The 118,748-nt window shown below is 34.6% G+C and overlaps 7 protein-coding genes across 14 annotated transcripts; 5 read left to right on the top strand and 2 right to left on the bottom strand.

Moving 5' to 3' along the window:
* Positions 1–2,287: 2,287 nt before the first annotated feature.
* Positions 2,288–21,903, bottom strand: LOC140794820 (probable E3 ubiquitin-protein ligase ARI8). Of its 2 annotated transcripts, none has more exons than XM_073147055.1 (15): positions 21,408–21,903; positions 20,468–20,592; positions 19,126–19,228; positions 18,883–18,973; positions 16,076–16,248; positions 14,551–14,655; positions 14,363–14,451; positions 11,344–11,451; positions 11,155–11,245; positions 10,949–11,038; positions 6,154–6,201; positions 5,793–5,864; positions 5,576–5,675; positions 5,372–5,498; positions 2,288–2,971 (listed from the first exon to the last, which is right to left on the bottom strand). In XM_073147055.1, exons 1-15 carry the CDS (start codon positions 21,579–21,581, stop codon positions 2,764–2,766), a joined length of 1,704 nt encoding a protein of 567 aa, XP_073003156.1. In that variant the 5' UTR covers positions 21,582–21,903; the 3' UTR covers positions 2,288–2,763. The 2 variants fall into 2 exon arrangements, with proteins under 2 accessions (XP_073003156.1, XP_073003157.1); XM_073147056.1 differs by having other exon boundaries at positions 20,468–20,589; positions 21,408–21,853.
* A 21,751-nt stretch (positions 21,904–43,654) lies between these two features.
* Positions 43,655–46,853, top strand: LOC140794771 (splicing factor-like protein 1). Its single transcript, XM_073146942.1, has 2 exons — positions 43,655–46,103; positions 46,484–46,853. The coding sequence occupies exon 1, from the start codon at positions 43,742–43,744 to the stop codon at positions 46,064–46,066; it is 2,325 nt and encodes a 774-aa protein (XP_073003043.1). The 5' UTR covers positions 43,655–43,741; the 3' UTR covers positions 46,067–46,103; positions 46,484–46,853.
* A 14,024-nt stretch (positions 46,854–60,877) lies between these two features.
* On the top strand, positions 60,878–63,436 carry LOC140794808 (chlorophyll a-b binding protein 7, chloroplastic-like). The gene is made up of 5 exons (XM_073147031.1): positions 60,878–61,037; positions 61,622–61,810; positions 61,916–61,953; positions 62,213–62,727; positions 63,230–63,436. Exons 1-5 carry the CDS (start codon positions 60,991–60,993, stop codon positions 63,245–63,247), a joined length of 807 nt encoding a protein of 268 aa, XP_073003132.1. The 5' UTR covers positions 60,878–60,990; the 3' UTR covers positions 63,248–63,436.
* A 367-nt stretch (positions 63,437–63,803) lies between these two features.
* LOC140794809 (large ribosomal subunit protein eL32z-like) lies at positions 63,804–66,624 on the bottom strand. Of its 2 annotated transcripts, none has more exons than XM_073147032.1 (5): positions 66,508–66,624; positions 66,386–66,424; positions 66,144–66,238; positions 64,289–64,470; positions 63,804–64,178 (listed from the first exon to the last, which is right to left on the bottom strand). In XM_073147032.1, the coding sequence occupies exons 3-5, from the start codon at positions 66,231–66,233 to the stop codon at positions 64,049–64,051; spliced, it is 402 nt and encodes a 133-aa protein (XP_073003133.1). In that variant the 5' UTR covers positions 66,234–66,238; positions 66,386–66,424; positions 66,508–66,624; the 3' UTR covers positions 63,804–64,048. The 2 variants fall into 2 exon arrangements, with proteins under 2 accessions (XP_073003133.1, XP_073003134.1); XM_073147033.1 differs by having other exon boundaries at positions 66,144–66,235; positions 66,508–66,609.
* Positions 66,625–74,794: 8,170 nt separating this feature from the next.
* Positions 74,795–91,737, top strand: LOC140795824 (uncharacterized). 5 transcript variants are annotated; one of them, XM_073148618.1, is made up of 11 exons: positions 74,795–75,043; positions 75,139–75,221; positions 78,040–78,184; positions 78,495–78,621; positions 78,702–78,941; positions 79,022–79,584; positions 79,692–79,784; positions 82,303–82,387; positions 82,542–82,597; positions 89,088–89,142; positions 91,438–91,737. In XM_073148618.1, exons 1-11 carry the CDS (start codon positions 74,900–74,902, stop codon positions 91,476–91,478), a joined length of 1,632 nt encoding a protein of 543 aa, XP_073004719.1. In that variant the 5' UTR covers positions 74,795–74,899; the 3' UTR covers positions 91,479–91,737. The 5 variants fall into 5 exon arrangements, 4 of the variants coding, with proteins under 4 accessions (XP_073004719.1, XP_073004718.1, XP_073004717.1 ...); XM_073148617.1 differs by having other exon boundaries at positions 74,825–75,043; positions 91,435–91,737; XR_012110358.1 differs by having other exon boundaries at positions 74,837–75,043; positions 79,696–79,784.
* Positions 91,470–97,839, top strand: LOC140795825 (two-component response regulator ARR2-like). Its single transcript, XM_073148619.1, has 6 exons — positions 91,470–91,607; positions 94,525–94,573; positions 95,200–95,352; positions 95,437–95,880; positions 96,010–96,086; positions 96,873–97,839. The coding sequence occupies exons 2-6, from the start codon at positions 94,546–94,548 to the stop codon at positions 97,605–97,607; spliced, it is 1,437 nt and encodes a 478-aa protein (XP_073004720.1). The 5' UTR covers positions 91,470–91,607; positions 94,525–94,545; the 3' UTR covers positions 97,608–97,839.
* Positions 97,840–112,340: 14,501 nt separating this feature from the next.
* On the top strand, positions 112,341–115,681 carry LOC140794955 (small ribosomal subunit protein eS8-like). Of its 2 annotated transcripts, XM_073147254.1 has the most exons (6): positions 112,341–112,416; positions 112,533–112,605; positions 112,987–113,323; positions 114,912–115,081; positions 115,198–115,297; positions 115,514–115,681. In XM_073147254.1, the coding sequence occupies exons 1-5, from the start codon at positions 112,413–112,415 to the stop codon at positions 115,280–115,282; spliced, it is 669 nt and encodes a 222-aa protein (XP_073003355.1). In that variant the 5' UTR covers positions 112,341–112,412; the 3' UTR covers positions 115,283–115,297; positions 115,514–115,681. The 2 variants fall into 2 exon arrangements, with proteins under 2 accessions (XP_073003355.1, XP_073003354.1); XM_073147253.1 differs by lacking the exon at positions 115,514–115,681 and having other exon boundaries at positions 115,198–115,470.
* The last annotated feature ends 3,067 nt before the right edge of the window (positions 115,682–118,748 follow it).

Below are 118,748 nucleotides of genomic sequence, written 5' to 3'. Positions count from 1 at the left end.
CACTTAACCCATAGTGTTAAATAAAAATTATAGGGAAAAAAAGTCGAGTTATAAAATCCTCGGAGTATGAATCATAAAGTAAGTAAAATGTATAGTGTGATTTATAAAATTTCTTATTTTAAAATTTTTAAGATTATCTTGAAATATCATTGGATTTCTTTTAAAATTATGTATTTTTTACATTTTCATATCGCTTTCATCTAACCCTAACAAAGCAAAAAAAAAAAAAAAGGTTAAATATATTTTACCCAATTATACTTTAAAAAATCTCAAACGAGTCTATATACTTACGATTAAAGTGAGACCACTATTAACGAAGCACGTCGAAAAAATTTCAAAATTAAATGTCGGGTTGAATTATTTCCATTTTTAAATTTTTATGATAAAAATATTTTTCCCCTCCTACATAAGTATTTCTTTCTTTTCAAAAAAATACTTACATATTTTATTCTTACTTTCTAGATTGTAACAATTATAGTAAGTTATATTAAATATAAGTTTTTATATAGTTTAATAGTTATATCACATCTATGAACAAGATAAATATGGATTTAAAAAATCATATTAAAAACACGTTTATTTTGCCTAATAAATACGACGGGTCATTTTGGTTATTTGGGCACGCTCCATTAACTCTGATAGAAAAACTAACAGTTTCACTTTAATCGTAAGTACACTAATTGATTTAAAACTTTTTAAAGTATAGGGCATAAAATAATTTTAGGCATAATTACAGTGAGTATAATATATTTAACCAAAAAAATATGTCCTACAACTATACATAAAAACGATCAAAAGGTATACTTTTAATTTTGTCAAGAGTATGAAAAATATACATTTTTAATTTTGTCAAAGTAGTCTTTCAATGAGGCTAAATGAGTAAAAGATTCTAAATTTACTATTCGAAAACAGGGGATTCCAAAACTATCAATACCATGATAAGGAGGCTTTTTAACGCAAATTGCCCAAAAACATGAGAATTTCAAAAAATTTAGAGAAAAAGTTGCACAGCTCCTAGTAAATCAATTTCTTCTCTTCTTCACTTTGGGTGTTCTTCCGGTGGTGTCGTTGGGTTGTGACTGCTTAGAAAATTGTTGACATTGAGAGCAAATTGCTTTCATCAAACACATTCAATTTACTCTAAATTTTTTTTGGAAACTCAACTATTCCTCTAATAAGTTTGAAAAATAGACCACACATTTGCTCACAAAAACAATGTCAAAATTATAAGAGTTTTTTTTTATTATTATTATTTTAAGTATCCCAAATTTTTTTTATCATGTGCTTAATTTATCTTAAAATTTAGGATTAAATATATTTTACCCTCCTATACTTATAATACGTAAAATCACTTTACCCCATGTACTTCAAAGTACCCTGTCGTAGTTTTTTCGTTAAACTTAACTAATGGCATCAAAATAACTAAAATATTCCTATCATGTTTGTTAAAGAAGACATGTAGATTTTAATATAATGCAACAAAATTATCAAAATAGTCATAATTTTAATTAAATTTAATAATAAAACTAACAGTCTCATTTTAGTCATAAGTATATGAATTGATTTAAAATTTTTTAAAATACGGATTGGTAAAATGATTTTGAGCATAAATATATGGGCTAAATTTTTTTTAACCATAAAAATACAAGAATATATGAATTAATTATAAGTTAGCGATTTATATAAAAATTTAAAAACAACTAAGAAAATTAGTAAGTCAGTAATTTATATTTAAAAATCATTAAATTGGAAATATATTTTTCTCACACTTAGCAATCTTTTAGCAGTTTTTTAAATTTCCATATAAATTATTGATCCAATCATCAACTTATATTTAAAATTACTATCCCAATCAATGATTTTTTCAGAAAAAAAGTTCCACACTGGCTTCATGATACGAAAGAATAATTCAGGTGGATAAAATGATTTTTATTCAAATTAGTATTAATTTTTAAATACCATTAACTTTCGATGGAAACCTAACAATTATACTTTAGTCAAAAATTCAGAGGAACATTCATACGAAACAAAGTTCAGGGTATAGTAATTTTTATTCAAAGTTCAAGAGAATATAAGTACTTCGCTAAAACCATCGAGATAGTGTAACAGCAGAACTTACCAAACCATGGAATCAACCTTAAAAGGTAAAAACTAAGAAGTTGGCTCAAGGCAAAGCTTATGACCTGATAAGCGTGTGGGTCTTGTTTACTCTATCCACATAGATAACAGAGTTTTGAACCTTGATGCGTGAACCAAAATATATACTCTTAAGAATTAAGACAATCCATTATCACACAACAAACTTCTCATCTTAGATCAATCCTCCTATTACAACAGAACCATCGAAATGGGGACATTGGAGCATGGTGACCAGCATGCCTTTACTTAAATTAACAAAATAGTAGAGTACATACAGAAATATCAATGTATATATACAGAGAAACAGCAGACAAGTTGATGTTTTAGATGTCGCGAATCAACAAACAAGCGGGACACAATATGATGCATATTTTCTTTTCCACATGCATTTCCTGTTATATTCCTCTTCGCCGGCAGAACTTCCCTCAAGAGGTGATTAACAATACCTTTGCCTGCATCAAACTACCGAGAGGGTAGGCCAAATAAATAGCTACAGGTGAGAAAGTTGCTCTACAGGAACTGTCCGATCATGATCATGAGGAAGTTCTAACATGAATAATCGACCGATGTTTATCACACATCTGGCAGGTATTTGTTGACTTGGGGTTGCCGTAGGAGCAGTGGCTACATGTCCACAGGTTGCAAACAGTGGCTTGAACCACTTGATCTGGAGCTGTTGCTAGCAGCCTTGCTTTTGCTGCTGTTACCTTTACCACCTGGGCTCTTGGGGCTTAAAGTCTTGCTGCATGTGGCCTGGCTATTGGAAGGACCAACATCCTTCAACCCAGTCTCCAGGGCTCGAACAAGATTCTCAAAATAGTTCCGAGTTACACTGTTGAAAAAGGAAAATAAAATAGCAAGCATTAAATTCAGTCTAATGCAACCACAGGAACAAAAGGTAAAAAGTCTAGCAAAGGGCATATGAAACCATCTACAATTATGAAGAAATGAGAAGCACAAATGGGGCAAAAGAAGTAGGGCAGAGAACTGGAGAAATGTGCATGTGCAAGTATGACGGACTCGCAAAGAAATTCAGCATGATAGTTCGGCAATAACAGAGAGTGAGAAGGAAGACTCAAATGGGCCTCAACAATTAAAGAAAATTCACTATATGGTTCAGGTCAAAGTTCTTGACTGCTGCTAACCTGCTAGGAGTACTATTGCAAATAATAGAAAAACAAAAAACAACAAAAAGATATGGTTAGTGCAAGAACGTTTAATAAATTACCTGATAGCCAAGAATTTACTCTCATTCCAAACAGAAAGAAAAGGTGTAAGAAATATTTTGCATCGTGGAGCCGTAGGCAAATATCATGAATGTGACTGATGTAATCATGTAGTTCATTCTTCTCCTTCTCTCCTTCTGGTCTCCCTTTCACCCTCACAAGGATTCGAGGAGATTAGGATTTAATATGAAGAGGTGAGATTGCGAGAAGACTTGAGCCTATCAGGACAGGTCCACAAATGATGCATAATTATTTCCCATTGGGTCTTATCTTATCCTTTTAAATGGATCCGACTTAAGCATAGTTAACAGAAAGCTACATGGGTATCCATCCGCCATGGCAGGCTTCATAGAACCATTGCGCCTGCCACACTCTCTTACCACTCTCACTGCCACAAACAGAGATAGTGTGGTGCCCATAGGGGGAAACGCCATCACAACTGCCATGGTCACCTTGGCCACTCTTTAGAATATTGGCTAGTCTTAGCAACCATCTTTTGCTACAGTTGCTCTTACCAGCTCTATGCTCTTACTGTTGAATAGTCAACACCATGACCTTAAAAATTCACTAGTTATTCCAGATTCATGTCATATTTTAATACTCCTTTGTACAAATTTGGATCCATTATCTTGTAAACAAATTAAGAAGCCAACGCAAGTGTTAATTGACTTAATTCTTCTCATAGTGTGAATATGGTAAAAAGAAAGTCTTGGTTCAAGAGACTCTTACAAATGTGAATACACTGTGAGACAAGATGCATCTTGATTCTCACTGCTAGAAAGATTGTTTTGAGCTCAAACTCATGACAATGTGTGCTTAAAACAGGTAAAAAAAATATCTTCGAACAGGTAAGCCTGTCACACTCTTGACTGACAGGTAAGCCTTCTGCTACAGTAAGTCACAGCTTTGAACATAAGGTACTTAAAAAAAAATATCTTTCTTTCTGAATGACAGGTAATGGACGAGGTGAAAGGGATTATATGCAGATAGATATCTATACAACTGTAACTGCATTAGCTTCTGTTTCTTGGATAAACATGGTACTGGATTTCAGAGATCTTTAAATCTGCATGTATTTTGCAGGAATACATTGAATTTTGATTATATTCATGTTATTTCATACAAGACAAAGGACAGGAAAAGATGTAAATTGCATACGACTGTACAACTGGATTATATGCAGATAGATATCTATACAACTGTAACTGCATTAGCTTCTGTTTCTTGGATAAACATGGTACTGGATTTCAGAGATCTTTAAATCTGCATGTATTTTGCAGGAATACATTGAATTTTGATTATATTCATGTTATTTCATACAAGACAAAGGACAGGAAAAGATGTAAATTGCATACGACTGTACAACTGGATTATATGCAGATAGATATCTATACAACTGTAACTGCATTAGCTTCTGTTTCTTGGATAAACATGGTACTGGATTTCAGAGATCTTTAAATCTGCATGTATTTTGCAGGAATACATTGAATTTTGATTATATTCATGTTATTTCATACAAGACAAAGGACAGGAAAAGATGTAAATTGCTAAATATATATAGCACTAATTATATATGTATATATAACATGAAAATCAGAGATTAAGATAAAAGAGTACAAGGATGCAGCTACTATTGAAAAACTTTGTCATCCCATGCACTAATTAAACATTTAGTATAAATAACAATTATTCCTTCAGTCCCAACTATCTGCGGAGTATCAAATATTTTATAAAAAAAATAAACGCAGATATAACATATCCAAACTCGACAATAGAAATGAAACCATGTATGGAGATGGAATGATGGATACCTGCAGGATTCAAGCCAGAAAAAGTATATACATACATGCATATGTATGTATAAGTGTGCATGTGTATATCTGACCTTTTTGACTATTTCGTTATCTAGCCAAACTTGGATAGAAAGGGCAGTTTGGATAGACGATAAAGCTAGATTCACCCTATAGGCGTACAATATTAGCAGGTAAAGATTGAAATGGACAAACCTAGTTAACCCAGCTAATTTTGTACGGAAGTCATTGAAATCTTTCATTGGAGCTTCTGCATCAAGGAAGACTTGCAGTTCTTTTTCTGCGCATTGATGTAGACGTTCTAATCCTGACTCAGCCTCACCTGAAAAATAGATTTAAAGAATAATTTCAATAACAGCATAACACAACTCCCATCAGATAAAGGAAGATGTACAAAACCTTGCAGATATTCGAAGAATCGTCTCTTGGCAAATTCATTCTCAGGAAGGTAATAACCATAAGCATATGTCCACTTTAATACGCGCCTACACTCTACTATCTGCAAATAGAATGCAAATGTTATTAAGCAAGAAACAAATACACAGTAAAAAAAAAAATCATAAAACAGGCTAAAATATGGCAGCCAGCAAAATAGACACAGTTACTAAATTTATACCTGTGACCAGGCTTCTAAGATGAACTTCAGCTGAGACTCAGGCTGACTTTGTTTATCACTCAACTTCTCAAGCTGCGAATTTCAGAAATCAATAACACTAGAGGAATACTTAAGAATATCACTGGGAAATTAATATAGAAGAACTAAAAATTCTGATACTTGGAAGCACAGCTTGCTTACATCAGTATCTTTGGCTTCTCAAACTACTATTCAATTTCAATATTCAAGCAGATGAACTGCCTTACATCGTCTCATATTTAGATCCATATACAGGCTTTCATGACTAGAGTTAATTTAATTCAACATATTCCCCCAATTAAATATGGATGTAGAAAAAGAAAAACAAGCAAATGTTGTATACCTTTTCAGTTTGCATACTATGTAAATCTGCTAGTGCTTTTTGCCTCGACTGCAAGCAAATGAAGACAAGATAAACAAGTTCAGAAAAGTGATACTTCTCAAAACAAAAAGTAACTTAAGATGACACAAATATAACAACAAATATAATACAAATAGACCTAGAGTATGTAAGGACTTTGTACATATGGAGACACTTCAAATGAATAAACATATTAACAAAGTTTGGAACCCATGAATTAAAATGCCTCATAGACTTCTGAAACAAAAGAACAACAAAAAAATCAATCTACTGGACATAAAATTGCAATTCTTTAAAAGAAGCAAAAGCAGTATCAGAGAAAAATGCAGCTTATCATGCAAAAGAACTTATCACTACAAAAATGCTTAAGAGCAATGCACTCTTATGTCCCCAACAAGTTCTGAAAGCAATTTCAACTTATGCAAGGAGAAACTTTTGCGGCTTAAAATTGCAAATGCTTATGTGAGGCAAAACCAATATCAGAGAAAAATACACCTTATCATGCAAAACAAGTTACCTATTCAGTATAAAATTGCTTAAGAGCATGAAGTCTTAATTTATCCAACAAGTTCTGAAAATGATTTCACCCAATGCAAGGAGCTTTGGCAGCTTAAAATATGTGTTCCACATGTTCCTTGCAAGTTCAACAAAACGAAGATACTTAAAGCACATTAACTTCTAATTTTCAATTAAGATAACTGGCAATTTTAATTGGAGAGAAACAACTGCCCTTTGGTCCAGCTGATAACCTAGAAGGGGTCATGCATGATCAAGTCAACAGAAAAGCTTTAATCAAATATTTTCATAACCTTCATTAGTCCCCCACATTTTGCTCTATTGCAATCGCAGCACATATCCGAAGTATTTTTCTATTCAATTATCTTGCTCTAACTTTACAAATGATATTCTCATTGATCTACACTTCAGGTTATGATGCAATATAATAAAAAGATAAAATATGTATGGTGCAGACACCAGTCCCAGATAGACTTTGATATTGAGGGTAGTTTTATCTTTTTATGTTATGGTATTTTAGTCTTTTTTCTATTATGGGTATTTTAGTTCATTTACCTAAAGGCATGTTATCTTTTTATTGTGGGTTAATAAATATTTTGAGATTTTGAGACCGTCTACTTTCTCTTTTGTTGGTGGATTCTAACACCCTGTTGGTGGATTCCACAGATTTGTTCTTTGTTTCTTCTTCATCTATTGTTGTTCGGCATCAATTTTGGTATCATAGCCGAATGTCCTACTACTCCATATTTGATCATTGCAACTACTAAGCCACATGAAATGATTGTTGTCATCGAACAATAAGAAGACATCATCGTCACTGTCAAACCACAATGAGAGATCCGGCAGTCATCTTCTCCTATTCTTCTTTTGTCACCGGCACCAAACCCTTCACCATCTTCTCCGTCATAGGTAAGTAAAAGGGAAACAGAACAAAGAACATCTAAAAAAAAAATCTTTGGTAACACATTTCTGTTTCCTCACTTCCCTCCCTAAATTTTGAGATTCCTAAATGTGTTTCCTTAACAGCTAATCTAGATTTGGTGTTAGTCAAATTTGACCTCCCCCTGCCCCGAAAAGAAAAAGAAAAATAAAAATAGTCTTCAATGGCATTACACTCGAATTTCAAATTGGTATCAAATCCCAAACCCACTTTCCTCTTTCCATTTTCTCTCTTATCTCTTTCCATTTCCTTTTTCCCCCAAAATTTCGCAACTCCCGACCCTATAGTTGAAAGCAAACTCAATGTTGATATCCACTTTGACGCAGCAACGCCGTATCAGCAGCGCCACTACCTCGTCACCATAACTCCAATCTCAACATCGTCACCACCTCGATGTTGCCACCCACTTGAAGACGGGAGAATGACTTTGAGTCATTTTAGGCATGGTCTTAATGATGATATTAGGCATAAATTAGTGCTCCGTGAGATAATGCCATTATATCAAGCCTACATTTTTGCGTTGAATTATAAGTTGATCACAAAACAACCATCTAGAGACTCTAGACACCTTGCTGGCCAAACTCCTTTCACCATTGTTTCACAGCGACATCGAGACCTAATAAATGCAATCAAAGTATGTTAACCATTAATTGAGATGAAGGCAAAGGCCTGCTGAAACGATGCTATGCCATCCAATTATCCCCGTCAATGTAACAAATAAAGTGGGGACATGTGGCCATAAATTATCCTACCAAAGCTTAAGCCTTATTTACTTTAGAAATAAGGTCAATTCTAAGATAATTATTCATCATTGTTATTCTCAAATGAGATTTTTTTTTTCTATAAATAATTATTCTTATATTCACTTGTATTCTTGAATAAAGGTATAATAATTACCTTTGATATGATATAAAGTAAAGAAAAAGATGAGAAAATGATATTGTCTTTACAAAATTACCATGAATATACTTCGATTTGATATAAAATAGATTGATGGGATAGATACCAAGGATAAATTAGTAATTGGATTAGTGTGTGGTATAAAATATAATTTTGATGAATAGTGTTTGTATTCTAAAATGGGGTTATTATAATATTTAGCTGTTACTCTGGAATAAGAAATTGTATTTCAGAATAAAGAAAAAAAAGTTATACTTGAAGTGAACAAAGGCTTAAAGAATAGAAAAATACGATCAAGGAGGACAACATTGATGAATAAGTCTATGAACCTAACCCTGATGACATGCGTGATAGTGATGAAAGATCGTTCTTACCAGAACCATCCTATAAGAATCGTTAGATGTGAGATGACTCATTCGAAGGAAACTGATGGCAAGCACCAAAGTACAATCACATTTGATATAATGGGGAACTAAAGATTGCAAGATAATTATCGATAATGGTAATTGCATCCAAAGTTTCAAAGCTCAGAATCGAAATCGACCACTCGAAAAAGATACATATCGACAATGTCGACTGTATCAGGCCACACGTATCAGATCAAACTATTTTTAATTACGTAAAATTTAAAATATAACTTATAAATGAAGGAAATTGTCTAAATATTTAGAAAAAGTGATAAAAAATAATAAAATAAAAATAAGTCATATATGACCTAAAAACTTTAAAAAAAACTCATTCAAAACCATTATGAATTTCAAGTTGGATCAATAAATTTCTATACTCATAAATTACTGTTGCAAAAAAGAAATGAAAAGAGAGAGCTCTATTTTTTTTCACTATTGTTCTACAACAGTAAAAAAATGGGAAATTAAAGAAGAGTGAGAAAGATAGATAAAAGAGAAATGGAAAAGGAAATTAAAGAAAAAGATACTCAAATTTACTAGTGCGGAGCAGCCTAAAGAGCTCATCGAATCAGATGCTAGATGAGCACGATGAAATGTGAGGGGTGGGAGGAGTATATGTGTGTGTGTGAGTGAGAGAGAGAGAGAGTGAAAACTGAAAACTTAAAAAAAATAGACAATTGGATACATCAATTACTAATGTTCCTAATGTGGATAGAGAATATCAGAGAGAAAAGTAAGAGAGAGGAACTAATAAGCACTTCCAAGATAGACAAAAGAGAGCTATACTCACCAAGTAACTCTCATAAGAGAGGTAAAATGTCCAAATCCAAGTTATCCCTACCATCCCCTCACATAGGGTATATATAGTGCTTCTACCAAAATTATCTAATTAACTTTAATACAATCTTCAAGACAACACTTATTAAAAGACATTCTCCAAGAGACGCACATCTCCAAAAGTCAACACATCATTCCAAGAGACACTATACGAATTACTAAGAGTCAACACAATTTACTAGTCACATCATTCCAAGATTCACTATGCTAACTACCAAGAGTCAACACAACTTACTAGGGACCTTCCATTTACCCTAAAAACTTAATCTTTTACTCCAAGCCTAGTCATCCCCAACTTACTAGGGACATTGCAGACATAATGTGTTAAGGTACATTGCAATAGTTCCCCATATTGTATCTATTTATATTTGACCTAAAACTTTAAAAAAAAAAAAATCCATTTCAACTAGTTTTGGTCGATACGGCCAAAACTAGCCGATCCCATATCAAAACTAGTCACCAAACTTGTTTCGGATTAGGATAGTTGATCTGATTCATTTCGACTGATCCGTCTTGGGACCGTCCAAAACTGGGATCTATAGCTACAGCATATTTCCTTAATTATGGATATCGAGTATGTCAACAAATAATGACGAATAATTAGGGTTGGTTAAATATACATTCATCTTCAATTTGGGGCCTTTGGAGAATCTCCTTATTTGAAACAACCAAATCATACATTATTCCAATATTTCTACTTGAACATTTTTGGCCTTCTAATGTTTCCATTGGGCAAACTCCAAGTTTCTAATTATCTAAATTAACCTTCTCCCTATGATCATCATCGATGCCCTGTAGATCGTTTCTGCATATGTAGAATAACATTGTCATAGCTTTCAGTATCGTGTGCAAGAATGTCATCAACTGTACAATTATGGATATCGCAAATGTGATGATTCTTTTGGCTTAATAATTCTTATGGAAATGTGATCCATTTTCTTATTAACATGCCAAATACTCATCCAACACTTCATGTTATTTTTCTCTCTTCTATATGTTGGTCTGCATGGATCCCTGAGATCCACCTCAGAGGCAAGTAGACAACCCAGAGATATGCATACAACTATCTGCACATCTAAAACAGCAAGTTTGATAAGAGAACAAATGCAACTTAAGAAAATTTCAAGCTAACGCAATCATGGCCTGCTGAGGAATGAAATATAAAAATAATACATACTGACTGATTGGTTGCCCAGCGTTCATAATAATGGGTGTATCTTTCCAACGAGTTTTTAGCCATTTCTCTCCTCCTTTCACATTCATCATACTGGAAAAAATTGCAGAGAAAGAGATAGTATATCAAAAGATATTCTAAGATAGCAAACCTATAATAGTATAATACACATTTCAGAAGAGACTAGAGAGGCAATAGATAAACATTACCACTCCTTCCTGTTTTGCTGACTCATACCGATTGCATGCATAAAAACCTCCAGTCCTTTCCCCATGTTCTGACCATGCCCCAAGACATAACCTGCAGTCACATGTCAAGTACATCCAAAATAAGAATATGGATGGAGTTCCTATTGAATTATGTACTATCAGTGCCCGTTCTCATCTGTAGAATCTTACCAGCAGAACTCAAATTTGCAAGGAGGTGTGCACGTTATATGCATGCACCCCTGGTTTTTCTCAATAGGCCGCTTACACTTCGGACAAGGTTTGGAATTAGCTAATATCCTGAAACCATAGCCAATTGTAAAATAAATAACAGGAAAATCTTAGTACTATGACAAAATTGACCAGAATAGGCAAGAGCTACATTTCCATATCTAGGTACTAATTAGAAATATATTCTCATGAATCAATCACAGTGACAAAAGAAGATGTTGAAAGATAGTTCATATGACATCATTTCCAATTAAATTATTTACTTGCTTTATTTGAACAATTATAATATTAGCCTAATAAGCGGGGGATGTCTGCACCAATTTGCTTGGCCATTGGATCAGTTATTAGACTAGGTAGTCAATTCTGACTAGATCATGTTAGGTTAGTGGACTGTCTCAATCTTAGGTTGGGCTTAACATAACTCCTTAACTTCTCAACCTTTGAACTTTCCAAAATAGGCATTTAGTCTACCCTCCTCTCTATAAACCCATGCAGCCCCTAGAAGGGAATGATCTTTGGAAAGCTATCGAATACTTGTCTTCTTCACATAAACCTCTCCTCTACTCTTCATTCTACACTCTCACAGTTCTTGCAGTTTCCACCCTTCATCTCCTATCAATAAAACTCCCATAATTCCTGTGAGTTTCTTATCAATCTACCATATTACTCTACTTCATTTTCATGTATTTACTATTGTCCTGAGGAATTTTCAGCAATATAACGAGGACTATTAGTGTCCGGAGTTGCATCGAAGGCAAAGTTTAAGGCTAAACACTATCCTTCATGTCAGGTGAGATAAAACAATCTGTACTACTGTTTATGCCTTATTTTGGTCTTAAATCCTACAACCAACTATCTGTTCTTCTAGTGTATTGAAAGCGGTCGCGGGTGGCAAGCGATCACCCACTGCTTAACGCCTAGGCGTAAGGCCAAAGCGGTCTGATATTTTTTTTTAATATGTAAAAATTAAAAATAATTCTACACGAGATATCATATATACTAATATAGTTTGGGAGGTGGACCATTTTGGTAAATAAGTTGATGAGAAGGTCTAGTCTGGTCAAATACTCTTGCAAACAGTCTGAGTTGTACCTGAACAATTCAAGTCTCTTTCTAATAGCTTAGTATTCGGTTTAAGTTATTAGCCAATCTGACGCCATACGTCATTTTTACGCTTCAATTGCAATTAAACTAAATCTCGATTGAAAAATATGCCTTATTATTAAGGTTCCAAAAATCGGTATCGGGATCGGGATCGGCCGTCCGAAAAAACAATACGTATCGGCTGTATCGGCCGTATCGGCCGCCTGTATCGGATCGGACTATTTTAATTAAATAAAATTCTAAGTATTATTAAAAATGTTGAGAAATTTCTAAAAATTAGAAAAAATTATAAGAAAATAAGAAATAATAATTACTCACATATAAAGCCTAAAAAGTAAAAATCTCTTTTTCTCCCTCTCTTCTTTTCTATCCCTCTAATTGTTAGTCTAAAGTATTCATTCTCTCCCACACTCTTTTTTTCTATCTTTTTCTTTCTCTCTTTTTCTCACCCTTTTTTTTTTAATCTTTCCCCCTCCCTCACTCTCTCTTCCTTTTTTCCTCTCTCTCATACCCTTTTTTTTCTATCTTTCACTCTCCCTCACTCTCATACCCTTTTTTTTTTATCTTTCCCTCTCCCTTACTCTTTCTTCCTTTTTCCCTCTCTCTCTCTCTCATACCCTCTTTTTTTTTAATCTTTTCCTCTCTCTCTCACTCTCTTTCTTTTTCCCTCTCTCTCTCTCTTCCTTTCTCTCCCTCACTCTCCCTTCCTCTTTTTCTCTCTCTCTCCCTCTCTCTCTAGCTGCTGCTGACAGTAGCTGTCAGCTCTGCTGTCAACAGCAGTTGACAGCTGACAGCTGCCTGCTGCAGCCGCCTGCAGCAGGCCGAAACCGGGTGGATCGGGATCGGCTATAGCCGATCCGTTTCGGCCGATCCCACTCGGGATTGGCCGAAACTCGAATCCTTGCTTATTATGTAGTGGAATCACATGCTTCACTGACATGCTCCACTCCACTTGTTTCTTAATCTGAAGCGGGAGAAGGCGATGGGAAACTCACAGAACTCTCACAAAACCTCTTCCTCTCCCTCGTCTCTCGCCTTCCTTTCCTTACCAATGCCATAAGTCCAACTTTGGCAGCACCTCCTCGCTTCCATTTTAGCTAGATAAAGCAATGGGAAACTATAAAAGGGAATCTTCGCTCCTAACTGTCACACGAGTCTGACCTCCATGCCGTTGCACGAGCTCGACCTTCATGTCGTCGTGCACCACTCACCATCCACCATTGAGATAGGAAAGAGCTTGAGAGAGAAGAATATAGAGAGGAGAGGATTTACGGCACGTGATTTTTTTTTCTTTTATCCAAATTGGCCCAGCAAAGCCCAATTATTGTTTAACCGCATACTATGGGCACATAGTGTTTCGTCGGGGTGGCTAGTGTGTTGACCCCACTAAAGGGGCCACCAAAGCCACTATTCAATACCATGTTCTTCAAAGCTAAACCTATCTTTTGCCCGCTCTTGATTGATCTAAGTTGATTCATTTGGCAATATCTTTTGGTTATAAATTTCAGATTTGTTGGTTTGTTAAATTTAAGCAGAACTGGATTTAATCTTGCTGAAAGCGGAATGGAAGACTCTATGATCATTTATTTTTTTATGTTCTCTATATTGCTGAATTCATTTAGCCTACATTTAATCACATGTTATTTTGAGTTGCATTAAAACCTAAAGGCCAAAAAGGACAAGAAGAGTTTCACAATAGAAAAGGCTTTCCTAAGAACCTAATCATAGATAAATTATAGTTGTGCACAAATTTTGGTTGCAACTGCAAGAAGAAGAAATTGGAAAATGCACATAAAAGTTTCAACAAATACGGCCAAAGCAGAACACAAAGATCATAAAAAATAATAATAAAGTAGATACATATCTTATATCCTACCAATTCATATTTTCGGACTCGGCACTATTTTTGAGAATCCACTTTGCAACTGTGCCACAATCTACTGGTCGGTGGGCCTCCTCAGTGCACTGCAAATATTATGTATGCAACTCATTTTAATGTGCTCTAGACTACAAAGTATCTTAATAAACATGAAATTCTACCATTTCTTCAACAGAATAACTCACATTCCAACAGAAGCTATATGCACAATTGCAACAAACATCATAGCTTGCACTGCCGATGACAAATTCCACCGCATATTCACAACCAGGAGCAGGGCACCATTTGGTCTATCAGACAACAAAATAATCATATCATGACAGGAGGGAACGGAAAAGTAACTATTACTTCTCTTAACATAATCTAGAATTTTTTTACCATGAAACTGAGTGATATTGTATAATTTATTCACAAGACGACATGGTCATTAAATATCTAAGCACGTTCAGAAACAGAAACTCACAAAAATAACAAAGGATGCTGATCAATGATAGCAATGATAAAGAAAAGGGTGTCCCGCTTACGCAGGATCTGGAGAACGATGTATGTAACCATGCATTCATTTCATTTCTGATGAGGCTATTCTTAAGAAGTGATGCAAGGGGCAAAAAGTTTTAGTCACACCAAGTGATGCACTCTAATAAGAAGAATAATTTTTTTAAATTGGCATAACAATTTTGTAGCTCAAAATGGGTAATAAGTCCAGAGATAAATTTGCCTTCCAACATAAGCAGCTTGACAACATTGTAATCAAGATTTTCTTACACAATTTCCATATAGCTTGACAGTGAACAAGTAGGTACACAATGAAAATCATGGGGCCATTATCTGAAGTGATACAATCTTTTGTGATACCATACTTTTTATACTTGCTCTAGTTCAAATAGACGTCATGTAATGAGAATGGGATGGTGGAACAAAATGAAAAGGTTAAACAGCTTCTATTAAAATGAAATAGCAATGCTACAGTCCACATAAAAAAAACTCAGAAAGCATTTCTTTTAGGTGCACTATTGAGCTTCTTTCTGTTCGGCAGAGTATTCTAAATTTTCCAATCCTACCAAAATGTTGTTTTCTAATGTAAAGCAAACACATGCTTAAATCTATTGCATTTCTTTGGACTCTCTGTTATGCTACCAAGCAAGTGATAGTTTCATATCTTTGTCAACCATGGCACTGATGTAGGCCATACTGAAAGATGCATGTACCTATATATTAATTATTCTATATGAAAACCAAGTTTGACAATCAGATATCAGATGCAATTATAACACAACAGGTAGAAATATCGCGATAGGATCATGACTTCATCATGTAGGATAGGTTTCACACAAGAGAACCCAGAAGAAATGAGCAAAACCAAACAAAAGAAAAAAAAAAAACAAAGTTGTAAAGTTTAGATATTGGTGCATAAAAAGGGAGCTTCCTATGTGCCTTATTAGTTCATACAAGTAGATGTGCAAATACTGTTTCATTTGGTGAACTACTCAGATTGTCTATTTACGTACTAATCATATGGTATTTCGTATTAACTATTAAGGTTTTCTAAAGATTTTGACATCTCTTGCCTCTGGCATCGATCCCCAGTACATCGTGACATTATGTTCAGTTAAATGCCCAAATGCCAAGTAACAGAACTCTCACTATAGTGAAATCAGATTTTCCTAACATCTGCCAAGCTATGATTGGAGTCTAAAATATTAAATATACCTTTCTGTTATCTTCAATATAAGATCTACGAAGATAGCGTGTGTACTTCTCTTTATCTTCATCAGTTGCCAATAAATTAATCATATCTTGCCCAACAGCAGCACCACAAGATGGATCAGGACATCGTAACAATAAGCATCCAGGGCCATCACTTACCGAAGTACCAATGTAACCTGAACATGAAAAATATATTACTAACATATTATCAATAAAAAAAATAAAAAGCCTGTTCAACAGAAGAAAAGGCAACTAGATGATTTAATATATTATAGAATTGTGGAGTTCAAGAAATGACCAAAAAACTGGTACTACAACAAACTGATGAGAATTTTTCACATGAAGATGCATAAATATTACTACTATTGTAAATTTGCAATTAGGAAGAAATTTCTGTACACCGAAAAAAGTTGAAGAAAAAATGAACCAGAAAGCAGACTCCTTAAAATAATTTAAATATTAGGATACATCAATAGCTCATGTTCGTAAACTATCTCAGAGGTTAATAATTAATAGCATAACATTTTCCTGAAATCCCAACAGCCATACTAATAGATTGACCATCTAACTCATAAATAGATAAAGAAAAATTTCAACTAGTAAAAGAAAAAAGTTATTTGTAGGATTTCTACACAAACAGCAAGCATGAATCCCAAATGAAAGTTGCAGTATTGCCCATTTAATTGTATTTAAGATATGGAAAAGAATTTCTAGAACTCTCTTATATCATGCTGCATTATATTCAACTTTAAAGTTTATTTGAGAAAGCTAAGGACCTCCTTGGTCAACAAAGAAAAAATTTCTCCATCACCAAAAATGGGCCTAACACTACTAGCAAGGAAATGGATGTCTAATGATGATGCATCTTCAAAAATATTGTCCCATCATATCTAGCAATAGGTCAGAACATAGTAATGAAAAGGCTCATCCAATGGCTGTGATAGAATCCATAAATGTAGGGCCATGAAATTGGACGATGAAAGCTAGAGTGCCAAATTCAAAACCAATCGGTATCAGTATCATTTCCCATCCATCTTCCTAAGTGGCACAATATTTCCAAACCCAGAACAAAGATACTTTCACACCAAACATCTCCAATTTTTCTCAGCAAAAATCAACAAAAGTGCACTTCCATACAAAAATAAGCATAACCTGAAACGTCATATCAGTATACATTTACCAGATAAAATATACAATCATGTGTTCATCCCTGTGAAGCATGAATACGGATACGAGATAGGGGATACGGATATACGAATACGGAGATACAATAAATTCTTAAAAGTAGGATACAGATACGGCATAGATACGCCATTAAATAAATAAATAATATATTTTAAATTTTTTGTCAACCAATATAACATAAGGTAATAAATGATTATCCCATAAATAATAAGATGAAAGGAAAGAAAGCTATATATTTAATATCTACATGCCTAAAACTTTAGAATAATATTATAATAGAAATTGATATGAAACTCAAAATGTTAGTGGAACATTGAAACCTAATTCAACTATTAGTCTACCACTAATTTGGATCTTTAAATAGGTTTCAAGTTATATGTTTAATTCATTATCAAATAAACAAAGCCTTAAAGTATCACAAAGGATTAGACAATTGTATATACATATAAAGTATATGTTTCATATCATCGTTTAGCACAAAAGAAAAAAGAAAAAAAAAATTGGATGATCAAGAAATATATCGGAGTTGTATCACGCCGTATCAGACCCATATCGAAAAATTAAAATTAATTTTTTTAATTTGAATACTCCTCCAGCCATATCCGATACGTATCAAGCCATATCGATGCCGTATTGGTATCTAATACGTATCGAATACCGGTACGGAGGGGCAAACGAAATATACGTGCTTCATAGGTTCATCCACACACCTAATAGCTTAGTAGAAACTGTGGTCAGACCATTACCAAAATCTAGCAAAAATCACAAACAACTTGGTCAACTGGATGATGGGACAATATACCAAAACTATGGCCAGACAACTACTAATAATAAGTAAAACTCATCAACTCAAGCAATTCAATGGGACAATGGATTATTGACAACACAACTCTAATCACTTTTTTTTTGGCATAATTTTCTGAGTAAACAGTGTAGCAAGACAATAGCTAGGTTCTAAATACATGCTACAAAAGAACTGGCTTCATGGTCTTAAGACCAAAAGTATAATCAAAACTCAAAGAGAGACTACCTATTTAACTGACTTGAGCAAATGAGGTCAAAATGAGATCTTATCGAATCCCAAATTTAAAATAAAAAGTTTGTACATATCTCAGTTTCATTGTTAAAGGAGTTTTAATCACAATATTGTAGATCTTCGGCACTAGCTCAAGTGCATGCATGATTGCATATATATAACTCTTAAATGGGTTACTAGTAGCCACTTCTTTGACAATCAATTTTTACATGCATGGCATGATATGTAGGAAATGGTCCTAGATTGTTCCTTCTTTTTTTGCAAAACCATTTCACATGATATACGATTATTAGAAAGTCAATCAGTCTCTATACTGACCAACGGATATCTACCGGAAAAGGATGTAATAAAATATTTATCAGGAATACTGTACATACAGCAAAGAACATTTCTAGCTGCAAAGTTCTCTCACTTGGAAAATGAGCTGGCAATCCTAGATCCTATAAAAACAGCATGCTTCCAGTGAACAGTACTCATTGTCGACAGCAAATTCCAAGTACCACCATTAATAGACTAAACAAAAGATAAAACTCACATTTCCCACATTCTAGGCTACCAAATGAAAAATACAAGTGGTTGATGAACAAACCTCTCCAGCATGCACCACAGAAAGGATGGCCACATGCAGCAGCACTCATCATTTTTTGTGGATAATTTTCGAAGCAAATTCCACAGGTCAGCTGCCACCAGAAGAACATAGCTCATAATTAGTACAGTAGTTGAATTTTGATGTACAGAAGAGAAAATGTATGAGTGATCTGTAAGTCTTGAAAAGCACAGAATTAACACAGTTAACTTGAAATAAAGTAAAGATTAGATTAACCAAACTTACCTCTCTAAAATTTGGCAAATCAACTAGCTTTTCCAGAAATCCAACAGCCTTCCTCACATTTTCTTCATTTGCGAACCATTCATCATGCACCTTACTAAGGCTCCTGTTGATCGAACAATGAGAACAGAGTATTAATGGCAAGCATACACATCATAACTCTAATGTCAGGAATGTCAAGCAAAGAAAACTGAAAATAGATGAGCTAATAAAAGATTTACATCACATCACTTTAAAAACTTTGCCTACCATGAACAATCAATAATATGCAAATCCTGCATATGATGAAACCAGAGAAAAATCTCTCAAATTTCAGATTTTTTTTCACTAAATCATTGGAAAGTTTCATTTGTATGAAAGTTAATTAGTAAGATAACATTAGCGAGAAAGGTATATTTCACACTTCAAGCAAATAAATTGAAGAAGGTTTCCACTGACAAAAATGGAAATCTATCAAATATCAGTTCCATCCATAAATCGAAAAAATCATCTATTGCATGAACATCTGCGAAATGCTCATTTATTCCTTTCCTATATCAGATACAATTTGAAAATTAATATCTGATGAAGAGATGACAAGGAATGTCTGTTCACTCCCTGCAGTACCTGTTGTTATTAGGTGTAATGCCTTATTTGGTTTTTCTTCTAGCAGTTATAGAAATTCAGTACCATCTTTTGACTAGCTCTCTCCATAAGATTAATGAAACTATAGATCATTTTAACACAGTATGCCACTAATTTAATCCACAAAAATGGTTCTCAATATGAATTGTTGTGCCAACGCAAAATCAGCATGGCACGGGAGAGTGTCGCATGGCACACCTTCTCTCGCCTACTAGCAGCATTCCGCTGCCACAAAGTGGGCCTAGAGGTGATTAGTAGCAAAGGGGATGGAGAAAGTGATAATGGTTGAAGAGGAGATATGAGAGATGAGAAAGATGATATGCTCAAGGTGGATTGATTCTCAAGTTAGATCCACTTAGTGCAAATCATTCTACTTCTCACAATCCCATACATAAGGGAAGAGCAGTTAGGGTGATGGTGAGGGCTTGATGAGGAGATTGTTAGGGGGACAATGACCGTTTGATGAGAAGACAACTAGGGCAAGAGTCGGCACTAGCGGGTAGAGGCTCAGCGACAAATTCATTTTCAGACTAAATCATCAAAATAATATATAACGTAAAAACTTACAAAGAGTCGATCTTTCGTATTATTAACTTTCCCATGGATACATGAAAGTCATGAAACACTACCGTCAATTAAATGATTGATCAAAGCAAGAGCATACAAAGAGCATGACTAGAACAATAAGAACAGAGTTCTAGCAAGGAATAGTGACTCCTACCAGTTATAATGGCGAAGAAGGACACCTGCGGCGTATCTTGGTATTGAGAGAACTGTTGATACCCTATCTATGTCTTCCTCCTGGCGCTGACTTATATCAGCTTCACTCAAAATGGTGCAGTTCTGCTGACATGATAAAGCATGGAAGTCACCGATAAAGCTGATAACAGAAAGGTAAAAAGAAAAAGAAAAATAAAAGAACATTGCAAATGGCAACAATATGGTAATCAATACTCTCACGAATTATGTATGACCTCAGACAATTTCTTCTTAAATAGAAGTGAATTATTAAGAACTTTTGAAAACTAGCATCAGAGAGCACATGGCGAAGGTGATGAAGTAGCCTCTTGAGTTCCTACTTCTCTGTTCTTACTTCTCCATTATGTTTCAAGTGTCCACAATCAGCTACTGGCTACACACGCCTAACACTGAACTAAAAGCCTCATATTTGAAGGTGCCTTTGTCAGAAGAATGGAAATGCCTTAAGACTCTTTTATCTGAACTGTCATCATCTCTCGCTGAAAACTCATGCCTTCATTCTCAAACTTGATTAAGAAAGTATAAACCTAAGCTAATAAATCACAAGAGATCACATTCTGAGCTGTTGAACTAACCGACCTAGACCCGTCAGTTTTATATCCTCGATAGTTAAAATAACAATCTATTAACCCAACTACTATAAAAAAGAAAATGAGAAGACCCACACAAGTGGTCAACTATCTAGGGAAAAAGAATTTCTTCCAAGCAACCACAATTTTGGAATAATCTTCTGAAAATTAAATTGTGGAATCACCAAGCCGGGAATGAACAAGCTACAAACATGATCCGATTCGTTGCAAAATGATCCCTTCAACTCGCTATTCCGTCTAATTATGCAATCCAACCCCGAGAATCAAAATATAAAACATGCATCAATCAACGCGAAGTACAAGTTTCCTCACTTGCTGACGATGCGAGGTGACGTCCTCGGAATCGTCCGACTCCTGGTCCAGGAAATCATAAACGCCGTCGTCGTCGTCGCCGTCGTCGCTGCCCATCCCCGTCTCCCCGCTGTAGAAGTCGTCTTCCAGTGATTCCTCGTCGTTGGCGTCGTGCATGTCGTCCTCCGACTCCATCACTTAGACACCTGGGGAAACCCTAGAATTCCGCAGCCGCCGCCGATTAGGGCACCAATTGGATGCGATTTGGGCTGGAAATGGCCCCAAAGAGGGCCGGATTCGGTTGAGAGAGTACAAACTTAATTGGATTTCAAGGAGGAGATTGAATTTTGAAAGGATCAAGAATTTCGCTGGAAAAGGAGCGATTTTTAAGCTTCTTTACGTGTATGGATGGCTATACGATGACGGGAAGCAGAGGAAATGGATTAAGTGGGAGTCACTGTAGGGGCAGGCGGGTGGTGGCATGTTTCCATCATAACCATTGCATTCTTTTCCACCCTTTTTTGGTTATATTGGACAATTTTATACGACCTTTTACATTCGAGATAGGCAATTTGCAACATAATCGCATTTATTTTATTTTATAAATTTGCAATATTGAGGCTGAAGTTATTGAATGGGCAACAATAGGTTATTTTTACAACGTTAACCCTAAAAAATAATAAAGGCTTAATTATACTTTGCCCTTCTATACTTTGACTATATATCACTTTGCCTCATGTATATAAAAGCGTACAAATACTGTTATAGACTTTTAAAATACAATCCCTTAGATGTCGTCATAAGCCCTAAAATTATATCTTTATCCCTTTGTAGCTGGAGAAAAATATTAGGGTTTATTAGCTAAAAATATAAATTTACCAATTTACTCTTACCTACCACTAATCCACATCACCAATTGAGAGAAGAGAGAATGAAAGAAACCCATTTCTTCCCTTCTCATCCCATCTCCTCTCCTTCTTCCGTTCTCATCGCATCTTCTTCTCTTCTTCTTCTTCTCTTGTTTTTCCCTTCTTTTTCCCCTCTTCTTTCTTTTTAATCTGTCACTCACATCCCTAGATAGAACTTTCCTTAAACTCTTCCATCTCAATTAGCGTTATCAAAATAAACGAGCAGCTCGGGCTCGGCTGAAGCTCGAGCTCGACTCAGCTTGACTAAAGCTAAGCTGAGCCCACGAATTAGAAGGCTCGAAATCAATTTCGATTTGAGCTTGAGCCGGAGCCGGCTCGCTCAGGTTTAGCTCGATAGGCTCGGTATATAAGTGATTCTCAAATTATAAACCCTAGCCTCAACTACCAAGTCCCAATTCCCAAACACAACTGCTCAACTCTCCCTAGCTCCCTCTTAGTCCTCACTTGCTTAGTTACTTTGATCCTTCATCTCTATTGTCGGCCCGTTGCCTCGTCCTTCTCCACCGTCGACTTGTCTCCTCCTCCTTCGGCAAGCCAGCTCCTCCTCCTTTATGTAATAACCCCAAGTAGGGTTTAAAAAAAAAACAGAGGCCTCGTGCCCATGCAAGCATGGTGAGGGTGACACATGCCCACGGCCGCTGTCGCAACCAACCGGCTGCAGCCAGCTAGCCGTGGCAGGCCCCGGCACCGCCACCCCTTTTCCCCTCCACCGCTTTCTCTCTCTCTCTCTCCCTCTCTCTCTCCCTCTCTCTTGACCACCCTCTCACTCTACTATCTCTCTATTCTCTCTCACACTCCTTTCTCTCCATTACTGACACCTTCCCTGGAGCTACCGTTGCCGATGAGACATCTCACTCCCCCTCTCTTTCCTTCTCTTCCTCTCTCTCTCTACTGGGCTCAGCCCAGCAATGTAGTAAGCAGTGCTGGGCCGAGCCCAGCACTGATGGCAGAATTAATTAATTAATTAATTAATTAATTAATTTATGTTATTTATTTAGGTAATTTTCTTCTTAATTAATGCAAATAGATTATTTAGACATTAACTATTTTAATAATATTATATATTCTTCAATATAATTTTATTAATGATCATTTCTATAATTAATGATTAATTAGGTATAAATATAGGTAATACTTATATTTATTTATTTATATGTCTATTAGATTAATAGATAGATTTGTAAATTATAATTATTAGATTTATATTCTAATATTCTTATGATATACATTTTAAGTAATTCTATTAATAAAATACTAGGCTTATGTATTTATTTATTATTTTATAAACTAATCTCTAATTAATCAAGATATAATTATAGTTAGGTTTTCATCTATATTTATATTTATATTTTTACCTATAATTAAAAATCTAACTAGTTATAAAGATAATCAGAAATTCTAAAACCTTTTAAATCATCATATATTAAATGAACGGATTTTAATGAGATGAACGGCTAACTTCATGCTACTTAAATATTTTCAGACTCCGAACCCCTTATGTGAGACCCCGTGGACCCTGACATTGAGTTAATGTCTGATTGACGGACGTGAGAGTTGCGTGGTTCGTGTCTTCTGATTAAGTGTAAGTAGTCTTATCTCCTACACGCCTTTCTCAAATTAGGATATATTATATTTTATATACATGCATGTTTTGGCCTCCAGCATTATTATATAATTTTATCTAGAGATGATTTCAGTCAAACATATTTTATCATACATTTAATTAGGTTGATCTGAGATATGAGTACATTGGTGATATATAGAAATGATTATACTGTTATGGTTTTCTGTTAGGATGATCTCTATCATAGTTATACATGTGATAGACTAGCAGAAATATACACGTGTTAGATTACATGGTTAGAGTCGGCATTGCATCATTTTTCTCTTGACTTCTTTACCACCTAAATTCTTGAGTTGCATGATCTGCTGCCGGTACGGATATATGCATATGATCTATCATGTATAGAAAATCAAGTGCCACGTGCGTGGCACTTGACTATTTGATTAGGTACTAACAATCAAATAACCTAGATCTACATCATAAATTTATCCATAATATCTAAACTAAGAATAACACAAGTCTAACTGTCAACAATACACGGATAACCCTACTTAGGCCCCACACAGGCCACAACACATCATAAAGAGCTTTTCACCATAACATATACACAATGGTGGTATATACATAATTATACAAGTACAAAATCACCTGCTAGAATATAAAATAAGGATAAAGACACACTTTGGAGGATGTCCATTAATACATCAAATAAGATAACACATCTAGCGCATAACACTAACCACATACTATTTTTCACCCACTAGCAAGATCTCTAAGAGAGTATTATGCTCCACTCGTTCACCTAGGTTTCTGGAAAGGAGAAAACAAATAGATTCATGAGCTAAAGTCTCAGTTATGATTAATAGTATCATCATAACTCTCTCAAATATGACACAAGATGCATGCCGTCTATGACCATGCTATGATATCAAATCAACCATATATGATGTAAATTAACCATTTGATAATCAGGTATTCAGATTATAATAAAATCATATGTAGTTCTCAACATCTCAGTCATCAATATCATCTCTATATGTCATCATCATACTAAACCACTGTGCACAGTCAATACCCGGTACTCGGTCTCAACATCATGTCTGGAGACTCAAAGCATACTCTACCGCCCGCAAAGAATATCTCAAATATAATCATACCCTGCCATCCGCTAAGGGTATCAATATCCATGTAGATCGGGCACCCTTCTAGCTGATAAAAATCTCGTAAGGACAACTCGCCACATATGCCCTAGCGAACGGCATGTGTCTAAATATCTGCTGCGCACATAGACTAACTACCTCGGATGTAAGGCCAACAGGATCGCGACTATGTCGAGCGATCAATCATCCACCAAGCGCATCCTAACCCTCGCGCCCACTCGTGTATCATCATGCTTTTGATCAAGTATCATATCAATCACATTTTATATTTTCCTTCTAAATGACAGATCATATGAATATATCCAGTACGATAACAAGTCAATGCATAACAGGAATTTAGGTGAAATAGGAATCAAGAGAAAAAAAATGCAATATAGTCTCCGATCATGTAGTCAACACATGCATACTCAAGCTAATCTATTACATGCATACTCATGCTACATGTCAACTGGACATAACATTATAAAGTATAAACATCTCTCATTATTTCTATATATCACCAATGTGCTCATATCCCATATCAACTTAACCAGATGCATGATAAAATATGCTCGACTGTAATCATCTCTAGATAAAGTCATATAATAATGTTGGAGTCCAAAATATGCATGTACATAATATATAATATAACATAATTTGAGAAAGACGTCTAGGAGATAAGACTACTCACCACCACTGCAAATACCAAACAACCACTCGTTCATGTTGCTACGACAATGATCAAGCCTCGATAGCTAAGTCCACGGGGTCTTGAACAGGGGGGATCGGAATCTGAAATTATTTAAATAGTATGATGTTAGCCATTTATCTGATTAAAATTCGTTCATGTAATATATGATTATTTAGAAGGTTTTATAATTTCTACTTATCTTTATAACTAGCTAGATTTTTAATTACAGATAAAAATAAAAATAGAGAAAACCTAACTATAATTATATCTTGATTAATTAGAGATTACTTTATAAAATAATAAATAAATACATAAGCCTAATATTTTATTTGTTACAAAAATAACAATATATAATAAATTAATAGAATTACTTAAAATGTATATCATAAGAATATTAGAATATAAATCTAATAATTATAATTTACAAATCTGTCTATTAATCTAATATACATATAAGTAAATAAATAAATAAATATAAGTATTACCTATATTTATGTGTAATAATTTATAACCTAATTAATCATTAATTAATTATAATTAACGATAATCATAATGATGAATATGTATTATTATTAAAATAAATAATGTCTAAATCTATTTGTATTAATTAAGACAGAAATACCTAAATAAATAAATAATAAATAATAAATTTACAAAGAATAAGGGATCACTAGTACGTAAATTAAGCAGCTTGCATGGGCACGAGGCCGGCCATAGTGTGGCCGATCACGTCGTGCTTAAAATTAATTAATTAATTTTTTTTAACCCTACTTGGGTTATTACAGTAATTTCATCATGTGGTATGTTTTTGGTTGAGAATATAATATGCTCATTCATAAGAATTGAATTCATTCATATATATGTCATTAAGGATACATATATACATGCTCATACATAGCATCATGCTATTTTCTGATTCATATTATCTAGTACATGATTTACCACGAGCTACATTCCTCGGTTTCAGTGAAGTGTAAGAGATGAACTACTAAAGTTTGTGGTATATGAGCCAGATGTTATTTTCATGTTGACAAGGAGATAGAAGAGTTTTGGTCTGATTAGAAATAGGATAGTATGTTTCCCTATTCCTTTGTTGTATTATTTTTGTGGAAATTTAACTAAAAAATGCTTGGAAAAGAGATGGCTTAAATCGCTTTATGGTTGCAGCTTACTTTCTCATTGCTTACTTAGCTTCTACTATAACTCTCCCGCCTGGCACGGGCACATGCACGCCCACGCGCCCACACGGCATGCGACAGGTCATGCGGGGTCCGTCACAAACAGATACTCTCCTGAGCACATATAATCATGACATCATTAAATAAAACCTGCTAACATATCCATGCTCACATAATCTATCACCAAATAAATCCATACTCAACATAATCCATCTCAGAGATCAATCATACTATCAACTAAATAAACATGTTAACACAATAATGCCCAAGTCCACAATAACCATACTAGACAGTTACATAATTTGACAAGGCCCACACAGACCACGATAAACCATCAAGATATAACTAAAACAACTAATACACGAGAACACTATCATTTGACATTTATTATACAAATCATCGTCTAATATAAAAGAGTACAAATATCAATACTGGTACAACTCAATTTCTATATAAACTATTGCCTATACCGTCTTGTATCTATAGCTTACCTCATCATAGCTCTAAAATATCTCATCAAGATATCTCAAGTCGCTATCACGTATCCATATATGAAAGAGTTAGAGAAGAAATAAAGAGAGTCATGAACAAAAGGCTCCGTGAATAGACCTTACTCCGAATCAATGATGGCAAACAGAGAGTAAATCATGCATTGAATAATATGAATAAGAAAGAGCATCATGTCATGAATGAGTATATAAATGTATTCTCAATAATATATAAATGAAAAGTATATAATATGTCATAACTGGTAAAAATATATAATCATCAACGAATAAATAGATATCTATGTCATACTATCATCATAACTCTCTCTCAAATATGACACATGATGCATGCCGACCATAACCATGCTATTGTACCAAATGCAACCATATATGATGTATATTGACCACTCGATAATCAGGTAATCAGATGATAATGAAATCATATGAATTTCTTAATATCTCAGTTATTAATGTCATCTCTAAAAAATCATCATCATACTAGACCACTGTGCACAGTCAACACTTGGTACCCGATCTCAACATCTTGTCCGTAGGCTCAAAGCATACCCAGCCATACGCTAAGGGTATCTCAATCATAATCATACCCTGCCAAACGCTAAGGTATATCAAAATCCAACCAGATTGGGTACCCCACAAGTTAATAGAAATCACATGAGGGTAATTTGCCACACGCATGCCCTGGCGAACGGCAGGTGTCCCATTATCTGTGCGCACAAACTCAACTGACCTCGGACATGGGCCACGAGATATCGCATATCAGCGACCATAATCATCACTTCAGACACCCTTAACCTTGGCGCCTACTCGAGTACTCTCATATTCTTTTATCAATTTTTCTACCAATGAGATTTATGCAGTTCTTTTTATATGATAGATCACGTGCATATATCTAGTACTATAACAAGTCATGCATATTAGGAATTTAGGTGGTAAGGAAGTCAAGAGGAAAATAATGCAATACAGTCTCCAACCATATATCTAACACATGTATATCACTGCTAGTCTATCACATGCATACTCATGCTAGATATCACCCCGACACAAAGTCATAACAGTATAATCATCTCCAATCATTTCTATATGTCATCAGCATACTCATATCCTAGATCAGCCTAATCAAATGGATGATAAAATATGCTCAACTGAAATTATCTCTAGATAAAGTCATCTAATCATGCTGGTGGCCAAAACATGCATAAACATAATATATAATATATCATAATTTGAGAAAGACGTCTAAGGGATAAGACTACTCACACTGATCAAAAGACGCAAACTACGTATCCCTCACATCCGCCAATCAACTGAGTGACAACTCATCGCTAACAAGGTCCACAGGATCTCAAATAAGGAGGTTCGGGATCTGAAAATATTTAAATACTATGATGTTAACCGCTTATCCAATTAGAATTAATTTATATAAAATATGATGATTTATTAAGTTTAGAATTCCTCTTTTTATATTTTATTAAATATCTAGATTTAATTATAGATATAATTCTTGTAATATAAATATGTTATTATTATAAAATGCTATCTATGGAATAAGAATAAAAGGTTTGTTCTTTTTACATAAAAGTAGTCTAAGTATATAATTCTTAAGTAATAATAAGAGGCTTATATACTTATATATATATATAATTATAAAATATAAGTACAGATAAAACCTAATTATAGTTAATAATCGCTAAATATAGGTAAAATGATTATTATCTGATCATACAAAAATGATTATCAAAGTTTAGTATTTTATTTTTATACAAAATAGTATATATCAATAAGGTCCTAGATATACATTATATATATATATATATAATGAAGGGTATATTTATAAATCTCATGACTATAATTAATGAAGCTAAGTATTAATCGATTATATGCAAGTAATATTATATGTAAATAATACCATTATGTGTCTATAATATAATAAACTATTAATTCTACTAATTATAATTAGAAAATAATTATATTGCTTTGAGCAGGGAGCCCTAACCTAGTTCAATAATCAAACACCAAATTATCTTTTATTTTTCCTAATCTAATTCAGTACACACTCTCCAAATAAATACTAATATATAAGGTCTAATAACGTTTCAAATTGATTCTAATTTTACTCTTGACTTAAATCTATTAATTTCATATATTATCGATGTTATCTCATTTCTCTTACTCGTCTCTTTTCCAAAATAATCATATTTTATAATTTAATACTATATCAAATTATGTGCAATCGAGTCATTCTCCTTTGTTTCCATATGAGACAACAAATATGCATTTAAACCCGCAAATGATTATTATAAACACCGTATAACCTAGTAAATATGCACTTAAGCCCACAAAATGACACCATATAAGCTAGCAAATATACACTTAAGCCCGCAAAATGACACCATATAAACTAGCAAATATACACTTAAGCCTATAAATAGCTATTATAAACACTATATAAACTAACAAATATGCACTTAAGCATGCAAATGCATATTATACTATTATAATAATTGTATAATAAATAAATACTATAATATTATAATATTATTGAATATAGTGTTATATTATAATATACAAATATTAAAACATTCGTATATTAGAATATTCTATTATGAAATTTTAATAATATAATGTTATAATATACGTATATTATAATATTATATAATACTAATACTATATTATTTTATTATTTTGTTATTATATTATAATATTATTTGTATATCATAAACACCATATAAACTAACAAATATGTACTTAAGCCTGCAAAAGATTATCATAGACATTATATAAGCCACCAAATAAATAGTTTAAGCCAAAAAATAGCTATTATAAACACTATATAAGCGAGCAAATATACATTTAAGCTCGCAAATGACTATTATAATATATATTTAGAATATTATATTATGAAATTATAATAATATAATGTTATAATATACCTAAATTATCATATTATAATATATAAATATTATATTATCATATTATTATGATATAATAATATTTGTATATTATAATACACCATATAATATTTTTATATTATAATAATGACCATCATGACATGAAAAGGGTGTTTTCATCCATCAAATTTAAAAGTCATTCATTTTTCTCCAAAACTAATATTTTTTTCCGTTTTTTTTTTCACATCACATCATAAATAATAAATACACTCATAGCCTAGTTCAAAACTAAATGTTAAATTACATTAACCTAGTTCAAAGTACCAAAACCAAGACTAAGAAATTCGCTAATTAATCTAGTTTAGAGCTTAGCCTCGAACCAAACAAGGTATAATATTTCACTTTTTTAATCCTCTTCTCATTCTCTTTTTCATTCATCACTAACAACCACTATTATGCATCTCGTCGTGGCAACCACCACCATCACCCATCTCATCGTCGCTGTCACCACCGCTATATTAACAACCATCACTATAATAACCATCAACACACCACTTTCACCACATCTCCGCCATCATATTATTCTATCACTACTATCTCACTAGCACTTTTACCATCTTCACTATTAGTATTGTAATAACCCACAAAAAAAAAATGGTGTTGCATGGCACGAGCTCGTGCCATGCAACTTGTGGGTGCACATTGAGGGCGCCACGTGCGCCCACAACCGCCGGCCCAGCCAACCTAGCTGGGCCAGCTAGCTGCGGCGGGCCCCGCCACCACCGCACTTCCCCCTCCTCCACCGCCTCTCTCTAACTCTCTCTCACTCTCTCTCTCTCTTACCCTCATCTCTTTCTCTCTCTCTATCACCTCTCTCTTTCTCTCCTCGTCGACAGCTTCTCGTCGTCGTCGTTGTCGCCGCCGCACCCCTCACCACCGTCTCTCTCTAACTCTCTCGTTCTCTCTCTCTTACCCTTCTCTCTTTCTCTCTCTATCACCTCTTTCTTTCCCTCCTCGCCGACAGCTTCTCACCGTCGCCGCCATCGCACCCCTCCCCACCTTCTCTCTCTAGCTCTCTCGTTCTCTCTCTTACCCTCCTCTATCTCTCTCTCAACCACCTCTCTCTCTCTCGAGCTCTCTCTTTCTCTCCTTCTCTTATCGACACCGGCCTGCCGCTATCGCCGAGGTGAGCCCCTCATCTCTTTCTTCTCTTCTTCTCTTCTCTTCTTCTTCCTCCGTCCTTCTTCCTTTCTTCTTCTTCTTCCTCAGCTGCTTCTTCTCTTCCTTGTTTTCTGCAACAGTGTTGGGCTCGGCCCAGCACTGTAGCAGGCCAGTGCTGGACCAAGCCCAACACTAGTGTAATAATCCTTATTTTAATTATTTATTTATTTAGATATTTCTTTCTTAAATAATACAAATAGATTTAGACATTCATTATTGGATAATAATATATATTCATCAATATGATTATTGTTAATTATAATTAAGTAATGATTAATTAGTTTATAAACTATTACGTATAAATATAGGTAATACAAATATTTATTTATTTATTTACTTATATATCTAGTAGTTTAATAGATAGATTTATAAATTATAATTATTAGATTTATATTCTAATATTCTTATGATATATATTTTAAGTAATTATATTAATTTATTACATATTATTATTCTACAACAAATAAAATACTAGGTTTATTTAGTTATTTATTTGTTATTTTATGAAGTAAAAACTGCATAGTCCCTAATTAATCAAGATAGAGTATGAATTATAAAATTAATTATAATTAGACCAATAATATACTTATAGTTATTTAGCATTTTATTTTATTTTATAAGTATATATTTAGAAATATTCTTATATAAAAGAAAACAAACATCTTCTCCTTATACTATAATTAGTATTTTATGATAATAGTATAATTATAGTATTTGAATCGTATCAATAATATAGATCTAGTTATATAATCAAAAATAAAAAGAAGTAATTCTAAACCTAGTAAACCTTTATATTTTAATTGAATTAATTCTAATTAGATAAATGGCTAACATCATACTACTCAAATATTTTCAGATCCCGAACCCCTTATTTGAGACCCCGTGGACCTTGCTAGCGATGAGTGTCACTCGGTTAACTGACAGACGTGAGAGATGCGTGGTTTGTGTCTTCTGATCAGACGGTGAGTAGTCTTATCCCCTAGACGCCTTTATCAAATTAGGTTATATTATATATTATGTACATGCATATTTTGGCCTTCAGCATGATTATATGACTTTATCTAAAAATGTTACAGTCGAGCATATTTTATCATGTATCTAATTAGGCTGATTTTGGATATGAGCATGATGATGATAAATAGAGATGATGCGAGATGATTATACTGTTATAATGTTATGTCTAGTTGATCTGTAGCATGAGTATGCATGTGTTGACTACATGGTTGGGGACTACATTACATTATTTTTCTCTTGACTTCTATTCCACTTAAATTCCTGTTATGCATTGACTTGTTGTCGTACTTGATATATACATATGATCTATCATTTAGAAGGAAAACATGAAATATTATTAATAGGATAGTTGATAGAAAGTGTGATGATACCCGAGTGGGCGCGAGGATTAGGGAGTGCCTGGAGAAATTGATCGCTCGATATAGTCGCGATCCTGTTGGCCTTACGTTTGTGGTCATTAGTCTGTGTGTGCAACAGACATTCAGACACATGCCGTTCGCTAGGGGCATATGTGGCGAGTTATGTTCACGAGGTTTCTATCAACTATGTGAGTGCCCAGTCTGGATGGATATTAATACCCCAGCGAGTGGCAGGGTATGGTTATATCTGAGATACTCTTGCGTGTGACGGAGTATGCTTTGACCTTTCGGACATGATGTGAGACCGGGTGGTGACTGTGCATAGTGGTCTAGTATGATGATATTATACCGAAATGTCGGTGATTATCATGATGTTGGGAAATGCATATGATTTCATTATTATCCGATTACCTAATTATTGAGTGGTCAATATACATCATATATGGTTGCATTTGATCTCATAGCATCGTCATGGTTGGCATGCACCATGTGTTATATTTGAGAGAGAGTTATGATGATGGTATGACATGGAGATTTGTTTACTCATTATCGAGAATTATGTATTTTTATCAGTTATGATTTGTTTACAAAACCTTTGGATTTACAGAGATTTGAGTATCTTCGTACTTCTTTAGGAATTTGTGCTTTGGATTGATTTTCTTTTTGTTTTGGTTTGCATGTTTCATTTTTATGAGTTTTTTTCGTTTATTTTTAGGTTTTATTTTACTCTGAAATTTTCTTTGCTTTTAGTTTCAGATTTGTCGAGAGTTTTTGCCAAAAAAAAATTTGATGCACTCCTAGATTCAATAATATACTCTTGACATAAAAATATGATTTTTCTCTTGATTATGAGTTATTATAGTCAATTTTGTCATCTTGTAGTATATTGTTTCAATTTTGATTTTGTCACTCCCTCGACTTCTATAATAATAAAAAGTTTAATGCACTTATAACGTATGTGTATTATTGTGTGAGCATGATATCATGAATATTTTTTTAAATAGCTCACTATTAACTTTGATTTGCACAGTTTGACCTAATGCTTAGTCATAAAAAATATGTTCATAAAAGATCAATGAAAATGGCTACAATGAGTTAGTGTGAAAGCCGTCTTGTTTCGAGTCCAGTTTGACTCAGTAAATTATATGCAAATTTAAAAAAAAATGTGAATTTCTTCTTGCACTTTGTTTGATTTGTATTACAAGAAAAGGGCTACCTACTCATGTGTGAAAGTCATCATTGCACCTATATTGGTTTATGTATAAAAAATAATACAGGAAAATTCCTGTTATGTTATGGAGAATAAGTCGAAAAGTGCAAAATTTCAATACTAAGTCAGTTTGACTACTGTGTTGCATCATTGTTTATATAGAAAAGTTTGTTTAAGAAGAATGTTTCATGTTATCTATGCTCACCTTGCATATGTATATTGTTATGATCAATCAAGATTAATTTAATTTTGAGTGATGCATTAGAATTGATTATAATATGCTCTTGATGATTTGATTGATATGTGTATGACTTATTTTATTTGATTGTCATATTCTATGTTTTGAATCTATTTTGAATTTTCTAGAAGTGCATCTCCAAAAAAATTTTTGATTTGTTTTAGTTTAGATTTTAAAAAAAAATCCAAATCCTCAAGATCTTCATCTTTTTTATCAAAATTTTCACTTCAAACCCTTTTAAAGTCTTTTGGCCGAAACTTCAAGATTTGTGTTAAAAAGGGGGAGAGTGTCTAGTGTGTCATATGTGGTGCAAGTTTAAAGTTTTAGAGTTTACGTGTGTAGGGGAAGCATGGCAATAGGGGGAGTTTATTAGAGCTTTTCTATCTTTCTAATCTTGCTTATAACTTTGCTTGGAGAAATTATGAACTTTGTCTATTTAAGTACTTTTGAACTTATGCTCCATTGATAACTTGTGGTTGGATTGTTTATTCATTTCAAATTATTTTCACTTGATCTCGGATTGGTATATGTTTATTTGCAGGGATTGATGTGCAAAATATTCTAGTCTTGTTGATTGCTCATTTGAAGTCAGTGTAATATCTTGTAACCTAGGTGTTTTGTCATAAATTGCCAAAGGGGAGATTGTTAGGTTTTTATTTATTGGCAATTGTGTACAAAATATTCTAAGTATATTTTTTTCATGTATATGAACTTTACACAAGTCCAAAATATCACTGGTGTGAATAATTGCAAGATCATTGGAGAAAAGCCGTCGCGTTCTCACCGCGTTCACAAATGCATTCGAACGCAGGCACTGCATTCACAAAGACAGATAGCCGCGTTCACAAACGCATTCGAATGCGGGCACTGCGTTCACACAGACAGAGAGCTGCGTTCACAAACGCGTTCGAACGCGGGCACTGCGTTCACACAGACAGAGAGTCGCGTTCACAAATGCGTTCGAACGCAACCTGAAGAATTCAAACTGTCGCGTTCGAATGCACTTGGGCCCGTTCGAACGCACCTGAGATTAAGTCAGGCCGTTCGAATGCACTCGGGCCGCGTTCGAACGCACCTATGAAGTTTGCAATTTATTGGATTTTCGTGACTACGAATATGACTGGGATTTGGCTCTATCTTGGAGATCATATATAAGGATAGTGTTGCCCTAACCTAGGGCGTGGAAGAAGATTATTCAAGGAGACTTTTTGGAGGCTACATCGGTTCTTCAACAAACAAGGTCCTTCACATCTATAGATCTTAATCTTTCGTCTTAAGGACTATCTAGACGAAAGATCAATATCGAGGGCTACTGAGATTGGACTTCAATCACGAGAAGCAGTGAATCGTGGGTTCTAGCGATCAAGACTGAGAGGAACAAAGTCGTTTGGATCGACGGGTTGTTTTGTGAGTCAGTCTTGTAACTGCTAATATTTTAGTGATTGGTTTTGATCCGAGTTTGGATCCGTGGTTTTTTTCCCGTTTGGGTTTTTCCACGTTAAAATCTTGACGTTCATCTCTGCTTTCGTTTTTAATATTTCTTCTAATGTTTACTTAAGCAAACGAAAAATATCATTGCCTAATGTTTAGATACATACGTGTGTCTAGGGGTTTTTTCAAACACCATCACTACCTTTGACTGTAGCCACCACCACTCACCGTCATTGCGACCACCACACTACCATAACCACCACTTTGTCATTACCATCACAACTATCGAAATATTACCATCAACGGTAGTACCATTAATACACATTTACCTTCACTAAAGCACCGCCATTACTATTACCATTATCACCACCAATCTATCTTTATCTTCGTTGCTAACACCTTCACCCCACTACCTTACTAAAGACATTCACTGCTAACACCATTCGACCACTACCATATTTTTATTCCTCAATTATCACCTTAACGAACTTTACTATCCTTACCGTCACCTTCACCACTATTCTAATTATTATTGTTGAATATTGCTTGCATCACTAAGATTGTGAAATAATATGCTGAAATTTTTTTTGTAAATACATAGTGCATATAAAATATTAAAAAAATTTAAAAATTCTATTTAAACATTCTATAAGTTACTATAGGAATTGAAAAATATGTACTAGTTAATCGTCTATTAAATATTAGTGTGTATCGAATATTCAACTGCGTTCACTATCTATTCAAAAAGTGTGTATTAGTTTTTTAACATATATGCATCAACAAAAAAAAATATGACAATTAGCATTTTGTTAAGCTATTACTTTTAGTATGCATCATTTATTTAATGTATGTACACCGTCTATTTAAAGTATGCGTATCAATTTTTAGAATATGTACATTGATATAAAAATATGTCAATCAAACTTCTTTTAATCAATGTTAGTGTGCATTGGTTATTTAAATTATGTGCACAGTCTGTTCAAAATATGTATATTAATTTTTAGAATATATGCATCAGTCCTAAAAATATGACAATCAGTCTTTTGTTAAATTATTACTTTTAGTGTGCATCATTTGTTTAATTTATATGTAGTTTATTCAAAATGTGTGCATCAATCTTTAGAAATCTTTAGAATATGTGTATCAATAGAAAAATATGTCAATCAATCGTCTCTTAATGTACCAATATTAGTGTGCATTATTTATTCAATTTATATGCATCACTTATTTAAAAAGTATATTGTATACATTGAATTTTAGAATATAAGCATCGATATAAAAATATGACAATCAATCTTTTGTTAAAATATTATTTTTAGTGTGCATCACTTATTCAATTTATATGCACCATCTATTTAAAAAGTGTGCATCAATTTTTAAAATATGTCACTCGATATAAAAATATGTTCGTCAATCTTTTTTAAAGTAAAATATATTTTACAATCCCTCTACTTATGCCCAAAATCAGTTTACCTTTTATATTTTAAAAAATCTCAAACTAATCTCTGTACTTACGACTAAACTCAAACCGTTAGTTTTTTTTGTCAAAGTTAATTGAGCGCACCCAATTGACTAGAATGCCCTCATCATGTTTATTAGGTAAAATAGATAGATTTTTATTTGATTTTTTAACCCCATATTTGTCTTATTCCTACATGTATATAACTATTAAACTTTATCAAAAACTAGGTTTAATAAAACTTACTACATAATTAGCACAATCTTGAAAGTAAGAGAATAAAACATATTGGTATTTTTTTCAAAAAGAAATAAACACTTATATAAGAGGGCAAGAACATTTTTGTCCATAAAAAAATTAAAAATAGAGGGAATTCAACCTACCATTTAATTCTTAAAATTTTTTGTGCGCACTATGTTAATTTGGATAGAAAAACGTAAAATATTTTTAACCCTTTAAAGTATCACTTTTTGTGTGCATCATTTATTCAATTTATGGCACTACCTATTCAAAAAGGGAACATTAATTTTTAGAATATATACATCGACTTGAAAATATGAAAATCAGTCTTCTATTAAAATATCACTTTTAGTGTGCATCAGTTATTCAATTTATGTTAACTGTTTATTCAAAATGTGTGTATCAATTTTAGAATATGTGTATCGATGTAAAAATATGTTAGTCAATCTTCTCTTAGAATATTACTATTCGTGTGCATCATTTATTCAATTTATGACACTACCTATTTAAAAAATGTATATTAATTTTTAGAATATATGCATCGAGCTAAAAATATATTAGCTAATCTTCTCTTAGAGTATTACTGTTAGTGTGCATTATTTATTCAATTTATGGCATTACCTATTTAAAAAGTGTACATTAATTTTTAGAATATATGCATCGAGCAAAAATTATGTTAGTTAATCTTCGGTTAAAATATTACCCTTAGTGTGCATCATTTATTAAATTTGTATATATTGTCTATTCAAAATGGGTGCGTCGGCTTTTATATGCATCGATCTAAAAATATATAAGTTAGTTTTTTTAAATGTCATTGTTAGTATGATTTGTATATATCATATATGTTTAAAAATTATAAATTAATTTTTAGAATATATTTATCAAGCTGAAAATATGTCAGTCAATCTTTTGCTAAATTATTAAATTTAGTGTGTATCGTTTTTCAAGATATATGTGTATCAACTTAAAAATATGTCAATAAAATATCTCTTATTCAATTTATGCGCACTATTTATTCAAAATGTGTAGTGCAAGTTATCAAATATGTCTATTACATAATTATAACAAAAATATTTCTATCAATGATTATAACAAAAATATTTAACACAAAATATATCACTGTTTCAACTATTATTGGAAACATACTTATATTATCATATGACCATATTACTATAACAACATACATATATCAATAACTTGACAGTACTAAAAATCATAAGTATATTTACATAACATACAACTATAGATTAATGATTACTCCAAAATATTACCATTGTAATAAATGTGCAACAACCAACCCTTAAAAAAATAATAAATAATAAATTAAATATAATAAATTAATTCTTAGTATGACGTGGCCGGCATCACACCCGTATGCAGTAGCAAGAGGAAGAGGATGACACGCACCACGAGTTCCACTGCTGCAGCCAACCACCTATAACCAACTGGCTGCGGTAGGCCCCGTCATAATTGCCTTCTTTTCCACCGCCTCTTTTTCCCTCTTTAAATTTCTCTCTCTCTATCTCATGGCTTTGCCGCAGCCATCCTTGGAACCCGGTACCGCGCCTCCTCTCTCCACCTCTCCCTTCTTCTCTCTCTAAAATAATTATTAATCAAGTATAAGTAGTATAATTATAAGTATTTTTGTATATGTAGCTTATGTATCATTATTAGATTAATATATCTAGTTTTATTAATAATAATTAAATTTGTATATATATATATAGTAGTTCTAGCATCTTATTGTTATATACTATTTTGTTTAAAATGAAATACTGAACTTTAATAATTTTGTATATGATTAGATAATGATTATTATTTTTAATTAGTGATCAGCTAATTAAGAATAGTAATCACAAAATAATTAAATTATATTTATGTATTGTATGTACTTATATTTTTAATTATATTATTGTATTTTTAGCCCTTTTATATTTATAATGAAAGAGATTAATTATTCTATGCCTAATACATAATTAGAAAGCTAGGGTCTTTAGTAAATAAATATAATTTAATTTATAGTAACAATATATTAAGGTTATCATAATTATATATATAATATAAATTCAGTTATTTAATAAATCTAATAACCATCATATTTTACATGAACGGATTCAAATTGAATCAATATTTAACTTGATGCTACCTAAATATTTTTAAATTTTGAATCCCTAATTTTAGACCTATGGACATTGTTGGAGATGAATTGATGCTTAGTTACAGTGAGTAGTTGTAGCTCCTAAAGAACTCTCTCATATTATAATATTTTATATATTATGTATATGCATTTTATTTTGACATCCCGAATGATTATATGATCCTATATAAATATGATTACAATTGAACATATTTTATCATTCATTTGATGATGAACTTGGATATAAGTATGCAAATGATATTATTCAAAGATGACATTGATTATTAAAATATTAATAAATGCATATGACTCTATTATCCTATGATATACATGATTATCGAGTGGTCATTATGTATTATTGTGGTTATATATTAGTATCATAATATGTCATGGTCGATATGCATCATAGACGTTGTATTTGAGAGAGTTATTATAATGATATAACTAAAAATCTATTTATATATTATCAAGAATTATATCGTTAATTGATCATGACATGATATCTATATTACACTTAATTTTTTAAAAATACATTTGCATGCTCATACATGACATTATACCTCTTTTTGATTCATATTATCAAGTACATAATTTACTTTTTATTTGATTTTACTAATTCGGGGTAAGATCTATTTACTGAGCATTTAGCGAATGACTCTCTTTATTTATTTTCTAACCACTTAAATATGTGGTACCTGATAAGTATTTGAAATATCTTGAATAGACATTTTAGATTGAATATAAGATGATCCAGATATGAGATATTATAGAAGATAATTTATATAGAAATTAAGTTGTCGTTATTAGATATATTTGTACTTCATTGTATTAAACATTAATTTATATAATACCGGTCGGATATTGTACTCGTGTATTAGTTATTTTTCTTATATCTTGATGGTTTCTCATAAACTTATGGCTCTTGCTAGATTATGTAGTAGTCTAGTATGATTATTGTGGATTTGGATTACCATATGTTAATATGTTTATTTAAATTTGGATGATAATATGATTTATCTTAAGATAGATTATATGAGTATATGTATATCTCTATGTTACGCATCCTATTGCATGCGCCGCCGATGTCGTGTAGCTGCGTGGGCATGCACATGACGGAATGTTACAAAATATCTATCCAAAATCACAAATATATTTATCTAACATACAACCATATTACAATTATTACAATAGTACCAAAATAATAACACTACTTTTTCATAAATCTCATTAACCACAAAATAATATTTACAACATTTTCATAAAGTTTGTAAAACACTTCCAATATTTACAGGCATTTTGGAAAATTTTTAATTCAATGTTTCACACTAGATGTATTATTCATTGCATAGTAATGTTATTTTAGCATATCTAAAACAATTTTTGCATCAATCTTCATTTTAATTCTTGATATATCTTATTGTGCAAAATTAAATTAATATCTTCTTTATATACAATCTTCATGCTCTAATAAGAATACATTATAATCAAGCCTGCATATATCGATAATATTGTAATTAGTTTAGGAAAGTAAATGTATAATAAATTTTACATATATCCTATATATCCTTCTCGTTGCATTGGATGCTATTCGCAGAGATTATGTTCTACTTGCTCTTTTTGTTATTGTGAGCACGGTCATACATATGCTAGTACTATGTAGGTAATTAATCATTAATTTGGCAGCTTAATAGAAAAAATATGTTAATATCATATATTATGATAGTTTACTTACCAATTAGTAATTAATCATCTCACTGGTTTCTCTTATGTATGCAACTCCGGTAGTAATGTGTAGAATATCACTTTTATTGCATTTAAATTAACGACAAATAGGTGCTAAAGTAAATTCCTTTTAATGACAAATGTATGCAACTCCTGTAGTAATAGTTTTTTAATAATGAATATGCATAAAATAAAATAAAGTAATCAAACATAATAACATGAAATAAACTTTAAATCAACATAAAATTAAATAAATAATAAGACTACTATGTAAGTCCATAAGATAAACTTTACATGTACATTACTACTTAATTAGAGACTTACTTAAATTGTAACAATAAGTATTAAGAATCAACATTAATTATATACATATATCATTATCATCCTAGAAAGTGCAATATGTTTCTTAATTGATGTATTTACTAAACAATCACTTTGCACATAGATAATTTTAATAATCACATAAACCTTTTATTTTATTTACAAATAAGAAGAAGATGAACATAATATTCCATGTGAAGTATATATATATATATATATATATATATATATATCAGGATAATTATTGCAAACACTTAAATATAGTCCAGCTTGATAGAACCCAACATAGTTCAAATTTTAAATTATCTTTAAAATTTATCAAATCAATTTCTAAAATTTTCAAATTTGTTCATAAATAAAAGAATGTATGTATCTCCAAACTAAAAGCAGGCAAAACTAAAACATGAAAGTTACAAAAATAAAATAATAAAACTAAATTGGATAAATCAAAGAAAAGAATTAGACATTTGTAGCATTTTTATGCTAAGTGATCAAAACATAAAAAAATTAACTGAGGTATTAAAGTGAAATGTTTGTGAAGAGATGAAAATTGCTTCCAAAAAGAAAATCAAAGTTAAGAAAACATAGTAATAACCATTATCAAATTTAACTCTAAAATCACAAGAAAAATACAAGTAGAAGTTAGGACTTTAGGACATATTCCATCAAGCTTCATTTTGTGCACCCATAAATAAATAAATAAATCAAGTAATAGATATGCTTGTAGAAGAATAGAACATCCAACTAGTTTTTTTAATTGTTTAATGAATGAAAATGAGTAATGATGCAGTGAATACCGAAGGAGATATTTGGTGAACAAGAATATATGTCCTCTTCTATTCTATTTTGTTTTATTAGTAGCTTATTAAATAACCGAAGAATGTCAAAATAATGCTACGCGGACGTAATAGCTTACTATCTCTCTCTCATCCTTTTTTTTCTCTGTTTTTTTTAAGAAAAGAGATGTTTTAGATTAACTAAACGGTTACAAAAGTCTCTGAAAGTATTAGAGACCAAAATATGACTAAGCTCTTACGGATATCCCCCATTCTAAGTGCACCCGATGCCTAAGTTCTTACCGTGGTTAGCAAGCCAATCCGCAACACAATTAGCTTTTCGGAAAGTGTGACTAACTTTATAATTATGATAATTACTACTTAGGATATTAATATCGTCGATAATGGATATTAAGGACTAGTGCAGCTTCTTGCCATCTTGCAAAATGTGGACAAGCGTGGAAGAGTCTGTTCCAATCCATAAGTTGGTGTAGTTCTTTTGCTGAATGCCAAGCAGCATCTCCTTTATGGCTGATGCTTCAGCACTTATAGACAACTTGTACCGTCCGCATCTACACCCAGCAAGAGAACGATGAATCCAATCCCTCAAACTTTCAAACTATTCATTAATGAACCGTCCCCTTGTATATTTCTAAATTAATATTTATTTTCATCTTCTTTAAAACTCTAGTTATATATATACTCAAAACTTTATTCAGAAAAAAATATATTTTATAATTGACTTTATTATTAAAGTAAACGAGGCTTTACTAATTTTTCCAACTAAATAATAAAAAGTTGGTAAACTTAAAATTCACTTTAATATAACAAAAACAAATCTGTTCTTTTAGTCTTGCTATCCTTTCTATGAATTTTTTTTATCCCATAGTTTCTTTCCCAATTAATAGAACTGCCCAAATTACTAAAATGCTCAGATTATTTTCAGGAAAATGATAATTTAAATGTTTTAGTAATTTATTATAAATGAGATATTTTGGTAATTAGGGATGGCTCGGAAATAGTAACTGCTATCACTTCTAGTCACAAGCACGAGTGAATTAGGAAAAATAAAAATTATAAGGGTAAAATAATTTTTATGCATAAATAAAGTGTTTAAAAATTTTATAAGAGGGGTAAAAAATATATAACAAATTTTTGTTTCAGGATATCTACATCTCGTGTGTATTTAGTACCACTCACTGTATTATTAATACTACCCAAACCGCCTCTCCACTTTATATATATATATATATATGTATATGTATATGCCCTACAGTCTTCTCGCTTCGTCGTCTCTCTGCAGTCGAATTTCGTCTCTCGGGCGTTCCAATGGAGGAATTCGCTTCAATCGAAACCCTAACCCCGAAGAACAACCACGAAAACCTAAACCTAGGCGACTCATACCCTCCCTATCCTCCACAAACCTTAGATCCCAATCTTCATCCTCCCCCGCTCCCTGAAACCCTAGATCACGATTGCCACCCTCCCCCGCCCCCCGAAACCCTAGCTCCGCGGGAAACATCTCAAGAAAACCTAGTTATCAATCGCTCTCTGGTCTCCGAAAACGGCCAGGCCCTCACGCATAGTGGCGGCGCCGACAAGGACGTCTCCGGTGGCGAGGACGATGCCGGAAGTGGCCGCCGACGCCGTCGAAGCCGGTGGGACCCGCCGGCTGAGTCAGATGGTGGATCCGGAGCCGACGGCTCCACCGGTGGTCGCAAGCGCAAGTCTAGGTGGGCGGAGGAGGAGCCGAAGCCGGCGCTTCAGCTCCCGGACTTTATGAAGGATTTCACCGCTGACCTGGACCCGGAGGTTCAGGTCCTCAACGCCCGCCTTCTCGAGATCAGCCGCCTCCTGCAGTCGGGCATGCCCCTCGATGACCGCCCTGAGGGCGCCCGCTCCCCGTCCCCCGAGCCCATCTACGACAACATGGGCGTCCGCATCAACACCCGCGAGTACCGAGCACGTGAGCGCCTCAACAAAGAGCGGCAGGACATCATCTCCCAGCTCATCCGCCGCAACCCTGCTTTCAAGCCCCCTGCCGACTACCGTCCCCCGAAGCTCCAGAAGAAGCTCTACATCCCCATGAAGGAGTACCCTGGTTACAACTTCATTGGTCTCATCATCGGCCCTCGTGGAAACACCCAGAAGCGGATGGAGAAGGAGACGGGCGCCAAAATCGTGATCCGGGGCAAGGGTTCGATCAAGGAAGGAAAGCTGCAGCAGAAGCGGGACCTGAAGCCTGACCCGTCGGAGAACGAGGACTTGCATGTTCTAGTGGAGGCTGAGACACAGGATGCGCTGGATGCTGCCGCGGGGATGGTGGAAAAGCTCTTGACGCCGGTCGATGAGGTCTTGAACGAGCACAAGAGGCAGCAGTTGAGGGAGCTTGCGGCCCTCAATGGCACGATAAGGGACGATGAGTTCTGTAGGCTCTGCGGTGAGCCTGGGCACCGGCAGTTCGCTTGCCCTGCCCGCACTACTACTTTTAAGAGCGATGTGCAGTGTAAGATTTGCGGGGATGGTGGCCATCCCACGATTGATTGCCCCATGAAAGGGTCAGTCAAGAAGATGGACGACGAGTACCAGAACTTCTTGGCTGAGTTAGGCGGAAGTGCTCCGGAGTCTCTTACGAAGCAGAGTTCAGCAGTGCCTCTTCTTGGTTCGGGCACTTCGGGAAGCAACCCTCCATGGGCTGGTGGTAGCGGAGTTGGGGCCACAGCTGCCAATGGCATTAAGAAAGAGTACGATGAGACAAATTTGTACATCGGATATCTGCCGCCAACTCTTGACGACGATGGACTTATCAGGTTGTTCTCATCCTTCGGGGATATTGTGATGGCGAAGGTTATCAAGGACAGGACTACAGGGCTTAGCAAAGGTTACGGCTTTGTGAAGTACGCGGACATGACTCAGGCGAATCAGGCGATTGCTGCTATGAATGGTTATCATCTGGAAGGGAGAGTTATAGCTGTAAGAGTAGCTGGTAAGCCACCCCAGCCCACTGTGCCCCCTGGTCCTCCTGTTCCCGTGGCACCAACATACACTGGTTCAGATCCTTCAGCTGGCGGTTATCCTTCTCAGCACTATATGACTGGTGGGCCTCTTCCTAACCCGCCACCACCGCCTCCTGGAAGTTATGTCAATGGACCTGTTCCTTGGGGGCCACCATTTCCACCTTCTTATGCACCGTATCCTCCACCACCACCGCCAGGTTCTAGCATGTACACCCCTGTTCAAGGCCAACAAGTTCCTCCTTATGGCATGCAGTATCAGCCACCACATCAGACTGTTCCACCCGGCACTGTGCCTCAAAACATGCCTTCCAGTGAAGCAATGCAGAATCCTCCTACTGGTCAGCCACAGAGTTCTGCAGCACCTGCTCAGCCTGTGCCCACCAACATATATGGCTCTTCTGTTGCTCCCAATGTTATGCCTGTATATCCGCCACTTCCTTACGGTTATGCACCTTATTATCCTGCTGTTTCACCAGTTCCACCTCCGACGATTGATCCCTCTCAGAGCCTTGCAACTGCACCATGGGCTACAAATGCTCCCCCGCCCCCACCTCCTCCTCAGGCTTCATCAACTGCAGAGCAGCCAACTTCTTATGGTGACACTGAGTATGAGAAGTTCATGTCAGAGATGAAGTGATGCCAATTACTGCTAATACCTGTTGTATCAGGAAAAGGTAATATCGCAACTTCCTCTTTTACTACTTTGTTTATAATAACGTTAAAGACTAACTGCAAATGGGGTCTTCTAAATTTAATATCTGCAAGAATTGGTTCAAGATAAATTAATCTTTTCATGAAACTGGTTTAATCTCATACTGGAGAATATAACACCTTTCAGGGATCCAACAATTCCTTTTTCTTATTGAGCAGGAGATATGTTCAGCTTAAGATTGTTAAGAAGCCGCTACTCGCTGACCCATCTTTTGCACATACCTTTAGTTTATATCGGAAATGTTCTGTTAGTTTGCACTTTGCAAATCTTTGCTATGTTCTAGTGATATCAGTTTTGGCATTTCTTAACTTGTGTTTTGGTGATCATTGAATTTTTTGGCAGGCTTGAGGTTTCTTGGAGCTAATGTCAACCTGATTTATTTCTTCTTTCTATAAGTTGACCTAGTTGGAAGTTTGGGACTCACATCTTTAACCTTGCTGTACTGTTATGACAATCGCAGAGACTGCTGAGCGGAAAGAACTAGTGACTATTGCCGTGGTGGAAAGTTGATATATTTGTTAGTTGACAATTATATTGCATGTCTGGTTTTATAATTTATTTTCTCATGCAGAGAGGGTCTACCTGTGGCCATTTCAGAAGATACTAGCCTCTTCATACCTGCTTTCATATGGAATTTCTGGGACATCTTTGTTAGCTATTTACTAACCTTGTTTGAAACTTGTTATGTAACATTTTTATTTTGGACTGCTAACTCTTACTCTGACTGCTTCTGGCCACCAGTTATAATGGTTGCTCTAATTTTCTCTGTGGTTTGTGAGTTCACTAGCTCCTGGTGCTAGTTAGAACTGGCACCCTTCATGGTTCACGCAGGCCTTCCGCCACATTGGAATCAGAGTCTTTGGTATAATATTTGATATTTTGAGTAAATCTTGACTGATGTTTCTGTTTCTTTTTAATCTGGATCACTTGCCTGAAGTTCTTTTGCAGCTTATATGTGGCCGATTAGAAACAAGCTACGTGAACAGTAACTCAGTAAGTGCTTGTTCACCAGATATTGTTGGTATATGTAAAATGGTGTACGCGAGAAGCTTAACACATGGATAGATTAATTCTTTTGCATTTCTTTATGTTTATATGTTGACCAGCCTCTTCCTTATGTGTTGTTGCTCACAATTTAGGTGGGTACTTGTTTAGTATATCTTATATTTATATTTCTGTAGTAGTCAAGCCTGTCCCACTTTATTGTGGAATCCGCATCTTGTTGCATAGTTTTTGTGGCATGCGGCTTCAGCATCCATAGTTATTTGGTCTCCTCTCATTTTCCTTTATTGTTTTCTTTATAACTTATTGTAAAATTTTGATTTTTTTTTTTGTTTCTTTATATTCATTAGATTTCTATCCATCTTGCTAAGAATGACATTCTTGTTTTCTAAGTACTATAGGACTTGGTGGAACTTCGGAAATGCTGATAAACATAGTGGAACAAGTGGCTGGGTCAAGAAACATACTGAAGCTTGGTAAGGTGTTGGTAGTTCACATAACAGAGTTCAGTAAAGATATTTTCTGCAGTTTAAGAGCTGGTAATTCTAATATCGGTGCCAAGTGACAGGGTTAGAGGATTGTATCACTTGTAGGTTTTTATTTTCCATATTATATGGGTGCTAACATGTTGTTGAAGCTTGATGTTAAGTTTATATTTAGTGGTTACTTTGTGAAAAAACAAAGAGAAATCTGATCAGGATATAACTTTGATTGTGATTTTAATTCAAATTAATACAACCTGTAGGTGCACCAACTTATATAAATGAATGGATATAACCTTATCAGCTGCAAGCTGGAATGAGACTACAATAATGTATTTGGGCCTAGCTGTTGTATCTCCACCTGTTGAACTGTCTTTCTATAGTTAGAGATACAATATTTAGGATGATCAAAATCTGAACAGTAACACTACAATAAATAGGAAGCCTAAATAATTCTGACGTGTATAGTGATATAAAATGTAAAGCAATTGTTTATCATATTAGTTGTGTCCACATTGTTACATTATTACCATGATTGCATTACATTACAGGACATTGGAGCCTTATGCTCTTAACTGTCAAGTCAGCTAGATGGCCTTAGTAAAATTATGATGACCATGGTAATGCTTAACTTTGCAAGTAGACTTCTGTATAATTATGGTAGCAATTGTACAATCATGTCGTTATTTTTCTAAATTACTTCTAATGGGTTCATTCTTTGAAGGAAACATATTGGTTTCTAATGAAACATATCCAGAATCAAGGTTGAAGCTCATTGTTCTTGGTCGAAATGAGCAATAGTGATCTTTTCGGCTTGAGCTTCGTCCATTCTGGGCAAAAACCAATTTGTTTTGGTCAAATTGTTCTAGTTCTCTGAGAGTTGAAGTGAACCAACCAAAACTAAGAGTTTGGATCATAAGAAACTCATTTGCACCTGCACACTTACGCACACATACACACACATTAATTTGATGATGCTAAACTAACCATAGAGTATATTGTACTCGTCGTTTAAAATAAGTTTGTTGCCCAACCCCTTTTGGTGATATCATATGCTGATAGGGTGAAAAACTGAAAACAGATGAGATACAGATTGGTTAGTGACAAATCCTATCCATCTCCATTTCTCTTTTCTAGATATACAGAAAGCCATATTAATAATTAACTCGGTAAATTTTAACCATATGGAATACATATTTAAGTGCACAAATATATCAGATTGATTGACATCAAACTATATAAACATATGTAGTCTTATATTATTAAAATGCTTAGCATATTCAGAATCTAGAGAAAATATTATAAGGATTTATGCAAAAGGTACAAAATAAAGTTTATTCTAATATTGTTTCATTATTTTGTTATGTTCTAATTATATGGATATACGAATATTAGTTCAAGTAATTTTTTTCCAGCCCAGTATTCATATCTTGAAAAGACCATCTAGATATGGATATTGATCTTGGTCTAGACAATATTTAGAAGACTTAGATATAAAATTCATACTAATCAAATAGTTTTCTTAACCTTTAAATAGTGATAAAGAATGTGATTTTCTTCTTGATTTATTTACAAATTAGTAATTTAAATGCACGCGGAAGTTAACATTGCTATTATGATCTGTTTTCCTAAAGAGTAAGAAGTTTGTACACTTGCCTCCTAGGTAGCCAATGTTTTGAAAAGCGGGACTATGTGGCCGCCAAGGCAATTGCTTAGGCAGTGGCGATCCATAGCCCCGCATAGTCTATATGTGGCCATAGAATGCAGACAGGTCACCTTGCCGGAAATTGGTGGCTCGTTTAGGCAAGTTGGATGCCTCAATAACTTGCAGGTGATTTTTATACTACTATGTCTCGATTGAACTAGTGCCTTTTGGATGAAAAATAATATTCAAAAGTTCCTATAACGCACAAATCTCTTTGTCAGCTCGAGGCTTTATGTGAATATAAGTTTTCAAATATGATGCTTGCATGTGTTTGTGTGCATATGAAATGGTTCACTATATATAATTTAGTAAATGTCATGTACTAGTTAAGCGCTTGTATATGCACCCATGTATCACCTATGTGCGATGTTGGGGTAATTGTTCATATACAACATACGTTTCTTACAACATTAGCATCCGCATGTGTTTGCGATCCCTATGCCTCCTTTGCATAGGATTAACCTGCATAGTAGAGGCGGCAATCATGTTGGGTTGGTTAGGGTTGAGCTTAAGTCAATTCAAACAATATATATTTATTAAAAAGGTTCTTGGAATACTAAACATGAATACTACCTGTTTATTAGACGAAATATATGGTCACCCATTTAACCCATTTAATGGGTTAATAATGTTATACATGGGTTTTTCAAGTTATAAATAGGTTATTTAGGTGATATACGAGTTATTCAGGTCATAGTCGGGTTATCAAGTTGTAAACGAGTTGGCGCATCATAATTAGGTTGAAGTTAAATAGGTTTAGGTAATAAAAACGAGCACGACCTGTTTAATAATCAGATTAGGCGGGTAAGCCTGTTTGTAACTTGAACTCTTTTATATTAAATTTAAATCCATTAAAGCTTTCAGGTTCATGTCGAGTCAAAATTTGCCTCTTATTCTGTGGACTTGCATATAAATTATAGGAACCTTAGTTCATAATTTTTTGTGAAAACTACATTTTACCTCTTTGTAGTTAGGCTTAAATTCACTTCACCTTATTATAATTTTATTTGTGTCATTTTACCCTCTTATGGTTATATTAAAAATTAAACTATTATTTTTTCCATCATATTTTGACCAAACAAATGGTCGAATTTGAAGATATACATTAAATGTAAAGTTGTATAGGATTGGAAAAGCTTTCCAATGGTTTCAAAATAATGTTGATCAGATTTAAGATAAATATATGGCAAATATATTAAATATTTGTGATATCTTCCTTATCTGAAGTCTGATGGATAACCTTTTCCATTTATTTACAACTTTGTAATGAATATTTTTAAATTCGACTTATAAATTGGTTAAATATAATTAAAAAGATAATATTTCAGAATATAACTATAAGCGGGTAAAGTGATATAAAAAAAATCTATTGAGGATGAAATAAATTTGGGCTTAACCATAGGGGTTGAAAACGTAATCTCCTCTAATATTTGTAGGAACTTTTTTAGCATATACAACAACTCAGCAAGAAGTGTCTATCTTACATCCTCTTCAAGATCCTTTACTTCTTTCATTTCTCACTTGGTTTGCCTATATTTATCTATTAAGGACTATTAAATATAAACACATATGCATCCCCACTACTTATGTGCTATCTATCCCTTGACCGCCCTAAAATTGGTGTTGCTTGTGGAACATTGTTTATGAATAAGGATAAATATCTCTATATTGCCATTTGTTGATAAAAGTAAAAATCTTTGCACTGCATGCCCTATAATTTGTTTTTCTCTCCATCCACCCGCTATACCTACCATACAATTAAGTTTTGATTTTGGTTTAACTGCGCTTGTGATATTGTGGTTTTGGCCTGTTCTATCACTTCAGTGGCTCCTCAGTTTCAGGCTTTATGCTTTTAGCCAATAATATTCAAATTTCTTTTTTTTTTTGGAGAGCACAGAAATAGATTAATTTGAGTTATCTGACAACCTTTTCTTTCTCAATATTTTGATTTATAAAGTGATGTTCGGCTACTTTTCTTTGGGTACTGGTTATATTTATTGTACATAAATTTCAATATCAATAAAGATAATTAGGAAAATGAGATCAAAAGAATATTCAATTCTGAGTACTGTCTAATCCATTAGTTAGATTTAACACTTAATCATAGTTACAATTGAAATGCTTGTTTATAGTTCTGGCAGTTTATGGTTCTGTGCCAGAATGTTATTTGCTTGATTTCCTTGATAAATTTTACAAGCATGCTTATTCATTTTGGTGTGTAGTTCTGTTTCCTGTTTATACTTTCCCATAATCTTACTCAGTTATCTTTTTCTCCTAGATTTCTTCCCCTTTTAGGAAATTTCAAATGTGCTTTAGGAGATGCTTGCTCTATAGCTGAATTGAAAATTAAGCGCTTGTATGAGCTGAATCAACAATCAATGGACAATAGGTTGTTATAAGATGAGGTTGAATGGACTAATCAATTATGGGTAGTTTTTCTTCGACAATCATGGGCCTTACATATGTATAATAAGCCATGTTTCAAATCAAGCACCTGTGCATGTAGTCTTCCTGCCATTAATCATGTTTTAAAGCTGATCCAGTTCTGAGGGAAGAGGGCATCAAAGATGATAATGATTGTGTTTTATCTATTAGCTAGATGTTATAATTGCCATGTTAGTTGTCAACATTAGTTCCTAATATCTTAAATTAAGTATTTGTTGCATGTAGATAGAATGCTCAGGACATTACATGATTTATGTGAGTGCTAAAGAAACAACAGACAACTTCAATATGCATAGGTAAAGATAATTAACCTTATGTAGAGTAAATATGGGGCTGTTCTTAAACTTTGTTGCTAGGCAAGGTTGTGAGATCCAGTACTCCTCGTGCTTGTGGGATGTAAGTTTTCTCATATGCTTGTGGAATGTGGGTTTTCTTTTGTTCAGAATTTCATCAGATGCTCCTAGGAGTTTACATGCGCGGACAGCTAGTTGAGTCCACAATGTGAAGTTTTGGTGTAAATTTATATGATGATCTTACAACAATTTCTGGTGATACATTCCTACCACTTGGCTATTATATAGAACAACAAGAATTTTGGATAAATGGCCTGAGTTTTCTGGATTTTATGGAGGTCCAAAAGAATAAATGAATTTGGTATATGGCTTGAGCCATTTAAGGGCTAGTGATGTGATCTGGGTCAGACTGGACCACCTCGTGGACATTAGGTTTATGGCTTGAGCCATTTATCTAACGAATTATTTATTTGAGCAATTGGTTTAGTTTTAGTTTAGCTTGCCTTAGTTTGATTGGATGTTGGATTAGTCATGAACTTGTTTCAATTAAGTGGTTCAGGTTAATCGATTAGGTTGTGAAGTGCAACAAGGATTAACCATGTTTTTGAATCATTTCCTGTAGACTTATTATCTCCTTTGATCTCTCCTCCCCTCTCATGTTCTCAACCTAGCCGTTGTGCCCTTCAAGCTGCTGGCCACCTCCCTCCTTCCGTCGGCCTCTCATCCCCTTTGAGCACCGACCAACTCCTCCCCTTTCTCCCCCCTGCCATGTCCGGCTACCACCTGCATAGGCCATACCTCACCCTTGATCACCATCTTTCTGTCAACCCTGTCCATCCTATGCTCCCAGACCTCTTGTCACTATCCTAATCATATCTCTCGATCTAACTAGCCAAATATTGAGATCTTGAATGCGTTAAATTTCTCTCTTTCATAAGAACAACACATCGAAATTGCATGAGAATCTGGTAGATCTTCTCGAATCGCCCTCGAAATGTCCACCGTAGAATCTATCCAAACATCGTTGCATATCGAATCAAGCCATTTTATATTACTCGACCGCTCTTCCCCCTTACCAACTCCTCCAACAGCCTCACCACCAACGTCCATAGCTCTCATCTGAGTTCTAGATCTACCACATTCATTTCCACCACGTCCTCATCATTATTACGTGACCTGCAACTCCACCCAATCTGAAACTCCTCATGGGTGTCGCTAAAACCACATTGCTCAGCCCCTGAACGTCATCCAAACATTGCATAGCCGCACCACTGGTGCCGCGAGCTAGTATCCTAGATTGGGTCATAACAGCTAGATGGACCACAAGTTGCCATAGAGGAAGTGGTTGTATTTGTGTTTTGTTTCACATTGCAAAGGACGAGAACCTTATATTGTTTTTAAGGTTATTCAGAGAGGAAAATGGAAACAAGGATTACATTGGATGGAAATTGTGAGGAGGAACTTTAAGATATATATTAGGCGTCATCAGAACTATCCATTACTCACTGATAGGAATCATTGCTGTGAAGTTATTTAATGAACCCTTGATAGTTATTGTTTAGGAATAATTAGTCCTATGAAAGACTAATGGTATTTGGGGGAATATAATCAACTTTAGGTTGCAATATCAAAGAATTAAAATGAGCAATTTAATCCACTACTATAAACAAATTGGGTGAGATTTTCGTGCCATTGGCAATATGGTGCTCACAGGTTGGGCCATGGATTGGGAACTCGGTCTAACTATCGGGTTTGCTATACCAAGAAGAAATAGTGGTGGCGGTAGTGGAGGCAGGAGGTGGCATCGAGGAAGAGAATTGACGACGGTGGAGAAAGAGAAGTGACAAAGCTGGCCACAACAGAAAAGGAAGAGAAGAAAATAGGTGAGGCGAGAAAGGGGAAGGAGATGAGGAGGACAATGGTGAGAAGGGAGAAGGAGAAGACGAGAAGAGAGGAGAAAGATGGCGGCTAGATCGAGAATGGAGGGGGAGAACAGAAGAAGATGATTAGATTAGGCTTTTTGAGGTTTGGATGGGTCGGGCGATGGGTTTTAGGCTACGCTAGGTGAGCGTAAACATGATCCTTATTGAATTAGTTTTTGGTCAGGATTTGGTCGGGCAGGGTTGTGGCCCGAAAACTTCGAGTCAAGTTTGAACGAGTTTAGTTGGACCAGATGAGCAGCACTAATTGGCACTGGGAGTGTTGATCAGGATGGAGCAACACACCCTCTAGATTTGGTTTCCCAGGTTGAATTCGGCCCTTTGAATAGCGTGCCAATTTGGTACATTTTCTACATGCGGTTTGAAGAGCACAAGGTTGGTTGGTACAGGTTGGCATAATTTGAAACAGGGAGTGTTGAGAAACTTCTCTTGTATCGTTACCAGTGATTCAGTGGCACGATACTTGTTGACTCATAGAGATGAATCCATTGAGTAGGGTGTAACTTCCTTAAAAACACGGACAAAATGAGTTTGCTCACTGAAATTAATAGCCATGAGACTCAAGTAAGTTTAATCTTGGATCAATTAAATATAAATGCTACTATTATTGTTGTTTGGATTAAGTAAGGAGATTCTTAGGGTTCCTTTTAAATATGCATCTAGTAGATGCTAGTAAGGTTTGGTTTGCTGTCAGTTCAGAGTGATAGTAAGTGTCCCACTGTGCAAAGAATACAATGTAGGTTCTTTGTTCTCAATACAATTGTTGGTTTATCTGATTTAATTAGACTGTATTGTGGTTCAATTTATTTCTGTTGGGTCTCTATTGTTGTTTGGATTGGTTAAGTTTAGCCTGATGAGATCAAGTTGGCTAGCCAACTAGTAGAATGGGCTGGCTTAATATAGATGGGCTGTCCATATTGAATAAAATTAGGTGTTAGATCATCTACTAGATTTTCTATATATACAATAAAGTTAGGTGTCAAATCACTTCCCTGAGGAACAATTTATACATTTCCAATGGGACCTGTGTAATTTACTAATATAATACCTTGAGACAGTTTTTCTTTTTTGGAAGTCTTTAAGGCGTATGGAAATTAGTGTTTGAGTCTTAAACCATGTTTTGCCCAGAATTATCATGACTAAAGCATAAAATTCCATGCTGCAAGGGGCAATAACGCCAAGCTGAAATCTCCTTTCCTCTTTCTTCTTTGTGGTGCATAAACCACTCTTCTTCCATTTTTCGATCATCTCCTACAGCTTATAGGCTCTGGTCATACCTTCTATTTCATTCTTGTACTTCCTCTGGTTCTTCTCTATCTTGAATTGGGTGGTTATGATATTCCTTCTCTTTCTGTTGCACTCCTCTGCCTACTTTTCCTTCATTTGACCCTTTTTCTTTCTTTGCCCTTTAACATATATTTTAATGTTTGTTGGGGCCCTATTTTACATGGGAGTAAAAGGGGGCAAAATATATTTAACCCCCCTTTTCCCTTCTGGTAGAACTAACTTGCTCTTACTGCTATTACATGCTTTTCTAACTCTTTAGAGGTTACTTATTTCAGTTTGTTTTTCAACCTTGCCATTAATTTTGAGTCAAATTTTTTCTAATATGGAGACCAGCTCCCTCAGCTCGAAATTAATAAGACTAAAGTTCGAGGTTGGGTCGCTTTAAGTACCCAGCCAGCTCACCTTGATTATGGCTCTGTCATAGTTCAGGGAGTTAAAGCGTAATTTAGCCAAAACAATTGATCAATAAGCCTATCCAGTCTTCTATTATTAGATAAGTGACATGTGAATGCATGTGGACTATTTCGATATGGAGTAGTGTTGTATGAAGTGATAGAGACAAAGGTGATACGTTGATAGGAAGACAGCATTAGTACTTTGGGTCTGAGCTCAAGCTCAGCTTGAATCATTGAATCAGCTCAGTATATATATGCTTCTCGATCTATTATTTATAAACAGCAAGGTTGCCGACCTTTGCTTCTTGACCAGTGTTTCATGTCATTGCATTAACATTTACTATGTTGCATTTTCTAAGTTGCTGCTTGCATATTAGTATCCTTTATTCCGTAAAAAATCCGATGGATAGAAGAGACACCATAATTAGTTTCTGCTTCAGAACTTGAGAGCTCTTCTTAAATGGACGAGCTCAAATTTTGAGCTTGAGCTTGGCTAGTTTATTTAGTTGAGTGAGCTCCAGCAGGAGCAGCTCATGAGCTAAAGAGCTTATTTGCCACCACTAATAAAGACATCTTGTAGTTGTCGGTTGCAGATTATTCTCTTGGCAACATGGTCTTTAGGTGCTTTGTGAGTAATTTCTATCTGATTTGCATGAAGTCAGGTCAGGATATTTTCTTGTCTTAGCGCTCTTTTATGAATGAGCTGACCTAAATTTTAGCTTAAGCCTATCATCAGCAGATGTCAGGTGACTCCTATGTTTAGTTTCATCTGACCATCTATACTTGAGTTTTTTTTTCTTTGTTCAAGTTGCATTGATTAATCCAAATCATGTAGACCAAGTATAATAGCTGGCTCTAACAGGAGAATATGTGGGTCTTCTGCTGTTTATTATCACCCTTTCTCTTCAGTATATCTTGTACTTCATAGAGAAGATGTTCTGTTTTCTGAGGACAGCAGAAAAGCCTGAAAGAGGTTACCTTTTACTTTGGGTGGTAGAATGAAACTTTCAGCCTGAAAGAGCTTGGGAAGGCAAGTTTGATCGAGGATGGGAGAGGAGAGATGGGAATGTAAATAGAAAACACCCCCTGTGAAAGCCTCATGGCCTGGTGGTCGGCGTCACAATAATGGCATTTGTCGATATGCCACTGCTTGTTTACTTAGATCATCATATATAATTAATGCTTTTTTTCCATTATATATTTAGATCGCTTCTAATAGGTATATTCTTCGACATATAAAGGCACTCTAGTTTGGTTTCTTCCATAAAGTTTAGGAATCATTTTGCAAGTATCTGAAATTATTGTTTTGATTACAGTTCTTGAAAACAATTTATACCAAATTTGTATTATCTGATATGGGCTAAACATAGGGGTTCAATTTATGATCTGGATGTGTACTTTTGCTGCCAAGTCAATGATTTGGGTGTCGCCGAACTTTCTTATGTTGTCTAGTTATGGACGGCAGTTGCATTGATCCTCGATAGTGGTCCTCTGCTTGTAGGTGTTAGGGTTGACTTACTATGTTCTAGGCTTGCCGTGGTTCATCTTAAGGATCAAAATTAACTTGATCAAATTCTGTTATTTTAACTTCAAATTAGGTTAAAAAACTTGTGCTACTCATTTTTGTTGACTGAAGGTATGACATGTTTTAGAGGGTTTGCTGTTGGCTACCTCAAGAACTGTACTGAAGATAGTGGATTGGTATAATATCTAACTAGTTACAACTAGTTTAATGGTCAATATTTGGCCGCAACTCTATCTCTTAGCTTTGGAATATATCTACATGAATGTTACTAATCCTCTTTTCCTAGGGATTGCTCTCAAAGGGCATCTTAGTTCTTGAGGGTGTTTATGATGGAAACTTGTTAAGAGCTATTGACCTTGACATTGATAAGATTAGTGTAACAGTTATTGCTTTAGCAATGGAGCATGTTGCTTGGGGTTTAAATCCGTGGAAACATTCTTCTTTTAAGTGGGTATAATATTTATTGAAAGGGGGTAATTCCAACACCTTGAGGAACGCAGCTGAGGTTTACTTCTGTTTGACCACTAACATAATTTCGACAGCAAATGAACCGCAGAGCAACATTACCCCCAACCCCACCCCCCCTTCTCATATGGATTTAGATTAAAGTGACGAAGGTGATGGAAGTGACCTAATATTAGTACAACAGAGCAAAAGGTTTATAGCTCTACATTATTCTGTAGTTTATAATTATTTTCTGATATTGCGGGTATACAGAGCACTTTAAGGTCCGAAAAACGAATATTTTTTAAAAATATATTATTTATTGTTATTACTTTAATATATACTCAAGGGTATTTTTGTTATTTAGTTGAAAACATTACTCATTTGTAATATAATCACTACCGTATAAGGAATACTAATAAAATTTGATGTGATATACAGTTGATATACTAAAATTTTGAAAAATAATAAAATTGTATTAGAAATTGATGATGTTTTAAACCAAATGATGAAAATAACAATGCTTTAAAAAATTTATCGCATAATGTGAGTATATGGGGTTATTACCCTGCGGGGCTGCCTTTGGAGAGCAGAGAAAGGAGACAATACTTGATATGACTATTAATTATGTGTTTTCATCTCAACGAGAAATAATAATCTTAGATTATTAGTAAATAATTTTTAGAAAGTTGTATAGAATAAGATGAGAGATAATATTGAATTAGTATATTAAAATAAGATAATATATCGTTTAATTACTACATCAGAATAAAAGATTTATTCTAGAATAAGCTTATTCTTATTTTACAAGTGAATGAGTATTAAGTCCATACTTATAATAAAAACTAATAATATTTATTGCTACTATTAATATATACTCAAGGGAATTTTTGATATTTAGTTGAAAACATTCTAATTCTCATTACGATTTTATTATTTTTAAAACTTTAATATTAATTTTATGTCATGTTAAATATAATTATTACTGTTTATACGGTTTACGGTAGTATTAGTTTTCTTTTCTGATATTAAAAATTAATTCAATATAAATAGTTATGCATTCTTACTCCACTGGTTAATACAGCCAAATATATACCAATGTGCTTAGTTCTGATATCTCTAGGGTTAAAAAGTAAATTCCAAAGCACCAGTTTATAAGTCGTATGGCCAGTAGGAAAATTTTAAATCACACTATAGTTTCATCATTTTTTAATTAAAATTTTATCTTTGAGAATATCGTATGTCACATTTTCTCTATGTACTTTTCATCTTCTTTTTTTCTTCACACATATCTCATCTTAGTCCATTTTACCAAATCAAAATCTTATTCTTAAATTTAATATCTCAGCAAATCAAACTTCTCTTTTCCAAAGTCCTAATTTAATATCCTTTCCCCCACCGAAATGGGAAAGATGGCATAACGATGAATTTTGGTTTATAACTTAGAAGTTATTGTTAGTGTTTCCTTTTTGTTGAGAAGATATATTGTTATTTGAAAACTTTCAAGTGTTAAATCTAATTAAAAGATAAGATTCTTTGGTACAACAAGGTGTTAAATATTAATTCCTAGAAATTTTCTAAGTTTATATTTTTATCTACTACAAATGGTATTAAATAAAACATAATATATTGTTTAGGACAACAGATTTACACGTACAAAGTTGCTTAGGGACATGTCATTTATTAACTCATCGGCAGCATGAGCTCCAAACAATGTTTTCACCTTCTCAGTCCAATTTAGATCTTGTCTCCCAACTGGTCTACTTAAGAGCTGCTCCATTTCAGAGTTTTGTTGCCGGTGATGGCTTGCAAGTGTTTGATCCCTTCTTCATCTCCCTCCTCTAGTAGGAGCTTTTCTTCGTCTTCCCTGCAACTCGTTCCCATATTCGCCCTCCTCTCCTCCTCTCTTTTCTTCTCTGCAGTCGCTCTCTGCTTGCTACCTTCTCATCCGCTGTCGTTGTCGTGCCTTGTTGCATGCTTGCTTGATTCATCGGCCATCGCCTTTAGCTGATTCATCTTCCCTTTCCTTGCTAGGGCCGATAGGGATTAAAGCGAATGGAGGCATTTTAGTGGCCATTAGGTCCCTTTGGTTTAATGTTTATTTTTGAGGTTTGCTAGCTTTTCTACTCTATGATCCATGTTTATTTTTGAGGTCCAGCTTGATGTTTGTTTTTCCGTATTACACTAATAGTGGGGTTTTTCAAATTATCTCCGCTATTTTTTGTGTATTAGGCTTGTAAAACCTAATTGTATTCGATAGAATTATCAGTTTAGGGGCTTTTCATTAAAAAAAAAAACCCAATTTAGATTTGATTATCTTCCTCTTTTTTTTGGGGTTTATCTAATCTAAATCATCTCAATTCAATTGTATTAGCAATTTGGCAATTACTTGTCTAAAAGAGGTTTATTTATTATGTATGAAGTTTAGGGGTCATCTATTCAGATTCTTTCTTTCTTTTTAATAATTGGTGCCTAGTTTAGTGAGTTTTTAGCTATTCTAAAGCTACAAGGTTGATAAGTATCACAAATAAAAGTTCCACTGGAGCAATTTAGATATGGACCTAACTACAAGTCTAAAACATAAATTTCTCAATTTATTAATCTCTCTCTCTCTCTCTCTCTCAATCCATCACATGAGAATATGAGATCCATATTACGTTCCTTATCAATATTAAAAAATAAAAAGATAATTTTACGTTAATTCCTTAAACTATTATTATTCTATACATACATTGTTTGAATATTTTTTTTATTACCAACATATACTCTATAAACTTTTTTTTAAAAAAAATCTATATATACTCCCTTGAAATTCACCTCTAAATTAAGAAATTTATTAGATCAGGGGGTGTACGTGATTTTTAAAAAAAATTTAAGGAAGAAGTTTGAAGTGCCCTTTTGAATTTTGTGACTCAATATTAGTTTGCTATACAAATTCACCTCTATATGTCTGTATAGAGAGAGAGATACATATACTTGTATAATATTTTTCTTTCCAATTACCTCCAAGAAGGTTGGGTGAAACTTTTTTGACACCTAAATCCGATTAATTTGGGATGGATGGATTCTAGCCACATCGGCCGAGATTGGATTCTAGCCACATCATCGAGTCATCCAAGTCAGCCAGAATCTAGAGGTAGTAGAGGCAATCGAGATTAGATTTTCTATGCCACGTGTCATAACATAAGAGATTCACAAGACCATCCTCCTATCTCTCGAAGATAAGCCCACTCCAAAGGCATTAAAACCAAGTCCCTTATTATATCCCTACGCTCTCTCCCTCTCCCTCTCACTCTCACACACCATACTAAGGAGAGAGGAACATCTCACAATGGCTTCTGTCTCAGCTTCCTCTTCTGCTGTTGCAGCGATAGCCAGGCAAGAATAGATTTCCTATCAATGTTATGTTATATTTTATAATCTTTGCCTTCCCAAAAATATTAGGTTCAAATTTCTCGGAGTTAATATTTCAACGTGGGTCGTCTATTGGATCTTCGTCGGTATATTAATTATGCTCTATTAGTGGTTCTAATTATGCTCGCTCAAATCTTATAACTCTTTTGTATCTGCTTTAAAGTGTCATCAGACCCGTCGTATGCATATGATTGATTGATTTGTTGGGGATCCATCGGCAATCGCGTCCGGATCGACCCTGACAAATCGGTTCGCCCTATTAGGGTTATATGTGATTCCAATGTAGAGGGATTAGTAAGAAAATAGGGTTTGTTTTTCTTGGGAGCTAATTAAGCATTAAAATTTTATCAACTTAATTATAAAAAGGCCAACCTACTCATATTCTTTCTTTACATACATTCTTCTTAGTTATATTTGCTAAAAAATAACTGCAACAATGAAAAAACCATGAGTTTTGAAGGCTATACATGTGAGTATGAAATTTTCTATAACTTTTCATAAGTGACACACTAATTTGAAGCATTTAATTGGCAATTTATATGGTCCAGCTCTCAAAAGAGCAGAAATGGTGTGAGTGCAACAAAGGCATCCTTCCTTAGTGGAAGGAAGCTAAGAGAAGGGAAGTCGGCGGCGGCGCAGGTGGCACGACGAGCCGCCTTCTCGGTGTCGGCCGCCGCGGCTTCTGAGAGGCCTCTCTGGTTCCCAGGAAGCACCCCTCCTCCTTGGCTTGATGGCAGGTAATTAACACCTTAATTTACTTGATCTTTTCTGTGATATCACCCTAACTTTAGTTTGATGATGATTAATGATTATAAGGATATTGTTTTAATCTTTGGTTGCAGCCTTCCAGGAGACTTTGGATTCGATCCTTTGGGTCTTGGTGAGTTCAAACACATTTCAAGATATATATATATATATATATATATATATATATATATATTTCAAGAAACTTAGGGGTCGTTTACTTTCTGTGTTTCAAAATATAAATCTTATATCTTTCTTTCTTTCTTCCTGTATATACTTGTGTAAGAGTTCTCATGGTTTCTCCGGTTTGAAAATTAATCAACCTACAAGTTTTTAAAGTTATTAAATGATCATGATCATCATCATCATCATCATCATCATCATCATCATCGTAGGTTCTGACCCTGAAAGCCTGAGATGGAACCAGCAAGCCGAGCTCGTCCACTGCCGGTGGGCGATGCTGGGCGCGGCCGGCATCTTCATCCCTGAGTTCCTCACCAAGCTAGGCATCCTCAACAGCCCTTCATGGTACACCGCCGGCGAACAAGAGTACTTCACAGACACCACCACTCTCTTCATCATTGAGCTCATCCTCATCGGTTGGGCCGAGGGTCGGCGGTGGGCCGACATCCTCAAGCCGGGGTGCGTCAACACAGATCCTATTTTCCCCAACAACAAGCTCACCGGCACTGACGTCGGGTACCCGGGTGGCCTCTGGTTCGACCCCCTCGGGTGGGGGAGCGGATCGCCGGAGAAGATAAGGGAGCTGAGGACAAAAGAGATAAAGAATGGGAGGCTGGCAATGTTGGCCGTGATGGGTGCTTGGTTTCAGGCCATATATACTGGAACTGGCCCTATTGACAACCTCTTTGCTCACCTTGCAGACCCTGGACATGCAACGATCTTTGCTGTAAGTCTTTCCAAACTCAATTCTTAATCCTCTACAACTTAATTGACCCTCTAAACTGGCTGAAATAATTAGGCCCTCTAAATGTGATCACCACCATCAAGATCATGGTGGGTTCTTGTTGAAGGCTTTGTAAAGTTGTTGAGGGACAGTAAGCAAAGAGATTAGTGGTAGTGGTAGTGGTGGTGATGGTTCTGGTTATAATAGTATATATATAGGATTTGAGTTGGAAAGAAAAAGATGGAGGAAGAGAAAGAGGGAAATAAGTTGAAGAAGAGGCCATTTTTTAGTTAGTTTATAATGTTATCATACGCTAAAAATGGGATAAATAGCCTAATAGTTGAGGACTTAAGGGAGTCCAGTTACAGAGGAAAAAAATGATAAAAAGGGGTGAAAGTGAAAATGGCCTAATAGTTGAGGAGTTTCAAGATTAATTAACCTTTTATTAAATGATAAATATTTGTGTAGTTTCTTGGCTAATTTTGAACTCTTTTTTATGTTGTAGGCTTTCACCCCTAAGTGAGAAAAGGTGCAGCTATTTTTGGGGAAGTATTGATGCAACTCTTATGTGGGATTTGGAAGCTATGATGCCAGAGATTGTAACCAATGTGGATTATTGTATCAATGGAAATAGTGCTTTCTTGCCTTCCATGTGTAATGTGTAACAAGTAATCGGTGTACAAATTTTTAAGAATGTCTTGTTGGAATTTCATATCTGAAGCTCTGATATCTAAATCCAAGGGAACTCAAACAATCTTCGTTAGTTATAAATTTTGAGAAAATAAATAAATGAGGGGAGGATGCTAAACAGCAGAAGACTCTAATCCAGTAACATATGAGAAATATGAGCAGATTAAATAATTGTGTTTCACAAATAACCTGAAAATTCTTCTCCCTTTGAGCTGAACATTGAACGGCATATCTTACCATAGTTTCGATTTTGATATCATACCGGCTAAACCAGCAACCCATACAACTTGCAGATGATTATGAGCACCAAAAGCAACTTGCACTCTAACAGCTAAGGTCCTGTGTCCTACTCTTAGTGACAGCATTGAACCAAAAAGGGCACAATGATATGGATAGTAATTGCAAACTATTTTCACCATTTTGGAACGGGAAAAGGGAGAAGGAAAAAATTACAGAGGAACTACAATAACATATTAGAATTTTAAGCACCACAGACAATAATGCCGAACAGTAAACCAAATGACTATTGAGTAACAAATCCAAGCAAAAGCAGGCAAAATCTCCATAGTGGAGAGCAAATTGTGTTTATAATGTAGATACTAAGATTTCCCTAGAACAGGGTTTAGCATGCGGCTCACTCATCCTCCTGGCTACGCAACCTGGCCAGCTTGTTGGTAACAACAATGTCGAGCTGAGCAGCTCGCTCAACTATTGCCTTGCGCTTTCTTGTGGAGACATCATGTGCAATCTCAGCACAATAAGTCCTGCTCACATTGGTGGGCAAACACTAATTGTTAGTAGCAACACTAGGATGGATCAAACAACTGATGCAGGAAAAAGCTTACTGAGGAAAGCACAACGAAAAACAACATACCTATTGTGCATCATCAGTAAGTCCAACTCTGACACGTTGTGGACCACAAACTTCTTAAATCGGTTAGGCAGGTAGTGTCGGGTCTTCTTGTCAGAACCATATCCAATATTTGGCATCAAGGTACATCCTTTAAACTTTCTTCTAACACGTGAATCAATACCCTTAGGTCTGCGCCAACTTGGCTGTCACAGAACATTAACAAAACCAGATGCTATCAGCCACAATGCACCAAAGATAATCTTGAAATTTAAATGTTCATGTATGGGAGCAATAACACAGTACAAGAAACTGGATGGGTTACTCTAGGTGACTGTTGGCTTGGGAAAAACAATGGCTTAGAATCAATTTCTCAATTGCCGTTAATTTTACCAGGTCATATAACAAGCTCAAAAGTCCATTAGGTTGATGGGCATTGATAGAACTGTTTTGGTTATAAGGATTTGGCAACATGTACAGTAACTTCTGGATGAACAAAGTGAAGGGCAATTGCTAGATAATACTATTACACCATTTTAGGTCAAGCAAGAGCAAAATTCCTTCTAGTTGTTTATTTTTTTAAAGCACCAAGCCTATGGTTCCCCTATTCATGAATAACAGGGCGTACAATGGTTTCCTGGCAGCTTGTTCTCAACTTTTAGGCATAATATCATGAGATGACTAATAAAAACATGAGATGACTAATAAAAACAGAGTGCAAAAGAGCAAGGATAAATGAAGATTCAAATAGGAAGATTAAAACAAATGAGCAAGAAAGTAATCCACAAAGACAATGGTACAAAATAAGCAATAGATCTAGATACCAATGGTACAAGATGCTTTAGAAATAATAGAGTTAGAAATCTATACATGGAGGATTTATAGAAGATTTCATCGTACTAAAACTAGTTGGTGCCAACAGAGCCAGATCCAGAAGGGAGAGGGCTGATTGTACAGTTCAACACATTTCTCAGTTTGGATCAAAGTAGGCTTTATTATCTAATAATTTTCCATCTAGAAATTACACAATCTTTGGGTAAGATCATCATGATCATAAACCCGTCTCCTCTGGTTAGCATCCCCTCTTAAATCAGATTTTAAAATGAATTGGAAGCTATTTAAGAAATGCGTACACCTATTCTTGAAATGTCTCATTATCTTGTGATATAGAAGAGGCAGATCAAGCTTATATTAGTTGCTGAATAACTAATATCATAATAACAACATGGAAAAGTCTTTATCATTGTGTTCCAACAAATGTTGCACATGTAGAGGCATTTGACCTAACAAGCTCAACTAGAGCTTCGAATGCTGATCCAGATATTCGGGCCTTGTTTCTTTTAAATTCAAACTTTCCAACAGGGTATTCAAGGGAAAAAAGAAAGGAAGGAAATATGTAACACAAGCCCCTCATAGGGATATTGCACGAATATGTTATGCTGATACAAGAATGGCTCAAACATGGTAGGTCCAATTCAACTTTTCCTTAAGATAACAACGAGATACATATGGATATGCTTCCACATGAAGCAAATACAACTCTGCTGATAAAGGGAAAATAATTTGAAACAAATCAAAAACATTTGATAAATCTATTATCCAATCGATATGATTCATAATTACTCCTATAGTTTTAGTTTACAATCAAATATACTCTCTATGGCATCTATGGCATGAAATGGTAGGTGAGTAGCTCTAGAAAGCTATTGAAGACACAACAGGTATCTCTATGATAGAAATCACAAGTAGTGAATCTACAACTAACTCAATCCTCTAAACTAATTATCTATATGTTGATCCCATCATACACAAGAAGGGAATGAAGAAGAGTAACAGGATAAAAAAGAAAAAAAAATCAAAGTAGTGGAAGAAATTAAACCTTGACGCAGATCTTTCGATCGCTCTGGGGCCTCTTAAACTGCTTAACCCGCTTCTTGATGATCTTCTTCGCGAGCAACGGGACCGCCATTTCTTCTTCAACACAATAAAAAAAGGGAACAACAAACAAAGCCAATAAGCTCACATTATCGGAACAAAACCACAACGCATAAAATCCCGAACTTTCAAGCACACTGCAACTATGGAACAATCCAAATCGATAAGAAACGAGATAAAGTTTACCTCCAAATAGTGGCCGCGATCTCCTGGTAACGCCGCGAGCTGCAAAAGCAAGAAGATAGATAGTGAAGAGCGCAAATCTATTAATAGGGGAAGAGGAAAGAGAGAGAGGGAGATGTGCTTACAGCTACTGTTCTAAACCCTAACCCTAACCCGAAAGACGGCGGCGTCAAAGCTAGGGTTTGTGGGGATTTATAAAGGCTGCTTCTGTGTGAGTCTGCCACGGGATTATGTTGCTGTACAGTGCTACCAAATACCGATTTCTTTATAATGCAAAATTTTCTTTAGGGAGAGAAGTCAAAGTTAGCGGTGTCCTATTAAATACAGGGGTGTCAAAATAAATGAGCAGCTTGGGCTCCTCGATTGAAGCTCGGGCTCAACTCGGCTTGGCTCAAGCTGAGCCGAGCCTAAGCTCAAAATTGAGGCTCGATTTGAATTCTAAGTTAAGCATGAGTCGAAGTCGGCTCGCTCAAGTTCAGCTCGATAGGCTCATTGTGTTAAAGACGATTCAAAGAGGTATCAAATAAGAAAACGGCAGGGGTAGATTCTATCACATCAATCCTCTTAATTATTATATATTTAATGCTTGGATCCCTGTGGGTTATATTTTTTAATTGCATACCTCACCAATTGAAGAAATAAACCAACTGCTTTCCTCTTACTCCTTCGACCTCATCATCATCCTTCTCCTCCGGCCTTCTTATCAAGCCTCCTCCTTCTTCTCCTTCGGCAAGTCGTCGTTGTCGTTGCTGCCACCTCCTTTGGCAAGTCGTCATAGCTGCCGCCTCCATTAACCTCCTTCTCCTCCTTCGGCAAGCCATCATCACCGCCGCCTCCTCTAATCAAGTTTGAACTCGGGCCCGACTCGATTTGAGCTGAGCCAAACCTGAGCTAGATCTGGCTCACTCAAGCTCAACTCGTTTACACCCCTAATTAAATATTAATAATGTTGGGATTTATACTCGAAAACTCTCATATAAGATAAGTCTCATTGAGCACATGAACACAATCTCATTAACTTATAATATAATAACTCATAATTTTTTAGCAATTTCCAATAGGCTATTTTGTAGGTGGTAATAGAATTCTAGGATAATTAAATAATTTTTGCAAAAGATATGAGGTCATTTGGAGCGAGTTGTAGTAAAAAAATCCTTCAATTTTTTAATTGGCAAAAAATAGGCGCCCATATTATTAAATTATAAATTCATGCATTTTTTTTACTAATTTATCATTTCTCTAGCCCAACCTAACCGTTTAATCTTAATGCACACATTATTAAAAATTAAAACGTACCTTTTTCATAAGCAATGCGTATAAATTATATATACGATACGTTGTGCTTTTTTAAAATCTCGATGCACACATCATTTGTAGTCTATATTTTGCATAAGCAATACATATAAATTAAATAGGTGATGCATGACGTTTTTTTTTTAAATTAGAGCATACGTTTTGCATTACGTATAAATTACATCGATGACACATGACATTTTTTTGAAATTCCGATACATATATTGTTGAAAATTAGAGTGTATATTTTGTATATGAGATACATATAAATTACGTAGGTAATGCATGATAGTTTTTTTAAGACACAATAGTTTGTTTTTTTGGATTTGTTATGGCTAAATCAGTAAAAAAGACATAAAAATTGTAATTTAACAATGCGGGGTCTATTTTTGCTAATTAGAAAACTAAAATATTTTTTTGCTACAAATCACTTGGTCATTTGCAATAAAAATACTGTGTATTTTCCATTTTAGAAAAGGTGTATACTTTTAGTTTTCTTTACGTGATAAGCTTTTTCTATTATTTTTTTGTTCAAATTGCTTAAAGCCCATGTGACAAATCACTTAGGCTTAGCTCATTTACACCCTTATCAAAAACTCATCTCCCATATCTCAATATTGCATAGTTCTTAGCATAGAGATACTTAGTGATAGTTGGGGAATGCTATCCTTTCTCCTCTCATTTAGGATCTCTAGGTGATGGGAGATTTTTTTTTTCCTTCTCTCGTGGCTCCAAACTTAGCCTTCCCCTCCATGGTTACCTTCTTGATAAAAGTAAATCTTATTTTGATAAGTGTGAAGGAGATCATTGTGAGTTTTGATTGAGATTGCAGATTATGATATTTTTTGTTTGCCCTTGCAAAAGAATTTTTTTTTCAGACATGCTTTTGTCAGACTTCTTCGGTTAGCCACCCAATATATTTTTATCTTTAGTTTTCTCCTTTTCCATCTCATGTGATACCCAATGTGTTATTATTGTACTCTAGAAAAATATCAACATTGTGAGTTAATGATAAATTCTCTAGATTGGATGCTCAACATGTGTTCACCTTCATTAGCTCCTTATAGTACTTTTTTGTTGGGGTCATTATTTTATTTTATTTTATATTTTCTTAGTAGTTTTTTCTTCGAATGACTATATCAGTAGTACGTACTTCCTTAATAATATTTGGTGTATGCTTTAATGCTTTATAATACTTTGAATTTGAATGAAATATTAGTCTACGAGCATTCCTCTAAAAATAATAACATATTATAAAGTTTTTCTACGAATCATCTTTATTTAAATAGTATGTTTATTTAACTACGGAATGTATATAACAAATACTTATTATAAGTAGGGGCATAAATGAGCCAGCTCAGCTCGAAATTGATTATTGGCTCAACTCGGCTCACCAAGATTATCGAGCAGGCTCAATTTTTCAAACACTTTTATTCCTTATTTATTTTATAGCTTTATCATTACAATCTTTTGAGAGCTGTGTACGTATAGAAACAATTCCTAACTTTTTATTTTTCAAAGTGAGATTAAATGCCATCCAATTAATTTTAAAAAATTAATATTTTTACATGTAAAATCTATGATTCAAACCTAAGTCATCTCATTTCAAATTAAAGTGCATTACCAACTCTACTATAACACATTATTATAAAATTTTAAACACAGAATATATATTACATTAAAAAAATATCAAGCTAATTTAAGCCAAGCTCGAGCAAGTTGTCTAGCTCAGGTCGGGTCGATTAATTTTTTGAAGCTAAAAGTGCAGCTCAGCTCGGCTTGTTTAGAGCTCAAGTTGTGATGTAAACGGCTGAGCTCACAAGCCTCACGAGCAAGCAATTTTTTTCTATAGTTCTAGTTATAAGATAACTTTATCATATATATTATATAGTTATTAGAACGTATTCTACTATTGTATATTCCACTATTGTTAAAATACATTTCTCTATTAGAAGGTATTCCATTGACATGGTTGCTATCAAAAGCTTTATATTCTATAACAAATTAGTATTTAATATTTAGCAACTTAATCCATTAATCATTAACATTATATGCTAATTTCATGTCAGGTTTGTTTTTTCTTTTAGTTTTTAATAATATAGAATATATGCATGCCAATTAGTTATAAGATGCATTAAATGCATATCATAATTAATATTCACATTGCAAAGGTTATAAAAAAAATATTATCAATCCCGATGTGAAAAGAAGTTTCAAAATTGTGATAACCAGATTCAATGACACGTAGGACAGAGAGCACGAGATTTTTACCACTAAATGGTTTGTCATAGAATCAAAAGAGTCGACAATCGAATGAGCATGCTGAAAATACTTAGCAACAATGCTTAAATTTTTCTTAATCCAAGAAAAAAGACTTATTCAAGTGTGAAACATGGACTTGGGATAATGGTGCAAATGTTGAGGACGAGATTATTCATTCTTCATATAAAGTGGACACTAATGGCATGATAACGAACACTTTCAAAAAAGAGAGAATACTCCAAATTGATCTTAACGTTCCCAAATATCAAATGCCAGATTTAATTTTAGTATTGAAGAACCTTCCATATGGATAACATAGGGCGATGAAACATAAGAATTATCGACATATCCTAAGATATTATGATCATAAAGAAGATAAATGAATTAAGCATGTCATGACCATTTAATTGATTTGGGTAAGCTTCAAAGGAAGTTGGGAATAAACATTTTGAGTAACCAAAGAGGAGGTGAAAGATGAGACACTAGATTAAGGAGAGAAATAATCTATGGTAAAAGATTAAGTAAACTCAGTAGAGTTGTAGAAATAACTCTAATACCATAAAAGAGTTTCTCACTAATATTTATTCCAATATTTATATATATACACATAAATGTGAGGTACTTTATAATAAATATTTTAAAATTTAAATAGATTAAACTCTTAAGAAAATAATGACATCTTATTACGGGTAATGTTGTATTATAATAATATATGACTTTTATGGTATGTCTTTTCAATATTATTTTATTTGGTAAATTTTTTTTTGTGGTATGAACCCAAAATTTAAATAATATGATATTTTTAGTATCCTTGATCAATTATACCAGTTTTGGTAATTAATGAAATTATTTATTTGCTTTTCTTAATGATATTGATAATTCTCTATATCTTTATGCAAATCAAGTTCTATAACTAATATTTTATGACTCTGATGTATCTTTATGCAAATGTGACGGAGGATTTGGTTTAATATGAATTAAGAAAAATAAAATATGCATACGATGATCTTTTTATTATCTAATGCTAGTTTTTTTTATTTAATCTTGATTTCTTATATGAATTTATAATAATGGAGAGTTTTTTAATCTTGTGATTAAGACTCAAATCTAAACTGATCGGATTAACCAACCAAATTTGGCCTAAACTTTTGACTCCTCGCTTTTCGCCATTAACCCTAGTTGAGTAGAGAGAATATGAGAGAAGAGAAGAGAAAAATAAAATGAGAGAAATATTTTCTCATGTAAAGTAGAAATTTAGGAAAGAATGAAGGAAAAGGGAGAAAAAAAGGAAAAAATATGTCTTCTAGCTCTCGGTTTTTTCTTCTTCTAAAATTAGAGAGAAATGATGAGAAAAAGAAAAAGAAAAAGAGAAAAACAAATTTATTTTCTCCCTTTATATTCTATTCTCTTGTATCTCCAAATAAGAGTATAAGAGTAGATAAAATTATTTTATTTTATTTTTCTCTCATTTTCTCTTATATTCTCTTCGTCTAGACATAGTTAAATGTAGATCTTAAATATATATAAACTTTTTTCAAAAGAGAATGTTTTAGAAAATCATCTCTTGGTCGTAGGTCTTAAGATAACTTAAATTACTACTAATATCAATATTTTATTCTTGATGGTCTTTGATAAATATTGATGAATATCTATTAATTTTTATCACCTCAACTATAAGAACTTAGAGAAAATTTTACTGTAATTAAAAACTTGAAAAACTCCTTTTAAATCTCAACATTTGCAGCAGAAACTTGTTGTAGATTGAAATAACTTTCTAAAACTTTTTTCCATTGTTATAATCTTTCAATTCTATACTCTTGCAAACTTAATATTCTTTTTTATAAAGATTTATCATCAATAATGATAAAGTTTTTAGTATAAGCAAACATTTGATTAAATTTAAAAATTCATCTTTCTAATTCTATCCAAACTTGTTTCCAATCATGAAAAATCTCCTCATACTAAAATTAATAATTTTATTTCTCAGCCAATCGCGTTGAATATTTGTGATCATAAGTAATTATAATTAGATTAAATAAACTTTTATTCAAAATAACTCAAATAAAAGTTTCATTTCTTATCCCATCCAGCAGTATTTTACGACTCAAAATTATGACGTCTTTTATAATTCTTGATCATATAAGTATTTTTCACATGAAGCATATGAATTCAAAGTATGTACATTTGATATTTGAATTTTAAATAACTAACTTCAGTTAAATATATTTTGAATCAAATATGGACTTCAATTGAACTTGTAATTATGTATAATTAATATATAACTATAAACTTAGTTTAATTTATGGGTGATTAAGTTTTATTCTAATCACATATTTTAATGATGAGATAAGAAAATGATGACCATTTGCTATAATGGTTGGATTTTGCAACCTCATGATAAAAAATAGTGGAGTTAATTTAATGCTTGATAAATAATGGGAAATCTCGTAGTTGTTTTTGCAAAAAAGAATTGCATAATATTAGAATAAATTTAGCTCATTATGGTCTATTATTTTAATTTGAGGGTTAACCTATTTATCTAATTTTTATATCGAGAAGATTTAACCACTTTTTATCTTACGAATAGACAATAAACTTATAAATCATTATATCAACTCTAATTTAATAGGCATATTAAAATTTTGATATCATAATCATTGAACTTTAAAAGTGTGAAAAAGAGTGTTTATTTTTTCAGCAAAGTATGCGTATTTATCAAATTAATAGATAATATGTGAGTCTCCAAACTATTTAAGATATTTAAATACTCCGATCTAAGGTCTAATGTATTTTTAAATTATAGAAATTGATTGAACATCTCACTGATTATAGTAAAATATATTTATAGGAAAATTATTTTAAATAGAATGTGGGGATATATTTTTTTTCAAATAAAGTCTATAGATAATTTATTAAAATGAGACGCCATCTTACAACAAGGCCATGGTAGATCAGTCTAGTGCTAATGTGTATTTTTGAGGGCTAAACTAGCGAGATCATGGACAATGCTATTGCTTGTAAAGAAAATTTAAATGAAAGAATACATGTTAATCCACCTAGAACATTCTTTAATCACCGATGCGATAATTCAGTCAGACTCTTTAGTAAGGTTGTTGATAGCTATAACACACTCGGTCTTCGACCCTCATAGTAGGAGCTCTCTAAGTCCATGGAGGAGAATTAAAGACTTACTGTTCAGAGCATTGTCATAGCCTTCCAAGGGGATGAATTTGAAAATGTTTATATCCTGAGTTGAATGCTGACTAAAAATATCAGTTGCTTTATATGAGTCATCATTTCCCAAAGTATCAATCTACATGCTAAGAGATTGGAGTTGTAATTTAAGATTGGCGTTGGGCATGCCGGGCCGACCTCCATGCAAGACGGTAGTGGGGTGTCTTGAACGATATACATTACGTGTAAAACTATAGAGTTCTGTAGTTACACTGGGTTTTCCAAATGGCCCGGGCAATAGAGAAGACATACGCGATGGAGAAGGCTGTAGCTTTGTAATATCTCTCAAAACCTAGATTCTCAAGTGACATTCTAAGTTCAACCAGTGTGAATATTATAGTATTTAATGAAAATTGGGAAAAGAAGAGCAAAACTTTGAATATACTTATTAATTTAGTTGTTTACCCAACTAAGCAAAAATGAGCATAAGAGAAGAGCTTATTGTACATTAATAGAATTAGAGTAGATATATATATATTTTTAATAAGTTTAAAATTTCTTACAAATATTCTACTTAGTTAATTGTCTCCATAAGATGGACAATTTTTTTAAAGAATTTATAAAAATATTTGTATAACAAGAATCCCAAGCTGAGGATGCTTACACATGGAACCAAAATATCTTATTTCTTGATTTCGAGTTGATGGCGAGATTGAAAAAGACGATAATGTCTTCTTTTATATGCTTGTTGGTAGAATTGATGCACATGAGCCGGACAATAGTAGGTCTACCAGCAAGCTCGAGATTGGGTTTGACCCTAGAGACCTAAATTGGTTGGGATTAAAATTGCCGATGTGGTTGAGGTGGAGGAGATGATGAAGCAAATATAACACGATATATTTCATAAAAAAATTACACATATATAAACAAAGTTTTTTAACCCTAAATGGGGTTCATATTAGAGTATTATGTTACTCTATTTAGTATTCAAACTAATTTTTGAATCTAAAACTATAATTTAAAATTCTACAATAATAAATAATTATACTAGTAATTTTAAGGTCACCAAACACCCCTTTAGAGTAACAGGTAAGACTCCTTTCTGTGAAAGCAATTTGCTCTCAAGATTAGTAGCTTTACACTTATAGTTACAACTTGATAATAATAGATAACAACACTAGGAGAAAAGATCATAATTATTTTATCATGTAAAAATCCTAGTTGCCTCCGCCGTTGCTTCGCCTTCTCCGTTACTTCTAGTCGACCTCTCTGTTACTTTAAGACTAGCTTAGTGGTCAACTAGACACAATATTTGATGGTAGGGAAATGATTTTCTTCTCCTCTCTTTTCTAGAATTTCTAAATGAAGAGGTTTTTCTTGCCCTTCTTTCTTCCTAATTATTTGTGTATAAGGTTTCGTAACACTTTTAAAATTAACAAAAAATCGAGGGCAAGTCTCTCTCTTTCTAAAAGAAAACAACACTAGAGAACACCTAATTAAAGAATCCTAACTTTGACAGTGAATTATGCTTTACAAACTTGTCTTAGCAAGTTTGAATGCTCACCTATTTGTCCAATAAATTTGAAAAAAATAAACCTAATTTGAAAAATTAGTCCATTTACGAACCACAAGTCCGCACCCCACAGTTGAACTAAGCCCAGGAACGGGCGAGAATAAGAAAGAATCGCATTATACTACTCCGCCCTCGTTGGCGCCAAACACACATACATACACTCTCTCTCTCTCTCTCTCTCTCTCTCTCTCTCTCTCTCTCTCTCTCTCGTTTCGATGGGGGCAAAAGAGAACCCTAGACGTAGCAATGGCGAAGAGGAGGAAGCGAGGCCATTTACGACCCCTCCATTTCTCAACCCTTCGATCCCCACCACCGGAACCCCCTCGTCCGGAGCCATCGTCTCTTCCCATAAGAACTGTGTAAGCTTTATATACTTCTTTTTTTTCCCCCCAATTTTTTTTTTCCCGGATTGCGATCCAAAAAAGTCTCTGTCTTGGATCTTTGGAGTTGTTAGGTTTTACTAGGCGACTGGTGGTTGGCCAGAGCGGAAGGAGAATGCGGCACAAAAAGGCTCTCCGTTGTCGGTTTCGCCAGCAGGTAAACGTTCACGGGATTGTTGCTGTGGTTTTTTTTATTATTATTTTAAAAAAAAATGTTGCATGATAGTTCTAGTTGTAGTAGTTCTTTGAGTGGAAAATGCTGGATGCGTCGTTTGGAAGGAAGTTGCGATTTTTTTTTGGGGGACCAAATGAACTTTGCTTTCGTTTTGGATTTTATAATTTGCTAGATTAGTAGTAGGATTTTTTAGTGCAATTGCAGTACTTTATATTTAGAACGAGTTACCTTCTTGTTCATGATTTGCAGTGGATGGTGCCTTATTGGTTCTTTTATCTACTTTCCAGCATGATCTCCTCTTCTTTATAGAAATTGTTGAGCTCATGATTTCTGTAGTTCAACCATGAAACACACATTTTATTTTTCCAAAATGTAGCACAACTCCACCTGCTCTGAGTCAATCTTCTACTTTCTATTGTAAGTTTGAATGCTTGCCATTATCTCGGTAACTTTTCTATATGGACGTGTGTTTTAACTTTCTAGATGTCTGCCTTTCAAGTAGATTAATTTCTGTTATGAGGAATAATGTACTACCCATAACTTAACCACTATTTCTGTCTTTTTTTTTTCTCTCCTCATGTTGGTCTTTAAAATCCCTCGATATGCTACATGAGTAATGTCTAAATGATACTTTTATTTTTATCAGACAGATATTGGTAGAATCGTAGAACTTAGCATCCATTTGATAGCCCTATCCGAGCTTGTATTTGAGAGAGATAAAGTGGAACTAGGTTTGCAAATGCCAATTTCTCATTTGAATATGATCCAATTTCAGCTGTAGTATGATTGGTTTGAGAGTTCTGAAGTCTAAACCTCTTCCTCAATTATCAATTGGAGTATTGGACCTACTTGTATTCCAACATATAAGGCCTTTATTGCATCGTTAATTAATTATACTGGCCTATAACTTAATCTATTGCTATACTATTCACCATTTATTGACTTTGGGGGAGGGATAGAGAGAGGAGGATAAAAGTAGGGCAAAAAGATGATGCTTGGAGGAATGAAATCTTTCTGTGACCCTAGCACTCTTATTTAGTTATTTTATACCGATGCGACCTATCTGATGTATTCCAACTTGTAAAGGCCTTCTTTATTATTTTTTAATTAATTTAAATTACTGGTATACTATTCACATTTGTTAATTTAGTTATAGTCAAAGTCATTTTACTGTAAATTTTCTCAGTGAAATGTTATATATGATTTATAGGTTTCTCCTCTCAAGGTTGTACATTTTTGTTTATTGGTTTCTGGTTTCAGTAATTCTTGTTCTGCCCTTGGACCTAGACTAATTTCTATCATATTTTTGGTAAATTTTCTAAGGTTGTGTTCACATGTAGAATAGAGTGGAATAGGAATAGCAAAGTCTAATTTATTATTATTAAAATAAGGGATTTATTCTAGGAATAACTATTGTTATGTTTAATTGTATTATGGAATAATGATGTAAGAATTACTTTTGATGTGATATAAAGTGAAAGTAAATAAGAAAAACTTACTAAAATGTTCTTCGATTTGATATAAAATAGATTGATGGGAGATGAAGTATAACTAAGTATGCAGGTATGCAATGCAATAGCGCTAAGTATGCAATTATTGACAACTAAGTATGCAATGCTAAGATAAGTGTGCAATGTTATTATGCTAAGGTAGGTGTACAATTATTAATAACTAAGTATGCAGTGTTAAGGTAAGTGTGCAATGTCAATAGAGTTGCAATGTTAAGATAGGTGTGCAATGCCAACTAAATATGCAATGCTAAAATAGGTGTGCAATACTAACTAAGTATGCAATGCAAGGGTGTTAGGCGTACAAATATTTTTCCAAATATTATTACATTTTATAGTCGAAAATAATAAAATTTTATTCTACATTGAAAATATATTTTTTATTTTATAGCTTAAAACATGAGATTATTAATTTTTTTCCCAAATTTCTTATTTTATTATTTAAAGAAATAAATATTTAGTTAGGTTAATACATAGTTTAAATAGTAAATATATTATTTTATCTATGAGTAAATATTTAATTTATTAATATTATATTTTTGATGTTATTAATAATTATTTTAATAGTAAGATAATTTATAAAAAATATTATACCAATTAATACTATATTATTAAGAATTTTATAATATTTATATTTATATTTAAGTATATACAATTAAAATAATATTTAATAATAATAATATTTTCCAAAATGTGCTTATTTTTATGAAATATTAAATTATTGACATTTATGCTGTTGAAGTTGAATTTTGTTTATTTAGTGTAAAATAAAAAATATGATAAGAGAGGAGAGAGAGAGAGGAGACGAGTGATAAATTATGATAAGAAATTGATAAGATGTTTGAAAGAGAGGAGAGAGGAGTAATAACTTATGATAAGATGTTTGAAAGAGACAAAAGATGAATAATGAGTTATAATAAAATATTTAAAAGAGGTTGTAGTCAAATCAAGGGTAAATTAGTAATTGAGTTAGTGTGTGGTATAAGATATAATTTTGATAAATAATATTTATTTGGAATATGACTAATATAATGTTTAGCTGTTAATTTGGAATAAGAGGTATTCTGGAATAAGAATTTTTGTTATTTTTGAAGTGAATGGGGGCTAAGGTTTTAGTAATTATAATAGTCTTTTAGCTTTAAGCATCTTACTCATCTTGGCTGAAAGATATACGTGTCTTGGAGTGCACATTGGTCTTGTTCTCATCATGAAAGAAAGTTGGTATTTAATTCTACTGTCAACAGTATGACAAATCTTTTTATGTATTATGATTGCTCTTTTATCATCTACAGGAAACACGCAATTAGAATTTTCACTTCTGCACCTATTGTTAAAAGATGCAATGCATACACTCTTGAGACTGCAGATGGGGTCACTGTTATAATTCAGGGCATGGTAAACAAAGACCGTATGCATGAGAATGGTTTTCCTCCTGAGGTTTGTAGATATTTCTGATATTACTATTTCTTTTCAGAAAGTATTTAAAATGATTGCTCATGTGCTATTCTTTGTGTAGTCTTTCCTTCTCTAGCATCTTATTCAGTTAGCTTTGACTTGTCAATGTGCAAATTCGTTCTCTTCAAGCATTATTATGCTTGAAGCAGGGTCATGCCACTTGTATTTTACAGAGAAAGAGTCAAGTTAGGATTTAGCACAAATGCCAAATATTTATATATATGTGTGTGTGCAAGTAACTGGTGATCTAATTTAAGGTTTATATGTTTCGCCTATCTCATGATGTTTACAGGTGTGCAACCACTTCCTGATTGGATTTCCTTATAATTGGGATTACTATGCAGATGAATATTTCAGTAAAAACTTGAATCCTACAAGATCTCCAGCAAGGTTCTCTGGTGCCAGCGAGCTAGTTGGAGGCAAGGATTCACATTTTGCAACTCAATTGCTTGATTTTTAATTGGTGGGTTCTCTTATTCCTTGTTAACTATACTGGCAGGCTTTGTTGATTGTTTGAAAAAGCTCTTTGATCTTACTTCTGGAAACTCTACATTTCAAAGTTCTTCACGCTTGCCAAAGGAAACACAAATACTTGGTGGTGGACTTGAAGTGAACATAGGTTGTTTTAATGATGATATTGATAATAGAAGAAAGGTTGCTCCCTTGGTTGGTCATGATTTTGAAGGCCATGCAGTTGACGATTCTGAAGTAGTGTCTGATAGAGATGATGTGTGTGCAGGTCATTTTCTAGAAGATTGTTTTAACTTTAGAGCGTCTCAAATGAATCCTTGTTGCATATTGATTCAGGTGGTCTTGCAGGTACCAGGTCTACATTGCAGGAGGAATGTTCATTGACACATGTAGGAGGGCAGAAGGACTGTCACTTGGTCAACTCTGGTTTAGTAGACAATGGAGTCATTCATCAAATGCCTCATTTTGTGGAAGGGAGCTCAAATGCAGAAAACTCTGTAAACCCAGCAGAATCAGGGAGTGAAAATATTTTTGTTAAGTCATCACCAAAAGATGCAGATACTTCACATCATAAACTTGGCCAAGAACTGAGAAATTTTGCATTACAAAGAGAATATCAGGACAAAAAATCTAGAGTGGCGAATACACATAATTCAGGCACTCCTTTAGAACAGAAAGATCCAGAAAGTTTTGATGCAACTCCAGTGAATGCCAGAGGTGATGTTGCTAAACCCACTCTTAGTTCTGATGCCAAAGAATCGCTGAAGGGTTCAATTAGAATGGAAGGTGTTAGAACAAGATCACAAATCCTGTTGCTGGCAAAAGAAGATGTGTCTTCCTCATTTTCCATACGTCAAGAAAATTATTGTCATCATGTTGAAGGGGAGCTTTCAAGTTTTAAATCCACGAAGGTACCTAATGTTGAATTGATCTGAATTTCAAAAGAATCCTCATTAAGTTAGATAAATTATATAACTTTTACCATATTTGGGCAAAGATGAAACATTTTCCAAAACAGGCAGTTCATTCCGAAGTTCTGGAAGTGGAGGAAAAGAGCAGGGATCAGGCATCACACGCTATGGGAAGGAGAACTAAAAGATCATCTTCATATGTAAGTTACAACACTAATTTATATATGACAAATAGCCTTGTTCTTATTGCTAGATGTATTTCTTTTTCTTTGGGGGCATTTTTTGACTGGATTGCAGTTGCTTTCATGAATCATCATTCATGTTTTTCTTAATAGAGCCACTTAAAAATATTACAGTTATTAATCTGCATTGTTCAAGGCTTCAAGCATGCCTTTATCTATTTATTTTAGCAACTATATATCTATTTTAGCTTTTTTTTTATTTATTAAAATGGAGTTGAAATTGTAAGCAAATTGTTGTGCCCAACCTTATCATTCATAAACAACAGTTGTTTCAGTATAGACATATATAACACAGTATCGAAGCATTATGTAGAATTACTAATATACATTTAATTATTAACATGCATGTGAATGTCAGACATGCTACCCAAGTATGCAATAATGAGTAATGACTATATGCATGTATTTCTATTATGAGGAGCATATTTTATGTTTCTTACAGAAGATCATGTTGTGACAGGCTGACAGCCGTAAGTGATGCACTTAACCTGCTTCGAGATTATCTATGCTACTTAGTTTCTAGTAAATTGGTCATTCTTCTTAACTAACATTCAGATTTTTGTGCATAACTTTTACATGCCTTTAGGACATTAACAGTGGGAGTACTATATGAGTTCAAATTTAAAATGGAATTAACTTTCCTAATGATTTTCTTAAAAGTTCAGATCCACTTTTTACTCTTAACTCTTGAGTACAAAAAAAGAAAGATTGCCCAAGATATTATGCATATTTTTTTGCTAAGATGTGAAATGGGTGTATTTGAAAATCTATTTACTTAGATGTCAAATAAATCAATTACTGAAACTGTCCATCTATCAAGAAGATTGAAAACAATGTCTAGGAAAGCAGAAAGATTTACGTTGAATATATTTTGATTTATATTTGGGAAACCAAAGAGGATAGATCCTAGAGAGTTATTTTGGGGTTCTCTAGGAAACAAATGATTGCCTAGTGAATGTATCAATGGGATCGAGGGTATGTGTGATGGAGCTATCCTTAATGCGAGCTAAGATGGAAAAGAGACAAGTGAAATGTAAGACACACCTAAGCTCAACAAACATTGCCAACATGTCGCTTTTCATACTGTTCTTTGACAGACCTCCACTTGTCCTTCAGTACTTTCTTTTTCTTATCTTCTTTGTCGTGACATCATCACTTACCACTTAACCCGGTGAGGGTTAGTCTCCTTACAAAACCATTATGTTATCATTATGTGCCGCTTAACTATATATGGCCTTCATATGCATATATCGTCACATGCATATCCTTATGACAACTATAAACTATATTGTTGACATATTATGTTTCTTTGTAAGTTTTTTGATAATTAATATTTTGTTGGTGGATTGTAAATGACATTATATATCTTGGAAATATTTACTTATTAGTATACTTGAATAGTTATATGATTGTAAAAGTACCATCCCTTTCATGGATAGGAGTTTGATGAAGAAGATGATTCTTGACATATATTTATAGCTACCTTTACCTATTTATCTGTTTATTATTTATAGGATATTCAAGTATTCAACATAATATGTACTTAGATTATATGTATGCTACTTTTAACATTTGTACTGCTAGACTGCTTTTTTTGCATGCATACAACATATGTACTATGTAGTAGATTGACCGCATCCTTCCCAGGGGAGCTTTTCACAGTTTCAGTTGGAGTCTTCATGATCACTACACTATATGGACTCGAACATGTCTTTTTTCACTAGAAGAAGGATAAATTTGTACAAGGTGATGTCCCTCCCAAAACTGTGCCATAGGAGGTGGTATGTTGACCCCACCTCCACTGGCCACCAGCCTTCTCTCTCTCTCTCTCTCTCTCTACACAGACACAATATTCTAGCAAACAATGAAAGCAGAAATTCTTTTCTTTTCATTTTCTCTTCCCTACTTCTCCCTTCTTCCTTCTTTCTGCAGCTCTGCCACTTGTCCACCGCCTACAAGTTCTGACCAGGTTCTTGTTCATTCTTCTGCATTATTGTGACCACTTCCTCTCCTGTTTCTATTTATTTTCCCTTCTCTACATGAAAGATTTTATACAACAGAAAAGTAACCTTTGTGCCCTCAACTGAAAATGGATAGGGACTCGATGTACACTTGTACAGGCATTCGCTTCTCAATTGGGTGGGAGATAACCCTTAAATTATGTCCCTCAAGCTTCTCTTGAAACCCTAGCCTTTCCTTTATGCCTTTTCTACTTTTTGCTTAATGTATATTCATTGATTCCCAAAATCTAGTATACCAAGTGTTGTTTTTGTACTTTAAAGTTTCAGTTGGAATCATATGAGAATTTATATGAGCATTAAACTTTCATTTATTTTCACAATTATTAGATGTAGACTAAAAGTTCCCAAGTTAAATTGATTCCGTATATTTTCTTAGTATTTATCTTTCAGTTTATACGATTTACCATTAATTGTGTATATGAAATCACATTTTTTTTTTTTGGGACATTTTTTAGGTTCAATCTCCACTTACGCGACATAAGGCCATGCAATTGTCTATTGCTTCGCCTGAATCTCTTAACTTGAAAAGATCTAGATCAGGTAAAATTTGCATTTAAATTTCTTAATTTGAGAAGATCTAGATCAGATAAAATTTTCGTTTAATAGAAGGATAGCTTTCCCAAACATATTTCCTTCCACTTGACATGTTTAGGGTTAACTTTGGTTGCTTATTAAGAGTTATTCCTTTTTGTAGGTCGAGTGATAGTCCCTGCTTTAACTAAGGGGTACCAACAAATAATCTATGACTCGGTTTGTGATTAACTTCTCTCTGTGCGGTTCATTTATTTATTTCATTAGCCTTTGCATATATCATTATATTGGTTCAACAATGTACAAGCAATTTCTCTTTTTCATCAATTGCTCACATTATTGTTAATGTGGAATTGAACATTGGCCTTTGCATTTATAGAGGTAATGGTTCAACAATTTACCATCAATCATTTTCTTTGGCATCTTTTGATCACATTATTGTTAATATGAAACAGTTTTCAGGAAAAAAAATATGATTATTGAAGTATGCCAAAGGAAACTGTATTCGGGGGCAAGCTTAATTTATAGATAGTAATACATATATTTCTTTCTAAAGAAGATCTTTTTAACAGCATAAACGTAGGAAACTGAAATAAATCTATAATATTGAGTAGACAGATTAAATATAGTACTTAGAATCTACATTAATCGAAATTATGTCAGGAGAATCTTTAGGAGATTGAGATATGATCTTCAGAACCATAGGTCACTAAGCAATCCTGTGATATTTGAATATCATCATGACTTCTTGACGGCAGTCCCTCTTATTTGTCTTTACAACTTTGTTTTACTGGTGTCATACCGGTGAAAATTACTTAAGGCCCAGCCTGGAAGTGAATTACCGAGGTTATTTTATCACCAGCCTATTACTTTGACGATTGAACAGAAACAATTAGAGGACTTCCACATCACAAGTCTGTTCATCTGCTATCTCACAAAAGCAACCTGTTTGATACAACAATAGGATCAAGTGGGGATAAAGTACTTTTCCTGCTTTCAAAGCAACCTGACTATTCTTCTTTGATTTCATAAACTTAATAGTTAATATTATCTTTAGCTATATTGATTTTTTTCCCTTCTAAATATGAAAAACTTAAAAACCCTATGCGTGATTTTGAGCCCTTGTTTATTAAAATATTATAAATAATAAAGCAGAAATAACTAAAGATGAACATCAGGTTTTTACATGAAAAAATCTAAAATCAGATAAAAAATTATTGATCCAAACTCAGATCTGAAACCAATAACTAATCAAATGTTGCAGTTTACAAGACACACTTACAGATACCCATTGATACCCATGACTATATTTAAAACTGTCTTGCTCGTTCAAACCCATGATTGGTTTTCAATATTAATGATCCTCATAATTGATCTGACTGTCTTTGTAGTAACCCTTGAAACATTATGCTCCACGATCTGAAAACTGAAGATGTGTAGATTAATGGTTGAAGCACCTTCCATCTGAAGCTGATCAACTTTTCAAAAAAACTCTCCAAGATGATAAAAAGTGGCCTTAAATATTAGATTTTTTTAATGCTTATATACATCATCCATATAAGGTTTAAAAAACCTAATAATATTGTCTCTCACGATCCGAAATCGAAATCATGACCTGTCATGTAGCTCAATACACTGAGATACACGAAGCCTCAACAAATAATATTTCTAATTCCATAATGACAAGAAATTTAATATGGATATTTAACTATAATAAATACACTCCAACAATAATAGAAATGACTAAATATCAATACTAATGTAACTCTAACCAAACTAAGATAATAGATAGTTTAGAATATAAAGGTCGAGCGAGGAAAGCCTATTGGAGCAGCTGAATGCTGCTATGAGGAGATATACAAATACTCATTCTCTTACAAATGGCCACGTCTTGATTAGTCTGGTTGATCTTTTCGGGAGCAGAGCATCAAATGAATGGCCGATGGGAGTGAGAAGTATGGGATATGTCTAGTGTTTCTTCCATTCTCTTTCCTCGGTCGATTCATTTGCTACTAATGCAACTGTAAGATAAAAGTTTAAATTCTAAGTGGAGGTAAAGGTTCTGGTGCATCTCGCTCCGTCATCATGTTGACCAGTACCTGAAATATTAGAAGAGGAATCTTATGAGCCAAAACTTAGTGAGTGGAATCTACTTCAAAGCTAAGTAAATTCAAAATTTACAAACATAACTTTAAATAAATTCAAATCCAACGATATAGAATGACAATTTACTAAGCATGCTTATATCAACAGTAATAATAGCGACACAAATAATAATGATTTAAATTATATCTCATAACATGCTTAATGTCGGTATGCTAAATATCTTTAATCTTAATAATGTCATATATCTCAATTGGGTCAATACCTTGTGTTATGAACTGACATTAGCTACCCGATCAAGCTCGGATGAAAGGAAGCAATCCGCATAGTCGGAGAGAAATATTTGTTAAATATTCTCCCATAGTCAAAAAATTACGAAACCAGATGAGTTTGTTTCTTATCTTCCTGATCTACGTTTTTGATATTCATGTCCTTCGCAGATTCGAACTGTAGCTAGGGCAAAAACAGGCTGAGGTAGGGTGGTTGGAGATGACGGTGGTGATGGAATGGTTGCACAAGGTGTTGTTGGGTGAGAAAATAGGGGGGAGGAGGTGGTCGAGATCCTGAGGAGGGAGGACCAGACAGTCGAGGAATGCTAGGAGTAACCGGTGTCGACATGGCACACAGCTAGAGTTTGAGGGAGGAGGGAGAAGATTTAGAGTAGAGAAAAAAGAAATGTTAATTCAATATTCCTTGATACCCAATAAGATTGCCTTCCACATATTAAGAGGCTAACCTAACAAGCAAACGAATGATAAATCCAGAAACAGTGCATTCTCGCCGAGCGTGTTCGAACGGGTATGTTACGTTCTTTATATGTGAGAACATATGCAAGCATTCAAATGCGACTTTCTCTGTTCAAATGGGCAATTCACGTTCTTTGTTTATGCGAATGTATGCAGACGTTCGAATACGACCTCCCTGTGTTCGAACGTGACAGCCAAAATTTTTATTTTTCAAAAAAACTAAGAAGCCAAAATATGAAAGGGGTCCATAGGTCGTATCCATGTACGAGATGACTCAGTGTGGTTCGAATCACATCACCTTGTGGATCTATATCTACTAAAAGTCACATCGAGATGAAGCTCAAAGTTTTTTCTCATATCTAATCCATCAATTAGGGTTACTAGAAGGTATCATTATGCGATAAACACACTCTGTTTTTTCACTAATTATTGGGAGAATTAGAATCACTGTAGAAAGTTTCGATCTAATATGAGATTGTTCCCTAATCCCATCAAGTCATCTAAGAAACTCACCGTAGTGATCTAAAATAAGACACTCTCTTAGATTATCAGGTAGACTTGAGTCACTATAAAAAGTCACAAGTTATCTATGCCAGGACTATTATGTAAGTCATTCCATTTATCAATTTTATTTTTTCACTAATATTTAGGTTCAATAAAAATTGCTATTTGCATGAAGTATAGCAATGTACTAAGTCATATATTTTACATAGAATATGATATTTAATTTGCTCACAGAAGTATAATATTTAATTTGCACACAAAAAAAAATGTAATTTGGTAAAATGCATGAAGTACTAGACAAATATAGGTGTGAGTAAACTACTCATCCGTGTCTAGGTGAAACGACTAAAATATCTAATTCACGTGCTAAGAAAAATCATCACCTTAAATTGTTCATATTTAACCAATATTATAATTTTTGAAATTTAAAACTAATGAAATTGTTCAAATATGCTAGACTAAGCCCAAAGGGTTGGGTTGGCGTGCAGCCCACATATTTCTGTTAATCGATTGGACCACTAGCAGCCCAACTAATATCCATTTGGTTGGGTCAGGTCTACCTTAGATCCGAAATCCAAACCCGAACCTAAAACCCAAATTGATTGGGTTTAGCCTAAACGCAACCCTTCTCTCTCTCTCTCTTAGGAGAGGAATGCGCTGGCTTATCGCGGGCAATAGCGCTGTCAGTGGGCCACGCCAAAGACATCCACGCTACCTTCATGACCTTGGCAACTCCTACGAGACATCCACGGGTGAGCGGCCGACATCGACAAGCACTACTCCATGGCCGATGACTATGAAGCTCGCCTCTACAACCTCTCGAGCCACAAGGATTTAAAAGGAGAGCTCCAACAACACGAGGCTAACAATGCAAGACTCTGTTACACAGGCGGCAGCATTTCAAAGCTATTGGCTAGCCAAATTCATCGACAAAGCCGCGGGCACAATAAAATTAGGTATTTTCAAACTAACTTTCTTATCTATTTAAATTTGTGGGGTGGGAGAGGACTCAATGATGAGTTGAGTTGCAATTGCTCCGACACTCCAATCCGAGGATGCAACTCCAACGGGGAAAGAAGGGAGAAGAGGAGAGAGAGAGAGAGAGAGAGAGAGAGAGAGAGGAAGGTGTTTTCAGCATTGGGAGAATAAATTTTTTGGGTTAGGTTTTTTTTTTTTTAATTTGATACAAGTGCAAATCCTTACCTTCATCCACAAATAAACTATTATTTAATTAATAATAACCAAAGTTTCTGAATTTAAATCTAATTAATTTATTAAAATGGGTTAATTCAAGCCTAAAGGCTTGGGCTGGGTTATAGAGCCCACCTAGAAATCCAATATAAATGGGGTTTGGAAAAGGGAGAGGAGTCATCACCTTTTTTTCTATTGGAAACTCATGTTCATGGTCTCTAAAAAAGGGAATGGTCGAATAGCTTGGACAGAGCATTAACATTAATGATGGAACGATGACCATGATGCGTACAACTCCAAGGACTTTGGTTGAGCAAAATGATCAGAAAGTTTTTTTGGTCCCCGAATGGAGTATCCAGAATGGAGGCGGGTCTCATTTTTTTTATCCCCTCAAACAAACAGAAATGATTGAAGTTTTTCTATTCGTAGGGGGCCGAAGGCCAATCTTAGTCGACTGACAATATCAAAGGATTTATTACTTAACTTACTATTTATCTTTCCAGTCAAGTAAATATATTTTGAGAAAACAAGGGTTTATAAAACTAGGTCCAATCTCATTGAAACTAATTGAGTCTAGTTGGGTCCTTTGGGTTTGAGATCCAAACTCGACCCAAATCCCTTAAGGGATAAAGTTGAGACTCGGGTTGCCCGAGTTTTGCCTTCTTTATTCTTGAAGGGATCAACGAGAGAGAGAGAGAGAGAGAGAGAGAGAGAGAGAGAGAGAACCATTGATGATAACCGCCGTCAAAGATCCCCCGACGGCTCCTCACTACCGCAACCACGTAGTTGAGAAAGGAGGAGGTCAAGTTGATCGTCGATGATTAATATGAAGTCCAAGGCCGGCGGTGATCCGAGCCACAACGCTCTAAAGGAAGTACCCACGACAGAAGGCCAACTATGCAAAACTTTTGGTAAAAGGACAGTGGCGACCCAAAGTCGTCGACGAGCTTTGCCGAAACTGCAGACGCCCAAAATTTTTGTATTTCCAATCTACCTTATTGAATCCAAATTAAATTTGTGGGATGGGAGAGGACTGACAACTCATTTAGTGATGGTAATTTGCTCCAGCGGCGCTCCAACGTCCCAATTACGACGACGATGACTTCAGTATTGAAGAAAGAATATGACAGCGAAGAGGAAGAGAGAGAAGGAGAACGAAGCTCCGATGCCCCTCGAGGAGGGGTTGCTTTTTTTTTATGGTTGGCCTTCTAGGATTTCAGCGATCGACTCTAATCTGAGTCGGAGAAGAAAAGAAGAGAAGAGAAGGAAATGAGGAGGAGAACGATGATGCAAGTGCTTCGCATGCGACAGCCTATTTTTTGTGTGAATATTACAGACTCAATAGAGTTTTGGTTAGTTTTGAGTCAGCTAAGGTGCTAATATGATGGAAACTACTTTACCTCTTTCCTTCTTTCTTCTTACATCCGTGCCTTAGCCACAGCACCATCATTACCATCTGTCAACTACTGTACCCTCATTGCACCATTGCCATAACTCATCACCTATTTCTCTCTCCCTGTCTTTTGACCTACACCTCCATCTGCCTGTTATGCGTTTCTCTGCTACTCAGTGCCTTAGTCATGGCACCATGACTATATTATGCGGCAAGAAGACTTGTGTCATGTGGCATGTCTCCTTCCAGGTCCCCAGGATACCACTATTCTAGCTGCTCTAGTGGCAAAGAGTTAATGCAATAAACTTCCCTAGAAAACTGTAATGTGGTAATTTGAAGATTTGTTGATCTTGTTGTTCTTACATGTAGATTAGATCTTGTTTGAATCTATGGAAAATGAAATGCTGAAATGCTGAAATGCTGAAGTCCTCTAACCACCACCACCCCTTACTCCCTGTTCCTCCCCCTCTTTTGCTTCCTCCAACATAAAAAAATCATCACTCTGCCACAGCTGCGGATCATAATCCAACTTGCAGGATTTTTGTATAGAGAGGTTGAATTTTAATCTAAAAGAACCAGTTTCCATGATTCCAGAGTTAGAAAAGAATTACAATATACTCTTGCTGGAAGAAGCGTAGTTGTCACATCATTCATTTTTGATTGGTTCCGTCATTTGCTATCATGCCTATTACTTTTAAGTAAATCTGCTGATAAAGGACTTTCTTCATAATCTATTTTGTGCCTTTTACAATTTTAACTCTTTGCTTTCCAGGATGGTTCTATTATTGGTATTTCTGGTGCGGACTCGTTGAAATCCCCAAACAAAGGTTTGCTTGTTTCAATATAATCATGTCAAAATTGGAGGAAGATTTTATGAAAATGTTATTGGTATATTCTTTTGTGGATGTTGATATTTTATTAGTCCCTCTTAACACGGATTACATTTATTGAGGTCATCTATACTGATATTGGATGTCATATCTTCCATGTAATTTACACGCAGTCATTGTGACCTCTTTTCTTTTTTTGACTAGTAAATATGCTTACTTAGATTGCTTTGAGTAGATTCTATTCATGTGAGTTGGCTATCCAACTTTCAGAAATTAGGTTAGCTTAGGTGTAGGATTGTCAATGCAGACTTTTTGTTAAAACTAGATCAGCCTTCTAATTAGGAAGCCTACAATAATTAGATTATAAGAGCCCAACAGTGGCCGACCATTGTATTTTACCTTATATATGGTCCGCCCTAGAAACAGGACTATTTAAACAAGATAATATAATATTTTCCATGTAATTTACATGTAGTCATTGTGACCTCTTTTCTTTTTTTGACTAGTATATGCTAAATTAAATTGCTTTGAGTAGATTCTATCCATGTGAGTTTATCCAACTTTCAGAAATTTGGTTAGCGTAGTTGTGGGATTGTCAATGCAGACTTTTTGTTAAAATTAGATCAGACTTCTAATTAGGAAGCCTACAATAGTTAGATTATAAGAGCCCAACAGTGGCAGACTATCGGATTTTACCTTATATATGGTCCACCCTAGAAACAGGACTATTTAAACAAGATAATATTTGGACCTTACTGTCCAACAAAGTAGGCTGATGTTGGTATTGTTGGACCTAAGGTCTCATATTCATGGCAGAGCTAAGCTTGGTTTTGGCCAGAGCTGAGCACAAGTCTTGCAGTGACTTTAAGAAATGAGCAGGGTCGCTCCATATCATTTAAGGCTTGTGCTGGCACTAGCTGACTGTGCCTATCCCTAGTGCATATTATACACATGCTACTTTTTTCTTTTGACATCCAATTTCTAAGTTTTGCTAGGATGTTTCTAGAACTTGTATTATTTCCTGCACAAGATAATCGTGAAGCTCAAAATTCTTGTATAATTTGTTGAACAGCTTTTTAAATGTATTTTATCAGGCTATCAGTGAGTAAATGGCTAGATATGCATCGATCTACTAGACTTAATTTAATTTCCGATTTCCCATGGTGGCCTTGGTTTAGCATTTCATGTGGTGGATGCATGTCCCCTTAAGGTTTAAGCTAGTGCGTAGCTTGGAGAAAAAAGAAAAAGAAAGTTGGAGCATGCTGGAATTTCTTGTTCACGCAATCATCCTTGAAAGACATCTGAAATTTAGCATGTTGAGGGGCCTATAACATAAAGTTGGATAGCTTAGTATCTCTTTATATTATCAGGAATTCCTCAACTCCATATTGAGAACTGTAAACAAGGCTCTCTATGCTTGGCCCTTTTGGATTAATTTAAATAAAGCAATTCATATTTTATAGAATTCTGTAATATTTCTGCATTATAGTAGCACATTTTGATCCTGTACACCCTTGCAAATCTATAGATCTACTAGAATCCATTGCAGTGGATGTTCTTCGCCAACTTTTCTGTGTTGTTCATTGAGTTAGATATGGAAACCATTTTGATAAATATCTTGGACCGTCGTGTGTTTGCTGCTTAGAGGGCATCACTTAGTGGGACGACATGGCTTGTCTCCTTACATCTACTTGATCATGAGTTCTGAGCCTGGGAGACAATTCCTCTATAATGGGGATATAACTGATTTCTTTTTCTTTCTCTTTTTCTGACTAAAAGATGCATACCATTTGTTTCATTATAAACTTTTCCCCCAACTTGTCTCAGACAACTTTTACATCACGACCAAAATAATATCTACCACCTATCAATTACATTACTACCAAAATAATATCCACCCTCAATATGTGTCGCATAGCCAAAATAAACCACCATTACAATCCCATGAAATACATCATGAGAATCTACCACATATAAACCAAAATATCAGACATACATATAACTGATTTCTCTCCATGATCCACATCTGACAGCAGCATAACCTGTGGGATGCCTATTGTGTTGGACATAAAATCAAAACCTCTTTGATTTGCTATAAATGCAACAGATCCTTATAGTACCAGACAATTAGTATACATTGAGCATGCATATTTCAATGTCCTCTAAGCATTTGTCTAGCAATCGCATGACATTAATAGTATCTTTCATGTTTTTATGCTGCATGAATTCTTAGAAGTAGAAATATTTTATCTGCTCTGCCTGAGTGAAGTTTCTTTCCTTCGTTGCTAGCAGGAAATAAATCAGAACCTGCTAAAAAGAGGAAATTCCTGTGAAGAACTTCTAGGAACTTTACAATCAGTTATCATCCTACCACCGGTTCTGAAGATGGCCAGTGATGGATTGTAAATTTCGCGCACAGACGAACCACACAACAATCTGTTTATCTTTCTAGATCACCACAAGTATCACACTTGACTGTGGTTTCCCTCTAAGTTATTTAAGTTGGATGTTTTTCTGCTTCTCCTGTGTCATCATTTGTATATTTGACTTCTTAGTATACTAGCAGCACTGCTGAGACTTGTGTTTTGTATTGATGAGAGATGCATCCACTGAGCTCTGTTTCGTTTGAGTTTAAAATATAACTAGCTAGCCCTATTTCTTAGTCATGATTTAGATAGCTTAAATTAGGATAAGGAAAATGTGGCATTTGATTGTAAACTAGGCTAGGAATGTTAATATTACCTTTGATGTAATATGGAAAAGTAAAAAATATGTTTTTTTAGAGAAAAAAAGGTATATAAAATTAATAGACCAAAATAATAAATGTTTACTAACTTATATAGGTAAACTTATAAATTTCATAGATTAATTTTGACCTACACACTAGGACAAACTAGGAACTAGGGAAACAAAGTACAAATTTTGCAAAAATACAAGTGTTTAATAATTGTGAATTACGTAGTAAAATTACGAAATAAAAATACAAGTGTTCAATAATTGCAAATTATGTAATAAAACTGTGAAACTCATAAAAGCACAAGTGTTCAATATCTGGGAATTACATAATAAAATTATGAAACAGAAAATGTAAGTATTCAATACCTATAGATTATGTAATAAAACTGTGAAACTCGCAAAAATACACATGTTTAATAACTGTGATCGGGAACTAGTAATTGGTTACAGAAAGAAAAAGATGAGTTTTAATTAATATGGATTATTTGTATGTCCAATTGGTTATTCCTTTTACTGCATGAATGAGAAGAAAATTTTATATTATTATAGAATTCTAGCATGTCTAATCGAGTTTAAAATGTATTTTATATAGCTAATAAAGGACTTGTACAATTCTTTCTCTCTGTTATATGGACTGAGAGAAAGTTGGAAGAAAATAATAAAAATTCTCTATCATGTAAGGGAAAAACCAAAACAGGCCTAATTTACAAAGGAAAAACTAACTGTGTTTGTTGTGTCGAACACCCTTTTACTATCGATTTGACTGAAATGAGTGTCTGTTAGATAACGATGATTTTTAACTTTTGAGGAAATTACACTTTACCATATTGGTCGAAACTAAATTACAATTGTTAGTCTGTCTTAACTAGGAAGATGAAGATAATTTTGCTCCTATGTATTAAGTTATAGTGAACAATAATTTTCTTTTGACATAAGGGGTACATTTATCATATAAATATAGTACAGGTTCTACTTTTTGACACATTGAGCATCTTGATGAGTAGTAAATGTAATTAAAAGCTAGTTTTCAGCTCCTCTAATAAGATGTTTAGATACATTTTTACCCTTTCATCCCCTTGTAGTGTGACCTAGTATCACATTACACTATGCACCTTTCTATATGGTAGAAATTATAATAGTATAAATGTTTGGTTTATGCATTGATTGACCTTTATCAAAGTATAAATATAATCAAACAATGGATTAATCAATTACTACCATAGCTGGAGGATAAACCAGTTACTATACTCATAATTACAATGAAGACAAACAAACTAATGTACTAGCACCTTAATTGGCAGCTTGTAATTACTATGTAAAACAAGTTGGGAAGATCATCTGCATTTCCTACTGCATGAATTTCCTGCAAAAAGAGTACTTGGCACCCGCCGATTGGCTGACTCGGGGTACGAAGTACCCTGGGTACATGAAATTATGCAGCTGATCCATTCCCAGCATGAAAAATGACAAATCTTTATCCCATTCAGCACATCTTTGCATTAAAGTAGTGCTGAGTTCATAAAGAAGAAAGCAAAAGAAATCCTCAGTTGCAATTTGATAAAGTTTTGAATTGTTTAGGTCTAATGTTGCATGCGTTTGCATTGCAGCAGTGAGCAAAACGTGTAGGCTCATATTGCAGCATCTTATCCTTCAGATTCCCTCTTTCAGTTATCAGTTATCAAAAAATCTTTGCCACCTTGCCATCTGCTGAGAGAAAACTATTAACCCTTTTGCTGCAAGCTTCCTCTTTTGGACTCAACACAGTGACAATGTCTTTTTTGCAAAACCTAAAGATGTGCCTTTTAGGTTATAATCTACTCAACAATTTTGGTAAACTTGAGAAGAAAATTTTCTCTCTTGTGATTGTTGTTTAGGGTCTTGTGTTGATCTGCAATTGTGATAAATCTTCAAGTGTCTAGTTTTCTCTCTGTGTATGTTATATCCTAAAAGACAAACTAATGCATTTCTATTTCTCTTTTACTAATATGAATCAAACTTTTAACCTTGTAATTAATCATGTAAGTAGGAACAACTGCATTTATTGTACTTCAGTAATTGCAATTACTAAGAATCTTACAAAGTTAGTTACTTGTTAAGGAAATGCTAATATTGTGTACTGAGAATTTAGTAATGACCTTGGAAAAATGTATATTTCAAAGAATATAGTGGATCTAAAAAAGGTATCTGTCGCTTGTCGTTTTCATAAGATATGCTAAAAAAGAAATCGAATGGCCGTCGAGATATCAAGAGCCAGCAAATTTTCACAAAATGAGGAAGGCAAAAATTGAAAATAGCAGGTGTATCTATCTGTAAACAGCAGGTGTTTCTAAATGGAAAAGAAATGAGTATTTAAAACAAAAAGTAGTAAGACCAAGCATATCAGAGAAAACTTCCTACTCTTTAAAAGGAAAGGTCCAAGTTTCATATGTATTCTGTTTATTCCAACTCAGTAAAAGTGTTTCTCTCTCTCTCTCTCATCCTTCTATAAATATGCACTTATGTGCATACTACTCACATCCTATGTTCTTGTCCTAGCGACCCTAGAGTTCTCCTGTTTTCTTATTCCTCATTTCCATGGATGGTAGTAACGAAGAACAACACTTCCCTGATATTCTAAGAGTTCTGATCATTGATGATGACCAGGTTTTTCTCAAGGAGGCAAAGATGCAATTTTCATCATGCAATTATAGAGGTATTCTTGATACTCTCCTGCTTATGGTTTTATCTCTAATCTTTACAAGATGGTAGCATTTCAAGATCAAGACATGCACCAAGTTTTTTGTTTCTCTTGAGTTTTCTCACCTTTTTTTCCATACATCTGTCATTGAGAATTTTATTCTAAAGCTGATTCATGTACCTTTCATCTCTTGCTCTTCAGACATGGAAATGTTGGCTTTGCATATACTAATTTGACACTCTTTTTTAGATGCTTATCTATTCTTTGACAAAATTAAATTAGTCAATTAAGATATCTGTTCTTGGGAGTCAAGTAGTTTTTCTTTTAAATAGTTTTTTTGTTTGAAATTCTTAAGAGAAGGTTTTTTTTCTACACTTTTTTGTTTCCTCTTTACACCCGGTCTCTGCAATTATTTTCTTGTTATTGGTTATACAGCATGGAAGAAAAGAGAAAATATAATCTACCGGTAATTACAAAATCACTGAATAAATTCTTTTAGTTAATTTGGCAAAAGGACTTGAAAGGGTAATTATTTCTTCCTCATTTGCATGTTATGTTTTGTACTATCTACCTCCTCTTATATTACTATCCTTCTGATTTTTTTTTCTTTTTCGTATTTGACTAACCTGATTATCGTTCAGTGAAAACTTGTGAAAGCCCGTTTTCTGCACTGGAAATTCTACGGGAGCATGCTTGCGACTTTGATTTCCTTTTGGTTGATGTTCATATGCCAGAAATGGATGGTTTTGAGCTCCTCAAAATTGTCAAGCAACAACTAAATCTCCCTGTCATTAGTAAGTGCATCCTTACTCAATTAATAATTCTTTTCAGTTATCTTTAATCTTACTTTCCGTATATTAACTTCGTGAGAAATTCAGTGATGTCATCTGATGGTAGAATGAAGCTAATGAGGAAGAGTTGTGAGCTTGGAGCAAGTTTCTTTGTGAAGAAACCATTAGACATCAGTACTGTGAAGAACCTATGGCAACATCTTATCCCCAAGAAGCAGTACTCTAATAAGAGAGAAAGCATTGGAAGTTCGAGTAGGGGACCTAACTTAGAAGATAATCACATAGAAAGAAACAGAAGTTCTAAAGAAAATTGTGCATCGATTGATAAAGGCGACTCCAAGCAAGATTTCTCCAATGAGAGGGAAATGAAGAGAGCAGCATGTCCGAAGTGTAGCAAGTGCAAATGTGAAAAAGGTATAGATGGTAAAAAGCTTTACGAAGATGAGGAGCCCTATCAACCAAAGAGACACATTATGTGGAATGCCTTTCTTGAGAACAGGTTCATTGAGGCTCTCCGGATACTAGGTGAAGGTCAGGACATCTGATACTTGCTCAACTGAAATTAATCTTATGTCTTAATACTTTTTCTTGGGTTTGTCTTGATCCTACTAATGTTGTCTTCATTATATAGAATGTGGTTAATTTGAAAATTTTCTTCAGATGCTGTTCCAAGCAGGATATTGCAGTTCATGAACATTGAGGGCCTAAAAAGAAAGCATGTTAGCAGCCACCTACAGGTCTCATATTCTTCACCTTCAATCCATGTATTGTTCTTCATATATATGCTCTCACTATGAGTAATCTATCTGATTTTATTTAGTTGACTGATCTTCTATAATACCTGTTCAAAAATATTTGTCTGGTAAGTTACAGAGTAAAATAAATTAACAAACTGGCACGTAAAATCTGTGTGATGAAATGCATGTATCTCTACTTACACGCACAGAAACTGCACACACAATCGGTGAACACAAATTAGTGCTTAGATATATTACTTTTATTTTTACCCGGTAAAATTTATCAGCAAGTTTTTGAGAAACGAAGAGGAACTTGAAATATGAAGGTTCACCAAACTGGTACACCACAATGATAGTATCTGTCGTAGCACAAAAGTAGAAATTTGTCGTTTATATGCGTATCTTACGGTTGTCATTTGTATGTGCATCCAAAGTTTGTCGCTTATATGTACATCTTGAGTTTATCATGAACGGGTCATCAGAAAGATATGCTCGTCCACGAGTTAATCAAGAAAGTTTTAGAAACTTGTCACTTATGGGCGCATTTAAGATGATGCATTTCCAATTATGTAAGTTCATCCTCTACTGGAAGTAAACAAACATAGTTGTCACACAATCAGTAAAACTAGAAACATCTCACTTCAGCAGAACTTTAGGCATAAATTGTGATCTTTCTGAATAGGTAATTCATCATCCATTTATTATGTACAACTGTAGAATAATAACTTGTATGCTCATGTCTTTTGCTGTTATTTTTCCCTGAATTTCTCTTGTTTTGGCACGCAGAAGTATCGCTTGCGGAAAAAGAAGGAATCACTTGAGCCATCTGTTCCTCACGTCGGTGCATCAAGCGGTCCTATGGTTAACTGCAATAATTTTTTTCAGAACCCTGAACATAATCCTTATGCGCAACTAAGCTACTTATCCAACTATAACCAGCAGAATCCACCCCCCATGACCCAAATCGATCCATTCAATTCGAAAGCGACATTGCCTTCAATGTTCAACACTAACCCTTATGCAGATATAAATAATATGGGGCCTTATCCAAATGATCCACAGGTCAATTGGAACATGATGGCAAATCCAACTCAAGGAGCTCCAATCTCAGAATCACTTGGAGTAATCTCTCAGCCCATGCAGAATTACACCACTGACTTCCAAGTTCCTTATTATGATGGTAGCTTCTCTGCTGAGTCAACTGGATCTACTAATGTTGGACTGCAGCAAAACTCTTGCGAAGCTAATGCTCCTTTGTTTCCGAGCTATGGTGAACAAAACAACAATGCTGCTACTGAACAAGATACTGTGATAAGTACTGAGCAGTCAGTCATTGCTGCTGGAGGGCAACAGTCAGGTGCTAATGCAGTGGCAAATTCTTCGAAGATTGTAGAAGAGGAAGACTTTGGCGATATGATAGAGAAGTTTGCTTATGGGGATGATCCATGGCCTCTGATACTGCAAGATGCTTTGGACCATGATCTTGACCTGGACTTCCTAAATGATCTGGATGACAAATAGATGCTCACATAATAGGCAAGTATCAATAAATGGGTAATAAGATATATGTTATGTCTAAGAAGTCTTGCTTTATGTCAAATAATATGTATGCTGAAACATAAACCTAAGGTAGCTGTACTGGTGAATGCTATATGCTTTCTGGACAAACTGAGGGGATGTCTGAATTTGTGGTGGAAGTTTGTTAAAGTTGATTCCCTGATTAAATATCATACAGGGTATAATTTGGCTTGAATTTTACTTTGGAAATTTTCCTAGGTGCAGTTTTGGTGCTTGTGTACATCTAATTATGTAAAATTATTAGGAAGTGTTGATTGAGATAGAGCTATATAGTATGAATCCACTGGTTGTAGTTTAATAGATAGAGCTTTAGTTGTAAAAGGAAACATACTTTCCTTTTGGGCCCACTACAAGTTGGTTTATAAAAGGGACTTGGAACTGTGCCTGTGTATGGAGAGAGAGAGAGGGGAATACTATTGCATTTCTTTAGAAAGATTCATTGAACTAAACTAATGCATAAAAATTTCAAAAAATAACTTTGATCTGGAATAATACATAAAGAATTTACTTGTGCATTGCTAGTAATGGTGGATTGGTTTTCAGATGCAACTTGAGGCAACTCTTTCTCTTCAAAATAAATAAATAAATAAATAAATAAAATCATTAGGTTCTAGTTCGAAAAATAGATATTGGCCTTTTCCTGCATTTATGCAACTTTAGTGATACCATCTAGGTCAGTAAATCTATCTTTATTTTTGCCTCTACTAAAGTTTAGTCTATCTTCAAATATAAACATGGACGTTAAATAGTAAAATTAATTTGGCTCAATAAGCCCTGTATACTCTTCACTAGACGAGATCATCCGGTCATTTGATGGTGTATACATACTAAGAGACCGTTTGATTTCTTGTATTTAAAAAAATAAATTTGTGCATTAAAAGGTATATTAACAGATGACTTGTTTGGTTGATTGTATTTCGTAACACTGTATTTTTATTAAACACATGTTTGGTTAATTATAATTCATAATGATGTATTTAGTAAAAACGATGTTTAATTAGAGAAGAATAGAGAGGAGAGGAAAGATGAATTAGAATTAGAGGATAGGAATGAGAGTAGAGGGTTGGAATTGAGATGTTAGATTGAGATGACTAGATGCAACTTGATCAAAGTGGATGTCAATAGCCAAAAGCCTAGATATAAATTTAATTAGTTTTTTAAAATATTATTTTTTAAATTTGGTGTACTAAACCAAGCAATAATTCTTGATTCAGATACTACCTCTATTAAATATTGATGCAACATCTAGAAAAAGCGCTCAACCAAACAACTCTTAAATATTTTACTAGTTATCTACGATGTTGGATAAGCTAGTATTTATCACTGTCTTATGTCTCAACCGTCTTGAACATTGACAAATGTTTCAAATATAAAGAAATGCATACTTAATCTTAGAAAAATTTGCATTCTGACACCATGTTTTTTTTTTAAACTAAATTGCAATTTATACCTTATATTTTTACTATTTATAAATCGAATCTTATAATTTATTGAATATATGCAAAAACAGAACACCCTATGTTAGATTTAAATAACACAGTTTGGGCAAATAGAAATATTCTGTCAAAATTAAATATATTTTAAAAATAATTAAAAACCCTTAGTTTCCTTCTTATCTTCGTTTATATTTCTCTTCTACTTCTTCCTCGGGCAAATTAGATCCAACAAAAAAGAAAAAGTTATTCTCCTCTCCTGACAATCTATCTCTCCACACATTAGGTATAGCTAGGGTTTAGCATTTTTATTTCGGTATAGCTTAGATTTTTATTGGGTTAAGTTTAATTAATTCCATTCCATCGAGATTCGTGCCTCCCTCCTTTCTTAAGGCAATGATCTTGAATCATTCATGCCAAAGTGCTAAGTGGAAGTGACCTAGCTTCTCCACTAGTTTAACCATTTTTTTTAAATTTTTTTTGTGCATATAACACCCATTTTTAATAAAATTATAATTTACACCATGCAGTTTCACTATTTATAAATCGAGCCATATAATTTAGCGAATATATGCAGAAAATATTTTGCTGTTAGATCTATTAGTTAAACTTAACATCTGCAATAAGTTAACTATACTAAAAATATAAATATACCATCAACCAAGTCATATTAAGGATATTTTAGTAATTTTAGAAATAAAATATTTTTACTTAGGACGTAAACTACAATTTCGTTAAAAAGTAGGATGATATATGAAATTTTTTTCTAAATACAGAGACTCCTGGTTTCGGACATGCTTATAGTGGTTTGTGGGTATGAAGCAGATAGAATCCTCTATTTGATGTCATTTTCATTTGTATCATTTTCACCGTTAGGAGTTTTCAAATCCGGTAGATGGATTCTTAGTTATGTACATGATTGCACCTCGGCAAATAACTGATCTGATGCTTCAACATGCTTTCATATGTATAAGTGTAATTGAACTTTGTGAAATTCGTCTTTCACCTATCTATTAATTTCTAATTAAAAGGTTGTGTTATAATTTAACTTCTAATTACAATTCATGGTTCTCTGGCATCGGTATTGGCATTAAGTTTCCGTTCTTCAATCGTCATCAACTAACTCTAACCCGCGTGCCTCCAATTGAAGAAAGCAAAAGAATGCGCTGGCAAACCACCACCACCACCTATTCTCATCCTCCGTGGGCATTATGAAGGTTGTGTTAGAGTCTACCCGCCATTGCCGGGTGAATTGCCATCCCAATTGCATCCGAATTGCGTGCTGCTTCTCTTCCCGGCTGGCGCCAAGCCGAATATGGATATCAACAGCATATTCATATTCAAGATTAGATTAATTAAATGAATGATAAAATATATTCGACTATAATCATCTTTATATAAGATTATATAATTATGTTAGAAGCTAAAATAGAATGTGTATACATAATATGAGAAAAACTCTCTAGGAGGTAAGACTATTCACAGTCTGATCAGAAGACACAAACCACGTATCCCTCGCGTCTATCAATCGAGTGTCATTCATCGCTAGTAGGGTCCATAGGGTTGCAAATTGTAATAACCCAGATTTAAAAATAATAATAATAATAATAATAATAATATATAAATTAAATTAAAAAAAAGAGACAAAAAGAAAGAAATTAAAAAAAATTAGTGTTGCATGGCACGAGCTCGTGCCATGTAGATTGTGGGCGCACGTTGAGGGCGCCATGTGCGCCTACAATAGCCAGCCTGGCTGCGGTGGGCCCTGCCGCTGCCGCAACTGCCGCCCTTCCCCTCCTTCACCGCCTCTCTTTCGCTCTCTTTCAGTCTCTCTCACTTATTCTCTCTCTCTCTCTCCCTCTCTCTCTCTCTCGTCGACGCCGGCCTACCGCCGCTGTTGCTGCCACCACCGCTGTCACTGCCACCACCGCCACACCTCCCTCACCGCCTCTCTCTCTCTTTCTGAATCACCTCTCTCTCTCTCGACACCTCTCTTTCTCTCCTTCTCTTACCGACGCTGGCCTGCCGCCGTTGCCGTCGCCATCGCTGCCGTCACACCCTCCTCACCGCCTCTCTCTCACTCTCCTCTCTCTCTCTCTTTCTCTCAATCACCTCTCTCTTTCTCTCTTTCTCTCCTTCTCTTACCGATGTCGGCCTGCCGTCGTCGCCATCACTGCCGCCGCCACCACCACCGCTGAGGTGAGTGTAACAACCCAATCCCCCCCCCCCAAAAAAAAGAAAATTCATGGGCACGACGCGACCGGCCACACTGTGGCCGGCCTCGTGCCCATGCTCATGCAGCTTGGTGGGGCGCCACGCGCCTGCGGCCGCTGCCGCAGCCAACCGGCTGTGGCCAGTTGGCCGCGGTGGGCCCCGGCGCCGCCACTACTCCTCCTCCACCACCTTCTCTCTCTCTTTAAATCTCTCTCTCTCTCTCTCTCTCTCTCTCTCTCTCTCGGTCACCCTCTCACTCTACTCTCTCTATCTATACCGACACCTTCCCTGGAGCCGCCGCCGCCGCCGCCGGTGAGATCTCTCACTCCCCCTCTCTTTCCTTCTCTCTCTCTCCCTCTCTCTCTCTCTGATCTTGCCCAAGGTTGGGATCGTCGGAGCCGAGCTGCCAATGCCGGCCGCTGGCTGGCCAGCGGCGGCCGGTGCCCTCCCCGCCGGCCCGGGTCCGCAACCTCCTCCCTCACCTCCTCTCTTTCTTCTCTTCCTCTTCTCTTCTTCTTCTTCTTCTTTCTTTCTTTCTTTCTTTCTTTCTTTCTTTTTCTCCTTCTTCCTCAGCTCCTTCTCTGTCCTTCTGCACAGTGTTGGGCTCGGCCCAGCACTGATGGCAGATGTAATTAATTAATGATTAATTAGGTGTAAATATATGTAATACTTATATTTATTTATTTATTTACATATCTATTAGATTAATAGATAGATTTGTAAATTATAATTATTAGATTTATATTCTAATACCCTCATCATATATATTTTAAGTATTTTTATTAATTTTATGATTATTCTGCAACAAATAAAATACTAAGTTTATTTAGTTATTTATTTATTATTTTATTGAGTAAAGACTGCGTTGTCCCTAATTAATCAAGATAGTGTATGAATTATAAAATTAATTAAAATTAGACCACCTCTATACTTATTTAGCCTTTTATTTTATTTTATAATTATATATTTAGAAATACTCTTATATAAAAGGAAACAGGCCTCTTCGCCTTATATTATAACTAACTTTTTATAATGATAAAGAATTATAATATTTGAATCGTATCTATATTATAGACCTAGTTATGTAATTAAAAATAAAGAAAAGTGATTCTAAATCTAATAAACCTTTATATTTTAACTGAATTAATTCTAATTAGATAAACGGCTAACATCATACTACTTAAATATTTCAGATCCCGAACCCCTTTATTTGAGACCCCGTGGACCTTGCTAGCGATGAGTGTCACTTGGTTACCTGACGGTGAGTAGTCTTATCCCTTAGACGTCTTTCTCAAATTAGGTTATATTATATATTTGTGTATATGCATGTTTTGGCCTCCAGCATGATTATATAATTTTATCTAGAGATGATTATAGTCGAGCATATTTTATCATGCATTTGATTATGCTGATTTGGAATAAGAGTACATTGGTGATATATATAGAGATGATCAGAGATGATTCTACTGTTATAATTGTTTACCGAGTTGATCTGTAGCATGAGTATGCATGTAATAGATTAGCACGAGTATGCATGTAATAGATTAGCATGAGTATACATGTGTTGACGATATAGTTGGAGACTACATTGCATCATTTTCTCTTGATTCCTATTCCACCTAAATTCTTGTTATGCATTGACTTGTTATCGTACTGGATATATGCATATGATTTGTCATTTAGAAGGAAAGCATGAAATGTGATTGATAGGATAGTTGATAGAAAGCGTGAGGATACCCGAGTGGGCGCGAGGGTTAGGATGCTCTTGGTGGATGATTGATCGCTCGACATGGTCGCGATCCTGTTGGCTTTACGTCTGAGGTTGTTAGTCTGTGTGCGCAGCAGACATTCGGACACATGCCGTTCGCTAGGGCATATGTGGCGAGTTATCCTCACGAGGTTTCTATCAACTATGTGGGTGCCCGGTCCGGATGGATGTTGATACCCTAGCGGGTGGCGGGGTATGGTTATATTAGAGATGCTCTTGCGGGTGGCGGAGTATGCTCTGAGCCTTTGGACATGATGTTGAGACCGGGTACCGAGTATTGACTGTGCATAGTGGTCTAGTATGTTGATATTATACTGAGATGTCGTTGATGATTATGATGTTGAGAAATGCATATGATTTCATTATCATTTGATTACCTGATTATCGAGTGGTCAATATTCATCATATATGATTGCATTTGATATCATAATGTGGTCATGGTAGATATGCATCACGTGTCATATTTGAGAGAGAGTTATGATGATAGTATGATACGGAGATTTGTTTACTCATGGTCGAGGATTATATACTTTTATCAGTTATGACATGTTATCTACTTTTCATTTATATATTATTGAGGATACATTCATATACTCATTCATGGCATGATACTCTTTCTGATTCATATTATCCAGTATATGATTTACTCTCTGTTTGACATCACTGATTCGGGGTAAGGTCTATTCACTGAGCCTTTTGCTCATGACTCTCTTTATTTCTTTTCTAACCCCTCAGATTTGTGGTACGTGATAGCGACCTGAGATATCTTGAGAAGATATTTTAGAGTGATGATGAGGTGAGCTATTGATGCGAGACGGTATAGAAGATAGTTTAACCAGACATTGAGTTGTATCGTTGTTTGTTATATTTGTGCCTTATTGTATCGAATGATGATTTGTATAGTATATATCAGAATTTATAGCACTCGTGTATTAGTTGTTTAGTTGTATCTTGATGGTTTGTTGTGGCCTGTGTGGGCCCTACCAGATTATGTAGTGGTCTAGTGTATATTATTATGAACTTGGATATCCATATGTTAACAAGTTTATTTGGTTGATAGTATGATGTATTTGGTGATGGATCATGTGATCATGAATAGGTTAACAGGTTTTATTTGATGATGTCATAATTATATGTGCACAGGAGAGTATCTGTGTGGGACGGGCCCCTCACTGACCTGTCGCGTGCGCCATGCGTGCCGTGTGGGCGCGTGGGCGTGCATGTGCCGTGCCGGGCGGGGGCGTTATAGTGAGCCTCCCTCCCTTCGTTTCTCTTCTTCTTCTTCTTTTTCTTTTCCTCTACTTCTTCCTCTCATCGATCTAACTTCTTCTCTGATAATAAGGAACCTATCTAAATCACTTATTTTATTTAGTTAATCAAAATAAGATTTTTAGTTTAATTTTTCAAGAATAGATATATTTATTAACATGGTTGTTAGATAAGTGTAATTAGTGTAATTTCAGTTAATTATAATTATAAATATCTGTACATAAATATATTTTTAACTTCATATATTTTTATTAGATTAATACATGTCTTTATAATTAGGTGTGTATATATATATATATACGTACAACTTATTATACATTATTATGTATGTAATAAAATAGTAGGCTTACTTGATGTTTATATTACATAATTAAGTAAAGATTATTTTATATGCAACTCTTAATTTGTTTATTAAGAGTAGTAGTGACAAAATAATTAAAGTATAATTATATAATATTTTATAATATAGGTGCTTGTATTTTAAATTATATTATTGTACATGTAGCTCTTTTACGTTTTTTTTAATCAAAAGAGATTGACTATTATATACTTAATATATAATTAGCAGACTATGGTTTTATAAATAAATCTACAATGAGAATAATAACGTATTAATATTATTATAATTGAATATATGATATTGATCAAATCATTTAATAAAAATAAAAGAAGAAATTCTAAACCTAATAAATCATCATATGTTATACAAACGAATCCCAATTGGATAAATAACTAACTTTATATTACTTAAACATTTCCAAATCCCAAACCCCTTATTTGAGACCTCGTGGACCTTGCTAGTGATTTGTGACGATTAATCGATGGACGAGAGGGATACGTGTATTGACTATTCTGATCAGACAGTGAGTAGTCTTATCCCTTAGACGTCTTTCTCAAATTAGAATATATTATATAATTATGTATATGCATGTTTTGGCCTCTAACATGATTATATGAATTTATCTAGAGATGATTTCAGTCGAGCATATTTTATTATGCATTTGATTAGACTGATCTGGGATATGAGTACATTGGTGATATATAGAGATGACTGGAGATGACTATATACTATTACTCTGCACCATTGAATCTACTATGATTATTGATCAATAATGGAATAATTCCTTCATTCATAAAAATAGGAGACATAATTCACATGGATATAGTAAGTCTCGCTTCGTCAAGTAACGAAAACTCAATCAAATTCATAATTGTCTTAATGTAATCTTTTCCTTTGGTTTTATGTCGGGATGATCTCTATCATGAGTGTGCATGTGATAAAGTAGCGAGAGTATGCATGTGTTAGATAAATGGTTGGAGTCTGCATTGCATCATCTTTCTCTTGGCTTCTTTATCACATAAATTTCTGAGTTGCATGATCTGTTGTAGTATCGGATATATGCATATGATTTATCATGTATTAGAAAATTATAAAAATACTTGTGTATGTGATGTTATGGCTGGAACGGTATCTGGTCCGGATTGGTACTGAACATACTCTTAGCGTATGACAGAATATGGTGATGACTGATGGTTGTACTCTTAGCGTATGACATGGTACAACTATCATTGATATACCCTTAGCGTATGGCAATGTATGATTTTCTTCTGTGATACACTAAGCGTATGACAAAGTATGATTTATCTCTAGGGGTTGAGATGGATGATTGTGATAGTGAGAGATATGTGGATTATATCTGGCTTTGACATATATAATTATCTAGTGGTTGATATGCATTATGCATCATCATTGATGTGACTAGTATCACTGGATGATGATTGTTATACTCCATATGTGTTATATTAGGTGATGTTATATTATAATTTTATCATGAGAATTGAGTTCATTTATATATATGTTGTCGAGAATACATATATACATGCTCATACATGACATCATGCTTCTTTTTTATTCATATTATCCAGTACATGATTTACTCTCTGTCTGGCATCACCGATTTTGAGTAAGGTCTATTCACTAAGCATTTAGCTCATGACTTTCTTTATTTCTTTTCTAACCCCTTAGATATTAAGGTACGTGGTAGCGACTTGAGATATCTTGAGAAGAGCGATGATAAGGTGAACTATATATGCGAGTCGGTATAGATGATAGTTTATATAGAAATTGAGTTGTACAATTATTTGATATTTATACTTCATTGTATTAGACGATATTTTATATAATACAGGTCGAATTATATTATACTCGTGTGTTAGTGGTTATAAGTTGTATCTTGATGGTTTGTCTTGGCCTATGTGGGCTTGCCAGATTATTTAGCTGTCTAGTATGGTTGTTATGGATACAGATATGGATATGTTATAAGTTTATTTAATTGATAGTATGATTTATTTGGTGATGCATTATGTGAGCATGGATATGTCGTGCATACCGTGTGGGCACATGGGTGTGCACGTGCTCGTGCCATACGAGGGCGTTACACAAATAAAGTGGGTTCAAAATATTTAAGGTAATAAGACGTTATCTGTTTATTTAATTAGAATCTATTTGTGTAACATACGATGATTTATTATATTTTTTTAAATAAATAATTTATATTATATATAATATTATGATAACATTGATATGCTGTTACTATAAATTATATTTGTTTATTAAGGACTCTAGTTTTCTAATCATATATTAGGCATATAATAATTAATCTATTTGATATAAAACATAAAAGACCAAATATATAATAATATAATTAAAAATATAGTACATACAATAATTCAATTATTTTGTGATTATGACGCTTACTTAATTAATCACTAATTGTATATAAATAATTATCAGCTGATTATATAAAAATAATTATCATAGCTTCGTATTTCATTTTATACAAAAATAGTATATAATAATGACATGCTAAAATAGTTATATATAATATAAACATGAATAAAATTATTATCCATATAACTTTATATATAAAATTTGTAATTATATATAAGCTATAGATATATTTATATGCAAATATTTATAGTTATAATAATCAATTATTATACTGATTATATTTAGCTAATAATCATATTAGAGAGTATAAATTATCATAATAATTACTGGCTAAATAAAATAATTTAACTTATCTTTAGGAAATAACTATATAAATAAAAGAAGAGAAAAGGAGGGGAAAATCTCTCTATTGTGCTTGGCTCGGCCAGCACTATCTAAGTAGAGGAGATAGGAAATGGAGGAAGAAAAATAAGAAAGAAAGAAGAAAAGAGGAGAAGGGAAGGGAGTAGGGTAACCATGCCAGTGGTGAGGGAACTTGGTTGCTGCTGGCCAGCCAGCAAGCAGCCTCTCATTGGCAACTCAATCCTGACGAACTCTAGAGAAAGAGAGGAAGAAAGAGAGAGAAGAAGGCTCACCTCGGCGGTGACAATGATGGCGGTGGCAGGCCAACATCGACAAAGGGAAGAGAAAGAGAGAGAGAGTGTGTGAGAGAGGGAGACCAAAAGAGAGGGGGAATAAGTAGAGAGAGAGGTAGTGGGAGAGCCGGTAGCGGGGTGCGTGGCACCCCCTCCCCTACGCAAGATGCTTGCATGGATATGAGGCTGGCCACAGTTGTGCCAAAAATAATTTTATATTTTTCTTAACGACTGGGTTGTTACTTAAGTAACTATGACAATAATCATAAACTAAATATGGAGTTTGTTTTGGAGAAGAAAGAAATTATAAAACCAAAAAAAACACATAAACATTTAATGTGTTGATAGGGATTTGATGAATTTATATTTAAATAGTTTTAGGGAAACTTATAATTGAAGATATGTAACAACCCAATCCCAAAAATAATAATAATAATAATAATAATAATTTTTTTGCATGGGCACGACGTGGCCGGCCTCGTGCCCATGCAGTGGGGCTGCGTGGGAGAGGTGCCACGCACCCCCCCTCGCGTCGCCGTAGCCAACCGGCTGCGGCCGTCTGGCAGCGGCGGGCCCAGCACCGCCGCAGCTACCGCCAACCTCCCACCGCCTTCCCTCTCTCTCTTTAAATTTCTCTCTCTCTCTCTCTCTCTCGCCGAGGCCGGACTATCACCGCCGCCGCCACCTCCACGAGTGCCGGTGAGCTCTTTCTCCTCCTCTCTCTTCTTCTCTCTTCTTCTCTCTCTCTCTTTCTTACCTTGGGCTCGGGCCCGTCGGAGCCGAGCCGCCGGCGAGAGGCCTAAGCCACCACCACCAACCGTGCCCTCCCCTCCCCGCCGGCCCGGGTCTACACCTCCCTCCTCCTTCTTCCCTTCTTCTCTTTTCTTCTCTTCTCTTCTCTTCTTCTTCTTCTTCCTTTCTTTCTTCTCCTTCTTTCTTCTTCTTCATCTTCCTCAGCTTCTTTCTTTCCTTCTGCAATAGTGCTGGGTTAAACAACCCCCCACCCTCCCTTAGTATTTCCCTTCCGAGGGAGAAGACAAAGGGGGAGTGGGAAAGCCCCTAGGGCTGCGGCGCTAGCAGCGTGGCACGAGGCCGACGGTGCCGGCGGCACAACACGGGGTCGGCGGCGGCGCAGCACGAGGTTGAGGAAGGTAAGTAAAAGAGGAGAAAAAAAGGAAAAATGGAGGAGGGCTTACCGAGAGGGGGTTGGTCGACAAGCTCGACGGCTCTCGGTCTAGGGCTTCGTCGGCTCCGGCATCGGCAACCGATAGAGAGAGGAGAGGGAGAGAGGTAGTGAGGTGGAGAAGTGGTGTGGTGGGGGTGGGGGAGAGAGGTAGTGAGGTAGAGAAAATGGCGCGGTCGGGGAGGGGAAGACGGGGATTAATGGAGGTGGGGGGAGGGTAGCGTGCACGGCAAGGGAAGGGGAAGAAGAAGGAGAAGAGAGGACGAGGGGTGGTAGAAACTTGTGACGCACGCGCCGTCACGGGATTTTTTTTTATAATTGGGGTCGGTCCGGCGTCGGCAACCGTGGTCGGGGAGGGGAAGACGGGGATTAATGGAGGTGGGGGAGGGTAGCGTGCATGGCAGGGAAGGGGAAGAAGACGGAGAAGAGAGGACGGGGGTGGCAGCCACGATTTTTTTTTAATTGGGATGTTACAAGGATAATCTAGATATTTTATAAATTAGCGTATTTAAACATAATATTCTATTCTGGTAACGACTGTTCAATATAACTTCCCTCTGGGATTTTGGGTGCTGAATCTTTTGATTGTTGTTTCATATGGTTTGATCTTTCTTCTGGTAGCGTTTGACATAATATGGACGCTTTGTGATCAGGTGACAATGTTCAGTGTAGATGAGCAAGTTCTGAAATTGTCATGATTAGCATATTCTTGACTCTGGACTGTTTGGTTTCGGGTGAAATCATGTTATATATATGCAGTTGACCGAATGTGATGGCCATATACCTTTGTGAATTTATTCCAAACTCATCTGTTTCTACCAGAGTCTGTCAGTAACAGTTTCTCCTTTTTCGTTTAATTTGGAACATTTTTTTCTAGCATATATCTATGTTTTAGAACCATGGTAGTTTGAAATGATAGCATGCCAATAGAAATTTAGTATGTTGTCATTCTTCTGGAGTCGTAAAATAGATTTGTAGTGAGTCTTTGCTTGTGTGCAGGTAGCTTCAAAGATAGTGTCATAGTTGGGAGTCTTGAGGCCCCTCTTAGGTGATGTGTTATAATGGCTACTTGCCTTGGCACTTGAGAAATTTTAACTTTTGTTTGTCTCCCATATGGTCAGATATATGTTGGTCAGGAATCTTGTTTGATTTTATTCAATAGTCGCTATCATTGTTTGTCCCCTGCTTTCTCTTCTGCTGTGCAAATATTCTGAAGTAATGTAGATATTCCCTAATTGTTTTCATGACTTTCGTCAAGCTACTATCGTGAGGATGAAAACTGAGGAAAGATCTGTAGCTGCACGAGTATATGAGGCTTTATATGGGTAACTTGAAATGCCATTTGTTGTAAATTACATGTGTAATTATTGTTTACTTTTTGTATTATTCTTGAGGCAAAATGATGTTGGTTGTTGGTTGTGGTATAATAAGTACTTCAATTTGGTTTATGTAGTCTAGATGCCATTCCTTTCTGACCCCTTAAATTTGAGCTACCTTGATTTAGTTAAGTTTAACTTTATTGTTGACTTGGTATTCTTGACTCAAATGGTTGATACGTGTGCATTTCCTTTTATTGGCTTTAGGGCCAGGAGGGTGAAGGTGCCACTGAGGAAACAAAGAAGAGCAATCATGTTACCAGGAAGATCGAGAAACGCCAGCAGGAACGTAAACTTGACTCCATATTGAGGAGCAGTTTGGTGGTGGAAGGCTGTTAGCCTGTATCTCTTCCCGCCCGGGTCAGTGTGGCAGAGCTGATGGGTAAGAAGTTCATACTATTTTATGAGAAACTATGTTTCTTGTTCATGCCTGATTTATATTAACAAACATTTCTAATAAATCATGCTCTTTATTTGCGCTCGAACTTTTTCGTGTAGATATATTCTCGAAGGGAAGGAACTAGAGTTTTACATGAAGAAGCTGCAGAGGAAGAAGGGCAAGGGTGCCGGAGCAACCGCTTAAGCAAACTATTCTTAGGTTTCCAAGGCTTTGAACAAGCTCGTTTATGCACTTTGTTATTTGATATTTCAAGTTTGGAACTCCTGACTTTTTGTTTAGAGTTTTAGACTTCCGACTTTTGTTGCTGGTTTTAGAAATTTTGACATGCAATAGCTGTTTGCTATGAAAACATACTAGTCTATTCCTGTGAGGTTTATTGGTTGAACTATATTCAGAAATCTATGCCCGTTGCAGGTGGATTGCCGCGTCGACACTGTTCCGGCACGGTATGTACCGGCGGTGGGGCATGAGATGTAGATTTTGCTAGGAGTTGTATAATTTCAGAGTAAACTCTGGTGGTGAAAACTTGTGTAAGATTAGTCATTATTCACCAGCTTGAAGTCGAGGCATAGGGGAAGAGGGAGCCCATTTGCATCAAAAAAGTTTTATAAGTAACAATTAAGTTTTAGCAACAATAATATTAGGTTGGAGAGTACATTTATTTTTCATACTAAATGCATATTTATAAAGATTAGCTAAGTTAAATCTTGTAGTTTGGTCCTCTAGGAATTTCATCTCATACTTCATTCTTTCCTCAAAAGTAATTTTTAAACGGCGTTCTTTTTAAACTGGAGCTTTAATCCGTGAATATTCGGGTCTAGTTTATGGATAGGTATAATGGTAGTCCAAACAAATCCCTAGGGAGTACTGAAACCCATCTTTCAATTTTAATTCTAGGAAAATTTGCATAGATTTAAATCCTATATTTTTATTATTTATAGTCATATGATTTAACAAATATCATGTTGTTAGATCTTAAATTTAATTAAATATCCGAATTAAGTTAATTAAATTATAAAAATTATAAAAATATCTTCAATCAAGTCATACCAATGATATTTTAATCATTGTAAAATAAGAGTATTTTAGCCGTCTTAAAAATAAAAGATTTCTATTTAATGAAATATTTCGATGGTGTTAGTTCAAATCTAATTCACATATTTCTTAAATACGTTTTTATAAAGCAGGGTGTTACGTACAAATTTTCTTTAGTTCTAATTATGGGATACAAAAGTTGATAATTTGTTATTATTTCAAACTATTGGCTCGTCTAAGTTGATCTTTCAAATATAATAAAAGATATCGTATATTAATTATTTTGAGCAAAATCAAGCACAATAGGAAATTTTCATTTCAAATTAATTATAATTTAAAAACAATAGAAATAATAATAGATAGAGTTGATATATGAATAGAAATGTAGAAAAAAAGCAATAAATAAATAAATAAATCTATTTAATAAAACAAGTTTTTAAAATAGTACTTTAAATAAAAGGACAAAAAATAGAATGCAAAATAAAAGTAAGAATAAAAAGTTGGGAAAAATAATTTTTTTTAAGTTAATTAAAATTGCTGTTTCTGTATAAATCTCTACAATATCATTACTAATATTATAAAGAAGACACCTAAGAAATAATATGATAGTAAAACTCTTATCCCTCGTTTAAGTACGAAAGAAACCTATAAAGACTAGAATTTGGACTATCACTCAAGTAGGGAAAGTAGAAGACTAATCCACGATGGGTAAGGAGAAAACCCTAGTTATGATCCACATCTCTTCCACGAGATGAATTCTCAAGGGTTCTAATCCACCATCGTTTCGTGGTGATTTCTGCCATGGTGCTCTTTTCCTCTCGCAGGTATCTCCCGGGACTCGATGCACAAGAGGCGCGCCACTGGAGGGAAGAAGAAGGCATGGAGGAAGAAGCGAAAGTAATGCCTATGTTTCCTTTAGTTTAAGTTAAAAGTTTTCTTCATCTGATGGTTGCTTGATAGTTAGCTTGCTACTGTGGTAGATCGTCGAATTAGTCTTTTTTCTCTTGATTTTGGGACGATTTTCTGCAAAAAAAAATTGAATCTTTAAGTAATCTATGTGGTTTCTTTTTTTCTTTTGCTTATTGACATATACCGTGGTGGGTTCCTTTTTGTTGTGTTTATACGTTGTTTTCTTCTATTTATTGGATCGCCTAGATGGATGAGATATGTAATACTCTCATGTTCTATATATTGACTTTTACTTGCAATCTTCTGTGATTTTTAGTATTATTTTTCTTGGCGAAGATTTATCTGAAATTTGTACTTTTGCTCCGTAAGGTATGAGTTGGGCCGCCAGCCTGCGAATACTAAGCTTTCGAGCAACAAAACAGTGAGGAGGGTTAGGGTTCGTGGAGGCAATGTGAAGTGGAGGGCCCTTCGTCTTGATACTGGTAACTTCTCATGGGGAAGTGAAGCTGTTACCCGCAAGACGCGTATCCTTGATGTGGTGTATAATGCTTCGAACAATGAGCTTGTGAGGACGCAGACACTCGTGAAGAGTGCTATTATCCAGGTTGATGCTGCCCCCTTCAAACAGTGGTACCTCCAGCACTACGGTGTTGAGATTGGTAGGAAAAAGAAGACCCTTGCTGGTGCCAAGAAGGAAGCGACAGAGGTAGCTTTCTTTTGCATTCATGTTTTCTTTCATGCAGATCATATACTTGGTGTGTTGTAGATTGAAGTGGTCCAATTTTTTTTTTTCACTTTTGATTTCTTTTTTTTCATTTGTATTTGTTGGTAGGATTACTTCTCACTGTTTGTTCTAGTTTTAGTCTGTCAATAATGCAATATTGAGATTATATTCCTGAGATATCGTAAATGATGGGCCAAATGAAACAGTCAGTATATTTTGCATTGCTCATGATAGCATGGCATGATGGGTTTCTGATTGTTATCTTTGCTGTCAATTTTAATCAATTGATTCCCTTATTTTTGAATTCTTTATCTCTTTTGGCTGGTCCAAATAACTTTGGTCTTTTGGTTGAGTATGTTTATTGGGTAACAAATGTATAGCAATTGCTTATTTAGATTGAATAAGGTAATAGTAGTTTGATATGCCATATGAAGAATATTTCATGTTCTGGTAACAACTGTTCAGTATAACTTCCCTCTGGGATTTTGGGTGCTGAATCTTTTGATTGTTGTTTCATATGGTTTGATCTTTCTTCCGGTAGCGTTTGACATAATATGGATACTTTGTGATCAGGCTGGCAATGTTCAGTGTAGATGAGCAAGTTCTGAAATTTCATGATTAGCATATTCTTGACTCTGGACTGTTGGTTTGGGTGAAATCATGTTAAATGCAGTTGACCGAATGTGATGGCCATATACCTTTGTGAATTTATTACAAACTCATTTGTTTCTACCAGAGTCTGTCGGTAACAGTTTCTCTTTTTTGTTTTAATTTTTAATTTTTTTCTAGCATATATCTAGTCAAAAAGATAGTATCCACTTCTCTATGTTTTAGAACCATGATAGTTTGAAATGACAACATTTCTTGTCTGAAGGTGTATAGTCAACTATTGCTATTTGTCATATGAAGTTTCTGTTGATCGGTGTGAGAACAGTATGTTGTCATTCTTCTGTAGTCATAAAATAGATCTGTAGTGAGTCTTTGATTGTGCAGGTAGCATCAAAGATAATGTCATAGTTGGGAGTCTTGAGGCCCCTCTTAGGTGATGTGTTTTAGTGGCTACTTGCCTTGGTACTTGAGAAATTTTAACTTTTGTTTGTTTCTCATATGGTCAGATATATGTTGATCAGGAATCTTCTTTGATTCTATTCAATAGACACTATCATTGTCTGTCCCCTCCTTTCTTCTCTGCTGTGCAAATATTCTTAAGTAATGTAGCTATTCCTTAATGGATTTCATGACTTTCCTCAAGCTGCTATCGTGAGGATGAAAACTGAGGAAAGATCTGTAGCTGCATGGGTATATGAGGCTTTATATGGGTAATTTGAAATGCCATTTGTTGTAAATTACATGTGTAATTGTTGTTTACTCTTTGTATTATTCTTGAGGCAAAATGATGTTGGTTGTGGTATACTAAATACTTCAATTTGGTTTATGTAGTCCAGATGCCATTCCTTTCTGACCCCTTAAATTTGAGCTACCTTGATTTAGTTAAGTTTTACTTTATTGTTGACTTGGTTTTCTTGACTCAAATGGTTGATAAGTGTGCATTTCCTTTTATTGGCGCCAGGAGGTTGAAGGTGCCACTGAGGAAACAAAGAAGAGCAATCATGTTACCAGGAAGATGGAGAAACGGCAGCAGGAACGTAAACTTGACTCCCATATTGAGGAGCAGTTTGGTGGTGGAAGGCTGTTAGCCTGTATCTCTTCCCGCCCGGGTCAGTGTGGCAGAGCTGATGGGTAAGAAGTTCATACTATTTTATGGGAAACTATGTTTCTTGTTCATGCCTGATTTATATTAACAAACATTTCTAATAAATCATGCTCTTTATTTGCGCTCGAACTTTTTCGTGTAGATATATTCTCGAAGGGAAGGAACTAGAGTTTTACATGAAGAAGCTGCAGAGGAAGAAGGGCAAGGGTGCTGGAGCAACTGCTTAAGCAAACTATTCTTAGGTTTCCAAGGCTTTGAACAAGCTCGTTTATGCACTTTGTTATTTGATATTTCAAGTTTGGAACTCCTGACTTTTTGTTTAGAGTTTTAGACTTCCGACCTTTGTTGCTGGTTTTAGAAATTTTGACATGCAATAGCTGTTTGCTATGAAAAACATACTAGTCTATTCCTGTGAGGGTTATTGGTTGAACTATATTCAGAAATCTATGCCTTTGCAGGTGGATTGCCGTGTCGACACTGTTCCGGCACGGTATATGCCAGCGGGCGGTGGTGCACGAGATATAGATTTTCTAGGAGTTGTATAATTTCAGAGTAAACTCTGATGGTGATAACTTGTGTAAGATTTAGTCCTTCCTATTCACCAGCAGAAGTATTTCTGGGTCGTATGCATATGGCTGAACAGGCAGTTTGAAATTGAGGCTTAGGGAAAGAGGGAGCCCATTTGCATCAAAGATTAGGCTGGAGAGTGCATTTGAATGCATATTTATAAAGATTAGCTAAGTTTAATCTTGTAGTTTGGTGCGAATGACCTCCATCTCCTCTGGGAATTTCATCTCATCATGCTTCCTTCTTTCCTCAGTAGTAATTTTTAAACGATGTTCTTTTTAAACTGGAGCTTTAATCCGTGAATATTTACGGATAGGTATAATAACCAGAACGGATCTCTTTCTTAAGAAATATATATTAAAAAAAGGCAGTCCATGCAAAGAAAAGAGAAAAAATGGACAGTCCAAACACATCCCTAGGGAGTGCTGAAACCCATCTTTCAGTTTTAATTCTAATTCTAATTATAGGACCAGTATACAGAAGTTATTAGTATTTGTTATTGTTTCAAACTATTGTTTGATTACCTCAAACTTAAATTGGCTCGTCTAAGTAGATCTTTTATATTTCGAAAGAATAAAAAAACCTGATATTAATTTATTTAGCAAAATCAATCGCAATAGAAGATTTTTATTTCAAATTAATTATAGTTTAAAAATAATAGAAGATACAAAAAGGCACTGCGAGGATGTATGCCCATACTATGTAAAATAATTATACAACAGAGAATAAAAAGAGGCATGTTATTGCAAGATAATGCGGGGTTATAAGTTCGCTCTCTATGTAAAATAACAATACAGGAAATAAAATTCTGCAGAGTTATAAGCTCGCTCTCTATGTAAAATAACAATGCAAGAAATAAAAAAGAGAAGATGAGAGAGAAAATTGTAACTTTAGATTGTAGTTGAGACTATCGGTATTTAAGAGAAGAGTAGAGAGAGAACAAATTTTAACTTTAGCTGAGGTAATTTGTAATTAAATATTATCTAATCTTGGAATAAAATAGTAATTATAAATTATTATTATTAACTTATTTTAAAAAAATAGTATGAAATAAAATGAGAGAAAATAAAGAATTACTATACTATAATAAAGTAAGTTGTTGTTTAATAACTACACTAGAATAAGAAGATTTATTCTAGAATAAATTTATTTCTATATTTTATAAGTGAACAAAGGCATAAAAGATTAGAATTTGGACCATCCTACTTTCATGATCACTCAAGTAGGAAAACTAAGACTAAATTATGAACAAATTAATCCTACAAACACCAATACAAATACATTCTCCTCTTGGGGTTAAACCAGCTCAAGGATGCACAGCTGTCCATTTAAATTACCGTACCATTAAAAAAAATCTTAATATTTTTGTGTTAATTATAGATCATAATTTATTTAAAATTCGATCAACATTCGTTTAAGATATTCATATCCGTTTAGTTAGGATATAGTTTTAAATTTTGTTATCCATTTAATATCTATATCCAAATTAAAAATACAGATACTAATGTAGATTGAGCACTATCCAATTTGTATCTGATTCGTTTTTACCTCTAATAGCTATCTAATTAAATCACGGTACCAGAATCTTATAATATCCAACATCTAATGACTTCAGAATATCATGCAACACTCTCAACCATCTTATCATGAAGCTATGTGAACGAACCATAGTTAATTTAAAAGATTTTCACAAAGAAAACGAGCAGAAACAATGAACAATAAAACAAGCCATCTCCTCTTTGACTTGCATGGTGATATGATATATCTACAACGACAAGTTATAGAGGACGATGGGGCACGAAGTTCTTGCTGCAATAAAAAAGAAGTTTTATATATATTATATTATGAATCCAACACTGACTCTGATCTCAATATAAGCAGTTATAGGTTGCAAGAAATGAAGTTGTCTCATGGCAATAAAGGATGTCTTGAGACTTATAAAGATATAAATATTATCAAAATATTAATTACAAGCAATAAAAATAAATGGGTTAGAAAATTACAAGCAATCAAAATATAAATTACAAGTAACAAAGATAATTGTGTCAAAAAACTACAAGTAACTAAAATATAAATTATAAACAATAAAGATAATTGTGTCAGAAAATAATGGTTGAAATTCTAAATGGGTGAAAGGGTTTTGATCTGATAATTTATATTAGTTTGATATTACTCATATTATATATATATATATTCGAGCTGACTCGATCGAGCCGACTCGGGATCAAGCTTGGCTCAAATTTAATTTCGAGCCTAGCTTTAATGATCAAGCTCGGCTAAGCCTATTTTCGAGCCGAGCTCAAGTCGGCTTGATTATTTTGACAGCCCTAGACGAAGGGGGAGTGGGAAAGCCCCTAGGGCTGCGGCGCTAGCAGCGCGGCACGAGGCCGACGGTGCCGGCGGCACAGCACGGGGTCGGCGGCGGCGCAGTATCGACGAAGGTAAGTAAAAGAGGAGAAAAAAAGGAAAAAAGGAGGAGGCTTACCGAGGGGGGTTTGGTCGGCAAGCTCGACGGCTCTCGGTTCGGGGCTTCGTCGGCTCCGGCATTGGCAACCGAGAGAGAGAGGAGAGGGAGAGAGGTAGTGAGGTGGAGAAGTGGTGTGGTGGGGGAGGGGGAGAGAGGTAGTGAGGTGGAGAAAATGGCGCGGTCGGGGAGGGGAAGACGGGGATTAATGGAGGTGGGGGGAGGGTAGCGTGATTTTTTTTTTAATTGGGGTCGGTCCGGCAACCGAGACAGAGAGAAGAGGGAGAGAGGTAGTGAGGTGGAGAAGTGGTGTAGTGGGGGAGGGGGAGAGAGGTAGTGAGGTGGAGAAAATGGCGCGGTCGAGAGGGGAAGACAGGGATTAATGGAGGTGGGGGGAGGGTAGCGTGCGGGGGTGGCAAGCACGAATTTTTTTTAATTGGGGTGTTACAAGGATAATCTAGATATTTTATAAATTAGTGTATTTAAACATAATATTCTATTGTTGATACTCTTCTATTTGGATATTATATGAAATTTTGAAGAGAAAAGAAGGTAAAATTATAAATGATTAAAGACGGTGCATTAACTAGAAAATAGCGAAAATATAGAGTGTACTTTGTAAAATTCCCTTCAACTAACGACGGACGGCTATGATTACTTTA

This window comes from Typha latifolia, chromosome 9 (assembly GCF_019914945.1).
Source record: "Typha latifolia isolate L0001 chromosome 9, TyphaL0001v2, whole genome shotgun sequence".
In the NCBI taxonomy this organism is placed as follows: domain Eukaryota; kingdom Viridiplantae; phylum Streptophyta; class Magnoliopsida; order Poales; family Typhaceae; genus Typha; species Typha latifolia.
Note: the sequence above shows the minus strand (reverse complement) of the source record. Positions and strands in the feature narration are given on the sequence as shown.

Coding starts and splice junctions, on each gene's coding strand:
- LOC140794955 (XM_073147254.1), top strand. Junction 112,606..112,986: donor GCATGGAGGAAGAAGCGAAA/GTAATGCCTATG, acceptor TTGCTCCGTAAG/GTATGAGTTGGGCCGCCAGC. Junction 113,324..114,911: donor CCAAGAAGGAAGCGACAGAG/GTAGCTTTCTTT, acceptor TATTGGCGCCAG/GAGGTTGAAGGTGCCACTGA.
- LOC140794809 (XM_073147032.1), bottom strand. CDS start 66,233: ATGGCGGTCCCGTTGCTCGCGAAGAAGATCATCAAGAAGCGGGTTAAG. Junction 64,471..66,143: donor ATCGAAAGATCTGCGTCAAG/GTTTAATTTCTT, acceptor GTTCTGTGACAG/CCAAGTTGGCGCAGACCTAA. Junction 64,179..64,288: donor TTACTGATGATGCACAATAG/GTATGTTGTTTT, acceptor CAATGTGAGCAG/GACTTATTGTGCTGAGATTG.
- LOC140794820 (XM_073147055.1), bottom strand. CDS start 21,581: ATGGAGTCGGAGGACGACATGCACGACGCCAACGACGAGGAATCACTG. Junction 20,593..21,407: donor TCACCTCGCATCGTCAGCAA/GTGAGGAAACTT, acceptor TTATCATGTCAG/CAGAACTGCACCATTTTGAG. Junction 5,865..6,153: donor ATAGTATGCAAACTGAAAAG/GTATACAACATT, acceptor TGAAATTCGCAG/CTTGAGAAGTTGAGTGATAA.
- LOC140795824 (XM_073148615.1), top strand. CDS start 74,900: ATGGGGGCAAAAGAGAACCCTAGACGTAGCAATGGCGAAGAGGAGGAA. Junction 75,222..78,039: donor GTTGTCGGTTTCGCCAGCAG/GTAAACGTTCAC, acceptor TATCATCTACAG/GAAACACGCAATTAGAATTT. Junction 82,388..82,541: donor CTTGAAAAGATCTAGATCAG/GTAAAATTTGCA, acceptor TCCTTTTTGTAG/GTCGAGTGATAGTCCCTGCT.
- LOC140795825 (XM_073148619.1), top strand. CDS start 94,546: ATGCAATTTTCATCATGCAATTATAGAG. Junction 94,574..95,199: donor TTCATCATGCAATTATAGAG/GTATTCTTGATA, acceptor ATTATCGTTCAG/TGAAAACTTGTGAAAGCCCG. Junction 96,087..96,872: donor ATGTTAGCAGCCACCTACAG/GTCTCATATTCT, acceptor TTTGGCACGCAG/AAGTATCGCTTGCGGAAAAA.
- LOC140794771 (XM_073146942.1), top strand. CDS start 43,742: ATGGAGGAATTCGCTTCAATCGAAACCCTAACCCCGAAGAACAACCAC.
- LOC140794808 (XM_073147031.1), top strand. CDS start 60,991: ATGGCTTCTGTCTCAGCTTCCTCTTCTGCTGTTGCAGCGATAGCCAG. Junction 61,038..61,621: donor GCTGTTGCAGCGATAGCCAG/GCAAGAATAGAT, acceptor TATATGGTCCAG/CTCTCAAAAGAGCAGAAATG. Junction 61,954..62,212: donor ATTCGATCCTTTGGGTCTTG/GTGAGTTCAAAC, acceptor TCATCATCGTAG/GTTCTGACCCTGAAAGCCTG.